General features: G+C 41.1%; 2 protein-coding genes across 2 annotated transcripts; both read right to left on the minus strand.

Annotated features, from left to right (window-relative positions):
* Positions 1-20,720: 20,720 nt before the first annotated feature.
* On the minus strand, positions 20,721-22,534 carry LOC140359155 (uncharacterized). The gene is made up of 2 exons (XM_072444020.1): positions 21,916-22,534; positions 20,721-21,345 (listed from the first exon to the last, which is right to left on the minus strand). Exons 1-2 carry the CDS (start codon positions 22,530-22,532, stop codon positions 20,883-20,885), a joined length of 1,080 nt encoding a protein of 359 aa, XP_072300121.1. The 5' UTR covers positions 22,533-22,534; the 3' UTR covers positions 20,721-20,882.
* A 15,996-nt stretch (positions 22,535-38,530) lies between these two features.
* On the minus strand, positions 38,531-115,077 carry kcnj3a (potassium inwardly rectifying channel subfamily J member 3a). Its single transcript, XM_072444366.1, has 3 exons — positions 114,191-115,077; positions 110,548-110,764; positions 38,531-40,358 (listed from the first exon to the last, which is right to left on the minus strand). The coding sequence occupies exons 1-3, from the start codon at positions 114,866-114,868 to the stop codon at positions 39,757-39,759; spliced, it is 1,497 nt and encodes a 498-aa protein (XP_072300467.1). The 5' UTR covers positions 114,869-115,077; the 3' UTR covers positions 38,531-39,756.
* Positions 115,078-132,957: the final 17,880 nt, after the last annotated feature.

Consider the following 132,957-nt stretch of genomic DNA (forward strand, 5'->3'; position numbering starts at 1 on the left):
AATGAAGAGGGGGCAAAAGGGAACAAAAAGGGGTTTGAGAATAGAATCTGGACTATCTTCCTGGTGGGAGAAACGAGTCCTAACCACCATGACACTTCATAACAATAACATGACTGTCAAACATGTCATTGGGGCATTTTGACATTGAGGCCTTTTACTTCACACAGCGACATTATCTGTTTCCGGCCTGATTGTGCTCAGAAACAAACAGTTGTAAAAGGTCAGTTTTGGGCTCACAGGGCTCCAGTTTGATATTTGCTGTCCTCTGTGTGCACACTCTTCACATTTGTTTCCATCTCTTGTAGAAGCATGTTTTACATTGCTCTTGTAACTTCAGGTCAGCATGTGCCAGTGCTTTTCTAATTCAGCCTGCAGCGCATCTTAATTAAGCCATTAGGAGGCACATTTCTTAAACCTTGCCCTGTATTGCTGTTAATGAGAGATCTTGGGCCGTCCGCTGTGGTTTCCATCCAAAGCCTTCGCTCTCGTTCTCTTCTCCATCACAGTGGAGGAACCATGACTCAGCAGTGCTTAGAAGCGAGCTGATTAAAGGTGTATAAGGGTAGGGACTCCGCTGGCTGCTACCGATTAGCCTGTCCAGTGCTGCACCTTTTTTTTTTTAATCTTCCCTCAAAGCTGTGAGCATTTGATGTGGCCAGGATGAGCTGGAGCAAATAGAATTAGCATATTCAAATGTGTCCCTAACAGAGTGACCGTCATTAGGAGATAAATTGAAAGATTGCCCTGGCACATCACACGGCGTGCTCGGAATTGGGTGCCCGCTGTGACTTGGGTGACCGAGAAGAATATTCATGTCCAGCGTGCGTGCTGAAAATATGTAAATAGCGTCGAAAGCAGCTTAGATCTCAGAGTTATTTGGACGGCAAATAGTGTAACAGCCATTGGTAAATATACTTCAGGAATTTAGGAAATGTCAGCAAATAAACTGCAGATGTGAAATAATCAAGTACACTTCAAGGATCGCATACTAATATGTTTCTTGACTTTGTTCACAACTAATAGGCTAAGTTACGTATTGAGCACCCAAAATAATTAGTTACTATACTATACTAACTATACCAGTCCAAGCAGTGAACCTATTATTCGTGGACACACCCTTTAGATTCTCCTGCCGCAATAAAAGTAACAACTTCACTGTTTCCTCTCAGTTTGGAGGAGCAGCGACTCTACAACAAGCAGCACACAGCCAGCCAAAGCAGGTTCAGGTTTAGGACACACTGCACATGCATTTCGCCTTAAGCGTTTGTTAAAAAAAATGTTTTGCCAACATTAAAAGTGAATGAGAAGAGTTTTTGACGCTTGATGCGAGTGTACAGCTTGTATCCCATTCAAAATACATAAAACACATGCATTTGTTATTACATTGCAATTACCATCAGTACAACACATTCCTGGGGCAGTTATGCATTGTTTAAAGAAGTCAAAGTTCAGTTTTCAGCCTGCACTGACAGTAAATACAAGCCTCTTTACCGTTATAAAGTCTATACAGGCACAGTAAAGTTTGATCAATCCTCGCATTGTAAAACACATCCTGCTTGAGCTGCTGGTGTGGTTTTCCTTTGACGTGTAGCTATGTCTTTGCGAGCTTGCGAGTGTCTTTAGCCCCTTTGTCATTTTACCGCTCGAATCTGATGTCTGTGCCTCTCAATCAAGGCCCAGAACTTGTATCTGGATTAGTTGTAGACCTATTGTTGACAACCACCACGCTGCTCATTGACCAGTTTAAATGCAACTACAGGCCAAACAACTGGTAATAGCTTATAATATAAAGAGCCATAAAGAGTCTATCACATTCTTTTTACCAAGGGCTAAAATATGGTTTGTTGGGGTTTTCAGATGGGCAACACTGTACTTGGAAGACCTGTAAATGACTCTTCATGTGTAAGAGCAGGATTATACTTACTGTATTTCACAGCATCAAGTGCTTTTCAACAGGAGTCTTGGAACAAACACCTTCAAGCTTGAATCAATACATGTACCAAATCAATAGAAGGGAAAGAAAACTGCATTTGACACAAACTCACTCGGAATGTTGTTTGGTCATCAAAACATTTTGCTTCAAGGATAATCCAGTCTTTTCTAATTGCTTTGCAGAACTACATATATTATGTGGATGGAGGATCGGATTTATTACAGATAAATCACACTTATGACTTGTCTTTAAATATAAAAGTGTGATTCTGGTCTGCCCAGATCAAACAGAACAGACCAGAACACTTTTGTGACAATAACATCACACTATAATACATATTAAAATGACAAAACCATTTCATTTTAGGTTTCATATATATTTAACAAGGACCGTTCGATTGTAAAGCATAAGAAAGTGTCTGATACGTCACTTTGTCACATTGTGGAACGAGAGCTTGGGCTGTTCAGTGACAGTCGTCCCTGTTTTACCATTTGAAAACTAATCTCAATTTCAATAAAATAACAATTTGTAGAGCACAAATCATAAAAACAGTTTCCTAACAGGGTTTCACAAAATAGTCAAATATTACCAACAGCAATTTTGAAACTCAAACAATAAAACAGTTATTGGTCTATTAAAGGTTGAATGGACGATTTTTTTGGCCCAAATCTGAGTCTTATTTCCTCGTGGCGTGGACCGCCGATTAGTCCTGCCACGTATCAATCATAAAACGCACCTACCGCTCACCTGCAGCCTCGTGCGGGCTCGTCCCCTCGAGCAGCGCGTTTCCGCATGTCTAAGCGCATTGATCTATCATAATATAGTTCCCTCAGTGTACGGGACAAAATGGGGACGGAGATAGACTGTTCGAGCTGACGCAGAAGTAGACGGAAATCTACGGGAGACGAGAGATGCGATGCGATCCGTCGCGCTAATAAACAAACGCAAGTGTGTGTTGTATCAGTCCCGCCTGCTTTCTCAAATCGCCGAAAAACCTTTAAAGTCAAGCAGTTTCCAGCGTTCACAGGAAAAAAGCAAATAGTTTTTTTTTTTTAATTTACAATGTACATTCATCCAACCACAAAACCTAAAAAACAAAGCTAACTTGACTTGTCAGCGTCGTCGCATGTGACTCCTGAGCTGAAGCATGTTGCCGTGCGTACAGCCTGTGTGTGGGCGTTGACGTGTGATGTTTTTTATGTTCTATGAGTTTATGTACGAGCGAGTTCGCCTGACAGGCCCATTGCATATTCCTCTTCCCCGTGGTTGCCCCCTGGAGAATAATCAAATTACAATGAGTCACACTTGACCTGCCTTACAGTGGATTTAAATAGATCATAAAAGGAGCTACAGCACGCCGAAATTACCAGTATGTTGCATTCATGTTTGGATATTATGCTATTTCTATGACGCAGGAGGGCCATTGTAATATACTCTAATTTATGTCGTTTATTTGCGATTATTGATTCGGTGCGACGGAGCAAATGATGTAGATGAAAGGGCTGTTTTGAAAGCGTTCATTCAAGCCAAGGTCTCACCGTTCATTGGCAAACGCTGATTTCCCCCATGCAGACAGGGACAGTGGCATTGTACATTGAAGTCATGATGCTATTAGCTCGCATACATTAAACATGAGCTACATCCAGGCACGGAATAAAAGCCCACCAGATGGTAAGCATATTTCGAGCTGATCCAAAAAATGAATAATTCCCCTAAACTGATGACACAGCAGCGACAGGAGCCCGGAGAACTTTCAACTTGTTGTTAATTAAGCACGTTGGAGTTTTTGCCTCGTCAGAAAGTCAGCGGAGGAGAAATCCCTTCCGAGAAATAAAGAGACGTGTTCAAGGGTGAAAGGAAAAACATATTTAATCCCTTTGGTCTACGTTCTGGGGGCCGTAATGAGCTTCAGCCGCAACGGAAGCTTTGGCACAGAGCAGGGTGGATATTCAAGCTGAAGCAAGTTGTCCGAGTAAAAAGAGCGTGTTTTACTTTGAAAGAGCGATAATTCATTGTAATAGGAGGAAAGATGAGGTTGGATTTAGGGGCATCAAACTGATAAAGGCTACTATTTTAACCAGGAGCCAGAGCACAAGAGGCCCTCACAACCGTTTAGTATAGATGTTCTCATGGATTCAGACCATGGTTTCTCTCTTGAAACACTCTGCAGAGGTTCTATACGTCTAGTCACCATCTCCTCTGCTGCATCGTGCCAAACTCAGACAGAACCGTGCAATCAGGCTCATATTAGTGATGCACGCAAACAGAGGAGCTCATGGGTCATCCATCACAAACCACAACTAGAGTTTGTGTTCTTCTGGTGGTAAGCGGGCTCCTTCAGCTATTTTAGACCTCTTTTAGCCACAGTTTAGATATGAAATAGTCTTGTTTTAGACCTGGTTTAGAACTGCTGGTTCTCGGAGTTGGTTTGTGAACCACTGATCTGTCATTTAGAACAAACTCAAACCGCTCCGTCGCCTCAGATGTCCCTGTGTTATTTTGTTGTCCCAGTCTGACCCATGTGAGCAGCGTCCAGACATCGTTGTGAAGAATTGTAGACATGTATTCTTGACAGGCCATGCTGTGCGTCTGGTCTGTGCTCAGGGCCCAGAATGTAGTGCTTACACCCCTGGTTGCATTCGCACTTGGTTTGATCACTGTTTTGTCCCTATGTGGACTTCAAAATAAAAATTAAATCAAATTGTATGTTTCAGATTCTTTGAGATTTGCTGGAAGTCGATGGTTGAAGGAATGCAAGTGGAATATCTAAGGAGGAACCACACTCGGTACGATGCTGAGGATGTGGAGAGAGGATTTGTGCAGCTGCAGAATCTGCTTTAGGCCAGACTATTTCTATAGGAGCAAACCAGAGATGCAGAGCTGTCAAAGCAAATTAACACGTAGAGCACAATACAACTGGAGATTTCCACAGACAAACATGTGACCTTGGACTTATAGCTATGCGTCTCATTTTAAAGCGGACATAATGTGTAAAGTTAACTTTTATGAGCTTTTAACCGCTTAATAAAAGTGCTCCTTCCTTTGTATTTCAATTGATTTATGCAGTTTTGTGTAATTCTGTATTTTCAGCATAGGCGTGAGTTCCCACTGCTTTGTACTTAATTTCGTTGTTTTTTTTTTTTACGATGAGTCACACATAGAGTCACGATGAAGAGGTAACAGGAGAACAGGAAGTCATGGGACCTATTTCTAATATTGCTGTTTCCAATGAACGAAATATAAAATAATAATCTACATATGTTTTAGTTTAATACAAACCATAATGATCTGGGCTGTAGCTCTCCTCTCTAATGACAGGCTATGCAGTGGAATTGAAATATAACTTGAATTGTGACATATTTTGACTAAACGTGTCTTTCAAATCGTACAAAATTATGCGAGATAGAAATAAACGCTGTTAGTTGACACACCGGATGTCCTTGGTATTTCTGTCAGCCCCGCCCGTCACTCTGAAAAACAAAACTGTACTGTATTTGCACCACATGCTGAAGGTGGTAAAACAGCGCTAAAGCCAAAGTCTGCCATTTTCAAACGTGACAGAAAGTGTGCCATTTTTTTTCTAGCGTGAAGGACAATGTCGCTGTCCTTCACGCGCACATGAAGGACAGGGACAACACAGGCGCCAGTTTCATGAAAGAACAGAGTATTATGAAAGTACTAATTGAAAAGGCTGTCAGAATGAAAATACATACACAAGGATACAGGGAAACAAGGCTCCTGTTTACAGTCAAAATGAAACAAAGGAAGGAACATGTGTGGATTAAATGCTACATCTGAAGGCTCACAAGCTCGTGTATTCACTGGAGATAAGGAGCTGGATAAATGACCGTAGAATTCAAACGGGTTGGAACCTTTACCATGATTTTTGAGCTGCGACCGAACAAATAGTGAACAGTATCGCACTGACCACACAGACACTAGGAGTACGACTAATAATCGAGAAGCACTACACCTCCCCAAAGTCACAGAGAGGCAAATGAGGCAAAACATTGCGTGCAGCCAGTTTAAAGTGTCATCGTCCTTCCTGTTGTGCACAGAGCCAATCGTTTTTTACTGAGGATTCACCATTTTTCAATACCATGATCCCGTCTCTTGCTCTTTTGGATTTTCCTTGTATTTGCCTTGATTCATAACTCGTCCTTACACCTGGCACACTCTCTGTTGACAAAACTTGGCGGCGTCATTACAGCAGACTGCGCTGGCAGCTAAAGTTTTTGTTTCACTACATTATGCATCTCAATTCCCTAAAAGATTTATTTCGTCTGACAACTCGCCCGTAATTTAACATGTTAGCCCCATCACCTACGTTCGACTCCACTGCCTCCAGCTCCTCGAGGCTCCGGATTCTGCCTCAATTAAGAATGTTATTACTGCTGCACAGAAAAGGGAAAAGGGAGGGTCAAATGTAAGTTGCACCAATTAGTTAGTGTTTTGGCAGTGCGACGCCTTTCAAGAGCTGTTTCTCTTTTTAATAGATAGGAGAGTCAGTCAATAGATTGCACAGCGCCGAGGCCTCTTTTGCATACAAAACGTCAGGTGCAGTTGGAGTAGCACCACTTAAATCCACATGATTGAAGTGTCTGGGCGTAATTTGGGAGGGGTGAAGATTCACGTAGAGTGTTTTCTGTGAAGAGCACACAGTGACCTTCTTGACTTCCTTGACACAGCTTCACCCATTTTAGAATTCTGTATTTTGATCTTGTTTTGGAAGTCCTGTAATGGTTTCAAACAACAGTGGACTGATTTACAATGATACGCTAATGACTGCAAATCTTCACCTTCCACGCGCTTTGATTTTTGATCGAGGACAACAAACTTTCCTTGACTTAAATCCATTTGGAAGATACAAAACAAATATACTTAATTGCAAAAAGATTAGGTCTTGTAGTTTTTAGGTTTTATAGTTTTGTTTCATTCATCAGCGTTTAAGTAATACTGTACAATTTGTCGCTCTCATCAGATCTAAATGCTTGGTCCTTGCAGTAATTAATAAGCATTTAATATTGTAATGCATTAATATTCATTGTTATTGCATACTGGACACACACACACACACACACACACACACTGCACATTCTTGCTCTGTCTGCTTGTCTCTGCTCCCCCAGCTTCTCTGTCTGGGTCAAGGGTCGCATCTCATGACCATATTAGGATGTCCTGGAAGGTACAGCCTGGTACGGTCCACCTTCTTATGAATATTCATATTCTTTGTCCCGTGTGTGAGAGGCCCCCAGATGAGGAGCAGACGTCTGATGGGAACTTGTGAGGGACAGGACATGCGTTTTTAATCTGTTAGTTTTGTAATCGTAGGGAATAAATACTTTTATTATAACGACTGAATCTTGTCTTGTTATTCTCAGCGTATTAGAACCTAACATCCAAAAAAGTCTCCATTTTACGTTTAAAATCCTTTCGTTGTCATTTTGTCAAGCTCAAATCACTTTCAGCTCACCAGCCAGTCTTAGCTTTGTACACTGAAATAAAACGTTGGATTGAAATGATTTGATAGTATACATCGGTCACAAACGTTACAACGTGTTTTCTGATCTTACTGTTTCTTTGCAACCCATTTTGAACAAGTACTAACAAAATGACAAAATGCAACATCTGAATTTGGGCCTATAGCAGGCAGATCTGAGAAAAGACATGAACTGACCATTCAAAACAAGTCATGCCAAAAAGTAAGCTGAGGTCTTTTGTATTTACTCCAGAGAGAAAGAGAGTGGAGAGGAGGAAAACAGTGCTTCATTCTGCAACATTAGTTCAATCAGCTCCCTCTGGCTCCGCTCTGACGGGGGTGCACCTCCTGCCGGGAGGGAAAGTGGAGGCAGCGCGATCACCCTGCTGTTCCATACCATCAAATACATGTGGCTGCAGTGCATTAGGGATACATGGAGGACTGGAGTACTATAAGCTAAGAGTGGCACAGCAGAAGCTGAAGAGTGGTTCTGGTTTTCAAATTACATTCTAGTTTTAGGTTTAATTGAGATTAAAGCATTTTTTTAAAAATGGAATTGATCAGTTTTTTTTTTATATGTGTTTGTTTTTTGTTTTGTTTCTTTCAAATACTGGCTACAGCACCACAGCTCAGAGCTTTACATGAACACAGTCTACATTTGAACTCTGTCTTGATACTGTTGTGTAAATTGACTTTACATTTGCATATGTACATGGTAATGGTAATTCTGACATTTGTGCGTGGAAGCAGCGTTTTCCTAAGGCCAAGTCCTACTGTAACATCCCATTTAGAATGTATTTTAGTAGCAGCTATGCACAGAAGAATATAAAGAAAAAACAGGCCTACATTGTATCTAAGGTCAAAGTGAAGGCGCTTTCGCTTCGAGCGCGGTGCGATTGTCCCCATGTGAACACGCAAGAACAATCTGGAGCACAGTGGCCGCTGACACCACCTGCTCCTCCCACATGCTCCTCCCACATCCTGGTAAGGGGAAAGAGTGGCGTGAGAGCGTCTGATTGCAAAAGTGCTTGGAATTGCATAAAAAAAACCTAGATTGACATATATTTGCAGAGCTGTCCATTTGCAGCATGCGGCTGATGAGACAAATTGGATCAACTTTATAATTATATGAGACACTTCTGGTTCTGCACAGTCCGGTACAGCCTCTGTCCGTGTCATCAGCCAGGGTGCATGTGAACACCATCGACTTCTAAATCTAAATCTATCAAGCAAACGTGTGAAAACACCCTTTACCTGCTTCGTTCCTTTGTTCCTTTAGCAGATGGAGTCCCAGTACTCTTGTCTGGTGTTAGGAAACAAACTGAAGACTTGTTTTCCACATTTTGTTAATGACAACATGCCGGGCCAAATTGCTAAATTGTCTTAAAGTTGTTTTAAAAAGCATAAATAACACTTAGTATTGGACTTGTATGAGAAAACATGGGCGGTAGAGTAACTGAGAACCTACGGCAACAGTGTCCTTTCATCTGGAAGTTCATGCGATAGATTTATGAATAGGTTTGACTTTTTTCACACCTTTCTGACTCATTACGTTTGCACAATGTGGCCTGAAAAAAGTGAAAGCTTTTATTCATATTATGCTTCACAGATGTGTTCAGAGCTTTGTTCTCTGTGATTCATATGGTATCCCTGACAACCAATCATTTGAAACGGAATGATGCAAGCTTGGTGTTTTTTGAATCAACACACCAATGAATTTATAAAACAATTTAATGTTTTGGGACTGCGTTGTCGTTGGAGATCAGATTCCCACATAAATCCCACTTACAACACGGAATTCCTACTTGGAAACTTGGGCAACATTTCAGAGCCTCTAGTTTATCCGAGTTAGAATAGCCAACATGGCTGGGTCCTGCTTTTGGATAGATTGATATCTGACAATTAGAATATTGATAATTCTTATGTTATTTTCCCTTTATTTTCTCTTCACTGTCCACCTGCTGTGTGTGAACCTGCTCCTGTGCTGTCATGCTATTTCACCCTGGAGAGACTCAGACACAAGACACAGAAACGATTGTTTTGCAAGCTTTATTGCGAAGGTTATTTGGCGCTCAGACCCTGGCGCTCCAGGTGAACTTACGCAGGCTTCATTGTTGCTAATGTCTACACGTCTTACACATGTAAGTAACACTGTCTGGTTTAACTAATGAACTGAATTAGATTCATATTTTTTCTCTGGTTTGTATTACTTGTTTTTGAGTCGTTACTGTACTAAACTGTGATACACAGGTCAATGTTTTTCTGACTTGACAACACTGGAACACAGAAACTCAGAGAAAACATCTCTCCAAATCATGAAAAAACAGAGTTGTTTATGGTCCAGCCCCACTTAACAGTTCTTTTAGATTATGGCTGTGGCCATAGTAGTTTAAGTGTTTATTCCCACTGCTTCCCTTCAGTGCCCCAGGGCGACATGTCAGGAGCAGGTGGGCAACATCAGTGCATCACATGAGGACCCGCCTCCTCCAATTACCATTTTTGAGGCAGAAAACAGTGCTCTCCATCAGGTAAGCCACTCAGACGCTTTTGCATTTATTATTGATCACATTCTCCTAAAGCTGGGGTCTTAATTTGGATCTTTTTGACAAGCACAGCACACTGTGCTGTTGGAGTTCTGCCAAGTTTGTTTGCAGTGTTTATGTACAGTCACTTTTTTTGTAAAGACCTGAGGAAGAGTTGCAGAGCTGTTTACAAGCAGTGGAACACTGTGGCCTGTTAAAATATTCATCCCTCCACCACAGAACGGCCCTGGATGGCCCCAGACAGAATGATGAAGCCAATGACCAACAGCAGAGCACAGACTTAGGCCGACCGGGCGGAACCACCGTCTGACTCCAGGAGAATTATTAGTGTTTTATTTCAATGTTCGAATTGTACCATTCTACGCCTTTTGGAATAATGTTCAGTTCTACTAAAAAACAAAAAAACAAAAACATCATATGGCAATACTGAAAAGAGTGTTTGTGTATAAAGGCTTATAAAGCCTACGGGCCAACCAATAATTTAAAACATCTGTTTTAAGAATGTTTGCATTATAACATTAAACCTGAGCGATATGACAAAAATATAACAGGATTTCCCCCTCATATTGATGAATCATGATTTGTTATTTGATTGTTGTTAATAGTACTAGCTCATATGTTTTGGACACTCAAAGATGCTTTCACTCCACACTCGGTAAGCTACTATTGTGCATGTTATGTACAATATTGTGTTATATTATTCAAAAATAATATGCGCAAAGCAAAAGGATCTGACATGACACAAGGAAGTCAGGTCACTAGAAAAGCCAATCAAATTATTGACCTTGACCAGAGGCACATTTTATCTTCAGGGTTTATCCTAATGCGCTCAGGTCGGAACTATCATGCCCCTGATTAGAACTAATCACTATTGTATGTTCTTTATTCCTTCTGCAATGTGCTTTTGAGGATTACCCTTTGTATTCTTTCCTGAATGTGAACTGTCATGGCACACACCCGTGTACTGTGTTTCTGTGTGTTTCCGGCCAGATGGCTGCGAAGAATTGCCCTTCAAGGGATTAATAAAGTCTTCTGATTCTATAGCCACACCTGCCCTGGGGTAGACTGACACAAACAAGGTTGAAAGTGTCTTGCCTAAGGGCACAATGATGCTTTTTTCTCGAGCTGCAGCAGCCCCACTGTGGCATCCAAGTACTAACTAGTACTTACTGATCCTCTGAGATCTGAAGAGACATGGCAGGTATGGCCACAATATAGTGTCATACTGGCAAAAGTGTTCATACCTCTGCAACTTGTCACGTCACAACCACAAACGTAAATCAATTGCATTGGTATTTTGTATTGGTACACTAAATGCTAAGTGGAGGGAAAATCATGAGGATTTTCAAATAAAAATGAAAATTCAAACGTGGAGGCAAAAGTATTCAGCCGTCCTAAGTCAAAGCTCTGAGGAACCAACTTTCTCTGCAATTACTGATACTTTTGGAGGTTGTCTCTGCCAGCTTTGCACACCTGCAGACTGACATTTACCCATTCTTCATTGCCAAACAGTTCAAGCTCAGTCAGATTTGATTGAGAGTGTTTGTGAACAGCAGTCTTTCTCTTGGATTTAGGTCTGGACTTTGTTTGGGTCATTCAAACATATTAATATGTTTTTGTTTTAAACTATGCCATTGTAGCTCTGGCTTTATGTTCAGGGCCGTTGTCCTGCTGAAGGTGAACCTCTGCCCCAGTCTTAAGTCTTTTGCAGACGCCATCAGCAAGACTTCTCTATCCATCCTCCCATCAGCTGTGAGCAGCTTCCATGTCCCTGCTGATCATGGTGGATGGTGTGTTCAGAGTCAGGTCCTGTGTGTGGTGGGATGTTTGCTGTTTCCCCCACAAAATACAAACAGGACTTATGGCTGTTTTTTAACAATGGCTTTCTTCTTTCCACTCTTCCATAAAGACCAGATTTGTGTAGTGCATGAGTAATGTTCTCCTGAGGACAGATGGCCTGTCCACCTGAGCTGTAGGTCTCTGCAGCTCCTCCAGAGTTACCATGAGCGTCTTGGCCACATCACTGCGCTCCTTGTTCACATGTAAGTTACAGTGGACGCTTTGTGTTGCTCCTTCACAAAAAATGCCAACACAATTTGTCGAAGTTTGTTGTTGTGACTTGACAAAATGTGGAAAAACAAAACTTTTGTTCAACTGAAATACAACTGTATTTCAACTTATTTTGTCTTCTTAAGAACAAATCAAATCACAGCTTGGTGAACAAGTGGATAGCCAGGCCCAATGTTTTTATTGTCCGTATCTCATACTTTTTCTCAGAGAACAAAGAAGAAGAGGCCTAGGGCTGATCCCTGATGCACCCCACCTTCACCCTGTTCCCCTACAGCACACCGACCCATTCAATCCAATACATGATACTGTCACCACCAACTGGCTGGGAGAAACTAGTTACATTCTCTCACAGAACTTATTTCCCTTATTGTACTTATTTTATTATATTTTCATTAAATTACTCATTCTCCACCAAAGAGTAAACATTAACACACTGTACACATTTCTAAACGTGCACAGTTGTGAATCCGGCAACCTATTGTACAACGTAAATTCAAATGTATGAACGCTCAGTAATCCTGTCGCAGTTGCTAGGTAACACATGCTTTGGGGAACCCTCATTATATAAGAGTGATAAATATATGATGAATCTGCCAAATCGCCGATGAACATTTGTCAGAACTAGTATCCCATGTCAGGCTTGTGCGCAGCAGCTACATGGAAGCGGGGGGTAAACACCATTGTCCACATTGTGTAGCATCTGCAGGGACCACTGCTGTGCTATTGTGAGCGGGATCACAACGGCTTCAGCGGAGGCAACAAACAGGCCGGCAGTTACGGCCTATCTCCACACTTATCAGTTGCCGGGGCTGCAAGCGAGTTGAAAGATGCAGCCGAGAATCCACCAACACCACCTCCTTCGTCTAAGCGGGCGATATTTTTAGCAAGCGTAGACGTGGAGAGAGAGAGAGAGGGCGGCAGACTTCTCCCAGCCCCAGGTTCAGCCCGGAGCACAACAATTATTGGAGTACGCACATTAAATTTTCCTCTGGTTCGACACACGCCTGGACAAAAGGTGTCAGGATTCATGGGGTCACAGCGGCTCACCGTGGAGAAAGATGTTGCGGTCAGCTGCACAGGCTGAGCAGGTTTTCACTCACTGTGTAATGCAATTTTATTTGAGTGAGAAAATTGCCTAGAGTGTGGCATTTGAAATAAATATGGAAAATACACTGTAAAAGAAATATCAGTGTAACATTAAAAAGCAGTAAAATGTAGCTTTTATAGTGAGTTGGCATTATTTATGACATTATGGTACATTTACATATATAAATTAAAGATTACTGTGTCTATATTTGGCACTGATATGTTTTGGCAGTGCTGCAGTCTCTGTGTCATTCTCAGATTGTCCTGTATCAAATCTTTTGGAACAGATCAAATAGAAAATTAAAGCCGCAAGCGGCATCCAATGGCCCTCGCGGGCCGCCGGCCTTCCGACTCTGCGCTTTCGACTTGATAAAGATGGCACCCTTATTGTGTGTTGAATAAAAAAAGAACTTGACAGACGGCGACACAATTGACATGGCCAATCCAGTGCAAATGAACACAAGTGTCAGTCAAATTTGCTGCGCCGCCGCACAGAGACCGTAGCACTTGGAATAAAAATATGGATAACTTTTGATGCCGCGCTTGTGTAGATGATTTTTCCCAAAGTAAAGCTTGATCGAGCTATTGCCCACGGAGGAGTTTGTTAAAGTGTGAAGCGTAAATGTGAACATTTCAAGGATTTGGCGTTTTTCCCATTTGTGACAGTATATTTGCAGCTCCACGGCACAGAGACCGTACCACTTAAAATCAAAATATGACTAACTTTTGATGCCCCGTTTGTGTAGATGATTTTCCCCAAATATGAGCTTGATCGGGCAATCGGCCTAGGAGGAGTTTGTTAAAGTGTGAAGCGTAAAAATGTGGTCATTTTAGAGATTTCGCTGTTTTCCCATTTCTGACATATATTTGCGGGTCCGCCACACAGAGACCGTAGCACTTAGAATCAAAATATGGGTAGGTTTTGATGCCCCGCTTGTGTAGATGATATTCTCCAAATATGAACTTGATCGGGCAATCACCCTAGGAGGAGTTTGTTAAAGTGTGAAGCGTAAAAATGTGGTGATTTGAGCGATTCTACGATTTTCCCATAAGGATAACATGGGATGTTTCTGTCAACGCTACGGTTACGCCGTACAAAATATGACTTTGGCTCTCATACTTTTATGATCAGGATGGCAAATTAGAATTTTGTTCAAAATATCATGTCATTTGGAAAAACTCTATTGTTTATAGGCCACTCTGAAGGCCAAATGGTCAGAATTCTGGGAAACGTTTGCGGCTCCGTCGCACAAAGACCGTAAAAGTTATCCTTAAAATTTTGATAACTTTAGATGCCCCACATGTCTAGAGGACGTACACCGATTTTGAGGTTGGTGGGCAAAACGCACTAGGAGGAGTTCGTTAAAGTGTAAAACATAAAAATGTGGTAATTTGAGAGATTTTGTGGTTTTCCCATAGGGATAACATGGGAGGTTTCTGTCATCGCTACGACTACGCCGTAAAAAATTAGGCATTTTTGTGATTGGCTTTTGTGATTGGGACGGCAAAATAGAATTTTGGGTAAAGTTTAGACAATTTTGGTAAAACAAATTTTTGACCTTCAATGTTAATTTAAAGGTCACTCTGTAGGGGGCGCTATCGCGGCCATTTCAATTTTGTCAGGCTAAACTGGTCCAAACTAGAAAGTTTAACAACTGATTCAAATTTGGTCCTAATCGGACTCGTTTTGATCAAATGGGAGCAATTTTTAGATCTGCAATATTCCAAAATAAGTTGTCCAACTTTGCGGCTGCGCCGCACACAGACCGTAAAAGGTATCTCAAAAAATTGGATAACTTTAGATGCCCCACTTGTCCAGAGGACGTCCGCCGATTTTGAAGTCGGTGGGCAAAACGCCCTAGAAGGAGTTCGTCAAAGTTTGACGTGAACAAAATGGCTAACTCAGCTTGTTTTCATTTTCAAAGGAAGATGGCGGCCATAGGGTAAGTCTGGGGGCGTGGCCACAGTAATATTTTTTTTTTGTCCTCACGAGAGGAATGCGTGTCCCGAATTTCGTAGCTTTACGCCAAAGTTGACCTCGGGGCGTCTCCCATAGGCGCAATGTATTTTGACTTTTGTCGGTGGCGCTGTCGCGCCATTTTTTAACGAAAAAAAAAATGGCCCAGAAAAAATCAAATTTTTCGCCGATTCTGAATTTTGGGCAAAGTTTGGTGAGTTTTTGAGCATGTTCAGGGGGTCAAATTAGAGATCAAAAAGCAGAAGAACAAGAAAAATAATAAGAATTAAAGCCGCAAGCGGCATCCAACGGCCCTCGCGGGCTGCCGGCCTTCCGACTCTGCTCTCTGCATTTTACAGAGATGGCGCTAACGCAATTGTCTAAGAACTAAGACAGTGACACATTGGACATGTACAATGCTGTGCTTAACCAGTGCAAATGAAGACAAATATCGGTCAAATGTGCAGCTCCAGCGCACAGAGACCGTGACACTTGGAATAAAAATATGGATAAATTTTGATGCCCCGCTTGTGTAGATGATTCACCCCAAATATGAACTTGATCGGATAATCGCCCTAGGAGGAGTTTGTTAAAGTGTGAAGTGTAAAAATGTGGTCATTTTAGAGATTTTGCGGTTTCCCCATAGGGATAACATGGGATGTTTCTGTCATCGCTACGGCTACGCTTTACCAAATATGACTTTGGCTCCCATACTTTTATTTTGGGGATGGCAAATGAGAATTGTGTGCAAAATGTCATGTCATTTGGAAAAACTCTTGTTTATAGGCCACTCTGAAGGCCAAATAGTCCAAATTCTGCGAAAATTTTGCGGCTCAGCTGCACAGAGACCGTAAATGTTATCCATAAAATTTGAATAACTTTTGATGCCCCACTTGTCTAGAGGAGGTACACCGATTTTGAGATCGGTGGGCCAAACGCACTAGGAGGAGTTTGTTAAAGTGTGAAGCGTAAATGTGAACATTTCAAGGATTTGGCGTTTTTCCCATTTGTGACAGTATATTTGCAGCTCCACGGCACAGAGACCGTACCACTTAAAATCAAAATATGGATAACTTTTGATGCCCCGTTTGTGTAGATGATTTTCCCCAAATATGAGCTTGATCGGGCAATCGGAGGAGGAGGAGTTCGTTAAAGTGTGAAGCGTAAAAATGTGGTCATTTTAGAGATTTCGCTGTTTTCCCATTTCTGACATATATTTGCGGGTCCGCCACACAGAGACCGTAGCACTTAGAATCAAAATATGGATACGTTTTGATGCCCCGCTTGTGTAGATGATATTCTCCAAATATTAACTTCATCGGACAATCGCCCTAGGAGGAGTTCGTTAAAGTGTGAAGCGTAAAAATGTGGTGATTTGAGCGATTCTACGATTTTCCCATAAGGATAACATGGGATGTTTCTGTCATCGCTACGGTTACGCCGTACAAAATATGACTTTGGCTCTCATACTTTCATGATCAGGATGGCAAATTAGAATTTTGTTCAAAAAATCATGTCATTTGGAAAAACTCTATTGCTTATAGGCCACTCTGAAGGCCAAATAGTCAGAATTCTGTGAAACGTTTGCGGCTCCGTCGCACAGAGACCGTAAAAGCCATCCTCAAAATGTGGATAACTTTAGATGCCCCACTTGTCTAGAGGACGTACACCGATTTTGAGGTTGGTGGGCAAAACGCACTAGGAGGAGTTCGTTAAAGTGTGAAACAGAAAAATGTTGATATTCGAGAGATTTAGCGGTATTCCCATAGGGATAACATGGGAAGTTTATGTCATCGCTACGACTACGCCGTAAAAATTAAGGCATTTGTCTGATTGGCTTTTTTGATCGGGACGCCAAAATAGAATTTTGGGTAAAGTTTAGAACATTTTGGTAAAACTAATTTTTGACCTTCAATGTTAATTTAAAGGTCACTCTGTAGGGGGCGCTATGGCGCCCATTTAAATTTTGTCATCATAAACTGGTCCAAACTAGAAAGTTGAACAACTGATTCAAATTTGGTCATAATCGGACTGGTTTTGATCAAATGGGAGCAATTTTTAGACCTGCAATATTCCAAAATAAGTTGTCCAACTTTGCGGCTGCGCCGCACACAGACCGTAAAAGGTATCTCCAAAAATTGGATAACTTTAGATGCCCCACTTGTCCAGAGGACGTACGCCAATTTTGAAGTTGGTGGGCAAAACGCCCTGGGAGGAGTTCGTCAAAGTTTGACGTGAACAAAATGGCTAACACAGCGTGTTTTCATTTTCAAAGGAAGATGGCGGCCATAGGGTAAGTCTGGGGGCGTGGTCACAATGATTTTTTTTTTGTCCTCACGAGAGGAATGCGTGTCCCGAATTTTGTAGCTTTACGACAAAGTTGACCTCGGGGCGTCTCCCATAGGCGCAATGTATTTTGACTTTTGTCGGTGGCGCTGTCGCGCCATTTTTTGACGAAAAAAAAAAATGGCCCAGAAAAAACAAAATTTTTCGCCGATTCTGAATTTTGGGCAAAGTTTGGTGAGTTTTTGAGCATGTTCAGGGGGTCAAATTAGAGATCAAAGCGCTGAAGAAGAACAAGAAAAATTAAAGCCGCAAGCGGCATCCAACGGCCCTCGCGGGCCGCCGGCCTTCCGACTCAGCGCTTTCGACTTGATAAAGATGGCGCGCTTATTGTGTTGAATTAAAAAAGAACTTGACAGACGGCAACACAATTGACATGGCCAATCCAGTGCAAATGAACACAAGTGTCAGTCAAATTTGCTGCGCCGCCGCACAGAGACCGTAGCACTTGGAATAAAAATATGGATAACTTTTGATGCCGCGCTTGTGTAGATGATATTTCCCAAAGTAAAGCTTGATCGAGCTATTGCCCACGGAGGAGTTTGTTAAAGTGTGAAGCGTAAATGTGAACATTTCAAGGATTTGGCGTTTTTCCCATTTGTGACAGTATATTTGCAGCTCCACGGCACAGAGACCGTAACACTTAGAATCAAAATATGAATAACTTTTGATGCCCCGTTTGTGTAGATGATTCTCCCCAAATATGAGCTTGATCGGACAATCGCCCTAGGAGGAGTTCATTAAAGTGTGAAGCGTAAAAATGTGGTCATTTTAGAGATTTCGCTGTTTTCCCATTTCTGATATATATTTGCGGGTCCGCCACACAGAGACCGTAGCACTTAGAATCAAAATATGGATATGTTTTGATGCCCCGCTTGTGTAGATGATTTTCTCCAAATATGAACTTGATCGGACAATCGCCCTAGGAGGAGTTTGTTAAAGTGTGAAGCGTAAAAATGTGGTGATTTGAGCGATTCTACGATTTTCCCATAAGGATAACATGGGATGTTTCTGTCAACGCTACGGTTACGCCGTACAAAATATGACTTTGGCTCTCATACTTTTATGATCAGGATGGCAAATTAGAATTTTGTTCAAAATATCATGTCATTTGGAAAAACTCTATTGTTTATAGGCCACTCTGAAGGCCAAATAGTCAGAATTCTGGGAAACGTTTGCGGCTCCGTCGCACAAAGACCGTAAAAGTTATCCTTAAAATTTGGATAACTTTAGATACACCACTTGTCTAGAGGACGTACACCGATTTTGAGGTTGGTGGGCAAAACGCACTAGGAGGACTTCGTTAAAGTGTAAAACATAAAAATGTGGTAATTTGAGAGATTTTGTGGTTTTCCCATAGGGATAACATGGGAGGTTTCTGTCATCGCTACGACTACGGCGTAAAAATTTAGGCATTTTTGTGATTGGCTTTTGTGATCGGGACGGCAAAATAGAATTTTGGGTAAAGTTTAGACAATTTTGGTAAAACTAATTTTTGACCTTCAATGTTAATTTAAAGGTCACTCTGTAGGGGGCGCTATCACTGCCATTTCAATTTTGTCAGCCTAAACTGGTCCAAACTAGAAAGTTTAACAAATGATTCAAATTTGGTCCTAATCGGACTGGTTTTGATCAAATGGGAGCAATTTTTAGACCTGCAATATTCCAAAATAAGTTCTCCAACTTTGCGGCTGCGCCGCACACAGACCGTAAAAGGTATCTCAAAAAATTGAATAACTTTAGATGCCCCACTTGTCCAGAGGACGTACGCCGATTTTGAAGTTGGTGGGCAAAACGCCCTAGGAGGAGTTCGTCAAAGTTTGACGTGAACAAAATGGCTAACACAGCGTGTTTTCATTTTCAAAGGAAGATGGTGGCCATAGGGTAAGTCTGGGGGCGTGGCCACAATAATATTTTTTTTTTGTCCTCACAAGAGGAATGCGTGTCCCGAATTTCGTAGCTCTACGACAAAGTTGACCTCGGGGCGTGTTCCATAGGCGCAATGTATTTTGACTTTTGTCGGTGGCGTTGTCGCGCCATTTTTTAACGCAAAAAAAAATGGCCCAGAAATTTTTTTTTTTTTCGCCGATTCTGAATTTTGGGCAAAGTTTGGTGAGTTTTTGAGCATGTTCAGGGGGTCAAATTAGAGATCAAAGCGCTGAAGAAGAACAAGAAAAATAATAAAAATAAAAATAATAATATTTTTAGCAAAAACAATATAGCCGTTTTTTCTATAACAACAAATTATACATCGTTTGAAAGCTCTAAGCCTTCCCCATGCCGCCATGGGGTGGAATCATCATTACGAGCGCTTACGCGCTCGTCACTCCCTATCTCGACGGGATGCCCCGCCCACTCCCCATAGACTTCCATTGATTTGAGCAGAAACAAGCATGGCCCATGCCTGCGGCATGGATTCTCGCGTACGGGACGATGCCAGGAGGATTTTTGGAGGAATGCAGCGCTTCGCGCTGCTGTTGTCAACAATTAGTGAATGGGCTACGCCCATTCACAAATTGTTGACTATTTCTGTCATAGCAGGAGTAAGTATGCATGATCCATGCCTTCGGCATGGGCTAGTTCACTGTACTTGCCAGGGGCGACGGGGCTGCGCCCGCATGTTTGGTCAGACAGTTGCAACGCTGCCTTCGGCAGCGTTGCGGGAGCAATAGGCCCTCCGCCCTGCTGGGGCTCGGGCCTAATAATAAAAATAAAAATAATAATATTTTTAGCAAAAACAATATAGCCGTTTCCACTATAACAACAAATGTGCCCGGCCGTATGAAACCCAGTTACATGTCTACCCGGAGACATTTTGAGTTATTCACAGATTCTGAAAGTGTGAATTCAAAGCTTTCCAATGATGTCTCACTCATGTAGATCTGATAATATTTGAGTAAGTTGTGGTCATTTGAATGTATACAAGTCTCAAACCCATTCACTGAGAAAACGGCTTCCAAAGTTTCTCACCTGAGAGAGCCCAGAGTCACAGGGGGGCTCATTTGCATCTCATTTAGATAAGCCCTCCCCCCTGTCACACTGACACCACCTTCCCCTACAGCTGTCACTCAAGACTCAAGAGGAGTGTTGTTATTGATGGTAACTGGACTTGAATCAGAATTAGAAGTTACTATATTAAAATGGAAATACTTGGATTACAAAAGGCCCTGAATAGAATCAAAGAATCAGAATGAGAATAGGGTTCATTGCATTTGTCGGTAAACATAATTCACAGGTGATTCAGTGCACCAACAACGGTGCACTGAATGATTCAACACAAACAACAAAAGATAAGATAAGATAGCCTTTAATGTTACAACGCAGTAGATACAGGGGGAAAGGACAGATAATTTATAGGAAGTTTAAAAAACACCCTCAATAGAAGAACTCTTATAAACAGATGCCAGAGCCAGGTATACGAACTGCAACATATGAGATAATAGACATCATAGGTACACCATCAGAGTCCAATTACGTCCGCAGCCTCTTTTGCACATTCGTCTTCTGTGCTGTGACTCTCGGCGCTGGGCATGTGATGTCTTTTGCCTCGTCAGCACAGAAAGGCCTGATTTTTTCATGCAGATAGGTCTGCCTGTCAATGTTCAATCCAGGTGGGACCAGGACATGGAGATTGTCAACCGGAGGCAGAACAGCTGTAGTGCGTAGTAGCTGAAATTCCACTGGTTCGGCCTTAGTCACATGGGTTGGGAGCAACTTCACATGCCAGTCCTTATGGCCAGGATGTAGACCAGGTAGCATTATGGAATGGACTTCTGCATAGTTTTTGATAAACTCTACAACGGTGTGGATGACTTCATGGCTGATGAACCTGCGTGAACGTGGCTGTGGCTGTGCACGCTTCTTCCTCAATCGTGGTGTTGCTCCATTTTCATCATAGTGTTTAATTATGTCAGTCAGGGTGTCTTTGCCAATTCTGAAAAGGGGGAAAAAAAGGATTAGGGTTGAGAGTAATATGGGAATAACACGCTTCACGTGGCTAGCTAGCTTGTGATATCATGGCTCACCAGGTTTAGACCAAAACAGGCACTCACAACACAAACACGACCACAACAGCACACCAAAACATAACTTTCAAGCGTGTTTGTGATGCCATTTATTCTGCATTATTCACATTCTGACGTTTACGTCGTATTTAAGACTTAAAACGCGGAGGAGCGGGTACGGCCGGGGCTAGCGGCGCTACGTGGCTAGCTAGCTTGTGATGGCTCAACAAAACAGGCACTCACAACACAAACACGACCACAACAGCACACCAAAACATAACTTTCAAGCGTGTTTGTGATGCCATTTATTCTGCATTATTCACATTCTGACGTTTACGTCGTATTTAAGACTTAAAACGCGGAGGAGCGGGTACGGCCGGGGCTAGCGGCGCTACGTGGCTAGCTAGCTTGTGATGGCTCAACAAAACAGGCACTCACAACACAAACACGACCACAACAGCACACTAAAACAGGCGTATTTAATATTAATCATTACTTACGCCATGAGGAACAGGAAAGTACTTCTGCAGACTTCCGTGCCTCCTATGAAAAAGCTTGTCCGGGCAAACTTGCGCTTCTTCTGGGGCTTTTTCGTGGACGTCGTCAGCTCAGAAGTGACGACAGAACGTCTGTTTGCTTCCATATGTCCGATAATCCTCATATCCTGCCACTCTCTTTCTGCTGCTAATGAGTCGCTCCGTAGCTTGTACATGAGTTCTGGAGAGAGTTTCCCGCTACACGATTTGCTTGAGAGTAGAGAATTTTCTTTTCTTCTTGAGTAACATTTGCAGTCAAAGTTACGGATCTTTTCCAACTCTTCGTTCTCTCCTGCAAAAGTAACCGTGGCTATAGCGTCTGTTATTTCACGCTCCAGCTCTTCGGCGTGACCGGGCGCTCCTTCCTCTGTCCAAAACCCATCTTCCTCCTCATCTAAGGTCAGCCGTAGACTAGGGATATTTTCCAGCTGGATGAAATCACGTTCGTCATCTGTGAGGTCATCTTCAGATTCAGAACTTAGATAGTCATCTGGATAAGCGGACTTTTCGCAGAAATAATCCAAAAGCGTGGAGCTGTAACAACCTCTGTTAAGCTCCGAAGCGATAGCAGAAGGATCCATTTTTCAACTGATGTTACACAGCGCGTGTTGCTCCCTGTGTTGCTGCTTATCAAGTAGCCATGCGGCTGGCGGCTCAGCCCATTGGCTGACTACAATAGCGCAGCTGTTCATATGGAAATGCGGTCACACCCCCTCTGCACGTCCAGAGAGCGCCCGAAAACACCACATTTTAAATGGCTTTATTTATGCTTTTAATGCTGCAAATACTGTTATCTGATACATTGAATGGCTGGTCCATATCTTCAACTAGCACATTCTGCAAAAAAACGAAAATCACAAATTTGGGGAAAAAAAAGTAAAATGCTGTTTTTCTCAGTTTCACCGAGGCCGACATGGTCCGACAATTCCGGTGGCGAGGCACAAATGATACATCGTTTGAAAGCTCTAAGCCTTCCCGATGCCGCCATGGGGTGGAATCATCATTACGAGCGCTTACGCGCTCGTCACTCCCTATTCCGTCGGGATGCCCCGCCCACTCCCCATAGACTTCCATTGATTTGAGCAGATACAAGCATGGCCCATGCCTGCGGCATGGATTCTCGCGTACAGGACGATGCCAGGAGGGTTTTTGGAGGAATGCAGCGCTTCGCGCTGCTGTTGTCAACAATGAGTGAATGGGCTACGCCCATTCACTCATTGTTGACTTTTTCTGTCATAGCAGGAGTAAGTATGCATGATCCATGCCTTCGGCATGGGCTAGTTCACTGTACTTGCCAGGGGCGACGGGGCAGACGGGGCAGACAGTTGCAACGCTGCCTTCGGCAGCGTTGCGGGAGCAATAGGCCCTCCGCCCTGCTGGGGCTCGGGCCTAAATACATCAAATATTTTAATTTGTGCACCAATGGATTTTAAAATCTTAATATTAGTATAAGCAAAAATCGGTTATGGGCAACAGCAACAAGCTAAATATTGGATTTCAGTATCAGATATTGTTTTCGGACCATCCCAACATAATAATATGTGTTTACTGGGAAATGATCCTTATCCACATCCATAAAAATAGGATTTAATGTTTAAAATTAAATTAAGGCAAAATGATGTATTATATGTTCATTTGTTTTGTAAATATATATATAATATACAGGGAAACCATTTTTTTTCTCTAGCTTCTATGACAAATGTTTAAATACTCCCAAAAAACTGTTCAATCAAAGTAAAAATACATCATTATTTACATTAATTTGTCTAACTATAATGCTTCATAAAATTGGTACTACTTCATAATAACTAAACCTTCATTTACCCGAACAAAGCATGAGCAAAGCCTTAATTAATAATGACATTTTGTTTTACTAAGCTTGATTCAGGGTTAGTAACTACTTAATTAAGGTTATGTGTTAGGTTTAGAGTATTTGTTAAATAGTGACTAAGCCTGAATCATTCTTAATAAACAATTTGATCTCTATGAATTAAGACTTTGTTCATGTTTTACTAAGGCAGGAATAAGTGTATTTATTATAAAGTCTGGCAATTGTCGGTTGTACCATTCAAAACTTGACCTGACCAGCTGTATTCACAACAACACACACACATGTAGTATTGTGTGTACCAGAAGTCTGTTGGGAACTGCATTCAGCCTCGTACCAAAGGATTTCAACGGGCCATGCTTGTACTCTGGGTATTTCTGACTCAGGCGACAGTTGCTCACTGATCTTAAGGCAAATGGATGTGTGAGGAGAGGGAGGGGGGAAAATAAAAATACAAGTGAGCATCATTCACGGGCTCTGCATATTTTACAGCGAGTGGGCACTGGATGTGATGTGTCCTCCTCTGCCTATTTTATTCTCTCTCTCTCTCTCTCTCTCTTTCCACTGACAACCAAAGCCCCGAGATGGATTTTTAGACTCAGGTGCAAACGGAGCTATTGCCCAGCCGCCCACACCTTTCCTTTTTTTTCCAAACTTAAAATACAGTCCAGTGGGAACATGGCATCTGTTGCGGCATCGCCATACTTAAAGCACATGGGGATAGCGTGTTAGCGAATCGTCAGGAGAGCTCTAAATCTGTGACCCAAAGAAGAACAGATGATGACGTTGTTTCATTTATCAGTTTGAAACCCATGATGAGGTAACGAGGTAATGATGGCAGGAGATAATTAAAGCATCAATGATTCCAGGGAGAAAAAAGCGTGAGTATTTTTGTCATTTTGATTATGTCACCCTGAGTAAAGATGTTTCGTTATTTAAGAACGAAACAAAAGAACAATAGAAGTGGTTAAAAGTCTCACTGCCTTGTTACATATTGGGCTTTGGCTCGTCAATCAAACTCACAACGTTCTTTGTGTAACTGACATGACTGCCTTTAACTGACAAGACTGCTTTTAACTGACAAGACTGCCTTTAACTGACAAGACTGCCTTTAACTGACAAGACTGCTTTTAACTGACAAGACTGCTTTTAACTGACTAAACTGCTTTTAACTGACTAGACTCCTTTTAACCGACATGTCTGCTTTCTTTTAACTGACAAGACTGCTTTTAACTGACTAAACTGCTTTTAACTGACTAGACTCCTTTTAACCGACATGTCTGCTTTCTTTTAACTGACAAGACTGCTTTTAACTGACAAGACTGCTTTTAACTGACTAAACTGCTTTTAACTGACTAGACTCCTTTTAACCGACATGTCTGCTTTCTTTTAACTGACAAGACTGCTTTTAACTGACTAAACTGCTTCTACGTAAGACACTTTTTACTCCAATGCCACAGTTCGAAGCTGTTTATTCGAACTGTAGCTTCTTATAAACTAGCACAAAGTTTGTTACAATGACAGACCATAGTCCACAGCCAGATAGCTGCAAGAGAAAAGGAGGAGAAAAGGAGCAAAGCCAAACTAAAGTGATTCTCTGAAACTCTTTCATTTGATGGCGTGCATTGAAGCAGACGAAAGGTCTAAAAACAGATCGCTAAATCTCTACTGGACGGGTGCGTTTTATTCATCATTTGAAAGCTTGAGTGAGTGCATTTTAATTACGGCCGTGCAATATGCTTTGAGGTAGAATGATGTGACGGCGGAAGCAGCATCATGCTGCGCCTGGTCTTAACCTGTGCTTTCACAAGAAGACAGGGAAATCTGAGCTTGTTGCCTGGAACCATCATTTAATAGTGTAAATTATCCAAAGGAGTTGTAGGAGTCATAAATCAGTTTTTATACCCATCTGCACATGTCATATCAACTTTTGCAAGCAAACAGATGAAAAAGCAAACATATTTGTGACTATGTCGCTTTTTGTCTCTATTTGTGATCTTTTTCAGCGTTAAATGATGTGTCGCTGTCAGACCTTGTCACAATAAAGTTGCTTTTGTAGCTGAAGACACAAAGGCCTTTATTTTGTAAGTGTCACAGGGAGTGTTTACTTTGCTGTTGGCAGAACTTTCACAAATAGCAGAGGAACTTTAGTCTAGTTTTGTTCTTGGATTATGTTATTGTCTATAGACATGAAGAAGCACATTGTGGACAGACTTTGTGTAAAACAAAGAGAGCGTGAACGTGGCTGCAGCAGCAGCTGGAGCGCTTTGGAAAGTAAGTAATAAGGTAAAATGAAAGCAGCTCTTTTCATGTGTTGGTGTGTTTATGTAACTTAATGGTTTCTTGTCTCCATGGAACTGTAATAACTTTGCCTAGAATAATCCACAGTGTGGCATTCATCTCATCTCCATGAAGACAAGTAATAAACATACAGCCTAAATTAGTAAAGATAATAAATTAATGAATCATTGGGTTTATATAGCACCTTTCACAAGTGCTTTACAGTGTTCCGCTCCACGCTCGATAGTGGTAAGCTACAATTGCAGCCACAGTTGCCCTGGGGCAGACTGACGGAAGCGAGGCTGTCAATCTGCACCTTTGACACACTCACCACTTTCATCGACAATGTGGGTGAACGACACAACGACACGTTCTTCTTCCCCTGGTGTTAGTGACAGGTACTGACCAGGTACTGACCAGGTACTGACCAGGCCCTGGTCTGCTCAGCTTCAGCGATCTGACCAGATTAGGCGTTGGCCAAATCAAATATCATTTCTCCACCCAAAGTTTCACAGCAGAGCACGGCCTGAGCTCATGTTTGTTGGTCGGGGTCATTAGAATAATGACTCCATTATTATCACTCCCCCATGTGCTGCAAGAAACCTATTTTATTCTATTGTATTTAGTAAATCCTTATTTTTACGCATGCCTTATATATATACATTTTGCTATTATTATTACTCGTTGTTTCATGTCGCACCTTATCACCGACGTAAGTTCCCAGACAGTGGCATTAAACCTTTATCTGATTCTTATTCTACAGTAGTGAAAATATTGCTTTAAATCTTAAGCCAGGTTTTTGGTTGAGAGAAAGTTTTAGCAAATGCCCTGATTTGAGTTTGTAATATTATAGATCGTACATATATACCACTACTGCATGTTCAGTAGAATCATACACAAACCAAACTGCTCTTTCCCCTCCACCACGGCAGACTCACGCGTCGCTTCTGGGTACCAACCAACCACCAATTGGCTGCTAGCACAAAAACAACAGCACAAATTGCGTGTGTGCTGAAGTGCCCCCCTGCTTGTGTCCACAGATCCTCTGTACCGCCTGGACAGATAGCAGCTACATTAGGCCGCCGCAGCTGTTTCCACACAGAATTATCAAAGCCATTTGTATTGCCCGGATAGGAGTTGGGGATAAAGAGGCGAAGTGTAAATGTAAAACAAGCCCTGACAGGAAGTGACAGCTGTAATATTCCCACTAGCCTCCTGGAGCTCCCCCATAACACATCCAAGCAGTTTAATCCGCCCCATAAGAACCCAGCCTTCTCCTCTCAACTTTGATCACTGTATTTTGGCAAACTTACAGGATTGGAAGGATTGAGACAAATACATTATTCATCCAGCTCTCCCATTTAGGCCTCCGTAATGCACTTCTCTCATCTGCCTGTCATGGCCGTCTTCTGTTCTCTGGTAGGGGGATGTTGGATAGGCTTGGTTACATTGGGAATTAAAGGAGGATATTCCTAGTATTCGGCTGTGTGATTGCTTATTTATAACGTGTAAGATCTGATTGGAAGGCACATGTTCAGTGATAATGGAGCTGCTTTCTAAGAGGCGTCAAAGGAGCTGGCAACGAACTGTTGGAGAGCAAAAGCAGGCAAGCACTAATCAAAATTAAAATGAATAGTAAATAGGCACGATTTCCAGTTTAAACTAACCCAAATGACAAATGCACTCTTTTTCAGGTCGATCAGGCTGGTGAAGATGCAGTTTTGTGGTACTTTGATATTGTAATCACGCACAGTTTATTTTGTTCTACTCTAATGTGAGGTTTATAATTGAGTTTCCTCTTTTGACTCATCAAGATTTTGTTTTTGACATTTTGAGTTTATCAGTCTTGATGTCCAGTCAAACCACAAGACATCAAACTGGCACAAATGTTCAGAAAAGTTAGATTTTACAGAAACGAGAATATCTAAATCATTTTTAAACCCAGAGCAGTCATTTCAGATGAGCTCCCTCTGGTTGTGCTGCAAACATGTGATTATTTTATGTTACACCACAGGGTTCTTCCTATATTTCAATTGTATTTAATAAGCAGACACATGTGTAATTCAAGCAAATAATATATACTTAACATTATTCCAACAAATGTGCTAACGATCTCGGACTCAAGTCACTCATTCTAGAACAGTTACGTTAAAACAAGTGAAAGAAAAGAAAGTGTTACAACACCTCAAGACATTTTTGTTCTTTTTACAAAAAACAAAAGGGAAACACAATAGAACACTTTGTTCTATGGGTGATTTATAGAACACCTTATTGTGCACTGACTTCTGGAGGAAGAAAAACATTTCTAGCAAGTTCTTTCAACTGAACACACAAGAATTTGATCTCACATAAAGTACCCATTTCCAACTCTTTTCCTCCCACACTGCATCACTTACACACATCCAAGAGAAGCCTGAAGTCTGCAGATTCTTATCAAGCGCAGTACATTTCCCAGTACTCTCCAACACCCATTGTTAAGGACGTCTTGTGATTTGGCCTGAGTTTACAGCTGGTGTCAGAGGCCATGTTGGACAGCAGCAGAGGCTCGTCTCAGCTTCATGAACATGTCTTATCTCTGGCATCGCTGTGGCCTCAGGCTGGACAGGCTGCGAGCAGGGCCTGGCCTCCTCTAAATCACTCCCAGAACCCATGAGTCATGAACTGCAATAAAAAAAAGGGAGAAATTGGAAATCACTGCAGAGGCCTGGGACACTACATTCCATTTCACGTCAGCTCGTTCCTCACCTGATCAGATGGAAAAGCCCTTTAAAGTGAACGTCAGCCGTGTTTTATTGGTTCTTTAAAGGAGTATGTAAAAGGTGCAGGAATAGAATTAGATGTGAGAATATCTGGCACACTTTAAAGGTTTAGTGAAAGCAGTTGATCTTTTCTTTGTTTGATTTCAATACTTTTAAAAGTGGATCTACTTTCTGACAGAGAATATCAGTATGTTGGTTTGAGCATGTTGAGCGTTCTACATTTAGAAGCCTACATTTTAGTCTGTGGTTACTGAGAAAAGCTACTTGTCTAAATATAAACTCGTCTGACAGGAAGAGAGCAATTTCTGTTTATGTTCAGCTATAATATATGTTCAGCATTCAGTATGTCAATGGTACAATAGTTGGCAATAGTCTATATATATTTATTTGAGAAAACTGACTTTGTGGATCATTGCATGTGTGTGTGTTCTTCCTCCTGCTCCAACCTCATCCACTCATATCTGTAAAACTTTATTCAATCATCTGCTGGATCTTCTCTTAACATCAACATCACTCCATTTGCTGTTTCTAAAGTAGAGAACAGAAGACACTAGAAAGTGAAGCAGTGTAAATAAGGTTAAAAACAAAAACATTGAGCTGATTGAGATGCTGGAACACAAAGTATACTTAAGATAAGATAAGATAAGATATTCCTTTATTGTCCACACATGGGGAAATTTCATTGTTGCAACGCAGGTAGATACAGAGGAAAAGGACAGAAAACTTATAGGAAGTTAAAACACTCTTAATAGAAGAACTCTTATAAACAAAAACTCCTATAAACAAAAACTCGTATTAACAAAAACTCCTATAGACAAAACCTATATTTACTAATAAGGAATGGAAGGGAAAAATAAAGATAAAATAAAATAAAAACAGCTAGCGTAAGACGAAAAGATAATACTAATAATAAATATAGCCGCAAGCGGCAATGATCGGCCCTCGCCACGCCGCCGCCACACCGCCGCCACGCCGCAAGAGGAGGGGGCGCTAACGCGCCCCAATTGTCCTTTTATTACGCCTACTGCTGAATCTGTGACGCTGTCACATCTTCTCCCCTTTGTTTTACCATCAAAAAGCTATTTTATTTTGAATTCTTGGCAAAATGTGCAGCTTTGCCGCACAGACACCGTGACTCTTTGAATGAAAATGTGGATAACTTTTGATGGTCCTGAAGATGAGTCTCACCAAATTTCAGGTTAATAGGGCTGACGCCCTGGGAGGAGTTTGTGAAAGTCTAAAGTGTAAACATGTTCTGGCGATTTCCCCATTGGAATAACATGAAAGGTTTCGGTCATCGCTACGGCAACGCCATAACAATTATGACATGGGTCTCATTGACTTTTTTGATGGGGATGCTAAAATTGAGCTGTGTGTCAAATTTCATATAATTTCGCAAAACTAAACATTTAACCTCCATATAAAATCTGTAGGGGGCGCTGTGGCGCCAAATGAATTTATTTCACTTCAAGTAGGTTTAGGGCAAAAAGTTTAACAACTGATTCTAATTTGACGCAATTCGGACTTTATCTGCGCAAACGGCAGAAATTTTAAATATGGGAGATTTCTGAAATTCTAGCTACAGTTTGCGGCTTCGCCGCACAGAGACCGTGACAGGTATCAATGTAATTTGGATAACTTTTGATGTCCCACTCCTCAGTAGCATTTTCACCAAATTTCAGCTTTTTAGGGCCAACGCCCTGGGAGGAGTTCGTAAAAGTACGACGTTTGGAAAAACTCCGAAGTCATGTTTAGCCATTTTTGAAGCAATATGGCCGACATTTGGTTGGGCGGACGGCGTTGCCGTAATAATATTTTTTACTTCTCTTGTCACCATCTACCTCTGCGCCAAATTTCATGATTCTACGATCAGATTTTTTTGGGTCATTTCCCATCTCTCAATGCATTTTTGGTACATTTGGGGGCGCTGACGCACCAATTTTTTTTATTTTAGAAAAGGGAAATAGCCAGAATGTAGAGAGGCACGATTTTTAGAGGTGTGAACATTTTTGTGACTTTTCGTCAATGTTCACTGGGTGAAAAATAGGGGGGTTGGTCCCGAGAAGAAGAAGAAGAAGAAGAAGAAGAAGAAGAAGAAGAAGAAGAAGAAGAAGAAGAAGAAGAAGAAGAAGAAGAAGAAGAAGAAGAAGAAGAAGAAGAAGAAGAAGAAGAAGATGAAGAAGAAGAAGAAGAAGAAGAAGAAGAAGAAGAAGAAGAAGAAGAAGAAGAAGAAGAAGAAGAAGAAGAAGAAGAAGAAGAAGAAAGAATAATATTCCGATGCGAAAACAATGTTTCCCATTTTTCAAATGTCATAAACTATACATTTTCGGAAAGCGCTCGCGCTTTCCTACCTCATGGTGTGGGTCCCTGGTCACTGACGGGTACTTTCGTTAATTTTGAGTGGGCTCCGCCCACTTTGTGTTTTTGGCCCTCTATACAGTAATAATGTTCAATTTTTGCATTACATGCTTATATGCACGGAACATGCAAGAGATGGGGAACGTATTCGTGAGCTACTTAGCGCAAATGAGTGCTTTATATGGGGATGACGACCGCTTCGCGGTCGTCATCTCAATGTAAAGTGCTCGTTTAGTGCGCACTTTTGCACGGGCTTCGCCCGTTTACAACGGTAATGTTCCATTTTCCTACTACTAATTAGTATGCACGGGGCGTGCATGAGTGAAGGAGTGCGTTAGTGAGTGTTTGGAAGTCGGCGAGCGCTTTGCGCTCGATTTCGTGCGCACTACGTGCGCACTTTCGCAGCCGTGCTTCGCACGGCCTTACGAGATTAATAGGCCTCTCGCCAGCTTGTGGCGCTCGGGCCTAATAATGGTAAAATAAACACTCTATTTACATCAGTTAAAAACACAGAGGAGCGCTTATGCATGTCATACTAGTCATTTACAGTGCCATTCTGAACCCAGTTCTATGTATACTTCACGTCATTCTGTTTTCCGTCGTTGGACAATTGTTTGATTATTATTACTATTTTATATGAGGTGAATATTATCCCACTGTTACACAACCACTCGCTCTAACTTCACAGATCAGTCACAGTTTCTCTTTTAGCATCCGTGGCTCATATGTGATGCGTCATGCGTTGTCTCACCACTGTAGAAGGACTGGAGCGTGCAAACAGACACTGCCGTACATAACTCTGCATGTTCAATCAAGTTCCACAACTATTGAGACTTCCAGAATCGATTACAGGAAATAGAAGAATTGCACAGTGAGATAATGTATAAAGTCTGGCAGTTTGAATTGAGATCTCTGATTAATGTGACTGTGCGAGGTCAAGAGAGTGCGGCGTAAAGACAGCCTATTGCCATTTAAATGTGACTCACCGACCGTAATAGCACGTCTTACACTGTATTGTACTCCATTCTTCTCTTCAGACGCAAGTCAAGACAAGCCAAGTTGTCAAGAAATCCAATAATGAGACCACAACAGCTCCAGATCTCATTGTTAAATTCATGAAGGACTTTTTTTAAATCTGCAAATAACAATTATTTTTCTTGATATGCCAGATCTCTTACATTACACATGTTTTCTCTTCAAAGAAACACTCCAAAAGAAAGCCAAATAAAGGTGCTCTTCATTGTGGGCTTTTTGTAGGTTTTTCTGGCAGATGAAAGAAGTCATTTCAGGTCTGGAGGGATTTTTGGTGGAGAGGAAAGAATGCCACATGCAGCTGTGGTATTTGGATTCATCCCATGGGTTTATTTAAGAGGCGAAGAAAGGGTAATCTGAGGATAAAGAGTAAGTTAACCTAACGCTCCGAAACAGTTACAGGAATGACATTAGCTCCAGGAAAGCCAGGGCCGTTCCACAAGAGACGCTATCGGAGAATGAAGATGTCATCACAGGAGCGAATCAGTGGGAGAACGTGACGAGGTTAGAGTCACTAAATTAGACCTGTCATAGTTTGATTCCTGCAATGTTGATATGCAATGGGTCCTGGAATGTGAAAGAAACCATCATTTTAATATTGCACTTTGATTAAAAGGACCACTTGTCATCTTACACTTTTAATACTGTGTATCTATGTCAGATTTAGCTCCGTTTGCACATTTCACTTCCAGTAAATTTGCATGTTTTGTAGAAAAAACATGTGCTAACGCTAATCCATGATGCTCCTCAAAAACAAACATGCAGTACACCAGTTTTTGGGAGGGTTTTATTGTAAGTTGCATTTATGCGCATGCCAGGAAAACTGCATAAGTGGCCAATACATTTTTCTTTTTCAAAATGCATATAAAACCGGGAAGCACGATTTAGGTGTTTTGATTCAAGTCTCACAGATCCCAATAACACATGTGTGCTAGTGCCGACCAAAAAGGGAGCTGGCACACCCAAAATAATAGCACTTTATAGTGAGCCTACTTACAAAGAAGACAGACTTGCTCTCAGATTTGTTTCCCTCGCTCAGACATGTCTTTGCTGTGCTTTCTCTCTTGTCTGACCAGACGCACAGACTTCACAAGGTCTTCCTTCTCTTATCTTCACTAATGTTCATTTATTGTCCCAAAATACTGTCCATCTCGTGGTTTGGTGAACGAGTTAACATCCTCTACTCTCGTTATGTTTCTAATTTCCTGTTTTTGTCTTGATCACAAACGTGTCGGCTATTAAACCCTTTTATAACGCCTGCACTTGCCCCATTAGTGACCGAGATGAGTGACAGGTCAGCGCTGGGGTGAGAGAGAGAGAGGGGGGCGAGAGACATGTATTGAATGCACGTTTTGAGCTGTTATCACAGGATCAACAGGACCATGCACGGCACTGTGCACTGGACTGTGAACGGGACCGTGAACGGGACTGTGAACGGGACTGTGCACGGGACTGTGAACAGGACCTTGAACGGGACCGTGCATGGACCGTGAACGGGACTGTGCACGGGACTGTGAACGGGAATGTGCACGGGACTGTGAACGGGACTGTGCACGGGACTGTGAACAGGACCTTGAACGGGACCGTGCATGGACCGTGAACGGGACTGTGCACGGGACTGTGAACGGGACTGTGCACGGGACTGTGAACGGGAATGTGCACGGGACTGTGAACGGGACTGTGCACGGGACTGTGAACGGGACTGTGAACAGGACCTTGAACGGGACCGTGCATGGACTGTGAACGGGACTGTGAACGGGACTGTGCACGGGACTGTGAACGGGACTGTGAACAGGACCTTGAACGGGACCGTGCATGGACCGTGAACGGGACTGTGCACGGGACTGTGAACGGGACTGTGCACGGGACTGTGAACGGGACTGTGCACGGGACTGTGAACGGGAATGTGCACGGGACTGTGAACGGGACTGTGCACGGGACTGTGAACGGGACTGTGAACAGGACCTTGAACGGGACCGTGCATGGACTGTGAACGGGACTGTGCACGGGACTGTGCACGGGACTGTGCACAGGACTGTGAACAGGACTGGTGCGAGGCATCAGAGGGCTCCAGGAACCACTGACATAGAACCTGAACACAAGTGATCAACAGCATGAACAACACACCTGCAGGTGTGTGTCCGGTTATTATAACAATTATATCTATTTATTTAGATTTATGAATCTAAAATAAACTTGAATACTGAAAACTACATATATTGTGTAAAAAAACTCTAGACTTTAAAGAAGTAAATAAAATGTCTCCAGGTCTCTGGGATGAGCAGGTCGGATCACCCTTCTCACCCTGGAGATGGACTATTTCAGCCACTCCCCTCAGGCAGGAGGCCACTCCCCTCAGGCAGAGGCCACTCCCCTCAGGCAGGAGGCCACTCCCCTCAGGCAGGAGGCTACGGTCCATCTGGACCAGAACCTCCCGCCACAAGAACAGTTTCTTTCCCTCTGCTGACTCACGAACACTGTCACTTTAACTATAATGTAATCAATCACTCACTGCACTGTTCACTTTCTGCACTACATCTGTGAATTTACCTGTACATTTTGTGTACACAATAAGCCTATTTTTATCTTATAGTAACTTTAAATTATGTTTCTTCAATGCATGCTTCATTTGATTCTATGTATCTTGTTTTTATTATTGTTATTTTCTGGGATGTTGCACTGAATCACTGTTTGTGAATTTTGTTCTGATTCTGGTTCTGATATTCCGATAAAGACTAGGAGCAGATTGGGAAATACATTCTATTTCTCAAGGTAAGAAGATGTGTGTTTGGATGGGCACGCGCTCATTATTGCTGCTGCAGCGATGACAAACTTCAGCCGCTCTCAGTAGGACTTATTGTTTTGTTTTGGGCCGATTTGGTGCTTTAAAGTGAAATAAAAAAAAATACCAGAGGATCATTGTGTTAACTGTAACTCAATTGTTCAACGGAAATGAGTTCTTGCTTATCTATGATATATGTTTGCCCAAAATGATGTATAATCAGCCTTTTTATTAGCAAATATAGCTGTAAGGTTTTAGTGCTAATGCTAAATTACTAGACACACTAAACAGCTCAGTCCCACGTTTGCACCAAATCGGATCTTTGACCTGTATTTAAACAGGGACAAGAGAGGTCTGACTCAAATTAGCATGAGACAAATTGAGTTTGGTTGTTCAGCGCACTCAGAGTTCCCTGTGCGTGTTAAAGTAGTGATTGTCATTCCAGGCTTTGGTCTTTTCCACTCACAATGACACACCTGCCGGTTCATGTCAAGCTGACACTAGCCCTGCTGCTAATCATCACATCCAAAACGCTTCACTCCCGCCTGTCACCAGCAGGGGGAAACACCGAACATCCCAATCCTGTCAAATGTGACGCAGCAAAGCAAAGGAGTCCAAAATCTTTTCAAATGTCCACAAGAGGCGTAATGTGGTCATTGTCTTTACTGTGGTGGTGTCGGTTACTGAAGGAATACTAGCAGAACTTAAAGGTTGAATGGATGATTTTTTTGACCAAAATCTGAGTCTTATTTCCTCGTGGCGTGGATTTCCGATTAGTCCTGCCACGTATCAATCATAAAACGCACCTACCGCTCACCTGCAGCCTCGTTCGGCTCATCCCCTCGAGCAGCACAGTTCCGCGTGTCTAAGCGGATGGATCTATCATAATATAGTTCCCTCAGTGTACAGGGCAAAATGAAGACGGAGAAAGACTTCGAGCTGACTCAGAAGAAGACGGAAATCTACGGGAGACGAGAGATGCGATGTGATCCGTCGCGCTAATAAACAAACGCACGTGTGTGTTGTATCAGTCTGCACGGGGGAGTGCGCATGAGCACTTCCGCCTGAGTTCTCAAATCGCCAAAAAATCGTCCATTGCGCCTTTAATGATCAGAGTTGAAGGTAAAGCATCAGCTGGCAACACGTTAGAGTACTCAAATGACCTTTTAAGAGGGACGAGGAACGTAATGTGTTAGTTGTGTGCATCTATGTAATCTAGTTGTACAACTTATGAGTCACGACAAAGAGAAATAAACTTTTAGATGCATGTTTTGAAAAACTCCTTATAACTCAAAGGCATTTACTTTTATTTGTTATTTTAATGATCATGTTACAGAAGTGCAGTAATGTAACGTGTTTTCCAGGGCAGTGGCACTGTAACATACAAGTTACTTTTAAAACTAAAACCCAACACGATGGACGATGGACCTCAGTATTTTTATGGTCCGGTCTAAATTGTCATAGACACTTAATCATTTACAATAGATGAAATAGAGATACAGAGTGTTTTGAGCGCTGTCGATCTGACACACTTGTGCTCCGGATTTAGAAACGTACATCATGGATGTTGGGCCCCGGCGCACGGCTCTGTCAATAAGGCCAGATAAACACACCAAAATAGCACTCTGTTTGTCAATGCGTCTATTCCAACGATACAATCATCTGCATGTGTGGACCCCTGGGAGCCAGCACAGGGATTGGGGCCAGTTATCTGCCACTGCACATGTTCACTATCAATGGGCATAGGAGGCGCGATGTAGTCATCATCGCTGCATGTTGCCGTAGCTACAGCTTTAATCATTCCCGTGTGAATGCTGCATTTACAAGAGATGTCATGGAATACATGTTGGGATACTAGCTTCAGCTCTTGTTTCTAAACAATAAATGGATGGATGCAAGGCCATTCAAATAGAAATATAGGGTGGTTAAAGGTGCAATATCTGAATTTTTATTGTCTTAAACTACAGTGATTTATGCATGGGCAGATTTGGAGGGATCATCAATATTTAGCTTTTTTTTTATTTAACATTTGCACAGAAGAAAAAAAAAAAAAAAAGATGAACTGATCTTATGAGCTTAACTATTAGAAGTGCTGAACGGGCTCAATAGTGTCACTTCACTGCTCAGTTTATTATACGCAAACAAGCTCTATGTGCTAAATGAATTCTACTTGTAACTAATGTCTAATCATTAGAAACATGAGCAGAGCCTCAGCTACAAAGATAGTTTTTATGTGACTTGTTGAAACTTGGCGCTGCTTCTCTTCTCCTCTGCACACGCCCGGAGAGGCCGCTAAACGAGGCCACAGCAGCAGAAGTGAGGGGGAAACGAGCTCATTTGGATATATTTCAGAACAATTTAAATATAGATGTGACACACAATAATTTTAGATTTTATTGGTCAATCACTGCTCGCTTTGCTTGCCTTGACCTCCACTGGAACATCCTTATTATTCACTGTGTTGAGTTTATAAGCGTTTAATGTGATGGTAAAGCTAACAACAACTAGCATGCTAATAATGCACACCCAGCTTTATATAGAATAAAAACCTCTATACTTGTTAACCCTTTTACAATAGATCTGTACTGGTGGATTGACAAATGATTCAAAGGGTTTCCCAAAGTAAAGAGATATTATAGCTTTGTCTGGAATGTTCTAGAGTGCATTCCAAAAACATCACCCTTGGAAACCCTCCATCCGAAAAGTTACACAGTGCACCTTTAAAGACAAAGTAGTTGGACATGTGAATAAAAATATACTCAAACCTCCAAATTGTAGCAGAGTAATTCATTTATTTGCATGAAAACTCAAAATAAAGACACCAAATTTGACACAAGAAGAAGAATGTGTGACGTCTCAGGCTGTGAAACTGGGTCAGTTCTATCTACGGCTGGACATCTGTTCTATTAGAATTATTAAAACTATTAGCCTTGATCTTTCATGCATACTATACTCAAGCCTTATCCAGTACTTTACCCCGTACATTTAAAAGTAATTGGCTGGTTTGGGATTGCGTTATCAGATTTTAATGAAAGTTATTTTTGCTTATCTATGATGTTCTAACAATCTATGTTAATGAGTTCAGTTGCATTTTTGTGATTACCATAGTGACATTTCTTGGATATCAGATTCTAGCCTGGCCAGCCATCCTCATTTTACTTATGCATCCCATGCAAAGTGGTCAATTTGAGTTCCAGGTCGAGGAGGCGGAGCAAATGAATGATGAGTGAAATAATCCTTAAAGATGTACATGATAATGAAAACTTATGTTATGATATACAGAATAATTATGTATGAAGAATGGATTGCATAACACTTACCCCTTGTCTGGTTTATAATATGATGATTGATGTCATTTTTGTAGAAGATGACTTGCATAGCATGAATTCACTTCAGTTTGTTGAGAAATCACATTGGTCAGGCTGGCCAGGCTGTATAGACACTGTAATTAATAGCATCATGCTAAAGGCATGCTGTCTGATAATGAGCTCTCCCATGTGCATAATGGGACCCAAAGGCATGTATATATTCAGGCAAAGATACATAACACGTCTCTTATTTCCTTTATTCCCCAAAAGTTTGGATATCATACAGTGTCTTCGATGCAGTTGACCAGATGTCATGGCATAGATCCAAAAAACAGAACGGAGGGGCTTAGCTAGACCCTGTGGCTATAGAAAGATTGGAGTCATTACAATATTATTGCTTTCATCACAAAGGAGTGAGATTAGAGGCCCTTAGAAGGCAAAAGGCTCTGCTTCCTCTGTAGGGCCTGCTTTGAATCCTAACCAGTAACATCTAAGTTGAAATGGGGTGTTAGTAAAATTGTATTCTTCAGAAAATAGTTGGATTTAATATTTATGAGGTTATGAAAGAAAAAAATTATAGCACAGTACGAAGCTAGCGCCCGAAGCACTTAATTTATGATCAGATAGCCATGAAAGCCCTCGCTAATATCTCTGAGTGTTATGTAATGCTTTGTGCTTCTCAAGTACGAGTATTGAACTGTTCAACTTAAGTGATACTTTAATAAGCGAGTGGTTTGCGTAACGTCGTGCTTAGTTCCTGCAGGTCAGGCGCTAATCCATTCTTCTCTCACCTTGAAAAATCTCTGTGGTACCCATTGGAACTTAAACACTTGAACATGGTAAATTAGCAGTCAATATATGGAATATCAAAGGACAAAATGAAACATTAAAAAATACAGCTGTGAACATATGAGCATGGAAAGAAGGTAATATAGTTAAGGCTAAAAACATCTTTGTCTATTACCTCTTGTATAGAAGCTAAGTCAAGAAGAGGAGCATGCAGTCAACAGAACATAGCCACAACTTTTACATTAACAACGAAAGCAATCAACTCAAAAAACAAAAAGGTATGTGCCGATTTCGCCACCAAAAATCACAACCGTGGAGAGTTGGTCCGTCCGCATTTGAAAATCATATGGCTTTGTGCAATTCTTCCGCTGTCAGAAACCAGTCTAAGTTCTGTCTTCAAATAAAAAATATTGATAAATGTCATGCCGGAAAGAAAATGTAAATTCTGCTCTACATGCGCTGTTTCGTATACATGCCGGATTGTGCTAATTGTACATCGTCCTATAGAAAAAAGTTTGTAGCACTTAGCATCCAGGGAGTGTGCTTCATCCCGTCAATCTTATAAGGTACTTGTGCACATAATCTACATGTCTTTAGATATAAGAATATAGTTTGTTAATAAATAAGGAAGGACTTTTCGAGAGGTCGTAGGAAAGGGAATTGGCATAATTATGTAAAGCGATCAGAATTCATCTTTCTAAGTTTCGGTGGCAAATGCCCGTCCATTCTGCCACCAGGCCCGCCGGCAAGTCGCTGCAGTTTTGGGGGCAGGTCCGCCACCGACTTGCTCATGGGCTCTGTCATTTTGGAAGCCTTCCCACCCTGTTTGTCATCGGACACCCCCGGCACTGAACTGATCCTTTGCAGCTTCATCGGGAGGTCTCCGAAATTGTACGTCATTTCCGAAGTCGTGGAGCTCATCCTGAGCAGCTTCTTTGGCAAGCCGTCCCGTCCAGTCATCTTCTGGAGTTTGGTGGGCAGCTTGGTCGTGCTATCGTTGTCCTCCAAAGTCTCCAGGCAGTCCAGAGAGGTGTTCTTTTCCCCCATCAACCCGCTATTGCACAAAGACGGAGCCATGAGCGGAGAAGACAGTAGCAACGCTTCTTCTTGCTCCTTGACGCTGTACGGGGGAGTGGGGACCTCGAACGTGGCATGGAATTGGGAGTAGTCCACCTTGAAGAAGCCCTCCTCCAGGGAGATGACCGGGAAGAAGCGGTGCCCCCAAAGAACCTCGTCTTCGGTGTACGACGTCCTGGCTTGGCAGGTCATCCCTGGACAGAGAAACAAGGGCAGAGAGTTAGGTGCTTGGGAAATGATTTGCTCAATATGGAGTCCAGGCAGCAGGGCCCGTGTTCATGACTGGGAGCTCTGCAGCCTGTCTCTTCCTCTACACGTCAATGTTGTGTGTTTAATGAGCAGAAATGATTGCAAGGCTCTACTACACAAATATATAGCCGGCGCTGTGACAGGTTTTGTTATGTGAAGCAAGCAATTCCAATCCAAGAAAAATAATGAAATTTCTTTCTACGGGAATGAATAGTCAGACATTCCATCATGATGTACAGGCACGTATGAATGTATGAATGAAAGTCACACGGACTGCAACGTTTTGTTTGTGGCGTGGTTGGATAAATGAAATTAAACCTGTTTCAAATTCAAAAGCATTTAAGTTCTTTATTTGTCATTATATATGGAAGTTTTGTCCTGCCACTGGGATCCAGCCTGACCAACATGTTTTTGGAGGTCAAGGAAACTGGAGCAGCTGGAGAAAACCTCCTTAGACACAGGGAGAACATGTAAACTCCACTCAGAAAGGCCCCGTCCGGGAATCGACCCCAGGAGCTCTTTCTGAGAGGCACAAGTGCTAATCATTCCCAGGCTTTGAGTTTATTGTCAAATGAACAATAAGCAGTCTGCACTAAATGCCATATTAGTAACAAATCAGATTAAGCAGCTGCTCTCAGATGGCAGCATGAAGGCGGTTGTAAATCTGGACGTTCTGCTCCTTATGTTCCTGTACTTCCAACCTTTGTCTTAACAAAAAGTAGCTAGAAAAGTAATAGTTGCTCTGGCCCCATTTATAGAACAACTACTACAAAGATACCAAAAATACATATACAGTATCATAATTTAGTGTACCAGACAGTATTCTGGTACAGTTACTCTTGCTTTTGCTTTTCTAAAATCAAAAGAATACAATACGGTATTTCATCACACAATTTAGACTTATTAACGCTGCTATTATGGTGAGTGCATATGCGATTTTTCATCAATGATAAATGAATGCATTACAAACAGTAAAACAAACATGAAGCGGTTTTAATTGAATATCTCATTTCCATCCTATGATATAATACAATTAAATGTGAAGTATTCTAAGTATTCAAAATGCAGTACTCTGCTTTGAACAGTAACACTCACTATAGGATTATTGGACAACACAGAAACAATGCTAAAACACACACATATGACTAGCCTGGCATATAAAAAGCAAAAGCTGGATTTTGAGTCAATAAAACTCATTTGTGAGGGATTTTACTTCCAAGCTCGTCCGTAAGGCGTTTCTGTTTTGACGGATGTGTTCATTTTCTCTCGATTTTCTCCACAGCGTTTTACAGAGCGTGACTTTAACCAACGGCTCATTTGACAGGTACAATGTTTACGTTTCTATACATCTATATAACTGTATTATATCCCAGGAACAGAAACCAAACCTTTATGGGACCCTGGGTACAATTCAATTACACCAGCTGCTGCTTCTCAGAAAAGTGGTTAAAAATGGCTGTGTGTTGTGTTTTACGTCACATTCAAAGAAAAGAATAATCAGAAATGTCTCGTGGCAGAATTCCACCTCATGTAAGCACTTTCTCGTGCCTTTGTAGCTTTGTGACCCACTGGGAAAAGTGCATGTGTCACTATGTTCACAGCTCATCTATCATTCGTAGTATTTAGTTGTTTTAATGAGGTGGAAAATATAGATGTAATCTGTGTTCACATTCTGCTTGGTGCTGCTTAAATATAGTGTGGCTAATCTTTATGCTCTACTTTTTTCAAGTAAATACATTTTAAAGGGGGCTGCGGGCATCTGCTTTAGGACAGTAGAGTCGAAACACTAACACATCAAACACTTCACAAACGGATTTAAACTTCTAGGAAAAAACAGACGAAAAAACGTGTGATATTGTCATATTTTGATAAAATAAGATAATCCTTTATTGTCCACACATGACAAGACATAACTTTTGGAAAGTTAACAAAAATAATAATAGAAGAACTCTTATAAACAAAACTCCTCTCACATCTTAATAGGGAATGGAGGAAAAAAATAAAATAAAATAGAATAGATAAAGATACAAATTAAATAATAATAAAATAAATAAATACATAAAATAAAATAAAAAGATAAAGATACAAATAAAATAATCATAAAATAAAATCAATAATAATAAAATAAAATATAAAATCTAAACTATTATTGCTTGTAAAATGCGGTATCAAAAACTTGAGCTCATCCCCCACTCGACATGTTTCCAACACTGTCATAGTTCAGAACATCCGTCATCAGTCTCATAGTGAGCGCCTCATATAAAGTGGAACAGGTGCACAAGGTAACACGTCTGGTGGAGGACGAGCCACCTGCCTCATGTCTCCGTGATGTTATTGCTTTAGCAGAAACGCTCCACAGTAAGACAACCATATAGAGCTCTGAATTGTGCCATTACGCCTCAAACATGTTTCAGTTCTTCTCATATTGAAGACTAAACTTTGTATTCTGACACGTGATGAAAGTATGGCCCAATAGTGAGTCAGCAGCTCTTTTGATGCATCTTTATGGTGTTTTTGTGTTTTTGCCAATGCTTAAGGGACATTCTCACATCCGTCAGCAGTGTCATCTTTAAATGTTTGATCTCAAGCTCTATAGACGCTGTAAAATGCCATGTCATCAGAATGGAATGGAAACCACTGGAGGCAAAACGATGTTGACTGTAACACATTTTCAATTATTAACTGGAATCTGACCAGAATGCTAATGGTTTTAAGACTGTATAATGCACAATAAGCAATCATTTTTGATTTACAGAGCAGAAATATCAGTTACTTCACTTTTCTGTTTTAAAAGACGGATGAAAATGTTGCTTCCTGGTCTCATAACTGTATTTGAGTGTCACAGAAGAATATATTTAATAAATCTTGACTTTAATTGCCCAAAATACTAATAATAATTTACTGGCAATGTAATTTGATATCTAAACACTTTTGGTCCTGCTTTGAATTCCTAGAGGCGCCACTGGTCGATATGTTCCATGTAATATATCTGTAGATAAAAGGAAACACTACTGTTGCATGAAAATGTATGTATTTGTTCAGTAAAACCTAAAAATCAGTGGTTTGCCTTCATCAGAAATGCTAATTATTAACAAAAATCTACAAAAAGTAAACAAATAATGTATAATACACTTATATATATATATATATATATATATATATATATATATATATATATATATATATATATATATATATATATATATATATATATATATATACGTAAATGTGTTTGAACCAGGGTCTGATATCACTTACATGTACGTGTAAGAGTGGTTTGTTTTTGACTAACAACGTTTTCCCATTATTTCTACCATTTTGTTTCATAGTTTCTCCATTGAATCCACATTGTATTCCACTTCACTTTTGCCTCCAACTGCCTCCATTCAAGAATTAAATATTCCTACCATTTATTTTAAGTATTTCTATCTCAAAAATACTGTAGAAAACATGATTTTGAGCTTGGTTCCCCTCTCCACACATTACACATCCACAGATCCAAATGCCAAAGCAATAACCTGTGCCTTGGCTTGGGAAAGTCACCTGCTTATCTCTATGGCGACAGGCAAGTTTGATGCCATAGTGTGAAACCAAAGCTATAACATCGCACCAGAAAAGTTACACAGCGCGCCGTGAATCATTACGAAGGCACTGACTCCATCTCGCCGTTCCAAAGCATCTTCTGTTTCAGCACCAAATGTTAAAAACCACAGAGCCACAAAACCACTTAAACTCCTCAAACTGAATGAACTAGCATTTCTTAACCCAAACTTTTCTTATGCCAATAGAAGTGTGACAGTTCTTAATAATATTAAGAACTGTCATCATCCAATCCACTTCAAATTAAAACAAAACAAAGCAATTTACTGCGTTGTAGCTTTGTGCGGGCGCCCCTAACTACGCTTAGCTCATGCAGGCAGCACATTGGGAAAATCAAATCCCTGCGCATATCCTGGGTAATCATTTCACATAATTACCAAAATCACAAGGTTTAAATTAATGAGCAACAATCATTTTTCACGCAAAGTTCATCATGACTGTTATTAGCAATTGGTATCGTAAGGGCATTAAATTATAGTATTGTTTGGACTAAAAGGGGAAGTTATAAGAACGCCTCTAATATCAATCTGGTTCAATTATGCAGAAGCGCAGTTTTCCTTGTGAAGAGAAAAAGCTCGGGGCGCTCGTGTTAAGTCTTTTTGAAGCTGCTGGGAAAGCCTCAATTGCGACGACTTTACTATCACATATTTTAATTAACCAGCATATTACTGCGGTGACGACCCAACACGAGACAAAGAGACGTCCTTGGTTTTTGTGGAGAAACCAGAGGCATCTGCGTTTGCTCTTCCCGAGGTCACGGAATCGTTCTGTGATAACATCGATGCACAATGGCAGATGTGGGGGAAAGCGTTTGGGGAATTTGCTGTTTGTTACTCATGCGCCATTGCCTCAGTGTCCTGGCGCCTTCAGGCACGTGGACGTGTGGAGACGGATTGAAGCGCACGGCGAGCCTGAGCAGGAATGGGTCGGTCAAAAGAGCAGAAATGGTAAAAAATGGTATGAGTCTCATCTATCAGTCAATTCTTTTAAGAGAAGACACTACAGGCAAGACAAAACTATCTGAATCTGAACATAAAGACGTTTTATTGTTTCATTTAATCCACTTACTATATTTACAGAGTTATATGGGACATTGTAACTGTAAAGGTTGTTTTCTGCCATAGAGACATATGTATTGGCCCTTAAAGTAGCACCTACACGCAACAAACTCTACAGTCTTGAACTTAATACGATGTTAACGGATTCTACAGAAGGATTTGTTGATATGTTCAAATTCTCAGCTTGACTTATTAAAGTTTTAACACAGAAAAGTGGCAAAGATATCCAAAATCCTCTGTCATTTTTTTCAAGTGTTGTAATTTTGTTGTAATCATAGTTTGGATATGGAGCTTTATGTGACTGTAGTGAGCACAGGCTGCTCCGTGGCCATGAGAGTAGGACTGGGACCAGAGCGTTGAGCTGAGGCGCAGAGGAGCTGGGGAGATGGACACGATGGAAAACTCATAGTTATAATCATCTTTAGCAGTAGGACTACACAGCACTACAGTATGCAGAGTTTGAAGTGCGATAAGGACACTATGGGGCACATGAGATCTGCACAGAGCGAGGTGATCCACAGCGGTCACGCCTGGTCTGGCTTCAGTTCAGTGCAATACGACACGAGAGGCTGAAGAAAAGGTGTTTCAGGTAGTGTGCTTTTTCATTACCTTCGCCTCCGCAGGCTCTGGACACTTCACTCCACCTGTCCCACTGTCCTGAAGCCTCTCTGGGCCTTTCAGTTCAGGTGAGTGGTTTTAAATCTACACATGAATGATCAGAAATGCTGTTTCACGAGTTCAATCAGGAACGCCGAAGATTTGGTCCTTTGTCATGTTTGCTTGTACACACACCAACTTTGGCATTCGCTCTCTTTCGGTCTTTATGAACATTTGAATCGTGAAATCAAACAGAATGTCAGTATAATGCGACCTTTGTCAGTAAAGATTTACTTGGCAACAGACAGAGACCAGCGTCTAGTTTGCTTTTTCTTTTTTGGACAAACTATGAGTGCATCTCCACTGACGTATGGCCAAAATAACACGATTCAAGGCTTTAGGTGCTGTAACAACATTATAGAACAAATCTCTTTTGTGTGTGTTTTATAACAGGCCTAATACACACTCGCTGTGAGCCACAGGCGGCGCACTGAGAGCTCAGGCACTTGCTTCTCCGACACAACACATGTAGGAGGCAGAATTGTTTTTATTTTAGTTTATATCAGTTTGGTTGATAAAAAGATTTTGTCAACTATTATTGTTTGAGCGAATATAGAAGGGGTTGAATTGTCTCGCTCTGCTCGTGTTTGGACAAATGAGGCGAGACATTTTAACAAATCATTCATTGTTTAAATGTCATCATCAATTATATGGCCCAATATGAGCCATTTTCTCCATGTTTACTCATACAGTGCCTTATTTTGCATTAAACCATTAAATGATGGATAAAGTTCCAAATTGATACTTCTAAATGTAAGTTTCTTCCGATTCTCCAGCAATGTCTCATCTTCTCTGAGGTGGAAAAATCAAGATGTAATCTGTGTTGTGTTTGAAAACCTCCTTGAGCGCTCGAGAGGCGCCTCACATTCTGCTTAAGTATAATGTTCTTAACTCTTGCTCTACCATTCGTTTTGAAAAATACTCTAAAGCCTGTGCTTGGTGGTGCAGTAAAGTGTTGTACCGTATTTTCCGGACTATATTCATAGTTTTGGCCGGGGTGCGACTTATACTTATACTTATATAGTTATACTTATACTCCGGAGCGACTTATATGTGATATTATTTGTTATTTTCACACTTGCAACCTTATTTCATACTCCTGTGCAACTTATATATGTTTTTTTGGCTGGTGCGACTTATACTCCAGAACATACAGTAAATATTGTTGCGACCTCAGCATTGTGGGTTTGCTTTTTGGCTCAACCATTTGCCGAATATCTCCTCTTCTCTCTCCCCATGTCATGCTACAACTGTCAAACAAGGAAATCTTACAACAAAAAGTCAGTCTCAAAAGCATAGGATTGTGAAAATGTAAGATCAATAATTCTATTAAATATAAGAACACAAACAAACGCCGCAAGCAAGCGCGAATAAATATCAATACATTGGCACTAGCTTGTGAAATGTGTTGTCCAGTTGATCTAAATTATTATCGATTGATGTAAAATGCACATTTGAAGAAAAATGTGCAGTGGACTAAGGACAAACAACTGTTAAAAAGTGTGATAAAACGGTTTATACAGAGTAAACTAATGAAGATTTAGATTTGTATCATATTCATATACACTTAGTATCTTTATATTGCCTTCAAGAGGTAAATACAGTCAAAGTCACACTAGGTTGAATCCACATTTGCATTCATGAGTCTTGAACATCCATGATGGGTCTGCTGGAGCCTGCAACACTTTGTAAAGCTGCACCTCGAGACACTGGAGGTGGTGAAGAGGGGGAGATCGAAAGGATGAAGAGACTTTTGGTTGTACTGCTGTATCCGAGGTGAAATGAAGGACTCAGCTGTTACATACTGTACATACGTAGCTAAAATGGCCAAGTGATGGACGGCATAGATCACAGAATTTGCTTACTGTACTATACTAGCTCAGTAATTGGTTGAGACGTAAAGGTAGAATGCTGATTGGCTGAGAGTGGTCGACAGATGACAGGAAGTAGGAATTAAATGGAAAACAACTTCATTCACTTCTCTATGGCTGGATGTCTTTTGTTGTCATAGCACTTACAATTTTCAGCAATAAAACAATCTTGCTCTTACTGGCAAGGTGGAGAAGTGTCTTTCCCAAGGACAGCTCAAGAACAGATCAAGCTGGAATCAAAGACATTGGCAAGTAGAAGAAGTAGAAGAAAAGGTTTTATCAACTCCAGAAAAACTACACTTAAATGTGCACTTGTTATTGTGTTTTCTGAAATGTTCTTAGCAGGCTTTTCGAGGTACTTTTTAGCCAGAAATACACATGTAATTGAATAAATACCGACTGTTTGATGCCTTATTATTATATGTATAACATTCAAGGCAGAGAAATAACATATCCATGGAGACAAGCAGGTAGTGGACCTCTGCCCAACCAGAAAACTTTAACAAAACTGTTTAAACCTCTAAAACTGAAGAAGGAACTGAAAGAATAAACTGAAAAGTAATGGCAGCAAAACATAAGAATCATTTATCTTTTATACAAGATGCTGAATAATTTACAGCAATTTTTGTATAACTATGATAAACACGTATTGATTGAAGGTCAGTCTGCCGAGCCACAGCAGGGCCCACTGGGAGAGGACGGGAATGTAAGTGCACTTAATTAAGGCTGTGTAATATCGAAAATATGTACACGAACAAGAATCGATATAGCTTTCATTTTGAGGGGGAATCTCAACTACGCCGAAACAATTAGTGTAATAATCCAGCTCGGAAAGCAACAAGACGAACAATTTTATTATGACTAGATTTAAGACGCGGGTCAAACAGGGTTATTTTTAAAATGTTTAAATCATAAAAAGGTAGAATGTTAACACTTCGACTTCTGTCAATGTTGAGGGAAAAAAATCCTTCATAAATGGTAATGTTTTGAATAAACATGAGGGAAGGAAAGGTTTCATGTAAGAAAATATATATGTCAACATTATGCAAAGTTCGCTATTGTAGCATGTTCTCATGAAATGTTCCGTCCATCAACATCTGTGTCTAATACAAGCAAAGACAGAAGCAATTACTTATTCGTTTATTCAAAAGTATGTTGTATATATGTGTATAAGTTTGCTTCGGAAACTCTGGACATGTCAAATTTGAGTTGTGAATCGAGTTCAAGGTATTTGATTTGTGAGAACTGCTCCATTTATCTTTAGATTGAGTTCAGATATGGACTTGTTCCTCAGGGCAAAGCAGACTGACATGGTCTTCATCACATTCAGTGACAGACGTACATTTTGAAACCAACTGTCACAGTTTAAAGACAGTTCATTTGAAACTGTATGAAGTCTTTCCACACACATCATTCATATCATGGTCAGAGTGAATTGAAACCCTGTTGTGATATAATTCAGACAAATCATTGATATACAATGAAAAAAGCAATGGTCCTAGAATGGACCCTTGAGGCACATCAGTATTTATTTTTTGAAAAGCAGATCTTATTAATCTTATCAATATTAACACTGCTTTCCCCCTTTCAGGTATGATTAAACCACTGTCAAGTTTTTATAGTGAAGTTGAGGTTTGATAATAATATCGGGATGACATGAGCTCCTACTAGTTCTCCACCATATCTCCATCTCTTGCCTGTTTGAGTTTTTCCAAAAGAAAGCAGTTTGCAGTTTTCTTTTTTTTTTTTTGCAAAAGCTAAATAGTAATGGGTGCAAAAATATTCCATAAGTTGATTAAGTACTCTTTCCTCCAACACTTTTGAAAGTATGAGCATGATGCTTACAGGCCAATAATGATCACAATGTGATATTTTCAAAACCTTTGTGTACGTCTATTTTTTTTCTAAAAATAAAACATTTCTACCAGCTCTAAGTACAAAATCTTTGAACCAATGTTAGCTTCCAAATCTGAATTGTAAAATGCATCACAATATCAGTCCGAAAAATCCAAAATTGTTCAGCCTAAACTTAACAAATAATTTCCATTTTGAAATGAAACAACAAAATACAAATCTAAATGCATAAACACGCATAGTGACAATAATTATTTTAAACTCATAAATTGATAAGTTGAACAGCACATAAATAAATAAATATATGAAACAGGTAAAAGTATACAAAATGTTACGTTTAAATTGATGATCTTTTAACCATGTTACATGTTTGAGCATGTGTGTTTTCACCTACCCCCTATCCCCTCCCACGCATCTGCATTTCACTAGCAAGGACCACAACCCCAGATACGATGCAAGGTGTTTATTGGCAGGGGAGAAACATGAACAACACGAATGTACGAAGTTGATGCCGTTTTGTGGCTGAAGGCTCCCGGGCCTCGATTCCCCCATCGAGGATATGAATGAGAATAATTAGAACAGTTTAAGAGAGGGCGGAGCCCGAAAATCACAAACACAGGTGTATGTGATCTGGATGATAAAGTAGTGTAGCTGCAGGAAGGGGCGTGGGAAGGGGCGTGGTCCTGCTCCCGAACTTGAGATAACAAACTTATCTTCATTTGGTCACAATTATTAGGAAAAAATCCAGACTTTGGGTCATTTATCTTCATGTAGCAATTTTTCAGCTACAAAAAAGTGTAAATAAATGAAGATTCGCTGCTTGTTAAATGTCACTATGAAGAGGCAGTTTTGAATAAAAAGGCATTTTTTTTATATTACTAAGCCATTTTCGATAGCTTAACAAAATAAAATAAAAATAAACTAATGATTAGGGATGTACTGGAAATAAAAAAGAAACAATTGTGACCATTTTAGAAGCAAAATGAAGTACTTTAAATATAATCTAAAAATACACCTACTGTAAATGTTTGAATCTGGCTGTGTATGTCACATTATTTTAACTTTATTATTCAGAAAGTTTGAGCTTGTGTTAGACCATGGAAATATAAGAAAATTAAAGATTTCACAGTTGTTTGGTTCAAGCTTCTCAATAATTGAGAATAATTATAATAATAATTGTTAAATCCTGTTATTTCTTCTCTCAATAACCAATTTGATATCGTGGCATATCTTGTCACAATCTATGTTATAGCAGTCCAATTCTGAATAAAAAAAAGCTGGGGAAAAAAGCATCTTTAAATATTTACAGTTTGCGTACAGCCCATTTCATCCAACCAAAATCCATTATGTCCCGTCTGAGTTCTAACAGTCTTTTAGCTTTAACAACTGCACGCTGTAGTGTACGGGACGCAGCATGCTGAGCTAATAACAGGGAGAGCACAGAGTGTGAGCGAGCCTGCAGAAGCTCGACTGGTGTTAGATAAGACCTGGGCAGGAGGAGCAGGAGGAAAAGTGCCTGCAGCCAAAAGATTGTTACATTTGTACGTACAAGCCTTAAATAGAATCATCTTCTATCTATTAATAATGCTCTATTGTTGTGCAGCTGGTATGTTCAGCTCACGCACAGCAAGCGAGGGAAGTGTTTTACAATCATTTGCAATTATTTATGGCACAATGGTATTCAATGTTTTAAAGTGACAAAAATGTGATGTGATATAAAACATTGTAAATTGACTATTCTTATTTTGGGTTATCTTTCTCTTTTTTGTGTGAAATTGGTTTTCAATTGTTTAATGAATGTTTGAGTGATCTTTGTTTGAGTGCTCAGAATTTGTGTGTTTTCACCTTACTCCTAATATGTTTAATTACAATAGGACTGCATGGAGTGACCTTTGTGATTAAATGAAGCCGTAATACTGGACAAATCTTAAAAATGAATCAGATATAACATTAGTGCATTTAAAGAGTTTAGATGGAGTAGGCTGCACCCTAAATCTGCAACATCTGGACATCGGGTTCACTTTCCACCTTCTAATATCATCAAAAAGTGTCTCTGGACATGTTTGTGAGAAATATACTACACCCAAAAATCATTGGTTTAACATAAGTTTGTAATTTTATTAAACAGGCGATGATACAAAAACACTTGCGATTGTTTCTCTTCAAACAACTTTCTCTCGCCTTATTAACTGATTTATAATTCATAGAATTGCCAATACACAAACTTGACATGCAAATCAATGCAGAAAAAACATTGGTAGCTTAATTCATGTGAGGCTTGACTCACGTCTGGTCCATTTAGTTACAGAAATCTTCATCTCTCATTAATCTGGAGCTTTGTCAATCCCGTAAAAGGCTCTGGTTTTCATCTGCCCTCGATCATTTGTACAACTCAGGGAGCAAAAATAATCCACAGTATCTGAAACATTGCTATTGTTTATTGCTGCAGATGCTGTTAGTTTTAATACAAATTACCTCCCAAAGTGGAGGTTAGTGGTGCAAGCCCAGATAGTCTGACGACAATAATAAAACTTACATATATATTGCCCTTTTCAACCTCCATTTGGGAACTTCATCAGTCCACATTCAACACTGGGGGCAAGATGGGTTAAAAAAACAACTGGAGATACAGCCAGTTAATGGGAAAACTCCAAATGGATATTACGCCAATGACAGAAGAGAGAGTGTGGGATGTAATACTAGATTTGCTAGCTGACTATTAAATATTTCCAAAGTTGGCCTTTGGAGCTACTTCTGTGAGGTTCTGGGACAGTGTGTGGGGAAAAGAGAGTTTTTTATAAACCGACTTGTTTTTATACTGGCTCATTATCAGCATTAAATTCTTACTTCCTGTGAATGATTAGATCTGTTAGAATGACATTAGTGGCATTGCAATGAGTTACAGTGAGGGGCGTTACAGATACAGAGTGCCTCCTGGAGGATGGGCTGATACAGGGAAGCGCGCTGCAGCACTCACCAGGCTGACTCATCCTGGTGAGTAGCCTCTGTCCGTCTGCTCATCCGAGGGGAAGGATAGAGACTGTTCGCTAGCTAAAGACTGCAGGAATCAATCAGAAAACCTGTTTAGGCACATATGAGATACCAATAGCACTGTAAGAAGGATAAAAGCACTGAAAAGTCCATTTTGCACAATACGGGCCCTTTAAAGTCTATTCACTGAGCCACAGGGGCCAGTGCAGAGACCTGAGAACAGGACTAATGTGATATGGTACTTCCCGGTTCTAGTCAGGACCCGAGCAGCAGCGTTCTGGATGTACTGCAGCTGTTGATAGAACAAGTTGTTTATGTTTTTGACGTTCCTCAAGAGATTTCCAAGCAAGATTTTGGAGCCTAGAAGTTACACTGAGGTTTGAGTCAGAGTCAGAGGTTACAGAACATGCTTCGATTTGAACATTACAAATGGTGGTCATTGGGATTTCCTCAATGTTTGTTCTTGGTTTGGTCATCATCTAATCCAAACTTGTACAGGTTATTTTCTGTGTTTATTCCTTTTTTTAATGGCGTGTGTCCAATCCCAACTTGTCCCACATGTCCTGCACCTCTGGGTTAATCACAGTTCTTCGTTATGCATTGAAGTATTATTATTGACGAAATGACACCTTAGCCGTAGGATTAATTATAGATAAAGCCCATTGTAGAGAACACGACCAGCTGTTGTGCAACTCCCACATTCATATGGCACGCAGCGTGGCAGGGACGGCAAAGACAATGAGTGGGGCTACACTCAGGCTAACCATCATACTCTACGTGACATTAAAGATGGTATATGTGCTCAAAATGTCAGCTCCAGCGTCGGAACGAAACGGTACACAGCTAAAAATAGCAGCTCAAGGAGGAAAAATCTCTCGCTTGTCACAGTACAGTATAGCACAGCACGATCAGCACTTACTCCTGATGTCCGCAAGTCAAGAGGGTTTAAATGTGGTTCAAATATCATAGTTCACTTATGTGTTGCACTATTTGTTAGACGGGAAAAGAGATATTATTCTAAATGTGTTGTTTTAAATAGACAAAAACAAAAGTAAGTTTATAAATGTTAGATAATGTTAGTATGCTTGTACTGGGCAAATGTGAGTTTGTTAAGACAAGTTAGGTCCATGAGTGGTCCATGGCAGAGTGGTTTTCAAAGTCATCTGGACACTGTTTTTGAAATTGACTGGCATCCAGAAGTCATTTTCAAACGGCTTTAAAGTGTTATCCTGCTGACCAAAGCCAAAAACAGTTTAATCTCGGATACAGGATATAAAGTATTTAGAGTTTAAAGTGTCGGGGTTTAACAATTCAGGAATCTCATGATTAAGTTCAGTTCTCGATTCAGGACCTACGATTCTATTCACCACAATTCTAACATGTGTCTGTGGTGCAGTTGTAATGCTGTTTTCTCTCCATTTTGCATCGAGATGCATCGAGACATGGGTACGATGCATATTGTAACATTTAAGGAGCACAACTCATCGTGGCACGGTGCATCGATACACACGTTTTGTAGTGTCATTTGTTACTGCATATTCTTTTTAACCACCTTTATGATACATATGGCAGAGTGAAGGTTTGACTCCCGGGCCAGACCATTCTGTGTCTGGGTGTGTTTCCTTCGGGCCCTCCAGTTTCTTCCATCAACCTAGCACAAGATCTGGAGATGCTCCTGACAGGTCGCCCCAGGAGGATGAGTCAAAGCCAGAGGACAATTTTCCCTTTGGGTAAAATAAAGCGTACCTTAACCTTACAATTTAAATCCTCTCAGAGCAGAAATAGCCTTCATGACAATGCAGCTCATGCTAACTAACAAATATGTCAGTAAGTTTAATTATGTTATCAGGGCTGAATGACTACTATTGGTTTTAAATACTAGCCTTTTCATTCTTCTTCAGTTAAGCTAGTATAAATATAAAATACTAATACTAAAATAGGCTCTGAATTGAATCTGAATTGGCTTCCTCATAACTACATAATCAAATAAAATAAGGTTAAGTTACATTTACATTTGCAGTGTAGCACTTTGTTCCTTGAGAATGTCTGGATGAATGGTTTAGGGACCGGTGTGTATTTTCAGATCCTGCCACTGTGTCAGTTTTACTCCTCCTGTGTACTATTCCTAAAAATAGGAAATGGAAAATGGAAAAACCCATGCCACTGTGTATTTTGTATCAGTGATAAAACCTTATGTAACTGCACAATCCACGCCTGCCCGGATCTCTGTGTTTCTATGGAAACAAAGCTGTAGGAATGCGAGCGTGCCACTGCCATAAAGCTCCTCTGCAGCTCACTGCTGACTTTGTTCAAAAGTAATAGGGACATAACAAAAAAACTCAAATGCTTTTCCTTTTTTGGACAAATGTGAAAAGACAACATCCTTTTCAGGAACTGTAAGTATTACTACAGAGCCGAGTTAAAACATCACCCAAATACAAAGAGAAGTGGAAAACCCTACATAAAACATACCCTGTATTTAAAAAGCATCATCTTGAAAAGGCTGTTTTCAGATTCTAGAATACTATGATTTCCAAATGATAGTATGATTTGGGTCCAGTTATCCGGCTGTCATTTCTTTCATACTACTTGCCACTATGATACCAGTTGCATGGGGATTTGGCAGATTTTCTTCTTGGTCCAATTAGGTTTATTCAAATTTCACGTTTTTATAAGTTTAGGATTTATTACAGTCAGACATGTGTTTTAGTGTCATACCTTGACATGTTTCGGCTGCACAAATTCCTCAGAAGTGTCACTGGTGTCACTGTTTTCTGGTCATCAGATTTTAACAGATTTTGGCCGTGTTTTCCTACTTGGAGCAATAGCACAACAGCGCCATCTGTAGTCTGACTTCTTCAAAACTGTATCGCAAATGTATACCATCGTACCATATATAGTCCATCGTTGGATCAGGGAGGCTGTCAAGATACAAATGCAACGTTTTTTAACCTTCGATCAGCGTACAGCCCTGAATTCTCAACTATCTGCTACAGTGACCATTACATATGTGAGACGTGCATCTTCATCTAAAAGCCACAAACAAAGTGAGGTGAAGATTTTTGGCAGATAGAAGCTTTAATTTGCCGGTTGTTTACAACTGTGTCCTTTCTCCTTGGTCAAGTGAGAAAAACCAGCCGGTCATATGCTAATTGGGTGCTGAGTGGTGAGGGAGCAGTCAGATATTACAATTCGACTGTGGTGGCCCATATCAGGCGTGACAGGTAACAAAAGAGGCATTATTATTTTACTAGCCCATATCCTACACCACAAAATCAGCATATTAATAATCTTTCTGTTCTTTCCCATCTCATTCACACTCTTTAGACCCCTACAAGACTCTGACGTCAACCGGAACAAATTAAGTCCATAGCACAGGTTTTCCCCGTTAATCCATCTATCATTGTAACTCTCTATGTAGGATACGTGTCATCCGCTGGCACTGGAGCCCTGGATCACTGCTAGTCGTGTTGTCGCCGCACAGTGAGGGAGTGAAGAAAAAAAGAAGAAGAAGTAATCCTGTTTTATCACCGGAGCTGCGTGCTGCTGGAGAATCGCACCAGCGTGAGAAAGAAGAGAAGCCCCAGAGCCGGGAGCAGGGGAGGTGTTGGTAACATCACTTAACACGTCAAATAATGCAAGCAGAAACAATACCTGTCCAATACATGTGCTCAGGCTTGTGACACAACTGCAAAGTGCAATACAGGGACTTCTACTAGTGGTAGTGTTGGGGATGTCACAATATCTCATTTTAGTGTTGTGAGAAGAAACACGATAACTGACAATATGACCAGCTACAATACTTAAAAATGACATTGCAGATGGTGGGTGGGGAGTCCTTGCCCCAAGTGGAGGAGTTCAAGTATCTCGGGGTCTTGTTCACGAGTGAGGGAAGGATGGAGCGTGAGATCAACAGGCGGATCGATGCAGCGGCTGCAGTGATGCAGTCGCTGCATCGGACTGTTGTGGTAAAGAGGGAGCTGAGCCGAAAGGCAAAGCTCTCTATTTACCGGTCGGTCTACGTTCCTACCCTCACCTATGGTCATGAGCTTTGGGTAGTAACCGAAAGGACAAGGCGCTCCCTTAGAGATAAGGTGAGGAGCTCGGTCACATGGGGGGAGCTCAGAGTAGAGCCGCTGCTCCTCCAGCTGAGGTGGCTTCAGCCTCTGTTCCGGATGCCTCCTGGGCGCCTGCCTAGGGAGGTGTTTCAGGCATGTCCCACCGGGAGGGGACCCAGGACAGGTTGGGGAGACTACGTCTCTCGGCTGGCCTGGGAACGCCTCGGGATCCCCCGGAGGAGTTGGAGGAAGTGTCTGGGGAGAGGAAGTCTGGGAGTCCCTACTTAGGCTGCTGCCCCCACGGCCCGGCCCAGAATGAGCGATGAATGGAGATGGATGGATGGACATTGCAGACAAAAGACTGGCCTGGCTTTATTTGTTTTATTGAAGATTCTTTAGCTCGTTAAGTTTATGGAGGACCCTCAGCTTTTAGTCAAAAACTCTTTAAAATAATATTTAATAAACAAATTAACAAATGCTAAGAGTTAAAAACAAAATATGATTTAATACATTTATTTGCAAATTCTCTAATCACATTTTTTTTAAGTTTAATAAACAAATAAACAAACACCTTTAAGAAAAGAGTTTTAAAAATAAAACACAATTCATGATTTGTAAAACTTTCCTTTTAAGAAAACCTTTTGCTATTTCTATTACCTTCTGTGATTAACCTCTCTGATTAGCTCTACTCTCTTGGTCTTCCTGGCTAAACTGATGCAAATTACAAAAGTGAAAATAAAGGAGCTTTCTGATTGGTTTGCACGAGACGTTGTATCAACCAACCAACCAACCAGAGAGCTTCTTACTAGTTCCCATTTCCCATTCATTACTTTAGCCAGGGGAACCAGGAGTGCCAAATCTGAGAGACTAATCAGAGGAGCTACCGCTGGCAAAAGGTTTTCCTAAAATGATTTCTAACTCCATATGAGTTAGCTGCAAAAGAGCGCCTTGTCAACCGGCCAGACGTCTGTGATTCAGCTTCCACTCCCCAAATCCCATCATTTTGAGTGTTTTCAGCGTCTGCAGAGCCTCCAGAGTCAGAGTTTAAGCTGCTCAGGCGTGAGTATTTACCTGTGCTGCTCCCTCTGAGATGAAAACCAGCTGCACTGCACATGCAAATGATATCGCTGTAATAATGATTCCTATCACCTACCACAAGTACACCACTATTTCATATACAACACAATATGGCCCCGCCCTACCCGCTTGTATCCATGGAGATGCACATTTTTTGCCTGGAATGTTCCACAGCATGGCATTAAAGTTATATATGTTGCATTTATTCAATTATAGTTCTAGGATCTGACTCACTTTACAGTTACTTCTTGGAGTAATGATTGACTTTGCTTCAAAAAAAGAAAAAAAATATTTTCAAATGCAACCTGAATAATCATGATAATTGACAGAACCATTTTTACCTCCAGCTTGATTTGATGCGCCAAAGATCACTATAAAACTGCATTTCAAAGGGTTTATTTTCCAGGAAGCAATGTATGAAAAGCATTCAGCGATAGAAAGTCATGGAAATATACATATTTACAGCAGGGTTTCATACATATGTTTTCAATAATCGATCTTACTGCTGCAAAGGGAAATTCTTGGGAAATGCAGCATTCTCTTGATACAGTTTCTGCTTTAGCCCGTACAATACAGCTTCACGAATGCACCTTATTCTACTCAAGATTATAGTAACACAATGCAAAAACTGTGACACGTCCAACTATTTACTGACTGGAAATCCTTGATGCTACAACACAAAACACACATGTACAACAAGTGTAATTGCAGCATAATTACAGCCTTATTAAAGTGTAATTGCGGCACGAGTTCAGTTAATTGCGGGATGATCACACAGCTGTTAATTACTACTACGGTACTTCCTATGACCATTTCTCTGGGGTACTCTTCTTTTGCCCCATCATTCCAAAGCAATAGGCTAATCCTCCAGCTCGGTGCTCCTAAGTTCCTGGCTCAATGTTTGGTTAAAATGTACATGACTTGTTTTCATGTTTTCTTAATATGAATTTGTTTGTTGGGATATTATCTGTAGTAAATATTTATCATAAGCCGCGGTTCGACTGGCCTTGGTTCCTCAGACTGGTTAGCGTAGCAGGGCATTGGCACATTTCTTTTAATCTAATTATCATGCATTATTATATCTGCTTATACATGCTGTTGAGTAATTTAATTTGGCATCGCTTGTTTTAGAAGTAAGCAAAAAATGGATTCATGTCACTCTTTCCTACGCCAGGAATAGACTTTGGGCTCCATCTACTGGGGTCAGAGGGAACTACAAAGGGGAGCGAAACAAAAGCTAGCTTTCCTCTGACATGCAAATTCAGTCACCCCGTCATAATGCACATGATTTGACGGCAGAAATACTCAGAACGGGTCTGACGATGATTTATGGACAGAAACCCTGTGCCGAAGATGTCAGAGCTCGACCTATGACATCAGAGAGAGCTTCCTAAACAGGATTCATCAAACAAGCGTGTGAGCAGCTGAGGTCACCCAAACATAACACATGTTTTCTTAATATATCTGAATTATTCTTTTTAATATGTGGCTCTGTGAGACATGGCTAAAGCTAAAACTGAAACTAGATTATTGTTTGCTTTTTCATTTATTTCACCTCTACTCTGCATCTCTTTATGTAATGCATTGGGTTTGGATAATTTTAGATGTATTATGCACTGGAAATATAATATTTTTGGACTCGATGTAAGTTCTGTGCGTCAATAAACAGGAAACAGCTGATGACATGGACTAACCTTGTATTGCTTGTTAACCATGTGGGCTCAAAATATAAGTTATTATCTCTAGTCATCTCTAGCTAGTGTTTGGTTAGAAGTATAATTTTATGTGTTTCTGCTTTGGATCGCCTAAGACAGTGGAGACACTTTTGTACCGGACCAAACTGCTCCAGCGTGAACCAGTGGAAACACGCCTATAGTTTTACACAAAAGTCCATATAGACAGTACACAATCACAGGAAATTGCGCTCTAAGCTCTAAAAAACGTCCAAACAGAAAGTACAATTCTAAACTTGCCCGTGACTGTTCCTAAATACTCGTCCTCTGGCCAGAGAATCCACATCAAACACAAGATCAGTCATTCTAAGCAAAGTACATGTGACAGTCAATAATCAACATGATCGGATTTGCCAAAGAGCCTTCTAATCAATGATTCAAACAACCAGTGCTGTAAATTAGTATAATTCAAATGAAGGAGTCAATATTACAACAGAGTCATTTGTTTGTAATAGGTCATTCAGAACAGCTCTAAGCTAAGAGGACAAGCAATACGAGGAGCTCCATTAGAAAAAGAAACAAAGTCGATCCATAATTGCTCTTGCTATTTTACCAAATGCCACTGTGTTCCCTTTAGTCATTTAGACAGCCAAAGTGAGAGCCAGGAATTCTGCAAGTCGATCACACGGTCAACTTTTTCACACTGACTCCTGAAACACAAAAATAGCCTCTAGTTATTTAAAGACAAAGGCATTTATCAGTTTAGTTCAAGGCATTTGGGAAGTATTGAACATGCATATTCTGAAGACTAATTTAGAATGAGCCTTTTCCGCTATTACTCTTTAATTTCATGGTATTCAGAAGACAGTTACTTTCCTGAGATCAGAGGAATACATTGCAGTGTTTGATCATGTCATTTAAGCTGCACAGCATTAATGAGAAAAACAGAAAACACGGCTCTTGTTGTGCAAATGTGGGGTTTTCCTTCTCTGACGATAAATAAATATGTAACAAAGGGTAAAACAAACATAAATCTGCTTTAATCCTATGTTGTGGTTTTGCACAGGAACATGAAGCAACTCTGCATGAGAGCATTCAAGTATCTAGTACTTTGATGGGATTATTACAGAAAATGTTACAAAATATATTCTGTAACTAAATACACGTTGTGTTCTTCCCAACGCTGCTTATTGACTCATTTTTGATTATGAAAATTGGCATGATGTTGTTGTCCAACAGTTTTGTCATGCATGGTGGAATTTGCATATTGTAGTAACTTATTTCGTATCAGTATTAGTATAGTAAATATTATAAATATTCATGTAAAAAGGCCCTCGCTGTACACATGCAAATTATTTCCCAAAGTGTTTTTCCCTGCAGTTAGTTAGGCCCCTTTGGTTTAGTTTAGTTTAATTAAGTTGATTTAATTATTGAAACAGGCACAGTGCACAATATACATAAACCTTAACAGTTTGTACCAGGTTGTCCCTGGAAGGCTGATGTTATAGTTTATTTAAACAATTATTCAAAGAAAATTGTAATGACCAAACCATCTTTAAAAAAACGCAACCTTCTTCACAAAAGCAGCACCATAAAATCATCTTTCACATATAAAATCTTTCACTCTTTTCCAGAACATCCCGCTGCGCCTCCCCAAGGCTCACACACATAAGTCCACATTATGGGAGTTTGGTTTGAGAAGAGATTTCTTTTGTTTTTTGCCAGGCAAGAAAATGTGCGATAGTTTGATCAGCTCGGTCGGTAACATATTCCACTGCCTCACAAGGAAAAGCTCCAAAAAAGTTTCCAAATGTCTCAAATAGAGTGGTTTGAGATGTTGTTTCAGAAGTCAGAAAAAGGAGCAGCAGTATCATGGATGATCAGACACAGCAGACAAACTGAAGACATAATCAGGTTTTCAATGCTCAGAACGTCATGTTTACAAGAATGTGAAAGTGATGACATTTTTCTTGTCATGGATCTCGGAGAACATTTCTATTTACAAGGCTGTGACCAACTTGTTAAATGAAATGTGGAACTATTATTACATTTAGATAAGCACCTGAAGCCTCAATAGTGTTTGCATGTTCTCCTCGTGCTGTTCATGACTGAGATTCTGATGCAGGAACATGAGACTTTCATTCTTTACAGGACGGAACCACCATAAGATCATGCACCTGCACTGCAAAAGCACATTAATAATCAATTATGTTATAGTATCGAATTTAACTCAAATGTACATTTAATTTCTGATTTGAATATAACAATGGTTAATATATTCGATTTGTATACATATAACAATAATGCACTATATATGAAAATATATGTGCAAATGTATGTATATTAACATCATTGTCTTCCTACCCTTCCCCATCCTTTATGCCCCACCCCCTTTTTATGTTTATTTGCATTATTGGTATTATTTTTATTTTTATTTACTTTTATTAATTATATGGATTAGTGTCATATATTCCCTCCTGTATTTTTATGTTGATATTGTCATTGTCATTCATCTCACTAAAAAGCAAAAATTTAAATAAATAAATAAAAATATATATATATATATATATTTATATATATATATATATATATATATATATATATATATATACATTTAATTCAAGGAATAGTTTAAGTGCAATGTCAATTTATGTTTTATTAAGTCTTGAAATGGGTCCTCGCTCAGTGCTTTGTGACCAGTGTAGAAGAATACTTTGCGTGGTCCTATCAATAGTACTGTATTCTGAATTGTATTATCGTGTACAAACATGACATAGGATTAAAACATCTTTATATGTCACCACTTTTATTCATATATTCATCATTGCAGTCACCTCAAGCGCAGTGTTTTCTCTTTTTCTCACTGACATTGAGTTTGACACGTATCTTACATGTGTTTCTTTGATTTTAAGGAAAGTAGCTGTAGCTTGAACACCAAATGAAAGAGTAACTGTACCAAAATACAGTAAATCTAGATTAATATTACAATATATAGTACATGTCATGCTTCCCAACATTGTTTGTGACTCACAGGAATGAGCCCAATAGTTCTCACACTTTAAATTACAGTCCATGAAAATGATTTGTGCTTCCGAGTACTACTAAGACTAGTCCAGGTCTAAACTAAAGCACTGCAATCCCTCACATCGGAGAAAGAATGGGTCAAATGCAGTGGTCACAGATTTGAGAGTAAAAAATAGTAAAAAAGTCAATCGTTCCCATCTAAATGACTGAAACTGCACTGTAAATCAAATAACATTGGCAGTATCCTGACTCGCCCTCTGGTATAAATAGCTTTAATTGTCTGGCAGGCCTTTGTTGTCATTCCGTTTGACTGTTGCTTCATACGACTGGAGAAAGTTGTCATTAGCAACCGGCTGAAAGTTGACAAAGCAAAATGACATTGCCAGGCCAGCAGCGGGAGACGGATGACACCAGCAGCTCACGAGCAAGAGGGAAACTGCCCCGAGCCCGTTCGGAATGAGGGGGAAATTATAGTGGAATTACTAAAATACCATTTGCCATATTGGAAGTCATTAGATGTTTGAATTACTGGAAGTATATTAAATGAAAGTTCTGCAATCATAGATAAAAAGCAATGGCAGCAGAAATGTGTGTGAACCCATTATAAAGAGTATATTTGCACTCGTTGTTTTTTTAAAGGAGGAATTAAAGGTGCATTATGTCACTTTTCTAGTGAATGGTTTGCCACCTGCTTTTCTCTGTGTTTTTACTTTGTTTGGAATGTTACAGGTCAGATCTATGGAGAGATTACCCAGCTTTTTTAGGTATTTTTGAGCAATAAAAACTGCCGCAATAGAATAAAGATTTGTATAATGTCTTTCGAAATACACCATCTTTTTGAGGAGGTCCTGATCATTTAGAATTTTTAGTATTTTTCATATTTTTCACAGAGATGTTGCTCACTTGTACCCATTTGAATTATCTTAGGCTTTTAGGGTCAAAATGAGACTGCATGTGTGCTGTCTGCATCTAATTACAAAGCGTTTTACTCTCCAAAAATGATGATGATAGGTGACAGCACACTTCCTGATAGTTATTGGTAGTTGTTAGGTCATAGTTCGGGGAATAGTTAGGATTCTATAGGACGAGAAAGTGAGTAATAACTTTGTTCCGCTGCAAACCAGTTCTTTATTTTAAGACAGTAAAAACCAGGTAATGCTCTGTTCAAGGGTTTAGTTTGACATAAATCCTTTCAGGACGCTGCAGGGCTTTGTCAAACTAACAATGTGACAAATGTACACGACGTCTGCTCACAGAAGCATATTCTATCTTGAGCCGAAAAAGTGCCATTTCGACACTTATGACGGGAGCGGCGCGTTTGCATTTAGAGAAGCTCTGAAAACAGGCCAAAATCTTAAGTTTATTGTAAGGACGCGATAATTAGTGCTCGGAAGTGTCCAAATGAGGTTCCTGACTGGTTGTAAAGTAATGAGATTTACAATGGTGTTTTGTCTTTTCATTCAAGGCAAAGCAATAACATCTCCATGGAAACCCCTCACCAGAAAGTTACACAGTGCACCTTTAAATGTACTTCAAGTCTGAACCTAAAGTTATTTTAATTCATATTTGTACATACAGTTCAATGTTTCTATCAATTCTCTTTTTGAGTATTATATAGCAGTGTTTCTCAACTAGAGGTGCAGTTACTGAGAGTTTGTTGGGTGATTTGGACACGAATATCATTACAAAACAAAAAAATATAGCAATAAAACCCAATATTAACTAGTATACACTTATATTTCTACTAAATAATCCCCATTACACAAGTTCGGGGCAACTCTGGAGTATAAAACGACAACAAAGTAGGAAACAAACGTCATATAGACCAGAAGTCCTCTTAGCTTAGACCGTTTTCTTCTCCGATAAACTGCAACAATAACAGGTTTACCTGGACATTTCTGAAGGATTGTAAAACCTCATCAGCATAATTCAAGGAAAACAACTAAGCTATATCCACCTCGAAAAGTGAACTCTTTGTGTCTGACAGCCCCATTTCCCCCAAGTAATATGTTTGGGGTCAGGAGCTGGAGTGCACTGCGGAACATGACGGCATACAAGCACCAGCAGATTTCTTTCTATTTCAGATATAAAGTGGATTCAAAGTGGATTTCTGAGCGCGAGCAGGATGCAGTGCTTTTGTGAGATGCTTGCCTTGTTTGAGAAAGTGCACAGGGTTTGAGTGTGTGGATGATATAAAGCTTATCGGTGATTCAGGAGACGTTTTGTGGGAAACTGGGCCAAAGCTTAACAGTTGAGTTCAGACATAAAGGATTCATAAAGGATTTCTATGGAACAGCGTCAGAGCAAAGAACAGGCAACTTTATAGACAACACCTAATGCATAAAACACGTACATAATAACGGTCTGAACTCGAGCCCTGAAATAGACAAAAACTAAATTTAAGTCTAAGTTATTTTCATTCTGGTATTTCTGGAAGCAGACTTCCTGTTTTATATTTGGATATGAACAACAACAAAATGGCTTCATATAGAATATTTAGAACTGAGAATGTCAAATATATTAGATCAAAAATAGTCTCAAATCTATCTATATATCGTGACAATTAATTAGTAATTTCAGTTCAATCTATTCTGGTTATTTATGTCCCATTAACTTTATCATTCAGAAAATGAAATGCCATGAAGGAGGTCACATGATGAATAATAAGCTGTTGGACAAAATAACCCTCTGCTGCTTTAGTCCTGGTGTCAATAATCATGCACAGTCATAGAATTGTGATCTTTATTCTCGCAATTATTTCCACAATAAAATGTGTTATTGTGAGAAAAGAAGAAGCCTTGAAAACATTAAAAAAGGAGCTTAATTTGTAATAAGAAACAATACTTATAATGTGAAGTGTAAAGCGACTTCTAAAATACTTAATAACACGATACAATAAACCCAGCGGTGGTCCTCACTGTTTATTTAGGAGAGCCACATTGACAGACTAAAGAGAAGAGGCGAGCTGCAAAACATCACCAGCACGAGACTATTTTGCATATTCTAAACTTCTCTTTCCATAATAAAACAGAGCCGGTGCATGTGTGTGTTTGCCTCCAGGGAGACTGTGTTTGCACATCAAGCACAGTGGATTCACCTCGTGAGCAAAAAATGAGAATTTGTCAGTCCTTTTTTCTTGGAATTTCCGGCGCTCATCTTCTATTCCTTGTACTTTCCATGTTTTGCTTGGAATAGCTGCCGTTTGCGAGCTTGTCCCGTGTCTCGTCACTCACCTGCATCTTTGTGCAACTTTGCCTCAGATGTTTTATCTGCATTTGTATCTTCAGCTGTCCTTTAAGCCCGTATTTTGTCCTCTTTTGATGGAGACAATGCATTTTCTCCATGTTGATGCTGGTATTTGGCTAGAGCGCTCTCTGGGTACAACAGTCATCGAGTGATCTGCTGTTCTAAACAATGGTGTAAATGTTTGCAACATTCACCAGCACAGACAGAAGCAGAAATGGGACGCACGTCTGTTTATAAGTGTGATTTACACCATAATTATCATATTATTTTGTGAATCAAAAATAAGCCACTTAAGACTTGGAAAGCTGAATGTAGCTCGCGAGTCATGCAATAAGGAACTCTGTGCAAAAGTAAAATACATTTTACATCACATGCTCCGGTGAGTCCAGACCAGAGACAGATCAAGAGAGAATCTGCCTCCAAAACTAATACAAACCACACTAAGTCAAACTTGTCAACCACCAACTTTTTATCATCTCTGCTAAGTGAATTCCCATCATCTCTAACATCTGCTCTTACCCCTAGTTCAATTCAAATCTCCTAAGATTCCACTATATAGGCTGTATTCTTTATCTTTACCACCGGCCAGCGCGGCGTATCAGCCCTTAACACATTCTGCAAGTCCAAAATCCTTTATCAAGCAGCTCATTGGTACCGAGCAGCCTTTTGCACACTACCCATGCGACAGCTGCAGCATTAGAATAATCCGCTGCTGAATCCACACATTGGAGGTGGATATGAAAAGCATAAAAGGTGTAGTTAAGCCGGGGGCAAAGACACGTGAGAACGGAGGATAAGGTTTCACCGCAGCCGATTTTAGTTAAACCCACAATATGGAAAGTGTACAATTGGAATATGTAAACCTTTCCACTCAAGTGAATTCTAACAAGGTGCAAATGTGCAAAGTCTCTAAAGGGATTTGGAGTCACACATATGCACGGAGTCGAGCTGGAGCCGCAGAGAACGTCAGGGCGGAAAAAAACGCAAATGATGTCTATATGAAGCATGCTAATGTAGTCTCTCCACTTGCTGACAACACACAATGGTAGAGTCGTAATCACAAATTGGTGGGCGAAGGGAGCTTGGACAGATTACACGCTTTTTTTCTCATTCTAAACAAAGCCGTATAATCGCGGAGCCTGGTTTTTATCTCCCCGAGTTGCAACAGGCGTGATTGGCAAGTGGATTAAACCAGTTAGGGACGAGCGTGGCTCATTTGCATCGACTTAAACAGGGGGGTTTATGTCTAAAGAGAATGAAAACACAGAGGATTCAGAAACACTGTGGAGTCATTCTGCAGAATTAACAAGAACTGTCAGGCATATAGTGATTCACACCGGAATAATACACTGAAGTCACTTAAATACTACTCTTTTCCCCCCCCACGCACTGTACCAGAATGAAACTGACTACAGGCTGAAGTAGTTTTAAGCCCGACAGTTGGACACTTTCAAAGGTCAGCCGGCAAAACCATAACGTCACACACTTTCCGGTCCTTCATCAGCGCGAGATCCACTTGGAGTTTACCAATTAAACCAGGACTAGAACAGCTATTTACTTTTTTTTTAATCTACTTGGACAGTGTCGTGTTAGATTTCTTCTATTTTTCATTTTCTATAACAATATCAATTTCTCTTGCTGCTCTTGATCCATGCATTGCAACACTAGAATTCCCCTTTGGTGGGACAAACAACGCTTCTCGTATCTTGTCTTATTATTTATCATCTCTCATAAGTGCTTTGTGTTTAGTATCGACGCCTCTTTTACTCAGCCTTTTCTCCCCTGAGCTCATGCACATGATCTGCTCCTCTACTACTGGGTAAAGCTTCCAAGCAGAAGAGTTTCATTGCATTAAACACATTGGTATCGGGTTAATGTTGCCACGGTACATCATAGATAGTGTTGCACAGGGCTGGTTACCATGTGACTTGCCCAATACTCCTCGTGTAGTGTGTCATCTGAGCAAACCAGTGTTCAGCGTGCGATTGGTACTGGACTGGAGACATGAGCCTGGCTGATTCTGAAAATGTGGAAGGACCCGAAAATGTGGAAGGACCCGAACATGTGGAAGGACACTGTTCACCGTTCACCGTTCGCCGTTCACCGTTCGGAGGGGGGGTCCAAAAGATAGACCAAAAATAGTAATGGCTCCTATACCGAGGTTCAATTCTTTATTGTAGAGGAGTTTCGATGCATTTTAATACGAATCTCATAGGTGACGAATGGGATTGACACAAAAATCACTGGAATCGCCCATCACTCTTGTCATTTTTGTGGAAAGGAATCGCACACTCACAGCACTGACTGGTGTAAACCTACAAAACAGTGCAATTAAAATGTAAATAATTAGCCTACAGATGCCACTATAAGTCCAGATATACTATAGCATCACCCACTATATGTACCCAGAGCCACTGAGATATACCCCAGCCCGCTGTAATACATCAACAACGTATGGAATAAATCTATGAATGAATATCTGTGTGTGAAAATATATCAAGATTGTGATCATGTGACACTTTGAAAAGGTTAGTTTTATCTTATTTTGTCACGCGGGCTAATCCGATTTATTTGCAAATCTGCGCAGACGTCTACAAAAGCTGCGGGACTATGTGAAGAATCAGTGGAGAGATTCCTGCGCCTGAAAAGCCATCTCACTTTCCAAATAAATGCACCTTTTTCTCGACAGCAGCCCCTGCCTCGCCTCGCGCCTCTGCCTTAACATAACACAGAAAGGCAGCCTCGTCGGCGCTGACAGCTTCAGATAAAATGCTGCTGCTGCGGCTGCGACAATAGAAAAGAACTGTAAACTTCCACCACACTCGCGACAGTTTTCTTGATGGTAGTCAAAATGAATAAAATATATTTCTTTAAGTGGTATTTGCTGTGTGGCGTCTGAAAGAAGCTTATCGCGGTTGTACAAGCAGGGATCATATCGGTCTGGTGGTGGTGTATTCTCAGGTGTGGATGGAGCGAGCGAGAGAGGAGGGATGTATTCAGCACCTCAGTTAACCAGCAGAATCCAGTCAAAAAGTGCCATTATGTGATTCAGGCACCCACGGGCTCCAAGTAAATGACACTCCAAAAGGTGGCTGCATGTGAGAAAATGAAGTTTTATTTAAATGACTTCTCCAGATGAACTCCTCGATGTGGAGGTGGGTGGAAAGACTCTCTTCAACTTCCACTTCAGAGACAGGAATACAAATACGCTTTCGTTCTCTGTTTAGGTGAAGTTAAGGCATTTTGGAGGAAACGTTTTTTGAGAATTTTTAAGAGGCCAAAAGGTTATTTTACTTCCTCAAAAAGAGTTTGAAAAGAAAGTTACAAGATCAGCACTAAACAAAATGTGTGTAAACTATATTATATATTTACATTATAACAACAAAACCCGAAGCAATAATATACAATAAGTTAAGTTGATGTTAGTTTGTTGATTGGTGGGTGGGGCCTATGTAACATATTCACTGTTTTGGGAAGAAATATCCACAAGAGCAATCCAGAAACGTTCACAATACACACACCAAATGTGCTGATGGATGCTTCCCCCCTTCGTCACCTGTTCCACATGTGCACAACCTGCCCCACATGTGCACAGCCTGCCCCACATGTGCACAGCCTGCATCACATGTGCACCGCCTGTCCCACATGTGCACAGCCTGCCCCACATGTGCACATTCTGCCCCACATGTGCACATTCTGCCCCACATGTGCTCTGCCTGCATCACATGTGCACAGCCTGCCCCACATGTGCACAGCCTGCATCACATGTGCACCGCCTGTCCCACATGTGCACAGCCTGCCCCACATGTGCACATTCTGCCCCACATGTGCACATTCTGCCCCACATGTGCTCTGCCTGCATCACATGTGCACCGCCTGCCCCACATGTGCACAGCCTGCATCACATGTGCACAGCCTGCCCCACATGTGCACAGCCTGCCCCACATGTGCACAGCCTGCCCCACATGTGCACAGCCTGCATCACATGTGCACAACCTGCCCCACATGTGCACAACCCGCCGCACATGTGCACAACCTGCCCCACATGTGCACAGCCTGCATCACATGTGCACCGCCTGCATCACATGTGCACAGCCTGCATCACATGTGCACAGCCTGCATCACATGTGCACAGCCTGCCCCACATGTGCACAGCCTGCCCCACATGTGCACAGCCTGCCCCACATGTGCACAGCCTGCATCACATGTGCACAGCCTGCATCACATGTGCACAGCCTGCCCCACATGTGCACAGCCTGCCCCACATGTGCACAGCCTGCCCCACATGTGCACAGCCTGCCCCACATGTGCACAGCCTGCCCCACATGTGCACAGCCTGCCCCACATGTGCACAGCCTGCATCACATGTGCACAGCCTGCATCACATGTGCACAGCCTGCCCCACATGTGCACAGCCTGCCCCACATGTGCACAGCCTGCATCACATGTGCACAGCCTGCATCACATGTGCACAGCCTGCATCACATGTGCACAACCTGCCTTTATGTTTGGCTCAATTTAGTGTATTGTGAATGCAATCTTAAAGATTTATATTGATTATATTGAAGTATAACTGACAGTAATCATGCATATGAAGTAGAATAATGGCCCCACTTTCTGAGGCTATTGTGACAAAAGTATTGAACCTTTCTTTAGTTATGCTAACAGAGAGAATACAAAGAACTATTATTCTTTCTTGTATTACATTTTTTTGAGTGTTCTTAATCTGCCCCTTTGATTCCCAGGTCAGATGGGACGCTTCTCTGAGGAGTTTGTGTTAAAAAACAGCAGAGAAGATTAACTTCAGAGCTGCGTCACTTATCGAGGAAAAGTCAGTTATTGCTGAGCTGCAGAGTGGACTGTTTATGACTGTTGGAGGAGGGAGGATTTTATAACCAACGAGAGTGAATGAAGCTAAATGCTACACCAAGTATGTTTTTTTATGAGGGAACAATATTAGAACATATCACTCACATGTATCTTATTGGTTTCCATTTGCCAAAACCATTACTCTGAGATTATTCCCAGTTTCTCTATTGTAATCTCATTATGTTCCACTTCCTTTTGCCCCATTCCAGAAATTGCAGTGTGTTTGAAGGGTCTGTAAGCTCAGCTGGCAAAGATAAGTTGTCTCATATATTTTAAATGCTACAAAATCAGATTCCAGTTGTAGCTGTGTGTGTACTTTCCCTGTCAGTCAGGACCAGCTCCTGGCAGCTCCTCCATGCATCCTCAGTCACCCCTGCAGAGCTGTCAGCACAGTCCGCCGACAGCCCATCAAGTCTCATGTACCAGCCCAAAACACGCACCACAACAGGAACTGTCGGAGTCTACACGTGGCACTCTCACAGATACACTAACTAACAGAAACCACCACAACTACAGCCAATATCCAGCCTCCGGTTCAACCAAACTGCTCCCACATTATCGGGCGTGTGATGAGACTTCCTCCTTGTAAAATGTCTGGTACAGAAATGTATTTGAGATGTTTATGGAGGGGCCAAATGGAGAGAGAGAGAGAGAATGCCATCTTTCAGTGCAGCCAATGAAGCAGCTGCAGTGGTGAATGTGGTTGTGATACAAGTGCTATAAAATGTGTCCAAGATTATTGTCTTTATGTAAAGGGAAAAATGCTCTGTGTTCTGAATGGAGTTGAAATGAAATTTGACCAGGTAGTATTTTCTCGTTCTGACTCATTGTCTTGACTTTCTGTAGCTGCCTGTTTCTGCCCTCTTGTCATTTAGAGTTGGGTATACTTGTTTCTAAGCCTTTATTGGATAAGACAGCATGAAATGGGGAGAGAGAGCTTGAGACATACGCCAAACCCATAATACCAAGGTAGTAACAACTACATAATGTATGAGCAACGCCTAAAACCACTGCATCCCCAGTGAGCACTGAAAAATATTTTTTTACACATTTTATGATTTGAGTTTTTTGGTGGAGAATCCGTCACCGCATGAAAATATTATTGTTATTTCTTGAATATTTTACTGCATGAAAATCTTGATTTATTTTGCTGTTACTACAGGCATTTTTTTATTGCTGAAAAAAAAAAAAAATTGTCTCCCAGGAGATTGCTAATTTTTTTGCCATTTTGTGGAACATTCCAGACAAAACAACCATGGAGGAAAAACACTCCTCTAAAAAAATATACCTGTTCCTGCATTGCATTATGAACAACTAAACAGAACAATAATGTGCATTAATTCCATTAAGTACCATTTATGTGTCTGTGTCATCCCTCAATTTTAAGATCTTCAGTTCATGATAATTGCAACTGTTGAGTCACTGCTTTATATCGGTCTGAAGGGCTCACTGCTCTGAGACCCAAGCACAAGTCTGGAGTATGTGTTGTTCTATTGAAGTATCCAACTGTCACCTGAGTCACATTTAGCGTCATCCTACTCCAACAGCCCGGATTAGACGTGGGCAATATAACAAACTGTAGATAATATTATCAGTGTTGTTTCGAAGATATGCAACATTTAGTCGAAAATGCTAAAAATGCTACTAATAATAACAATTATTATTATTTTATACACTTTCAGATGTAAAACAAAGTGATATTCAACCTTATCTCCATATGGTTTTGCACTTTGCACGCAAGTGAATTGGAAGAAATCTTAAATTTAAGGATCAATCATGACATTTTTTCATCATGTCATGTTTTCATATAGACATAGACATTTTATGTGAAAAATTGCCAAAATTGCACATATTTGGAACATTAAAACTGAAAAATGTTGGACAATTTTGTTGTTTCCACATGAAAGCCTATTGAGAGCAAACTGCAGAGTTTTCCCTGCAGTGTTTTAGTTGGACAGACGTTTCACATTTGTCTAATAATAAAATACATATTTAACACCTTTCTGTTAGGTTGACATAATATTGTCTGACTATCATTATCAGGAAACTCCAAAAATATTGACTTTTACACTGATTATTCCAATTGTTTTCTTTATTTTGGTTTAGGCCTGAGGACGTCGCTGTAAATTGGAGACAGATTGTAGATCCCCATTTCTGTTAAGCCCTGGATGAATCCATTACAATACTAAACGTGTTCAAAACTAAGCTCCTGCACCTTCAGACCCTGGGTTCCTGCACAGTAGCCGTACATTGTAATTGACAGAGGCAAAACCAAGCCACCTCAGCCTCTCCCTCATTGCATTGACCAGTCCACCTGCCAAAGTCCAGTTGAAACCAAGAAACGATGAAAAGAAAGAAACCCTGTGCAACATTTCTGAAGGTTTTTTCCCTCCCTTTTCTGATCTTCTGTCTTCTTGCTCTCTGTTGAAGTCACTCCTCACTGTGGCTGGATGTTCTGGACCACAGAGGAATCATGGAGGCCAACTAATTACTTCTCTGAGCTGCACAATGTCAGGCACAGTCATAAATGAGACCTGTCACACACTCTGTCATTGGAATTATATCTGAAAATGACACGTTTAGACACAAGTCACCCCAGTTCACTGACCAATATGAAGGCATTAATACTGTATGTTTACTACTTTATACTATTATTATTACTTGTCTGCCGCTTGTCAACTTTTTTATTCATTATTGATTGATGTTTGCTCATTTCAGATGTTTTGAAATACTGATTACCTTTCCACAATCAGTTTTTCTGTTTCTTTTTATGAATAAATGGGGGAAGAAAACACTTGAATTGAGAATTATTGTCAGATTTTTGAAGTAATTAAACAAAATCTGATTAATCTGATTTGTTTCTATTCACAGTCCCTCTGATTACACCCATCAGATTTTGTAGTTTGCATGTCATTTAAATAATTTTAACAGTGCAGAAATGTATATGTTGAGAATGTTGAGATATGCGGAGGACAAAACGACTTATAAACAGACCAGATCAGAAGTCGGTGAACAATGTATGGGCTAAAAATGTGAAGCAAAATGTCCAGGTGCCCACGTGTGATGCAGATTCTCAGCATGTGTTCTTACAGGATTGTTCACACATGATTCCGCGTGTAGTATTAGGGGACGCTCCAGTCCCTCCCACTCTCTCAGTCGTGTTACGTCGCACAGAACGTCGAGTTTCCAGTATCAGACATTGGCAGACATTTCTATGCTTCCATAACGGCCGATAGAATGGCGTATTAAAAACTCATTCAGAAACACATTTTCCTGTAGTGGCCTGTCGACCTGCCTGATGATCTGTTTCTATGGCGACCACCATTAAAAGCCCAAATGAGAACCCAGCAATCTAGCAGACTTGCCTGACCCCCTTTTCACAGTTTGACTTTTTCCTGGTTGTAAATAAATAATCCCCTCCTTGCAGTAAATAGCATTGAGGTGGTATGCATGGCCTCCATTTGAGTGAGGTGGATTCTCTTTACGTTCAGGCTCCGTAGTCCTGCAGCGCGAGGTGGAGGAGAGCGGCGGAGGGGGAGGGGCGTGCCAGGGTGAGGAGATGAGGCGCTTTGGAGGAAAAAGATGGGATAGAAGGAGAGAGAACAAGCCAAGCGTCACAGTGTAAGGCAGGTTTGTCAGAACATAGGGATAGAGACCATTAGAAGACCTTTGTTACAGAGTGAAGTCTGAATACTGCTGCTGCTACTGCCTTATCTTATCCACACTATAAAGGGTACCTTTAAATTACTATGATCATATTTTGACACCTGGAAAAAATAAATCTTTTCAATTCTATTTTTTTATATTGGATTTGACAACCCTTTAGTGACGGGTGGATTAGAACTGCAATTGCAACAATTTACTGTATTTTCTATGCATTTAGACTGGAACAAAAATGGTAAAATACTGTTTTTTCCAAAGAAAAAGTGTGACTGGGTCATAAGATTAAGCTTTGCAATCAAATTAAAACAAAATGTTGTTACGTAAGCTGAGGATTTCCTTTTTTCATTTCCACAAATATTCAAGTGAAGTGAAGGTGTAACATGACAACACACACACACAGACACACACACACACACACACAGACAGACACACACACACACACACACACACACACACAGACACACACAGACACACACGCACACACAGACACACACATACAAACACACAGACACACACAGACACACAGACACACACACACACACACACAGACACACACAGACACACACACAGACACACACATACACACACACAAACAAACACACACACATACACACACACACACACAGACACACGCGCACACACAGACACACACAGACACACACACACACACACACACAGACACACGCACACACACAAACACACACACACACACAAACACACACACACACACAAACACACACACAAACACACACACACACACACACACACAGACACACGCACACACACAAACACACACACACACACAAACACACACACACACACAGACACACGCACACACACAAACACACACACACACACAAACACACACAAACACACACAGACACACACAAACACACACACAAACACACACACACACACAAACACACACAAACACACACACAGACACACACAAACACACACACAGACACACACAAACACACACACACACAGACACACACATACACACTGAATTATTAAGTACAAAAAAACATTTCAGCATATTTATTATTAATATGACTTTGAAATTATGAAAAAAATAACATTTGTTGTTGAAATAATGCCAACTTTCCAAAACAAAGGACTCTAGAGTCACGGCTTTGGTAGAAGGAGAAAAGCACTGATCAAATCGCAGGTCAATGCTTTTCTTCTAGACCTCTGTGCTGTGTGTTGAGGAGGGGAAAAGAGCTGAAATCATGAGCACTTGTTCATAAAACATAAACTGTAATTACAGTTGCAGGGCTGCAGTGTTGTAAGTTTATTGACATTTTGTGAAAAGTGTTGTTGTTTTCAGATGATATTAAAAAAAAAACATTATCGTGTTCTTTTCAAGAAAGTGACTCAAGTGATTCAGTCCTTCCTCATGCACATGCACTGACAGTACATTTGTGTAAAGTGGGAGGAGAAGTCTGACAGAAGCATCAGTTGGACCAGTCACAGCCTCCTCTATATCTATGCTCTATATCCACACTGCAAAACAAACATGGCAATTCACCACTGGACCACCACTCTACATGTAAATCATAACTGTAGAGTCTGCAGCCACCACCAAATACCCTGTCGCACCTCATAGGAAAAAATAATAATACATATATTCTACAGCCGCGGGAAATATTGTCAGTGCCAATGTCTAGTTCTTTAAATTTATTTTACTTTCATTTGTGGAGCAGACGTTTGCTCTGGACACTTCGTAGTAAATCCAAGTGTGAATCTCTTTCCAATTTTTTCCCAAGGCAAAACCTCAAGAGTCTAAAAAAACAAAAGCTGCACTATGCAACTTTTCTGTTGCTGGGTCCACCACCTGCTTGTCTCCATAGAGATGCCATTTATCCACAGATCTGACTTATAACTGTTTAATGCCTTACTGTGGAACATCACAAGGAAAGCAATTCATCTCTGTGAAGACAAGCAGAAGATTGGACTCTATTACTAGAAAGAATACACCTTTAATCCATCAAAATAAACAGCAGACTACACGATACGAACATTTCAAACTCGATCTCAGTACTTTTTTTGTTAATATACCGTAAAGTACTTTCTCTACGTAGTTTCATACTAGATTCACTTCCTTTCGCGCTCTTGTTTTGCGATCGTTGAACTCTGAATCCATCTGTCGATCAAACGTTAAAGTGCTTGTCACGTGTTTCGGAGGTTCCCAGCTTCTGACACAACGGCACAAAAGCGGGATTCTGAGGTTAGATGTCCATGTGACGAGCGAACAGAGAACGCCATGCTTCGCAGAGTGCTCATGTTGTCTTAAGTTTGTCACTGGAGATGGGAGCACGTTACGGTTTGAAGCCGGCTGCCTTTCTGCCTGACGGAAATAGAAGCACAAGTCCCACAGGAGGGAGGAGCCGGAGGACAGGGCTCAGAACAGCGTGTTCATGAGCAGCAGCTTTTAGACGCGCCATTGATTCACCTGGACTCCTGCCACTGTCGCTGAACAATAGTGGGACAAGCGCTATTAGATGTGCGCCTCTGTAAAAGGGCAGATGTTGAGCAAAACTGACTTCATCATGTTGTTTTGCTTCAATTAAAGGCGACTTATTCTGCTTTTTTCAGGTACTTAGGATGGAACTATAACTATAAAAGTAATCATCATTTTACATTTTGTTCATTCCAAATTGTGAAAATGTAGATCGAAAACAGCTTAGTTATAGAAACATGTCCTTTAACTCTGATAAGATCTTCATCCTGGTTTTTCACTGTGACAAGCAGTGGATTGTCATTTACATGAAAAGTGAACCCTAAACCCATGTGACCTTTCAGTACTCTGTCTCTCGGAGTCTTCATTTATCGAAAAATGCAGTAGGCGAGTAGGTGGGTAGGTGAAAACAGGAATTTTCTGAGCACTGGAGCCTCAGTTGCAGGACAGTACAGGATTACTCATATTGGAATCAATCAAAAATACTACTTTGGGTAAACTAAGGCTGGGGAAACACTGCTGTCTAACTCCTAACTTGACTTCCAAAAGCCTGACTAAAATGAATCCCAATTGAAACTGAGGCTGTTCCAGAACAGTAAATTGTATTACCTTTTAATTGGTACATTAACCTGTCCACAGAAAATAGATGGAAACTAGCCTGTGGCTACAATCTGGCATATTTACATGTCATATGTTCATTAATATGCACTGGCCTTTTCTAAAAAAAAAATAATCCCTTTGGAGTATAAACAATGAGCTGGACTCTGTGTGATGCTGACCCTCTGTAGTTCTGGCCTCTGGTGTCTGATTTATTCTAATTATAAGTAGACACAAGCGCTACACAGGAATTTCAAAGGAAGATTTCAAATCCTTGATCTAAATTTTCTTATTATTTTTTTCTTGATCTAAATTCTTGATCCACCTCATGACCTCATTAGGTGGTAATACAAAATAGTCCCACTTGTTTCTAAAGACCATTCACCAACCTCAGACTCCCTCTCATCATTTCAGAGCTCAAATTTCCCCATAGTTGTTGGAGGATGGAAGTATGATGGTGTAAACAGAGAGGGTCATCAAAGAGAAAGAAATGAAAGAGGTTTTATGCCAAATCAATCAATTTATGAGCTTTTCACTACCACCAAGGTCGGCTCATTATCAGCCAAGACTTTTGGAGTGATTCATGTTTGTTTGAGAAATACAGTATATCGTCCAGCATATTATCCATATGCATCTTTCATCTACCTAAGTCAGTGGTTCCCAAAGAGGGGGTCGCGAGATGACTTGGAAGGTGTCGATTTTATGATTATGACACTGTATTAATGTATCATCAATTAAAAGTAGAATATTTTTGTGAAATGAGGTGAAATTACACAAAAAGCCTCTCAAATAAACACAATTAAACCTGATTTTAAAAGTTTTTCAATTTGAAAATATCACAGATGACAATTTAATTTGGCAGTGGGGGTCCCGTTTGAGAACCCCAGTTGTACTCTCGTTTTAATTCAGATCAAAGCATTGAATATGTTTTAATAACGTCAGAAACAGTTAATTCCTCAATAAAATATAATGAACTATGAAGAGCCTTTTGAACGGCTTTTAGATTGGATTTGACTCCGGTCCCTAAACCCATCTTTTTAACATCGCTGCATCATTAGAGAAGAAGAGTTTTCTTCCCAATTAACACAGTCACGATTATGACATTTTAGGTAATGATCAGTTGTCAAACAAATTCTGATTGCACAAAAACTCTAACTGCGATGATGCCACGGACTAATTTCACACTTCATATGTGAAAATAATTTGTGAGATGATATCTTATTTACTATTCATAATTCAGAATGCAAATTTATAAACATCTATCAGTGTATTATTCCGATTCAAAAACACCATGACAATTTGAGGCATCGTTCCACTGAAAATAAAACTCCAAATAAGGTCATGGTAAATGCGACACATGATTGGCTGCAGACGAACATATCATCATTTTATCTAAAGACAAATTTAAAAAGCTTTATGCCAAAATTAAGTCAGATTCCAGTCATCTCCTCTAGTGTATGAGCCGAGTATTACAATATGCAATCTCACAGCTCAGTTTAGAGACATTCTGAGGATCTGTTGGAATGAAACTGGCACAAACAAAACCTGCAACAATGACAACTTAAATGCCCTTTACTAAAACGCTAATGGCACGTTACATAAAAATTAAAAACTGCAGCTATATTTAGCACCTCAGCCAGCATTGTTTTGTCACAAAATTCACATCTGCTCACTCTGGCCGTGGCGTCATCACCTTCCCCAAAGACCACGTTATATATACACACGGCAAGAACATCATGACATGAGTTCAAACAACTACAATTCTCCTGTTAGAAGTAGTGACTATTTTAGATTCATTTACTTTAGTCATGACGAGTTGTATATTGCTCCTTATCGCAGCGCAATGTTGATGAAATATAATCTTTACATCTTTAAGTCATCAGGAATATAATGAAAAATGTCAAATGTGTTGATGTGTATGTGTTCAGCACATAGCAACTGTAAAGTGGTCAAAGCTATTCAAAGTTCAAAGTAATATATATATTTTTTAATTCAAGTCGTCTTATCTAATGGTGTTATGCCTCTTTTTCTGTCCTGCAGTGTGACACGCCTTTGAGGTCAAATACATAGTTCATTTTAAATCAACCAGTTCTACAACAACCATATGGAAACCTTTTCACAAGCATGACATTTATTTTTTGTGTAACTTTCTTATTTTTGGATATTTCAACATGTGCTGTGGGGCAACATCTCCTGTCTCACCGCAGCGCATTCATTAAATAAATATATATCAATGACTAGGACACGCTGGAGGGGCTCTCTCAGCTGACCTGGGAACACCGTGACCCCGGAGGAGCTGGAGGAAGTGTCTGGGGTGAGGAAAGTCTGGGAGTCCCTGCTTAGACTGCTGCCCCCGCGACCCCGGATAAGCAGAAGAAGATGGATGGAGTCTATTATTAGCGATAAAGCACACTTTTTTAAACAAATATAATTGTCTTTTTCTTACACATTTTTCTCTCACATTGGAGCACATTAAAACAAAATCTGAGAAGTAGGATTTTACAAAGAATTACATAATGATTTCTTTTGAGCTGTGGCTTAAACCCTGAACACCAGAGCTTGTCCTGGATGAGCTCCTTCTGGTTTTTGTATAACCTTCTTTTAAAACATGTGATTTTTCATGTCACACCACAGGACACACTTTGCACCATCACAGCATTAAACTTCTTTTTAAAGATTTGATGGAGAGATTGTGTAGTTTTAGTAAAGACTGTACAGATAGTCTTCATGCCAATACTTTTAGTACTTTCTCTGACATCAACATTCATTATAAACCTACATGGACATTATTATACTTCACTGTTGATTTTGGAGGAAGAAAAACATAATTACTCTATATTTCATTGTCATATTTCATTGTGTATTTCTAGCTTGCTAAACAAATCAGCAGCAAACGACATTGTGGTTTCAAAAAGATGTAATGTCTCAATCTGCAATGATTCTTTGCGCAATGCGACAAAATGTTAAAAAATGAAAAGAAATAAAAGTTTTGTGTCATTTTCAGTCTTTTACAGAAAGCCTTTTGCAACAGCACAACAAACTTTGTGGCACCACTGCGGAAACATTAATCTAGGAGTCTTTGGTGTACTCAAAGTATGCGAAACCGTATGCTAAGAATTAACTGACTATTGATATTTATTAGCCACGAGAAGCTTAGGAGAAATATTGTCTTTTTGAAAGGGCAAATTCATCAACGTCACCATTGGGCCTGCAGTGACCACACTAATTTGACAGAGCTTGATGTTGACACCTCCGGATGTGTTATTAATTACCCGACTAGCCTTTTCTGGAGTAAAACGCAATGTGACTTAAAGGCAGCGCCGGCCTCTGTAGCATGAAACGGACGGCGAGACCAAAGCTTTGGGTTCTAATCATCAAATAACAAGTTCATGTTAGGTCCAGAACGCCACGCCACACCTCCACTACCATTGATTTATGACCATCCAACTGGGACCTGACAATTCCCTAAAGACACAATTACCGTGTGGCCCCTGGGAGCCCGGCACAGTTCATCTAAATGCTTTAATGAATCGGGCATGTCATCGCAGCTTCCATGCAATGCCCATTAGGTGCGGTTCATCCCCAGTGCAATTAGACTGTACACTGGCATACACAGGAGAGGTACAGCCCGTGCATTATGTTGGTGTGTTTTGTCTAAATGCAGAGGTGTAAAGTCACTCTTATTATCTTTGTAGAACGAGTAAGAAAAGGAAAAGTGCCAGCCAAGCAGTTCTAACCTTGTAGATTTGAACGTTTCTAAGTATTGTGTGGATGCCACTTACTATGGCGCTGCTAAACCACGTGGGAATCCTATGTCTTGCTGTAAATTAGATGCGAGGGACAGTTTGGTTAGAGACCGCGGAGCCCAGTGCATTGTGGGGGGATTTTAAAGGTGCACTATGTAACTTGCTTGACGACATGCAGATAGAGTAAAACATATTATCTGGCGTTGTCTTCTTATGTTCAATCATAAAGCCACTATATTTGAACAGGAAGCAGGATGCTAACGTCGGCTAGCATTGTTTTGCCAGGTCTGTCGGCTCAACATACCGAATTTTCCGGACTGTAAGTCGCTCTGTAGTATAAGTTTGGGGAACTTTTTGGGGGGAAATTTATTTGATAAAATCCAAGACTAAGAACAGACATTTCATCCTGAAATGCAATTTAAAATAATAACAGATTAATGAACGTATGCTAACGCTAACACCTTCAGCTACATGAAGCATAGACAACAAACTGTGGCAAGTGTCTGGTATGTTAATGTTAACATATTAACAGTTATTCAGAAATCTATAGCATAAAGAACATGCTAGCAAGTTTACCAAAGCATCAGTATTTGTAGTGTCACTTCTAAACAACTCCCCAAACTCCGGGTCTGTGTCGCTTAGAGCCTAGAGCACGGTTGCCGGTGTGAAAATAATGAACAAACAATGAAAAAAGGTGCGACTTATAGTCCGGAAAATACGGTATGGAAATTATTATCGCAGGAAATAAGGCCGCAGTATCACAAGCTCAAGTCAGTATTTGGTGAGAATGTTATTTTCTCTTTATTTCAGCTTTTTGCTGTCTTGTTTTCACTCGAGTCTGCGTTCGCTCTTATCCAATCATCTCATGCTAAAGCGTTCCAGGAGCCAAAGTGAGCCAGACCACTTTGGAAGCTAGTGCCGATTACGACCATCTTTGGATCACTTCAACCCGCCGGGACGGGTCACTGAAGACAACGGAGACACTTTTGGACCATACCAATCCGCTCCAAAGTGAACCAGTGGACACGAGCCTCTAGTGTCTAAATGATAATGATGGAATGGGAGATAGAAGAGAGCAAACATTATAAATATGACCATTTGACTGTGGAACGTTCCCAACAAAGCAATAACATCTCAATGGAGACAAGCGGGCAGCTCCACCAGAAATGTGCACCTTTAATTAGGGAAGCAGGAAACATGAGATCACAATTTGTGTTCCATACAGCTGGAGTTGTTGAGCCCTATTACTGGAGAAAAATACTGGATTCAGTAAAAACTCTACGATAACAGCAATTTCACATAATGAGCATGTTTGAGATGTAGTTTGGAGCTATATTCTTTTAAAATCAATACTATAATAGAAAACCAAAGAAACAGTGACAGATTGGAGGTAAAATGTTACGCGCTTCTGTTTTTGTCTTGTATTTTTCTCACATCTCTATTTTGAGAACGTTTGCGAAGTGAAAAGTATTCTATATTTGTGTTATTTGTTTGTTGTTCCGATTGGTCAATGCCATCATCTCTGACCAGGATTTTAAACTAGCCTTCATTTTAAATAGTCACAACTACAGAGGGATCACACTCCTCAGCCTCCCGGTAAGGTCTATTCCAAGGTACTGTAAAGGAGAATCCGACCGATAGTCGAACCTTGGATTCAGGAGGAGCAGAGTGGTTTTCGTCCCGGTCGTGGAACACTGGACCAGCTCTATACTCTCCATCGGGTGCTCGAGGGCTCATGGGAGTTTGCCCAACCAGTCCACATGTGCTCTGTGGATCTGGAGAAGGCTTTCGACCGTGTCCCTCGGGGTGTCCTTTGGGGGGTGCTCCGGGAGTACGGGGTCCGGGGCCCTTTGCTCAGGGCTGTCCGGTCCCTGTATGACCGGAGCAGGAGCTGTGTTCGCATTGCCGGCAGTAAGTCAGACCTGTTCCCAGTGCATGTTGGACTCCGCCAGGGCTGCCCTTTGTCACCAGTTCTGTTCATAATTTTTATGGACAGAATTTCTAGGTGCAGTCAGGGGTCGGAGGGTGTCCGGTTTGGGGACCACAGGATCTCATCTCTGCTGTTTGCAGACGATGTTGTCCTGATGGCTCCATCAAACCCGGACCTGCAACATGCACTGGGACGGTTTGCAGCCGAGTGTGAAGCGGCTGGGATGAGAATCAGCACCTCCAAATCCGAGGCCATGGTTCTCGACCGGAAAAAGTCGGCTTGTCCTCTCCAGGTGGGTGGGGTGTCCTTGCCCCAAGTGGAGGAGTTCAAGTATCTCGGGGTCTTGTTCACGAGTGAGGGAAGGATGGAGCGTGAGATTGACAGGCGGATTGGTGCAGCGGCTGCAGTGATGCAGTCGCTGCATCGGACCGTTGTGGTGAAGAGGGAGCTGAGTCCAAAGGCAAAGCTCTCTATTTACCGGTCGGTCTACGTTCCTACCCTCACCTATGGTCATGAGCTTTGGGTAGTGACCGAAAGAACAAGATTGCGGATACAAGCGGTCGAAATGAGTTTCCTCCGCCGTGTGGCTGGGCGCTCCCTTAGAGATAGGGTGAGGAGCTCGGCCACACGGGGGGAGCTCGGAGTAGAGCCACTGCTCCTCCACGTCGAGAGGAGCCAGCTGAGGTGGCTCGGGCATCTGTTCCGGAAGCCTCCTGGGCGCCTCCCTCGGGAGGTGTTTCAGGCATGTCCCACCGGGAAGAGGCCCCGGGGAAGACCCAGGACACGCTGGAGAGACTATATCTCTCGGCTGGCCTGGGAACGCCTCGGGATCCCCCCGGAGGAGTTAGAGAAAGTGTCTAGAAGGAAGGAAGTCTGGGAGTCCCAGCTCAGACTGCTGCCCCCGCGACCCGGCCCCGGATAAGTGGCAGAAAATGGATTGGATGGATGGACATATGAGAAAAGATGAAGATTAAAGAACTTATAATAGCATTTCCTTTAGCATTTTAAATTTGCTCGTTTTGGTTTACTACTTATATTTTGACATTCCTTAATAGAACTCTCTCATGGCAGAATCTTTCAGTAATAAAACAAGCTGTTTACAAGCTATATACTGTATTTCTTGGCAAATAAGTACCAGCCAGTCAAACTTGCAGCAGGCAATTTGCAGAGCTCTTATGTGGAGTTAAGGGGTGAGAGGTAGAAGCAAGAAAACTTTTCATGATAAAAAAAAATCAGTTCTGAGATCTGTTTCGACAAAGTGTAGCCTACAATTACAGAAAATCTATTATAACAAGTCGAAAGTTTCTTTTACACAAAGTTACCGACACCGGAAATGAATATTAACATGGGTAAAGCCACTCCAAACGTCCAAATAAATATGTAAGTTAAAGCTGATTTTCATACAATGGAAACTGGTTCTTTGCTCTCACAGATTCAGATCACTATTGTTCACATTCCGCATTTTTCAGGCACCTCTTAAGAACGACTTTTTCAGACGTAAAGGTGAAGCAGGCGGGGCCACCAAAGGACAGCCAATCAGCTCTTATCTAATCTTGTAACATGGCAACAGACGCAGTTCTTTCTTCCGAGTTTGCAATTGATAATAAAGTCTTTTTAAATAAGGGGGGGGATTATTTAGGCGTACTCAATCTTTAGCTGCCCAAGTTACGAAACCAATCTTAAAAATTAGGATAACGCTGTAAATGAAGAGTTCAATTGCAAAAACAAATGTCTCCATTAAGTAATATTGTATTTTTCTTACCATCTTCTACAGATAACTAAATCTGGTGCAGATCATCTATTCTCTTGAAGATGAATGATTTTGTACATGGTCCCTGACAAATAAAGACTAAACTAAAACTAAACTAAAAAAAAAAAACAATCAATTAATGTCAACTGGATTGTATCAAAGCGTGATGGAATATAATGTAAACAATGCTGTACAGTGTCAAACTGCAAACCATCAATGACTTTTTAAATGTTTCTTTTTGCAAATGAACTCTAAAAGAATTTATGAAAAGCTGCACCATTTTTGATTCATCATTTCAACAGTTATGAATCTTCAACAGGCATAAATGACATTCTTTATATTTACAACAGGCAACAAAAGACCAAGACTTTGAATTCAATTTGTCACAAAAGCTCCCATTTCACAAACTCCAAAAACAGATTAGAAAAAGCCTATTTCTACACTGACAGCTGTTGATTCTCAAAGCTTTAGTCTGAAGCTGGCAGACATGACACAGAATGCTCAGGAGGAGGACTGTTGACACGTTAATGAAAAACCAGAGCCTTCCTTGACCAGTCGTTCAATGGCCCCTCTAAACCTGCTCTGACCCTTGCTTCAGCGCTGACCACCGACGCACCGAGACTCACGCTCAAGTCGTTCCACCTCCTCAGAGTCTGCTGCAGCTCCTGCTCAGCTCAACTCTAACTGTTTCAGGAAAATGTACTTTTAAAAGTGCACTATGTAACTTGTAACCTGCTTGTCTTCATGGAGATAGGTCTATCACACCATGCTGGTACTTAGTCTATCCAAATAAGTACGAATTATCTAATTAAAATGGGAAATAGTGTGTAAAATTATGTTTTTTTCCATGTGTTTACATTTGGCTTGGATGAAAAAGGTGAGTTACGCCGTTTGAGAAGCTGCGGTTCCAAAAAGACTTAGAAGACTTTGTTTGTTTATTGATCCACAAGGGAAATTACTTGGTCCCAGTAGCTCACACATTGCACTATAATAACCAAAAAATAAGTGGTGACAAAATACAAAAGGCAAATATATCAAAAAATAATATGTATGAGTATAATACAATAAAAGTAGATACATCTAAATAAAGGGTGTGATTTGTACAAAAAACAGACGGGGGGATGTTTTTAATGTATTTATTCATCCAAGCCCCTTCTGTGACATGTGCACTGTCCCCCAGGATGTTGAATGTTGAACAAAACAAATTTTAGCCAAATAAAAGACCCCAGACATTACATAAAATAATGAAACATTGCGTGGCCAAAAGTTGTAACTGGAATTCACAATTGAATCATTTTATAATTAAACATACATCATTCTTGTGAACAAAAACAGGCCCTTGCAGTTTGTGGGACCATGATATAAGTAATACCACCCCGCTGCGTGTCTTGGTGTTCTAGACTCTTCGTCGTCGTGCGTTAAAACAATGCAATGTAAAGATCCTATAACAAGACGGTTTTTGGCTCAATTTTAAGCTAGATTTGCCTCTCCACGAGTTCAGAGAGGCGTGGCACTCCTCATGTCGGTGGGTCGATACAACTCAGTTACGACTATTTGTCAAATTGTAAGGTTGCAACATGTTACATCAGCCAATCAGAGCAGTCATACAGCGCCAGGCTCCGTTGCCTAGTGACGGCTCTTAAAATTTAGAAATTATCGGACAAAACCAACAAGGAGCCGTGCACTTTTTTCATGTCATGACGGCTATAGTGAGTCAGTGAATATCGCGCTCTTCTGTGGTCTTTACGAGCAGATTTAATCCACACGTGTTTCATTGTCTTGTTTTATTTTCCCTCTAAATAAGAGCTCATAAAAGCAGCTCGTATCCTCCTGCAGTATTTGATTTCGATCATATGACACTCACGCTCTCCTCCGCTTGTGGAACATCCGCACTGCAATCGGCAGATGTGTGGTGGCGCTGTCATTCAGGCCAGAGTAACAAATAATCATAACGTAATGAATGACTTGAATAAGTCCAACACAATATTAGATACATTTAGTGTAAGATATTCTTTCCCACATTTGAAATTTTTTATACATTATGTGAGAATGACAGAAGAGATTCTCACTGAGACGAAAGCATGTGTACTGCTTCTGTGATTGGCCGAAACCCCATGCGGGTTGGGTTTGTTTTGGTCCTTCTAGCTCCACCGCCCTCCGCTAGCTCCACCGCCCTCCGCTAGCTCTGCCGCCGGCACTAGCTCCGCCTCCCGGCGCTAGCGCCCAGCTCCCCGCGAGACCCCTGCACATGACCACATTCTAATCGCGTAGGTTGCGATTAGCAAATCGCGTTTGATCGCGATTTAATTGCAAATGCAATTAATGGTTCAGTCCTACTGCAGGTTGTTTTTTTTTTTGACACATTTTAAAATCACAGAATATTTTAAAATTGTCTCGGGTGCAGCCGGCTTTAGACAAATTGCAACAGAGTCATTTCTTCGCACTAAGAGAAAGATAACCTTCATGATTTTTCAGGCTCATGCAAAGCTTTAGAACTACTTTTTCTGTCGGAAAGGTGACAAAGGGTGGAGCACCAGAGGACAGCCAATCAGCTCTCATCTAATCTTGTAACATAGCAACACACACAGTTCTGTCTTTCTTTCACGTAGAGAAAGACAACCTTCATGAAGCATGCATGAAAGACACAAAATACAGTTGCTGGTGTAATTTTGAAAGGAAAAATAAAACCTTTTCTTTTCACATACAAATCCATCTGTTTCTACAAGATGAAGTCGTGGAGCTCACCTGTTGCAATTATTAGTCACTATTTACAACTGAATCAGGGCGTTATAGGTCATTCTGAATGTCTGAACACAGGGGGCACAATTTCAGGCATGTATTTGTGAGCCTGATCCTCCTTTGTGCACAGGACACATGCATAAACATAACCATTTGATCCTGCCTATATACAGCCTCCCACACTCATTTAACCAGCCCGCTGCTGCTCTGGTCTATTTTCTCTGCTCCTGCTGTGAATCACGAAGAGACAGGGATAAAATAAAAAAAGTGGGCGCTGACATCGAGCTCTCAAAACAATGGAAACCAGTGTTCGCCGGGATTTTATCAAATGTTTGCCATAACCTGCCTCGTGCCATTTATAGATCCTTCCACAAGTGGCGAAGCGAAAATAGATCCTGTACTTGACTGTTCTATGCAGTGTTGTTTTGAATAACCACATGGAGCAACAATACTAAGAATAGCTGTACCGTTTATGTAATTTTTGTATAAGGAATTTGCATAATATGTAGGTGTTTATTCAAATCACATTTAGATATTGTATGTTACTGTCTATAATTGTGCAATGTGCATTTGATTTCCATATTTGCATTTATTTGTAATTTTGTCGGCCACAGTCTGCTTGCTACACGGCGTGATATTATTTACAAAACTGTTTTCTCTGTTCTAAAGCCAATAAAAAAAATATTATCATCATCTATAGTTCAGCAGCCAAACTGACACCCTCCTCACCTTATCCTCCTCACTACAAGCTTGGGAAAGTACTGTGTTTTTCCTTGCGTCCACACTCAGGTCGAATAAATAAGGGTTTTAAATACCTATGTTAAAGCTGCAATGTGACACTTTTTTTCTGAATATTCCACATTATGGCCAAAAAATGCATAATAGAGAAGAAAAAAACATATATAAGTCGCACTGGAGTATGAAATGCAGTTGCAAGTGTGAAAATAACAAACAATATCACATATAAGTCGCTCCGGAGTATAAGTATATAAGTATAAATATAAGTATAAGTCGCACCCCGGCAGAACTATGAAAAAAGGTGCGACTTATAGTCGGGAAAATACGGTAATTAAAACACTTAGCAACTTGGATAATTCAGTACGATTTTAAGAATTTTGGCACCAGTCTTCTGTATTTTTATTATATTTGTAGCATTAAAGCACAAGTTATCAATAATCAAGAGGTTTTCAGCTGAAACAAAGTTGTGTTAAAAGTCGTTGTTGAGTTTGTAAAGCCTTTGCTGTTTTATTTTAGATAACAATTAGCCTGAAAACTGGCATCAGAGCTAAAGGCAGAGCTAATCCTCGGCTGCCCGCTTGATTTCGTGTTCCACCAGAAAAGTACCAAACTACACCTTTATGTTTAAATTGCACAATCTGATGGTGCTTTTCAAACTTAGCTCATGTTGTTTTGCCCATCGCCTTTCCAAATGAGCAAGAAGTGAAGCTTTCCACACTGTCGATGACAAATTCTGACAACATGGTGACGAGAGGAGAGATTTGTCAGTCTAGTGATCTTGCCTTTTGCTGCCCGAAGCTGCTTTATCACCACAAGCGTGAGAAAAAAGGAAAAAAAATGTCTAGCAAGGAAATTCAAAGTTACAAATGAGTCACAAGAGTGGAGTTTCTGTCAAATCTGTGGAACCAAACACAGTAAATCCAACCAGTTTTGTCCAACGCGCCGCAGAAAAAGAATCCATTTTTCGAACATGTTGCATTTTATGAATCTCCCGGTGCATCTTATAAACTGCAAAGATCACACTCCTCATTTGCATTCAAGCCGCATCCAATTCCCAAAGACTTTCTGCTGATGGTGTATTTTACACATGTAAATCATTGCTTTTCAGAGCTGATGACTGCTTTTTAAAACAATTTTGCAAAGCCCAAGAAGATCGTAATGCCATGTTTTGCCAATAAGTTGAGAAAAAGGGCCGGTATATTTGCACGGATAAACAAGCCCTTCTTGAAAACATCTAATTCGCTCATTTCGCCGCATTGTTATCGACAAACATGAAACAAGGAGAGCGTTGTTGTTTTGTTGTTTTGTTGATGGGTTTTAATGGCTGGATTATTCTGAACGTCTGTTACTGCTAGCTACAGTTTATTTTGGGTTTGAGAATCACAGCTATACTAATGAGCAGATTGCCCGAGGCTCAGTTAATCCTGTGCGGACTCGCATGGCATTACTGGTGTTAATGGACACTTATCGCAAACTTGGTATGTATTAATGGGCAGAAAGAGGAGGAAGGGTCAAAAAGAAGTCATCGGGGGGGAATGCCAGAGGGAAGATTAATATATCGTTAAGGGAAATTTGTCTTGACATATTTGGGAAGGGGAATTAATGTTTTCTTTAAAGTTTGAAGAGCTCGGTGAAGGTCAAAGCCTCTGGCAGAAGATTACTGAGTCAGTGATGGAAATAATTCAATTGGGGTTGACTAAAAGCTCCCGTGGAAAACACTTTATCATCTTGAAATAGTGAATTAAACTGTTGATACTATGCATATTTTTTAATATACATTAAAAAAAATGTTTCCAGTAAGATTAAGCCCAAAATTCTTCAGTTTTTTAGTTTTTTCGCTGTCAGAATGGACCAATTTAGTATCTTTTCCGGCTTTAATGTGATTTGCATGTTTATTTGGCATAGATTTTTACATCAGATGCTCTTTATAAACTTCTCAAACAAAGCAACTGTGAAATGATGAAAAATGGAAAACCCGATCACCTGCAGCTAGTGTCAAAATCCTCACTTTCAAATCATCTTCTAAGCGCAAAATCTAATACAGTTTTATTCAAGAAAAAAGAAATATGTCAGAGCATGATCATATATTTTGAAATGGAATTAAACCACAGAATTGCAAAGCATGTCATGATAAAAAACGGATTAAAGTTCTCCAGGGCAAACGCTAAGTCAGATGTCTCGCGTAGCGTAGCCTTTAGCTTGTTAGCTGTGTAAACAAGTAAATGCTAATTATTAACCTTGCGATCTTTTATCCACACTGGTCCTTTTAACTTCTTGATCTCTGCAACTCCGCTCCTTCAACAAAAGATGCACATGACCCGTGCTAATAGGCTGCCAGGTTCAATAATTGCACACACTAGAATGCACAATGTGTTCATGTCTCATTCCGTCGTATATTTGACATTTAGTTATCCGGAGGTTTGGACTTGGCAAGGTGTGATTGAACCGACTGAAATCAGACTTACATTATCTTGATGACCATAAAAAATCATACAAATTACAAAAATACAAGCTGTATTTGGTCATTTGGTATTGAAAGGACTTTAACACTCAAAACATAGGACTCTGGACTTAGCTTGGACTTGCCTGTCTTTGATTTGGGACATGACTTGGGTGTCATGTGATGCAGACTTGAGGCTAAGGACTTGAGACTTGCACAACCATAACCTCTGTTAAGTTACCTCCTTGTACAACTACTTTTACTGCCCACACAAATCCTTCAAATCTGCTATATTTTCCCATGCATTTCAATTTACATCCCCAAAGTAAATATGCAACTACAACAACTACATTTTTAAGTATGTGATGCAGCAAATTGTAATATTACATAACACAAAATGTCTTCATAACTTGTCAAATGGTGTTTTCCCAGGTTCAGTTCAATAGGTTTGTCCAGGCTCTGGTCTGAAGTGGACCTTGGATTCTAAAGTGTCCCATTGTCCCTGAAGGTGCAGCAGTATTCTGAGGCAGTGTGGAGTCTATTGTAGCACATGGACAAGACATTCTTTGGAAAAAAAATACCAGAAGCACACTCGGGGCTGAGAGTGTAAATGTCTCCAAGCTCTAACAAGAAAATGTCAGAACATAAGCCTCCTTTAAACATCTCATGGCAATGCTTGCACTTATTCAGTTACTTTAATTGCCCAGAAGTGGCAAAAAAAGTCACTTTTCTTTTGCCTGGAACGTTCCACAGCATGAATTTTATACATATCTATTTTGCATTTATTCAATTTAAAGGTGTTTTATTGCCAAACAACACCTTGAAAAACATGCTGTCTGGAACACTGCAAAGAAATGGCTGCAATACTATAATTTAAATAAAGAAACCAAAAAGTCGCTGCCTTTTTGTTTGATAATCACATAACCCACACCTCTACTTCCATTTGTCTGCAAAACTAATTATGGCTCTGATGTAATTAGACAGGAAAGAAAGTTGTTTAGAGTATTAATACATCCATATTCCCTAATGTGTTTAATATGCATTTTACATTAACTATTAGTATGCTTATGAAAGGAGTAATAGCAGCACAAAGGAAATCTAAAGCAATAAAACTAAGTCCCACAGTAAAGCAGCATTTTATATAGGCTTATGTGGGGTGCTTATTTGTTTGCTAACACATAAGCAATGCATGCTAAATGAATAATGCATGAAGAAACTTAATGAAATAATGGAAGATAAACAGCGATGTCTCTATAGAGCCTGGGCACTGTAGCAGACACAAGCTTGTTGTTGAGCTGTGAAATCGAATAGTGATTGTGTCATTGCAGCTTCCAAATGTAGGCTACGCTGCAAATAAGGGATATAATTGTTCAAAAAGAATACATTAATACATGTTTTGGCCCTTTTCATTGGTATTGAGTGGTTTATTCGACATGTTGTTGTGTCCAAAGGCAAGACATGTCACCTGACTTCGATGTCTGTGACCGCTGGTTTATGGACATTTCAAATCAGCCCTGGGCAACATTCTGGTGTAACATGTGTTTCATGAATGATAAATTAGTCATTTTTTAATAGCTGCAATTATTTATAGCATGATTTTCTCTGCAGATATCCTGTTTTATTATGTGTAAAAAACATATTGGGCAATGCATTCTTGTATTTTAGCCATAATTACAGTCTTTTCTCAAATGTACAGGCAAAACGAGACAGTCCTTTGTGCAAGTATCAATACTAAAAATATAAAATAAACAAGACAAAATGTGATCTTAAATGAGATCTAGTGTAAAACCAGAATGTCTAATTAAGAAAGTACTATTACTTTTGTCTAAAAAACAAAAAAGAGTAGTTTTTGTTGTCACTGGTATCAAAATATGCAGCGAGAATCAAGTATATTCCTATCGAAATCAAGGTTTAAATCTAACTATCGTGACAACATTACAACACTACAACGCTGATTTCTTATTTCTTATTATTTAAATGTGTTTCATTATTCTATTTTAGCTTTGTTTTTATGCCTGAACTAGAAATAGTTATATTTGAGAAACAAACCTGCCCCTTTCTAAACATACATACAATTATAAAGTTCACTGCCTGATCTTATAGGATTAATTCATTATAGTCTGACTTAGCCAAAGCCCAATGGAAATAGAATCAGACCAGAAGTAGTGACGCTAACACTGTTGCCGTTGTGCACAGAGCATATCAGATATTTGTTGAAAGATTTTTAAAGCAAAATAATACAGGCAATTTAAGGTCATACTCTTTTAAGTAGTTAGTTAAGCTACTCCTTATAATGTTAGCATGTATTTGTATGAAATCTAAATACCTCTCCTGGTCTACACTAATCAAGTACATGGAGAGTACATGCTCCTCTGCCGATGCCTGTTAAAGCTTGTGTTGAGCGTATCGATTCTTATTGTCAGATGTTGTCCCTATTAGAGGTGGGAAAACATGGATGTCACACTGTGCTGCTCGTACTGTATACAGTACATTAATTGCAACGTGATGCACAGCTACGGCCTCAGCAGGAGAGTGTGCTAACTCACTCATGCTGGCATCGATCCGGGAGGAGTGTCGCGCTCATTTAAACCAACATGGCAGCAGATGATGGAGCGTTCTAGAAACAGGTAGAGAACTAGACAATGTCTTCATTAACTCTACAATATCGTGTGTAATCTTACACTAAAGGTCAACGCACATCAAGATGCTTTGAGTCATGTTGTCTCTCATTTTTGCAGATAATGCTCCTTTTTAAAAAACACCAGGTCATTTATTATGCATTGTTTGTATTGTATTGTATGTTATTGGCCTTTAAAAAGCTCTTGAACCTTTGGCATCTTATGTTTTAGAGCTTAAAATAGTGTATGTACATTCTGATTTCCTAACAATAGGACATTCTCTCATCAGGATGTGTGTTAGAACCCCATCTTCTGGCAGCAAAGGGAAGTACCATGGGGAAATGAACAAAAGCTAGCTTGCCCCGACGTGCTAATGCAAACATGCAGAGTCAAGCAATGATGTGTGAACTTAGTCTTTTCAATTGCTTTGACATACATTTCAGCACAAATTCCAAACTTGCCACTTCTAAGTAAGTAAGTAAGTACATTTTATTTGTATAGCACCTTTCACAGACAGAAGTCACAAAGGATCTATCTCCTCTGGTCCGAAAACGAGTGCGAGGAACCAAAAGCAGTTTCTGATCCAAAGACCTCAGTGAGCGAGGGCGAGTGTACGATGTGATCAGATCAGTACAGAGGGACCTGACCATGCAAAGCTCTGAAAGTCAGGACTAGAATTTTAAACTGTATCCGGTAGGAGACCGGCAGCCAGTGAAGGGCTTTGAGAATGGGTGAAATGTGGGCCCTTCTATTTGTGCGGGTCAAGATCCTCGCTGCAGAGTTCTGGACCAGCTGCAGAGGAGAGAGTTCCTTCTTGTTAAGACAGGAAAACAAGCTATTACAATAGTCTAAACGTGAGGAGACAAAAGCATGAATTATGACTTCCAGATCATTTTGAGACACTATTTTCCTGAGTTTAGAGATTTTCCTCAACTGAAAGAAACAGTTCCTCGTCAACAGCTTGGAGTGGTGCTCTAAAGACATGTCTTTGTCAAAGACAACACCCAAGTTTCTAAGACTTGGTTTAGCAGTCTGGTCTAAATCACCCAAGTACTGGTTTATCCCTGGAATGGCATCATCAGGGGAAAATAATCACTGTTTTGTCAGCATTTAGTTTTTACTCAGCCATTGTTTTATTTGCACTAAACAACTGACCAAGGAGTTCAGCTTCTGGATCTCAGAAGGTTTAAAAGAGCAATAGAGCTGAATATCGTCAGCGAACAGGTGATAGGACACATCACTAAACTCTTTAATGAGCAAAATAAGACGGAACCCAAAACAGAGCCCTGAGGAACTCCACACAACAGATCAGCTGAGTCGGACATTATTTGGTTTGCAGCAACACTAAAGCTCCGACCGGATAAATATGAGGAAAACCAATGAAGAACTGACCCCGATAGTCCAATCAGGTCCCTCAGTCTGTTCAACAGGATATGATGGTCGACAGTGTCAAAGGTCAACCGTGCAGACAGATCCAGCAGAACTAAAACCGTGCATTTTCCAGAATCAGCAGACATCATAATGTCACTGGACACTTTTAGCGATGCAGTTTCCGTAGAATGATGTTTGCGGAAACCAGATTGAAAAGAGTTGTGAATGTTGTTCAGAGCCCACCTTCTCTAGGACATGAACGGGAGCTTTGAAATAGGTCTGAAACGTTTTGGGTCTGTCGGGTCCAAGTTTGTCTTTTTGAGTAATGGCTCTACTATGGACAAGGAAAGACTTCTGGCTTCTTGAAGTTTTAACCCTTTTCATTTTCTACCGTATTTTAAGCATTGTCTTTCATGACTATCTAACAGCGGAGAGGCAGCAGCATGAGTGACGTCTTCAACATGTGACAACAAATAAGTCACATGACTAGGCTACATATTTGCAGCATATACCTCACTCCCAAACCACATTCTTTGGGCGGTTTTGATGATGATTAAACTTATGAATAGGATGAATATATTTCAAGTTTTGTTCACAAACAATTTTTCTGACACTCTGAACTGTTTTGTGACTTACAGTAAGTCGTTTTGCAAAGTGTGTGAAAACGTCGTGAGATTTATGAAAAGTTTCAGAAAATGCGTGTTGCCGGTGGTGGAGTGGTTAAGGTGGCAGCACATATGCCAGGCTTCACATGCAGCCGACCGCAGAGTTAGAATCCCGGCTCAGACAGTGTTCTGCATGTCCTCCCTTCTCTCCTCCCCATTGCACGCTGAACTGTCTAATAAAGCCAACAAGCCAAAAAATCCTTCCAAATAAAAAAAAAAAACAGTTTCAGAAAAAATGCCAAAGCCGTTTAATGCTCGGGTGGATGTGATATATTTAGTACAATACAATACAATCTGCCTCTTATTATTCCCCCAACAGCTACTTGCAAGTCACATCCACAAAGTTTGATTCATTAGCGTGCCACTTTCCCATGCCCTCTGTGTCAGTCTCTCACGCATTCCTGTATTATATTGTTGGCAGAGTAATTCAACTGAAAAGCCATTGTTCAGCGAGTCAAGGGGCAGTTCTGAGGATGTCGCAAGTGTGGACAAAATCCACTTACCGGTACTCAGTTTCGGTTGTCATCCGAGTGAATGGTGGGTTACAATATTACGAGACTGGAGGACATTTGTTTTTTCCTTTTAAGGTTTCGCAGACTTTATTCGTCAGGAGAGTTATAGCGTGAAACGGGGCGAGAAAAGGAAGAAAAAGTGGTGAAATGGTCAGAATCAAACCCAGCACACTGCAGCGGCCGCAATCACACGTTTATCCACTGCATCTTCGGCTGGGGGACTTTTCAACATGCAATCATCTCAGCCAAGATAGATGTCGCTTTATATATTCAGTTTTGAGAACTTTATTTTGAACAGTGGCATAACGCCTTTTACAGTTTAGGAGAATAATACTGAAAAGAAGTAAAAATAGAGCTGGGCAGTTAGCCACATGTATAAAGATAAGATAAGATAGGATAAGATAAAATATGCCTTTATTTGTCCACACAATGGGGAAATTCCGGGGTTGCAATGCAAGTAGATACAGAAGAAAAGAACAAATAACTTATAGGAAGCTTTAAAAAACACTCTCAATAGAAACACTCTTGTAAACAAATATCCTATAGACAGAACCTCTCATATTCTTAATAAGGAATAGAGAGAAAAAAGTGAAAAATAAAAAGATAAAATAAAATAAAAATAAGATAACATAAGACAAAATTATAATAATAGTGTTAAAGTAAACAGTCTTATTTACAGCAGTTATATGCACATGAATATGGCATTATTGTGAATGTATGACAGTAATTGCACAGGAATATGACAGTATTGGCCTTGTGGCAAAACAAATATATCCCGATTTTCACTTAATTTAGATTTTAACATTAATTCATATACACGTCATTCAATTACCTTTAGGAGATAAATAAAGTAGTCTGCTTCACGCTACTTCGTGGTTAAATCCTCCTGTCACTCACGTAGAGGCTTACAGCGGCTGACCAATCGGAAAAGTGGGAGGGGAATGTTTCACTGCAATGAGATTATGATTAGATTTCACCTCATCGCACAGCCCTATGTGTATAATCATTATATTATATTGTATTGGACTGTGCAGAAGGAGCTGAGGAGGAAGATCAGGCAGGCTGAGGCCGGCTACAAGAGGAGGATGGAGGAGCAGCTGCAGCAAAAGAACATTCAGGGAGTGTGGAGGAGCCTGAAAACCATCTCGGGCTTCAAAATCCCCCCTGCCCAGACAGAGGGGGATCTACAGTGGGTGAATGATTTAAATGCTCACTTCTTGAGGTTTGATCGGTCACCCGCCCCTCCCCCTGCACAGCTGCATGCTCCCTCTTCCACAGCTGGACAATGCCCTGCATCTGTTCCTCTTCGCTTATCTGCCCCGGACCATCAGCTCCCCACTTCGCCTGGACTCACCCATCCCCCCAGCACACGGTCCCCCTGCCAACCACTGACTGTCACAGCAGCACAGGTGAGGAGTGAGCTGAAGAGGATTAAAGTGAGGAAGGCAGCAGGACCTGATGGCATCAGCCCCAGGCTCCTTAAGTCCTGCGCAGATGAACTGTGTGGAGTTATGGAGCATGTCTTCAACATGAGCCTGAAGCTGAGGGTGGTACCACAGGTCTGGAAGACCTCCTGTCTGGTACCTGTGCCTAAGACACCGCGCCCCAAAGACCTCAACAGCTTCAGGCCAGTGGCTCTCACGTCCCACCTGATGAAGACACTGGAGCGGCTAGTCCTGGACCACCTCCGCTCCACCGTGAGCTCAGCCATGGACCCGCTGCAGTTTGCATATCGGTCTGGCATCGGAGTGGAGGACGCCGTCATCTCCCTGCTGCACCGCTCTCTCTCTCACCTGGAAAAGCCTGGCAGCTCTGTGAGGATTCTGTTCTGCGATCTTTCCAGCGCCTTCAACACCATCCAGCCGCTGCTCCTGAGGGACAAGCTGGAGACGGCTGGTGTGGAGTATGACCTGGCAGAGTGGATCCTGGACTACCTCACAGACCGACCCCAGTTTGTGAGAGCCCGGAACTGTGTGTCTGACACTCGGACCTGCAGTGTGGGGGCGCCCCAGGGCACTGTCCTCGCGCCCTTTCTCTTCACCCTTTACACTGCAGACTTCAGACATGACACGGACAGCTGTGTCCTGCAGAAGTTCTCTGACGACTCTGCCATCATCGGACTCATCACGGACGACGATGACGCGGAGTACAGAGGACTGGCGCAGGACTTTGTGGACTGGTGTCAGCGGAACCACCTCCTCATCAACGCGGGGAAGACCAAGGAGATGGTGGTGGATTTCCGCAGACGCCACCCCACTGCCCCCTCACCAGTGAACATCCAGGGACGGGACATTGAGAGAGTGGACTCATACAAGTACCTGGGTGTTCATCTGAACCACAAACTGGACTGGACTCATAACACAGACGCACTGTACAGGAAGAGCCAGAGTCGGCTCTACCTCCAGAGGAGACTCAGGTCTTTTGGAGTGACAGGGCCGCTCCTGAAGACCTTCTACGACTCTGTGGTGGCATCAGCTCCTGGAGGTGTGGCCTGCTGGAGCAGCAGCATCACAGAGAGGGAGAGGAAGAAGCTGGACAGAGTCATCAAGAAGTCCAGCTCCGTCCTGGGCTGTGCTCTGGACTCGGTGCAGTAGGTGGGGGACAGGAGGGTCCTGGCTAGATTCACATCTATGCTGGACCATGAGTGTCACCCCCTGCAGGACACTCTCTCCGCTCTGGAGAGCAGCTTCAGTGAGAGACTGATCCACCCTCGCTGTGTGAAGGAAAGGTTCCGTAGGTCTTTCCTTCCTGCTGCTGTCAGACTTTATAACAAAAACTGTTAGTACTGAACACTCGCAATACTGACCTAACCTAATACTGATGTGCAATTCTGTCATATGTGCAATTGCTGTTGGAATTCATGTGCAATTCATGTGCAATTACTGTGAAATTCATGTGCAATCTATGTGCTGTCGTGACACATATTCATGTGCAATTACTGTCGGATCACATGCAATGGTATTTATTTATTTATTTGTCTATGGGAGTTTTTATTTATTTATAGGAGATCTTCTTCTACTGAAAGTGTTTTTCAGACTTCCTATAAGTGATCTGTTCTTCTGTATCTACCTCTGTATCTACCTGCGTTGCACCAATGAAATTTCCCCATGTGGGACAATAAAGGAATATCTTATCTTATTATACCAACGTGATTGAAGGCAGTGTACACTTGATTAAGATATGATCAGAAGGAAAATAAAAGTATGCTATCATTATTATTATTTCAGTTTGTTTACATACTGCCATGCCCTACGTGAAAGTAACTCCTAGTTTTTAAGCATAAATCATCTTAAAAGCTGGGCTGCATTAGAGTGAAGGCAATTTGAGGAGTAACTGAGGAAAACCAGTCTAGTGAAGCTGTATTGACTTTAAAAACACTTCCTGGATTTCCACCCAATGACATTACAAGGTGGAATTTCCTAAACTAGAATCTGGTCCAGGCATAACCAAAGAAATACAGTTTAAAATATTGCACCAAATATAACGTGTTCTTTATGAGACTGAGAATTTTCAAAATGTTCAACAACACATATTTGACCCCCTAAGAATTGATCACAAATTTAAACTAAATTACATTAATTATTAGGCCCGAGCGCCACAAGCTGGCGAGAGGCCTATTAATCTCGTAAGGCCGTGCGAAGCACGGCTGCGAAAGTGCGCACGTAGTGCGCACAAAATCGAGCGCGAAGCGCTCGCCCACTTCCAAACACTCACTAACGCACTCCTCCACTCATGCACGCCCCGTGCATACTAATTAGTTGTAGGAAAATGGAACATTACCGTTGTAAACGGGCGAAGCCCGTGCAAAAGTTCGCACTAAACGAGCACTTTACATTGGGATCCCCATATAAAGCACTCATTTGCGCTAAGTAGCTCACGAATACGTTCCCCATCTCTTGCATGTTCCGTGCATATAAGCATGTAAGGCAAAAATTGAACATTATTACTGTATAGAGGGCCAAAAACACAAAGTGGGCGGAGCCCACTCAAAATTATCGAAAGTACCCGTCAGTGACCAGGGACCCACACCATTAGGTAGGAAAGCGCGAGCGCTTTCCGAAAATGTATAGTTTATGATATTTGAAAAATGGGAAACATTGTTTTCGCATCGGAATATTATTAGGCCCGAGCCCCAGCAGGGGGAGGGCCTATTGCTCCCGCAACGCTGCCGAAGGCAGCGTTGCAACTGTCTGACCAAACATGCGGGCGCAGCCCGCATGTTTGGTACCCCGTCGCCCCTGGCAAGTACAGTGAACTAGCCCATGCCGAAGGCATGGATCATGCATACTTACTCCTGCTATGACAGAAATAGTCAACAATTAGTGAATGGGCGTAGCCCATTCAATAATTGTTGACAACAGCAGCGCGAAGCGCTGCATTCCTCCAAAAACCCTCCTGGCATCGTCCCGTATGCGAGAATCCATGCCGCAGGCATGGGCCATGCTTGTATCTGCTCAAATCAATGGAAGTCTATGGGGAGTGGGCGGGGCATCCCGACGGAATAGGGAGTGACGAGCGCGTAAGCGCTCGTAATGATAATTCCACCCCATGGCGGCATCGGGAAGGCTTAGAGCTTTCAAACGATGTATCATTTGTTGTTATAGTAAAAACGGCTATATTGTTTTTGCTAAAAATATTATTATTATTATTATTATTATTATTATTTTTCTTGTTCTTCTTCAGCGCTTTGATCTCTAATTTGACCCCCTGAACATGCTCAAAAACTCACCAAACTTTGCCCAAAATTCAGAATCGGTGAAAAATTTTATTTTTTCTGGGCCATTTTTTTTTTCGTTAAAAAATGGCGCGACAGCGCCACCGACAAAAGTCAAAATACATTGCGCCTATGGGAGACGCCCCGAGGTCAACTTTGGCGTAAAGCTACGAAATTCGGGACACGCATTCCTCTCGTGAGGATAAACAAAAAAAAACATTGTGGCCACGCCCCCAAACTTACCCTATGGCCGCCATCTTCCTTTGAAAATGAAAACAAGCTGAGTTAGCCATTTTGTTTACGTCAAACTTTGACGAACTCCTCCTAGGGCGTTTTGCCCACCGACTTCAAAATCGGCGTACGTCCTCTGGACAAGTGGGGCATCTAAAGTTATTCAATTTTTTGAGATACCTTTTACGGTCTGTGTGCGGCGCAGCCGCAAAGTTGGACAACTTATTTTGGAATATTGCAGGTCTAAAAATTGCTCCCATTTGATCAAAACCAGTCCGATTAGGACCAAATTTGAATCAGTTGTTAAACTTTCTAGTTTGGACCAGTTTAGGCTGACAAAATTGAAATGGCAGTGATAGCGCCCCCTACAGAGTGACCTTTAAATTAACATTGAAGGTCAAAAATTAGTTTTACCAAAATTGTCTAAACTTTACCCAAAATTCTATTTTGCCGTCCCGATCACAAAAGCCAATCACAAAAATGCCTAAATTTTTACGCCGTAGTCGTAGCGATGACAGAAACCTCCCATGTTATCCCTATGGGAAAACCACAAAATCTCTCAAATTACCACATTTTTCTGTTTCACACTTTAACGAAGTCCTCCTAGTGCGTTTTGCCCACCAACCTCAAAATCGGTGTACGTCCTCTAGACAAGTGGTGTATCTAAAGTTATCCAAATTTTAAGGATAACTTTTACGGTCTTTGTGCGACGGAGCCGCAAACGTTTCCCAGAATTCTGACTATTTGGCCTTCAGAGTGGCCTATAAACAATAGAGTTTTTCCAAATGACATGATATTTTGAACAAAATTCTAATTTGCCATCCTGATCATAAAAGTATGAGAGCCAAAGTCATATTTTGTACGGCGTAACCGTAGCGTTGACAGAAACATCCCATGTTATCCTTATGGGAAAATCGTAGAATCGCTCAAATCACCACATTTTTACGCTTCACACTTTAATGAACTCCTCCTAGGGCGATTGTCCGATCAAGTTCATATTTGGAGAATATCATCTACACAAGCGGGGCATCAAAACTTACCCATATTTTGATTCTAAGTGCTACGGTCTCTGTGTGGCGGACCCGCAAATATATGTCAGAAATGGGAAAACAGCGAAATCTCTAAAATCACCACATTTTTACGCTTCACACTTTAACGAACTCCTCCTAGGGCGATTGCCCGATCAAGCTCATATTTGGGGAAAATCATCTACACAAACGGGGCATCAAAAGTTATCCATATTTTGATTTTAAGTGGTACGGTCTCTGTGCCGTGGAGCTGCAAATATACTGTCACAAATGGGAAAAACGCCAAATCCTTGAAATGTTCACATTTACGCTTCACACTTTAACAAACTCCTCCGTGGGCAATAGCTCGATCAAGCTTTACTTTGGGAAAAATCATCTACACAAGCGGGGCATCAAAAGGTATCCATATTTTTATTCCAAGTGCTACGGTCTCTGTGCGGCGGCGCAGCAAATTTGACTGACACTTGTGTTCATTTGCACTGGATTGGCCATGTCCAATGTGTCGCCGTCTGTCAAGTTCTTTTTTTATTCAAGACACAATAAGGGCGCCATCTTTATCAAGTCAAAAGCGCAGAGTCGGAAGGCCGGCGGCCCGCGAGGGCCGTTGGATGCCGCTTGCGGCTTTAATTCTTTCTTTCTTTCTTTCTTTCTTCTTCTCGGGACCAACCCCCCTATTTTTCACCCAGTGAACATTGACGAAAAGTCACAAAAATTTGCACACCTCTAAAAATCGTGCCTCTCTACATTCTGGCTATTTCCCTTTTCTAAAATTAAAAAAATTGGCGCGTCAGCGCCCCCAAATGTACCAAAAATGCATTGAGAGATGGGAAATGACCCAAAAAAAATCTGATCGTAGAATCATGAAATTTTGCGCAGAGGTAGATGGTGACAAGAGAAGTAAAAAATATTATTACGGCAACGCCGTCCGCCCAACCAAATGTCGGCCATATTGCTTCAAAAATGGCTAAACATGACTTCGGAGTTTTTCCAAACGTCGTACTTTTACGAACTCCTCCCAGGGCGTTGGCCCTAAAAAGCTGAAATTTGGTGAAAATGCTACTGAGGAGTGGGACATCAAAAGTTATCCAAATTACATTGATACCTCTCACGGTCTCTGTGCGGCGAAGCCGCAAACTGTAGCTAGAATTTCAGAAATCTCCCATATTTAAAATTTCTGCCGTTTGCGCAGATAAAGTCCGAATTTCGTCAAATTAGAATCAGTTGTTAAACTCTTTGCCCTAAACCTACTTGAAGTGAAATAAATTCATTTGGCGCCACAGCGCCCCCTACAGATTTTATATGGAGGTTAAATGTTTAGTTTTGCGAAATTATATGAAATTTGACACACAACTCAATTTTAGCATCCCCATCAAAAAAGTCAATGACTCATGTCATAATTGTTATGGCGTTGCCGTAACGATGACCGAAACCTTTCATGTTATTCCAATGGGGAAATCGCCAGAACATGTTTACACTTTAGACTTTCACAAACTCCTCCCAGGGCGTCAGCCCTATTAACCTGAAATTTGGTGAGACTCATCTTCAAGACCATCAAAAGTTATCCACATTTTCATTCAAAGAGTCACGGTGTCTGTGCGGCAAAGCCGCACATTTTGCCAAGAATTCAAAATAAAATTGCTTTTTGATGGTAAAACAAAGGGGAGAAGATGTGACAGCGTCACAGATTCAGCAGTAGGCGTAATAAAAGGACAATTGGGGCGCGTTAGCGCCCCCTCCTCTTGCGGCGTGGCGGCGGTGTGGCGGCGGCGTGGCGGCGGCGTGGCGAGGGCCGATCATTGCCGCTTGCGGCTATATTTATTATTATTTTTATTATGAAAATCCTAAAACACTCAACTGAAATTCTTCAAATCTAAAATGTTCTTTCTTTTCAAATCTTAATTTTCACCAATAGTAAGAAAAACAATGAATTGTTGACATGCTATAAACATTTGACCAAATATAATATTGTAATCTTATTTTTATTAAGTGTTTTTGGTACGGAATTCAACATCTAGTCTTTTGTGCCATGTGTTTTATGTTTCTTATGGAATCTCTTGTACAAACAGCGCCTCTCACATTCAGTTTTTTGTGAATTGTGTGTTGTCTGCATCTCATTCTCAGTATTCTCAGAACCACTAAACCTTCTTTGCAGAGGCCGTTAAATCCCTTACTGTACAGAGTCAATCTCTCCTCTCCTCTAGTAAACAGAGCCTTTTAAATATTTCATCCCATACTTCATGTGCTAGATCACCTGCGCTTGTAAACGCAGCACCAACCATTCCAAAACTAACACATGTTCTTGATGAAAACGCAATTACGTCCCACATCTACGGAATATGCAAATGATTCCTACACATAGCATAGAAATAAAGGATAAAACAAACACACACGCAAAAATATCCAAGTTTAGGTGCAGTGCTGCAATCCGGAAAACTCAAGGAGGAGGAGGTTGCCATGGAAACAGAGTTACATGGGCCTGAAAATGAAAGCGTCTGAGGATTTGGACTTTCACTGTACATCAATTTTTAAACCCAGGGATTGTTTCTTCAGGCTTCTACGTCAGGCTTTCCAGAGACGAAGGAGAGGGGGAAATCACTTGGAAATGAACATGAAAGATGGTGCTAATGCGGGCCATCAAACCGGAGTGATAAACAGCGTATTATGAGCGCTAACGGAGAGAGAGAGAGCGGATAATTAGAGGGGCATTAAAATAACTGCAGCGTTTACATGTTGCTGCTTGTTTGATTGCCACACTTTACATAGGCTTATGAGGGAACAACATATAGCGTTTGGTAAGCTCTTGTTGCACTTATGTAAACGGCTGCTATAGATTGTGTCGACGCGCCGCACACACTTCTCTCTTAGCCTGATGTGTAACCAATGGTGATTTTAATTACTGTTTTCAATCTATGGTGCTGTATGGCAGATAGTTTGATGCAAAGACAGCTCTGCACAAATGTGATTACACGTTATTGTTCCCTTATGAGTTAGTAGTTTGTGAGTAGTTTCTATTTCTATAATTTGTCCTTATTATACTTTTATAATGCAGACCAGCGCACTGTAAAAACACTTACTGTAAAATCACTTCATATATTTTGAGGAGACTTATACAAATCTAAAACATTGGTATCACATCGACCATGAAAAATACACATCTATCTAAAGTTTTAAGATGCTAAATATGATTTATTACTACTTTATGCTACTTTGCATTCATTCAAATGTATTCTGATTACCGGTATAAAGTGTGAAAGTTGTATTTGATTGATCCAGCAGAGTGTATTAAGAATATTCATCTTGTCTTATTTAGTAGATTAGTTTAGTTGTTTTTTCTATATTTATTCTATCTATTTTATACATTCCACTCAATCTATGTCTATACATATTGTCTGATAGAGAAGGAACAACAAACCTTTAACTTATTGTTCCAGGACACTTTTGCTTACTTTTTAACATTGTTTTTATGAATGTGTCTTTATGGCCATCCAACCACTAATGGAACGTGTTTGGCGTTTGACCCCAAATTCTGTGCAATATATACTGATTATAAGAGTGTTTATGATTCAAAAATAAAAAGATTAAGAATAATAAACCCTGGCTGCTTGAAGAATGTTTACTACAAAATAAAACCTGGATTTTAAAGAAAGATAACTGGGCATATAGTTTCATATCAGACAGTTTGATTTTTGATAAAATATAGACCATAACGCATTTGTTATTTTGGATATATGTCAAATAAAAGTGAATATTGAGAATATCATCTATAATAATCTGAACAAAAAATAAGGAAAATATATGTCTGTCCTTTTGTGGATAATTTTAGAGTTTGTTCATGTTTTTCTGCATGATTTGACCCTCAGCAACAAGTTACAAACACATTTCTGATGAATTGCCTTAATATCTTGTCATAAGAAGAATCAAAAATGTATTAAGATTGCCAATAGCACCAATAGCAATAGTATAAGATGGCCAGTTCATATTCTGTAACTCTCCTGCACAATAGCAGCCAAAACACCAGCCGCCTCACCCTCTCCATCTTCTCCTCTCCACCAGCCCCTGTCTACTCAAAACAAATCCTTCTCTTTGCCATTTCTATGTCTCCTCTTGGAAAATCTACAAGCAGAGAAAGAGAGCAGCTGCTTATAACAATCGTCTGACATGAAATACACATTAACATGATTGATTGAGATCAGATTTATGCTTTATCTCCATCATGCACTTGACATTACTCGACGTTGCAATTACCGGTGTTATCTGGGCATGAATAACATGGTGATAAGATTAAAGCGAACCATTTGCTCTCTTAGGTTGGCTCTTCCAGGTAATAATAAAAGAACACATGGTTTTCCAGTGTCTGCCCTGAGAGTGAGAGATGTAGTGGAGCACGAACACACCAACCTTCAATCATGTCGTACCTGTCTGTTCAACTAACTCAAGCTCCAGAGCTGCTAGCAGAGCCACGCTAGAGCCACGTCAGAGCCACGCCAGAGCCACGCTAGAGCCACGCCAGAGCCACGCCAGAGCCACGCCAGAGCCACGCTAGAGCCACGCCAGAGCCACGCTAGAGCCACGCCAGAGCCACGCTAGAGCCACGCCAGAGCCACGCCAGAGCCACGCCAGAGCCACGCCATAGCCACGCCAGAGCCACGTCAGAGCCACGCTAGAGCCACGCCAGAGCCACGCCAGAGCCACGCTAGAGCCACGCCAGAGCCACGCCAGAGCCACGCCAGAGCAACGCTAGAGCCAAGCCAGAGCAACGCTAGAGCCGCCCCAGAGCTGCTAGCAGAGCCACGCTAGAGCCACACCAGAGCCAGAGCCACGCCAGAGCCACGCTAGAGCCGCCCCAGAGCTGCTAGCAGAGCCACGCTAGAGCCACACCAGAGCCAGAGCCACGCCAGAGCCACGCCAGAGCCACGCTAGAGCCACGCCAGAGCCACGCCAGAGCCACGCCAGAGCCACGCCAGAGCCACGCTAGAGCCACGCCAGAGCCACGCTAGAGCCACGCCAGAGCCACGCCATAGCCACGCCAGAGCCACGTCAGAGCCACGCTAGAGCCACGCCAGAGCCACGCCAGAGCCACGCCAGAGCCACGCTAGAGCCACGCCAGAGCCACGCCAGAGCCACGCCAGAGCCACGTCAGAGCCACGCTAGAGCCACGCCAGAGCCACGCCAGAGCCACGCTAGAGCCACGCCAGAGCCACGCCAGAGCCACGCCAGAGCAACGCTAGAGCCAAGCCAGAGCAACGCTAGAGCCGCCCCAGAGCTGCTAGCAGAGCCACGCTAGAGCCACACCAGAGCCAGAGCCACGCCAGAGCCACGCTAGAGCCGCCCCAGAGCTGCTAGCAGAGCCACGCTAGAGCCACACCAGAGCTGCTAGCAGAGCCACGCTAGAGCCACACCAGAGCTGCTAGCAGAGCCACGCTAGAGCCACACCAGAGCCAGAGCCACGCCAGAGCCACGCCAGAGCTACTAGCAGAGCCATGCTAGAGCCACGCCAGAGCCACGCCAGAGCCACGCCAGAGCCACGCCAGAGCCATGCTAGAGCCGCCACAGAGCTGCTAGCAGAGCCATGCTAGAGCCACATCAGAGCCACACCAGAGCCACGCCAGAGCCATGCTAGAGCCGCCCCAGAGCTGCTAGCAGGGCCACGCTAGAGCCACACCAGAGCCACACCAGAGCCACGCCAGAGCCACGCCAGAGCCATGCTAGAGCCGCCCCAGAGCTGCTAGCAGAGCCACGCTAGAGCCACGTCAGAGCCAGAGCCACGCTAGAGCCACGCCAGAGCCACGCCAGAGCTGCTAGCAGAGCCACGCTATAGCCACGTCAGAGCCAGAGCCACGCTAGAGCCACGCCAGAGCCGCCCCAGAGCCATCCCAGAGCCACGCCAGAGCCGTTCCAGTGCCATCCAGAGCCTCTCCAGAGCCGCTCCTTAGTCGCCCCAGAGCCGCTCCTTAGTCGCCCCAGAGCCATGCTAGAGCCGCCCTAGAGCTGCTAGCAGAGCCACGCTAGAGCCACGCTAGAGCCACGCCAGAGCCAAGCCAGAGCCACGCCAGAGCCACGCCAGAGCCACGCCAGAGCCACGCCAGAGCCACGCTAGAGCCACGTCAGAGCCAGAGCCACGCTAGAGCCACGCCAGAGCCACGCCAGAGCTGCTAGCAGAGCCACGCTATAGCCACGTCAGAGCCAGAGCCACGCTAGAGCCACGCCAGAGCCGCCCCAGAGCCATCCCAGAGCCACGCCAGAGCCGTTCCAGTGCCATCCAGAGCCTCTCCAGAGCCGCTCCTTAGTTGCCCCAGAGCCGCTCCTTAGTCGCCCCAGAGCCATGCTAGAGCCGCCCTAGAGCTGCTAGCAGAGCCACGCTAGAGCCACGCTAGAGCCACGCTAGAGCCACGCCAGAGCCAAGCCAGAGCCACGCCAGAGCCACGCCAGAGCCACGCCAGAGCCACGCCAGAGCCACGCTAGAGCCACGTCAGAGCCAGAGCCACGCTAGAGCCACGCTAGAGCCACGCCAGAGCCGCCCCAGAGCCACGTCAGAGCCATGCCAGAGCTGCTAGCAGAGCCACGCTAGAGCCACATCAGAGCCAGAGCCAGAGAAGCCCCAGTGCCTCTCCAGAGCCACTCCTGAGCATACTTGAGTGATATATTGTACAGTTTTGTTTCCTCTCACACTGTGAGCAAATCTACAGGCAACAAAACCTTTATGTTGACCATTTTATTTATGATTTGAACATTTGTCTCCTTCAGATATGATGTAGTTTGTCTCCTTTTTGTGTTGATGCTTTTAAATGTGTTTATGCACTATTTCATGTTTTGTCCTTCCAATTATATTCACTTACTGTTAAAGATTAGATGTCACACTTACTTGAGAAGCAGTTTCCCAAAATACTTTTTTTAACACTTGCTTTATTTTCTTACTTCTATTATTTTGACGTAATACTGCTCTTTCTTGAACACAAATTTGACTATTCCACTAATTAAATCAGCTGAAATAATCATACAAATATTTCAATAAAGCTCAGATCATTCAAAACCTGTTCAAGAAAGGTCACATTTTGTCCTGTTCGTATGATTTTTTAATGAGTATCTAGTATCTGATTTTTTTATTTATTTTTTGACAACCCTGCATGTGAGTAATCTGATTTATCTCTGATTGCTAAAACTCGTGTTACTCTATGTGTTTTTGATGAACACACACCAAACATCTGATTTTATTACTTTGTTATCTGATTATTCTAGTGATTCATTCAATTTTCACTGGCCATGTAAATGTACTCTGATGTCTTTGCTAAACCAACTCTATTTCCAATGACTTTACGACAGCACAATGTATCGCTATATGTATAAAACTGGTGTCAAATCAATTCAGACTGACCACAGCCAAGACTTGGGGCATTACTCTTCTGGTGCAAATGGATTCTCTCTAATTCCACAGGGGCCTTGCTTAGAGAGCAAACGATTTTTCCCACTGCGTCTCAAAGACTTCCAAAAAAAAAAAAAAAAAAAAAAGCCCCCCTGGAATAGCTTTCAAGAAAATGTATAGAGGGAAACTTGTGTGGATTGCTTTTTCTATCCCAACTGAAAGTTATCCGGTCCATTGTGGGTCCATTCTATTGCGTGCTAACCGCTGCGATGATGATATCTGCCGATGTTTACTGCCGAGGAAATTGATTAGATGCAATTAAATGGTCAATAAAAGGGCCATTTGGACTTGGCTTTTAACACAAAGAGAGGACTGTACGCCGCCTGGTAATGTGGCCCACCGTACAGCTTTAATCTACACCTTTGAATCAATATCAAGGAGACGGGTGCCATAGAAATTAGACATGGATAAAGGCATGAAAGGAATATACAGGTACTCTTATGTCATAATGTCCAAAAAGGTTGTAAAATCTGATTCAAAAGTAATGTGGGTATGTATACAATACTATATATGAATAATAGTAGTACCGCACCAGTGGTATGGTCAGTGATGTAAACTATTCTGTGTGGTGACATTTAAATCTACCTTATGTCTAGCTTACCTAACACATGATGTCTGATACAAAAGTATTAATGATTGTGTCCTCACTTTCTCTCGTTAGTGCAGAGAAAGGACAACATTAAAAACAACCAAACTGTCCGAATGTCCACCCTAATCACACAATATAATCCTGCACTGTTCACCAGACTCTACAGGTTTTATGCTTATTTACATGGGTCCCATTACCTAAAGTCAGCGAGTCTTCCAAGGTCCATTGTAATGTTTTTATCATTGTGTGCACAGTGTACATTTAAAGGCCAGAGTACACTTAGATCCCATTTAACCTGTGACATTTTTGATTATTTTGATTATTTCCAGCCAGTGGATACCGCTCTGTACAGGGAAAGGATTATCTTCTTTATGAAGTATGATTTTGGATTTTTTTTTTTTATTTAGGGTCAGTGTATTGTAAAACAAGGTGCCCAATGTAAGTTGTAGTCTTTTATTCCATTTGAGCCACGAGAGTGGAATGCATCTGTTCTCTGTTTTTTTCTTATCAAACCACCAAGATCAAGACTTGCATTTTTCCAAAATGACTTTAAGATGCAGGAGATCACACTTCAGAACAGTACGACAAGTGCACTCATAAAGTTTGATTTCACATGAATCTCACATTAAATATTGTAGAGTTCAGCTTTTTGTCTGAGATGGGAAACTTCTGATCTTTAACCAGTACAATCTAAAGTTGTTTTGACTATCTCTGCATTGTGGTCTATAAGTCTAGATGTGTTTGCCTCTGCATTGTGAGGTCCAAATCACTGCTCTGACAATTACTGCTGAAAGTCTTTCTCCAGTCTTCACCTCAGGCCAAACTGCTCATCGTTCCATATAATAAAGTCTACAAGCAGAAAAATCTCATTGACCAACTTGACCAAAACACCACCACTAGTGCCTTTTCAAAACAAGCCTTACAAATCCTGAAAACCTACTCACCTGTGGTTTCTACGATGCCCTCCAGGATGACCACGATCTCAAACTGCTCCGTCTGCATGGAGCGCTGCGACAGGTCGTAGAACGGGCTCTTGGGGTCGATGACGTGGCAGATGGTGAGAGGAGACACCAGGAAGAGCTGGTCCGCACCCGTGCTGAAGCCCACGTCCAGCTCCAGCTGATCCAGAGGAAGGAACTCTCCCTCAGGGGTCTGCCGGGACTAAGGACAAGGAAGGACAGGCATGGACGGAGAAGGACGGAGAAGGATAGGGAAGGACAGGGAAGAACAGGGAAGAACGGGGAGGGACGGGGAAGGACAGGAAAGGATGAGGAAGGATGGGGAAGGACAGCAGGTCAGTGGGACAAAAGAGGAAAGAGGTAAGAGACGTAAAATCGAGTGTGTTGAAAGTATGTTGTGCCATTTTCTTCACTCCATCTTATATTTTTCCCAATTTGATTTGTTTTTTCTCATTAAAAACAAATAAATGTTACTTTTAATACTAATTTCATGAACATAAATGACAGACTTAATATCCGTGCCATTTAACACAAACATTTGTCAAATGTATTCTTCCTAAATCAGAAATCCGCTCCAAACCACAAACCAGTCGATTACAATTGACGATTTCAAATGACTGGATTTCAATTTTGAATTTTAATTAATTGCGCAGCCATTCTCTCTTCAAACTGTGCCAACGGCCATTCTGAATACACAAACAAACAAGCAAGATTAGTGTCTTGCCCAAGGACACAAATAAATCAAAAGAAAATTACTCTTTGAATATTTATTACATTGTGAATTCAAAGATAAAACTGAACCAGGACCACCAGAGTCACTGGCTGTGTTTACACGCACCAAAATTACATTATTATCTAATTTCTGAACCTTTAAGTGAACTGTAAACACAACATCTGAAGTGAGTCATCTGTGGGACCGTGATCAGAAAGAAATCAGATTACTCACATCAGATTTGGCTGTTTGTGTGTCCTTTTAATAATCTTATAACTGGCCCCAGTGGCTGCGGCTGCACAGGGTGGTCTGCCAATTCAGCCATACTCAAGCAACAAGCCAATAGATAGCCAATTACTGACAAATTAATTATAATCCATTTTATACAACAGGCCATTAGTGGTAAATATAAATTATGATTTCAAAATTGTCTTCCTTTTCTTAGTACTTTTAACACCTTTCACAGCGAAGAACTCACAGTCCTAAAACAACAATCAACAAAAGAAAATTACAAAAAATGCTAAACTAATACAATAATATGGACACATCTCTATCAGGAGTAAAGCCTGTCTAAATAAGTGGACTTATTATTCAAACGCCTTGTCGCCTCTGCTTTGATTTTTGTGCGAGACGCCGCTAACAGATCGCGATTGGCTAATCCTAAAATGACAGTGTTCATATCACCTGAATTATATTATGAAATGAGTCCAGGTGGGTCTGTAACTGTGAGTCCATGTACTTTATGTCTTCTTTGCACTAACACAGAGCAGTATTTCATGTATTTCAGACCTGATGTTTGTCTGCTGAGAACACATTATGTAGTTATTAACAGCAGATTGACAAAGCTATGAAATGTGAGAGGTGAGAAGAAGTTTAACACTAAAGATGTTCAATTAGAGCTATTCACTAAATCATTATGATGCACTTTTTGTGAAGAAAATTACACTTTCTTTCTTTCTTTCTTTCTTTCTTTCTTTGCCATGTTAATGTTAATACAGTAAAATGCTTTTCTTCATAGGTATGTCGGAATACTTCTTTTACTTTTTTAAAAACATGGGAGGTTATACCATTCCATTTAATGATTTACTGTTACGGACAAGCGTCAAAGTGGCTCCAAATGCTCTTTCCATTTAGCGTTTCGTTAACTGGCCTTAATCCAAATTTATATCTAGACAAACAAATAAGCATTTGTTTTCAAGTCCAATCAAGTATCATTTTGAAGAGCTGTCAAAAAGGACAATATGGCAACGGCCAGAATGAATCAAGGAAAAAGTGCATCAAATGTGCAACTTTAGCGTTTTGCAGATCGTGTTTTTCACAGTTGCTTTGTTAATGATGGCTAACGAGGGCTAGTTGCTAACTGCATGAGAAGAGGGCCATCTGTGCTGTTAGATGTGTATTTTCTTCTCCTCTCAGCGCATCACTGGAGCAGCAGCCGCCACACAAGAGTTATTTCTGTGAAGGAAGTTGCTCTTGACTCCCCCTTCTGGTAAAACGAGGCATTAAGTACGAAGAGCCGCACACGTTACGACGAACAACTGGAAAAAGTCTGCTTGTGTGTTTATTATCGCAAAAATAGACCAATGATTGGCAAGAAGGAGCTAAAATTGCAGTGTTTCACAGATTTCCGTGGGCTCCCGCCAAACACAATAATAATATTGTTAATCATTTTTGTAATATGAGATTTAAGATGGCGCTAAAAGACTGCTTACAACCACTGTTTCCAAATTATGGCAAAAGGTCTATAGTCTGTGAGAGAAGTCATTAACCAGCTCTTCAAAACATGATTCATGAATATTACTTTTGGTTCTTCAGCTTTAAAAGTGATACGTCTGAAGAATATTATGCAAATGATGTTTAAAAACTCATGGGGCTGCTAATGATAAATTATGGATTAAATTTGTATAGCAATTTGAAGGCACCCAAAGCGCTTTAATATATTCACTTCAATAAACAATCAACATTAAAATGAATTATTATATGCTTAGAAAGCCACTAGCTTTAGAGATTGACTGATTTATTGGGTGGCCGATACATCGAGCCGATATTATTAGCGCATCTGCCTTAATTCTCTTTGTTTTAATACTTCAGTGCAAAAGGAGCATTGTACTACACTATTTACTTATCCACGATTTCAGAGTGATTCGTCATTTGGACCGTTGCCATAGGAAATATTGATTTTAAACAAATTATTCTGTCTTTTAAACGGTGAAAAGTCCTCAAAATGTTGCATGAAACAGGAAGTTGAAACCCATAGATAGTGTTGTGGTTCATTTTTTGTTTACTTGTATTTTACTTTGTGATGTGGCCATAGAAATGAGCTGTAATTAGATAAATAGAGCAGAAATCAGATTTTGTGTTTTTTTGCGAGAAATAAATCTTCTCCTTTACAAATCAGCCAATACATTATGGGCAACACTTTTAGCTCCGTTGTTTGATCATGAATGGCACAGTTCAGCAACAATCACAGGTAAAATTGCATAAGTCCTTTTATTTCTATAACTCGATCCCATTCCAGCACTGAGCCATAATGCTGTGGCTGATGTGTGCCATATGCCTGAAGAGTGTGACAGCATTACGCACATCCATAAAATATGAATAATCTGGATGCTGCGCAGTGTTGACACATGTGGGGGCTGTTCAAAGTTGCAGGAGCTGAGGTAATGGGGGAAGCAACGTGGCCTAATGATCAGGAATAAGTGGCACATTTTCTCACCCGTCACTGAGAGCAGTGTGGGGAGAAGGATTCATTAAAAAGTCCAGATAGACGCGCTGTTTGGAGCTCTGTCTTGTGTTGTTAGTGAGTTACATAACCACAGGGCCGGTGCTGAAGAGAGGAGCATGCACACATCATATACTTTAGAGAATATGCGCTGTAAAGTGTGTGCTGTGTTGGAGCGACTCGGGAGCACTTACTTTGAGCAGTTTGCAGCGGATCTGTGCGGAGACCATGTGGCTGTTCCGCAGGTTGCCCACCCTGAACATGAGAGTTAGTTTGCCGTCGCGCATGGAGATCACGGCGTGCTCGCTGAACATCAACGTCTCGGCCCGTTTCTTGGGCTGAGACATTTTGATAAACATGCATCCGATGAGAAAGGCGTCCACGATCGAGCCCAGGATGGACTGGAACAGAAAGAGTATGATCCCCTCCGGGCACTTGTCCGTGATGTACCTGTAGCCGTAGCCTATCGTGGCCTCGGTCTCGATGAAGAAGAGGAAGGCTGAGGGGAAGTTGTGGACGTTGGCTACACACGGTGTGTACTGGTCGTTGTGGGCTTTGTTGAGGTCCCCGCGGATATAGGCGATCAACCACCACATGGAGGCCATGAAGAGCCACGCCACCGTGTAGGTGAGGATGAAGATGAAGAGGTTCCAGCGCCATTTCAAATCCACCAGAGTAGTGAACAAGTCTGAGATGTATCTGCTGGTCTCACCTCCCAGGTTCCCGTGCTGGACATTACAGCGCCCGTTCTTGTCCACAAAGCGCTGCCTCTTTCGCTTCTTCTCCGGTGGATGCTGACTGAAGCCGGGTCCGCTGGAGGAGGTGGTCACTACCTGGTAATCGTCCCCAAATTTCTTTCGAAGTGCAGACATACTACGATGACAGCAGCGAAAGAAATGAGAAAGATGTGAGGCAGGGAGCGAGGGCAAAGTCCGCGTGAGGAGTTGCTGCAGCCCGTGCGCAATGCTCCTCAGGAGGAATAAAGTCTGTCTTTAGTGTCGCCCCGTCCTCTCTCGGCCCGCGCTACTGGTGCTGCGCACAGCCATGAAACATCAGCAGCGGGAGTGCGCCTGGCAGGACATATCAGGGGACAGAGGCTGGGGACAGAGGGACAGAGGCTGGGGACAGAGGGACAGAGGCTGGGGACAGAGGGACAGAGGCTGGGGACAGAGGGACAGAGGCTGGGGAAGGTCTCCAAACGCGCCAGTCGCAGTCCAGCTCGACGCGCTTCTACCACTCACTGCGCTGAGGAGAATCACTCATCATGGCGAGGAGCTGGTGCCTTGTCTCTTCATTGACCGCTTCAGGACGCACTAAGTAAGTTTCCCCCAAATTCCTCCGAGCGCGCGCCATAAACGAGCCAAACCCGCGCGTAATGAAAGTGCTTCGCACAGATGCTCCCGCGCGCGCCTGTGCGTCTTCTTCCTCTGCGCCTTGGAGCCGTGTCCGTCCTGGTCCTGTGTGATGAGGCTGTGAGGAGAAGAGGCGCATCCGAGCATATGACAGGAAAATATATGAAGAACTGGAGCCGAGGCTGAAGGGAGAGATTCACTGTCCCACTGTCGTCATTTTCAGACGCGCGCATCGACGCCAATTACCGGGCATTTCTCCCGTTTTCTCCCAGGGCTTCTTTTCAGAGGAACCAGATTTGAAAAGAATTAGATCCAGAAGCTGATTTTGGTCCTGTATTCTCTGCTTGGCTCCTGCGCACTTGCACTGTGCCAGTGATGCTCGCACTGTTGCCTGGTGGTGCTAAAGACACAGACTCTTTGGAGGAGGAGAGAAGAGGATGGCATCATCCCACTCCAACTTCAAATGTGTGAGCGAGGAAGAGCTGGTGGAGGGGCTCTACTCAACACACCAATTCAACTGGCACTGAATTAAACACTGAAGTCATTTACAACTCTTTCAATTCTGGAACGATGCCAACATTTTACTCAATTAAAATAATTAATAATAATTAAAAAGAATCCCCAAAATATGTCTGATTTATGCCCAAACGTATCAGAAAAATAAGAATAAGCTTAAAATGCTCATTCTTATTCCACCGCTCTTGTACTTTTCTATTGCATTACCTGTTTGTAAGACAAATACAGGTTTCTGGTGTCTAACCTTAAAAAGGAACAGTTCAGCACTTATTCATTTACCTCAGACACCTCAGGCATGACCATTTCATGTATGATGCATTGAACCAGAGGGAGGACAGTTTCTTATTTATATATTTGCACATTTAGAATAAAAACATGTACTTGTCTGTATGCTCTTTGCTTTTCCACAAATTCACCTCCCTCACAGTCCTGGTCCCTCATCATGTAATTTCAGGTCTGATTGTGTGTGCTGTTCAGAGCTTCTGAAAAGGTGTCATTTTCCACACAACACACCTCCAGCGACTGCCCTCTCTGTGCAGTGGACAGTTACAAATGCCCCTCATTTAGATGGTGTTCTTATGGGTCACCTGGTGCTAACGCTCAGTGATGACCTTTCATCCATCGCCCGCTGACACTGTGGATTTATCCTTTCAATAGCACACAGGAATGTGAAGAAAAAGGGTGTTTTAAGGATCAGAGGATGACAGAGGTGCATGTGGCGGTGCACGCCCACATGAGTGCAGGCGCCGCTCAGCACACGACACTTGCAGTCGTGTAAATGCTTCACACGAGGAGATGAAAGATACATGCTTTGTATTGGTGAAGGTTTGAGACAGTGTAGATGGGTCTGGCACCTGCTGTATTCAGAGAGATGTTATTGCTTTTACTAGAATATAATGCATATTAATATACATTTCACTTACAGCCATCAATGCATGTATTTGTTTGCAATAAAAATACATATATTTAAGAAATGCAAGATAGATGAATTCAATATACATGTGGAATATTCCTGGCAAAGCATTAACATTTTCAGTGTAGGGAGGACTTTGAAAATGTATTTAGTTATAGATTATGAATTCCCTGCATTAAAATGTATTTTGTAACATATTCTGTTACTTTGTCAAAACATGACCTTTTTTCTGCATTTATTTAGTGACTACGTATTTCCAGTACATGTATTCAGCTCCTTCCCAACACTGTAGGCGGAGAACTCTCCAGAAGAAAACTTAACATAATTAAATTTTAAAATTACATATGTTTTAAATTAAGCTTAAGCTTATTAATTAAGCTTATTCATCCAAGACTGGAAGACATCTGGCTCCGTGCACAGCGGCGCTGGCCTGCTCCTGTTAGCCTCACTACTTCAATGTCCTATTCTACAGTTCTATGTTGTTGTTTTGTTGTTGCTCAAATAAAGAAATACAGAGACTTATGAAGCAGGTGAATACTTGTGTCTAAATGGTCATTCCAATGCTAATTTTGAGGCATAATACATATTAACACAATACCACAAACTGAAGTAATACATATAATAAAACAACCAATTTGTTTTTTATTTTTATATTTGACATTTTAATAAAAGTTAGCATTAGTTTGAGGCCCAGCGTATTTCTGCACACAGAACCTAATCCTACCTCATCACTGGCCAATCACAGCCTGCTCTCTTCGCCTCTTAACCAATCAGCACTCAAGGCATTCCCGTAACGTGCTCTCACACCGCCCCCTCTTTCTTTAATGTATAATCCCAAGTCATTAATCAATCGCACAAATGTCATTACTGGGACAATTTGCAGTTTAGTTTCTCATCTAATCTCCACTATTTTATGTTTTGTTTTTATGATCCGGAACATATTTTTACTAGAAGTCAGGGCAACATAAATATTAAAGGTATTACTTTTGTTATTGCATTAGCATTTCTCATTTAAATTTCTGAGCCTGCCAATGAACAGCTCAGCCAGCCCATAATGCTCCTTACTCAAGCATGACCACCATCATGGACACGCTAGACTTCATGTTACACGCTATGTGCATACCAAAACCACGGGTAAACAACATGGACCCAAGAAGATTGCATTACAATTTGAGTCATTATTTATGTACGACAGGTCGGTTAATTTTGATTAAAAGGGAGGGGAATAAATGAGTTGAATTTATTGGACTGTTGCAATTGACAGACAATTGACAGACAATTCCATGTAAAAATAGAGAATTGTATCGCCCCATTGAGGGAATTTGTCGTGCGCTGAAAGCATAAAACATAGAATCATCGCAAGATAATTATTTGGAAAAACCTAAAAGACCTTTAAAAAGATAAATTCACAGATGTTACTGCTTTCACTGGAATGTTCCAAAGTATATTGCATTAATTCAATTTCGTTGGTGTTTTCTTTATAAAATTGCTAAAAATTACCTTGAAAAACATCTATTCTCCCCATTCTAGCTGTGGGGAGAGCCTGTCTGTGTTTTATCTCTTACCATGAGCAGGCTTGCCTCTCCACAGATCTGACCTGTTTCATGCAGATAGATACATTTAATGCCATATATGTGAGCATTCCAGACAAAGCAATAACATATCCAAGGGTAAAAACAACTGAGTTTATTCATCATCTGGCATGGTTTTAATTGGTATGATATTATTATTATTTCAATGTATCATCTAAAGCACAATTCCTTGGTATTTTCAATATTTACATTCAAGCAGGCCCAGGCCTACAGAGGTGCAAAAGGGTTCATTATAACCTCATTTAAAAGTGTTTGCACCCTCATTTAACTAATAACACTTAATGTAAAAGTATCATAATCGCACCTCCTTGAAACTGACCCTCAGTTTGGTCTATTCACTGGTTCTCAGACTGAAATATGAATATTTATAGCAATTCTAAGTTTATAATGAGAGTTTGATTTCAGCTAAATGCATCCACGCGCTGATATCGTGTGTCGTCATCTCTGGGTCTGAACGTGATCCTTTAGTAAACCAGGTGCAACACTAGACTGTAGCGGGCTAGTGTTTCACTCTATAGGCTGCATCGCATGGAATTAACCCCGAAAGCCACTCTTATTGAGAATCAATGGTAGCCACAACTGTCTTGGGATTTAGGTCTAAAAATAAATTCCTGGTCCAATGTGATGCAATTAGACTGAAGAAATTGGCAGGTCCAGCAGGTTGTTTTACTGACCTCCCTGCGAGTGGAGTGAAGAATTCCCCCTTCTCTTGTGCAGTGAATCTGGGGTAAATACCTTCAAATTGGTTCAAGCCTTCATTTTGTTAAATAGACGGCATCATTTTGCTCAGTCTCAACAGCAAAAGTATGTATCCAGTTTGTGAATGATACCCAAGCCATTTGATGAATTTGAAAAACGCATATATATTTTATGATGGATTTGTTTGGACAGCAAGTGCGGGTTTGTGCACTTCATGGAGGTTGGCAATTTACAAGAAGAATATGGCATGAGAAAACAAAACAAAGCACAAAAAAAACATGCTTGCTTTACATTTATATCAAAAACAAACCCTCTCAAAGCTTTTTAACAGTATTAGAAAATGTGTTGAACTGCAAAGAGAAAAATCAATCAGGCCTTTACTTTTATACGTTAAACTTTTCTTGTAAACCTTGAGAAAATTGTCTTTTTTATTATCTTTATCATTAAAAATGTCTCATAGCACATGAGCTATTTCAAATTATTGCTTTAGTCTTATTTCACTCAAATGTTACGTTTTTAATCGTCCAAGTGTGGCAAATCATTCAAATATATTGCACCTATCACCTCCATATCTAATATAATATAACCAATATTGCTGATGGTTATAAGTCTTGTTCAAAATTACAATAACAATTCATTATTTTTACCCTTCATCAATAGAAATGGTGCTTTTCTTTTATTTCTGGGCAGATTTCTTGTTTACACGCAGCAAACTAATCTTGCATTCCTCCAATAACCCTGACTGTCTCCACATTCTAATTCAATTTCCTCATGGCTCTGAGTGACCTTTTTGTTCTTCCCCAAGTGTCCTCTAAATATCTCCATTGATGATTTTTCCATTTTGGGATCTATTGTCTCTGCTTCTCCAGCGAATCGATAATGTTGTCCAGCGGCTTTGGTTCCAGGCAAAACCCACCTCTGTCATTAAGCCCGGGCTCTCTGCAGACGATCTATCACTCGCTTTACTGTACGAGAGCTTCTAAAAACAGCCACGCCGCCGTCACAAGAGCCTGACAGGAGTGAGCCATCGCACCGGGCCGACGTCGCTGCTTTGTTGAGCCGGATCCAAGTGTTTCTCTTTGATTCGCTCGTTAAAACAAGCTCAAGATGGACAAGAATAAGAGATTTTCCCCATCGGGCAAAAGGGATGTTGTAACCCAATTAGAGAAAGTGAGAGAAGAATATAGACAACAGCAAACGCATATAAAGGAGTGAGGTGCGATCAAACGTTTATTGAATAGACAGAAAGATGGATTTGTTGAAAGAAAAAAATCTGAAATGATAAAAATTGTTTCAATTTGGATATAATATTGGGATTAACATTTTACTGACTTGTAGATCTACAGGTAAATGTCCCGCTGGTTAACAAAAATATTATCTTTGTCTTTTATAAGGTTTTTGTTGTGGCTAAACAGATAGCTACAGCTGCCAGGGGCTATGAACATCTTCTGGAGATGTAACTTGGGGTCATTAGCAACCCTGCCAAGGCTGATCAGACTGTGGCTTGTGTTCTGGTGGCACTCGTCGGTCGCCATGGTCGCCCTCCATAGATCCAGAGATATCTCGATGCTTTCTTGGCTGCTGTCTTGATGGCTCATTGCTGTTCCAATGCCGAGTGCCACATGAATCCTCTGCTCTCAATGGGACATGTCCAAGCAGGTGTTTGTCTGCCATAGGGATGGGAGTATCGGTATTGAAGTATTGCTGTATCGATACTGACTCAGGACAATTTGGATATTGATACTGTTATGCAAGTATTGATACTCATTTGAAAGGGTCATTTCGTCACTATCAAACACACTCTGCAGATTGGACTGATCTGTGCCAGGTTTGTTTGTCCTTTAGAGCAGATGTGACACAACTTTTTATATATATTGGACCAGTATCAAGTATCGGTATCCAGAAAATTACCCCCAAAGTACTTTGTATTGAATTTATACCAATAATTATGGAATTAAATTATATAAATCAGGTAGTGGAAACTTCCTCTTCTTGTCTGTCTATCGGGTTCAACATCAGAGTGAGAGACGTACTTAGTGAACGGGGCCAGCAGTTCAAACTAACATGTGCTTCACTTATTGTTGAAAATTGGGTACAAATAGGTCAGAAAAATAGCATTTGGCATTCAGCGCTCTGCATTGAGCGTCCTGTATATTGGAACTGTGTGTTTGGCATTTAAGATGCAGCGTCCTGCTTTACACATGCCTTCAGCCCTTCATCGCACCTCGGTTAATAAATACAGCTTAACATCGTTTAAAAATGTGTTATTTCACATATTCTTTCACTCAGATTTTAATATTAGCAAAAGATTAATATTTTCATATTTCCCATTGTTCTAAATGTTCATCTTTGCTAATACTAGCTGTGGGGAGAGTCTGTCTGTGTTTTATATTGAGTGCAAGAGGACATGGGTCATCCGGCCTGCAAACCCACTCTCATTAGGGACCACAATCCCATTCAAGTATTTGCAAAGTAAAAATAAGTCCATTAGTTTTGACTGACCAGCCAGCCAGAACTTAAAACCGCCCGTTCCACGTCTTTAATTGCCTTATTTCACAGATCCACTCGGAGACATAAAAGCATTGTTATTAAAAAGAAGCAATTACAGCATATCACTTTCCCTCCAAAAAATGTAGAGCTATCTATGTATGTAATAGCCAAATGGGGGTATGAGGACTTTATTCGAGCCATCATTCAAAGATTCAGGACCCTAGAGATTTTGTTCTATTCTGTTCAACATGCCGGCTTTGTCTGTGACAGGAAAATAACAAGGAGGAGGTGAAGGCCCGGGCTTGTTCCAGTCACACTCCGGGAGGCAGCTGATGTGGAACACAGGGCAGTAAATTAGAATGTATGCAGATGAGTTCTCCACTCCAAAAAGAGATATAGAGTTTTCAAAGTTTTGCGGTCGAAAAAGGATCTTTTTTTCGCATGTAAAAAGTTTGGTTCACTAGTCCATTTTCAGACTGTATGTAGATTATTTTATTACTTTAACCTTTGGGAAAATGTCTGAATAAACAAAACTAAATAAACTTACACTGAATAATATATATAATTGGTTTAAATGCACTGCACGTAGATTTGAACCATGATTGAAGCACATGGTTTGGTGTTAATTACACAAAGTTAGTGCCTTCTCTCACTGAACCATGAAATACATGTTATTTATTGACCTTATTCCGCCCCGCCCACTTTTCCTTCTTTTCCCACTTTCGTCATAATCGTACTTCCGGTCCAGCGGGAATTCTGTTGGTTTAACTGGAGAATGAGGGAAAAGTCTTGTCGCTAAAATATGCTATAAAGTAGATTGATTTGAGTAAAATATCCAAAGTTCATGTGATCAACAAGTCACTTCACTGTGCGGCACGGAAACGGCTTATTTTCTCTCGAGGTTGGCAGCTCTATCTTAACTTATACAACCGGAAAAAGGATTACATCATATGGCGGTGAATATAGCACATTTTAACAAACAAACCATTTCCCAACCATTGTGGAAAAAACTGAATAAATGCTCAATTAATCCTAAAAAAGATAAAGACCAGTCAAATCTATAAAATTGCAATAAATAAATAAAACAGAGGAACACACACCTCACAAAAGCCAGGGAATAAAAGCGAGTCTTCACACTCCTCAGGTGGGGGAGAAATAAAAGAGTGCACGACGTCTTCAAAAAGTTGAAAAGATAAAAAAGGTTTCACTTTGGTTTTAACTTTAGTTTTGTGGTGGCTGTATTCAAGCCTCTAATTCGACAAACTGCAATGGAAAGATTAAATTTTTTCCCCGACATTTCACCAACACGCTTCAAAAGAAACTAATCTGACTTTAGCTTATAAATATATTAAATTGAATGATGACAGAACACTGAGGCCTGGCCCCCCATTGGTTTGCTGGGCCCTCTGCATGTGCAAAGCCTGCTTACAGCTAAGAACACTAGATATGATATTTACTTCATGTTAGATGACTGACTGTGATTAGTTTCAAAATTTGTTTCCTCCTCATTCATCTAATTTATCTGTGGCTGAGGAACAAGTGTAATTTGTTTCCCAATTTATATAATTGGAAATTATACTGGTAAAACTTTTGTCGTTCGACTGTTTATCGTTAAAATAGATAAATGAAAATCTTGTAAATTAAACCAAAGTAGTCACCATATAATAGACAGGGAATTGGATATTGAGAGAAGAATCCTTCGTCAAGTTTATAAGCTGTGTCTATTGTCTCTTCTTATGACCACCAAAAGATAAACACAGGCAAATAATTGAAATGTCTCACCCAAGGACACTGAGGCAACTCTAAATGCTGATGATCTAACAAAAGATCCTTGGTTGTACTTGAACTGCTCTAAATAATTCAGGCATTGGCCCTTTATCGCACAAGTTACATTAGATACTACATAACTCATACAACCTACGTAATGGACACGTGCAATAGAATAACAGACTATTAAAAGAGAAAAATCCATTTTGGTCAGACACATTCAGAAAACATTGTGCCTGCTGAGGACCATTTTTCATTTCTGTCGATGATCAATCCCTTGTATGCCATCGCCTCAGCCGAATGTCAAAGTTCACTTAGACAATAATGAGAAATACTTCCCGTGATGATCCTCCATAACCCGTTTCATAAAAATAGCCCCAGCACGATGTGGCGAGGCGGATGGGGATGAGGAGATTGATTTATTAATCTAATCAGCCCAATGTAGGACATGAGGCGCCCACCGTCCTCCCCTTCTCCAAACATTGCAGGCTACCACTTGAGGTCATCCTGTGGGGAGATCAGCCAATCACTTCAAGCTATCACCTCCAATTTTCCTTTTTTTGCTTCTTAAATAATCTCTACAATCAGGGACAGAGCAGGGACGCATCTCCTGGCTAGCTCGCCTGTTTGTCTTGATAGATTTTGCTCCCTCGTCTTCTGCAGCCACTGTATTGATTTTTGTACTTTAAAACAAACTGTCTCACCCTCTGAAAGACATGCTATTATGGTCTGAGAATGGGCTTGTTCACTCAAACTGAGAAGGAGGACTTGGCGTGTAACGTAAAACCATGTGGCGAGGAAACAAGGAGATTCCATCAGGTTAAACAACTGTGTTGCAGTCCAAAGGGTAGATGAGAATGTCCTCTTCTTCTATAATATATATATATATGTATGTGGAAGATGATTTAAAACTAAACTGCATGAGCCACCTTGCCTCCCTCTGGCCTCTCCAAACCAGCTGTAAAACAGCTGCAGTGCATCCAGAACGCTGCTGCTCGGGTCCTGACTAAAACCAGGAAGTACCATCACATTTTGGCCAATAGCAGCTTGTCACCAAAAGAGCCCCGTGATAACGATCACAGTAGTAATGAGGCTTTGTTCATTTATGACTGATCAACAATGTATATGAAGAATGTTGATAGTTGATTCTTACTCATTTTAAAAACAGCAGCTGTCATAAAAGTAGCTTGTGATTGTTAAATGTAGTCAGAAAAGTGCAGAGTACGGAAGCCTCAAAGGTCACAAAAACAAGTCGCATTTCAGATTTGTTTTCCTTTTTCCAATTTGTTAGCAGTTTTATTATGTGTCTTTGCGACTTGACATTTAAGGCAACTGTAATTAATGAATTAATTGTATCATTGAGTAAAACTAGTCAGTGGAAGCATTGTTTTAGAACATAATTTTCAATTGAAAATATCATACATCAACGGACCTTGACTTGGTCTTTTATCATTTAAAGCACTTAAGTCATAAAATACCAATGGAAATTTGAATATTAGTTCAACAAATCCCATGCACAACCATGTCAGTTAGTAAGTTAGTAATATTACCAAATGCATATAACGCAGAGAAGACATGCAGACCCCATGCAGTGCTAACCACTCTGCCATTATAGCGTAACAGGTGCAATGGGATGACAATGTAATGGAGTGATGGATGTAAAACTACAATGTAAGTGTAATAGCTTAAAGCTACACTTTACTCACTCAGATTACTCAAAACAAATAGTTGATGTACTATACTACCAAATGAATAGGACCTTTAGGCCACAAAAAATATGTTAAGCATAATTCTGAAAGTTATAATATGGCATGGCTATATTTTGCATCTGCTGATTTTTAAATAGCTATTAACACATCATGAAGTGATAATTAATAATACATTTTCATTTCAGTTCGAGGCTACAGTGTCAGTGGAGCATTATGTTTTAAGGTGAAATACTTTGCCACCACTACACAACATGGGCCATCAATAATGTAGAGACACTACATAAAAAATTAAGTTGACAATTATGCCCAATGTATATTTTAAAGAAATTGTAGACATACATATTTTAAAGTGAGGTCAGTGCAGGGTTCACTGGAGGAGATTCATTCATAAGCATAAGCATGAGCATGAGCATGAGCAAGAGTCAGAGTATAGTGGATATATAGAGTATAGTGGATTTTGTTTACTTGGCCAGTTGAGCATCTTTACAGTAACATAGGCACGGAATCAAATAAAACAAACGTTCTGCTGTTTTACTGACATCTGGTGGCTGGAGTTTGTATTGTGCATGTCTTCCACTCAAACGCCACTGTTTTTTGACGCAAATAAAACACAATCTAAACATCATACAGTATTTGCATCGTCTACAAAATGCAGCACACGTTTAATAATAGCACCATAAACACACGGCCCTCTTCCAATCCACAGTAAAAGCCTGGTGCCTTCTGTGCCCTTCCCCCGGGACCAAACAGGCCTTAACTTGCCATGCCGTTGTCAGAAATAGAACAAAACAAGTGCATGGTGGAGCGACCCTCTCACGGTGATGAGCGATTGATTACAACACAATTAGGAGTGAAAGCAGCGAGCAGACTCCTCCTCCTAATCACCACCTCCGCTGCTAAAAGGAGATGATCACATACTAGTGGCTTCTTCCTCTGAGCAGATCAATACAGAATACTCTGGAGAATGTGCCCATGAATATGAAATGGCTTTGATGAGACGTAAATAGGCAGCGGGCGGGTTACAGGTTGGGTCCAAGCACTTCCCTTGCCAGAAAAAAGTCAACTTACATAAGAGGAATACTGCTAATAGCTTATTGAAGCGCTCACAAATCTTTTACTTGTGCAAACTGACTATAAATACACTCCGGGTATAAGTATTTCCAATTCTCTCTCATTTGTGTGTTGTTACATGGCAGCTTAAAATGTGAGAATATCCTAAAAAGAAATACTTGATGAATAAAAAAAGATTAGCTTGAAGCAGTTTCAAATGAAAGGTGCTGCTGCTTCTTATTAAAACATAGAAAAAAAGAACCAGTTCATATCAAACTCTTGAGCAAGTTTTAATGTCACTGTAAAGCTAACAATCATCAACATGCTAACAGTGCACTTCCTGCTTTGCGGAGAACAAAACGCTCTATAATCAGATGCAGAGAAAGTACTGTGGTCTCATTTTGACCTGGATAGAGGTTTTCACATAGCTGTACTGGAGCAAAATATTATACTTTATAACATGAACAAAACCTGGTACAGCCCCTTTAAGGTGAGACACAACAGGCAAAACTAATTTCTCAATATGTTGGTCAGTTTTCTCTCGATATAAAGGCTTGTGGCATTTCAAAATGATCCAATCTGCATCTAATTATGTCTTATTAGTCCATTTCATTAATTATTCAACCATATATGGGACATTGTACTGAAGCTTCAAAGGCTATTTTAGTAAAAAGCATTTGGCTCACATAATGACATAATATCACCCCTTTCTGTTGCACCTACACACACCAAATATTACAATTTTGTACTTAACAAGGTTTTGGTGGATCGTACAATTGGATTTGTTAATATCTAATTCTAAGCCTCTGTTCACCTGCAGCGTCTCACCTTGACTAGAAATGATTTGAATCTTCCACCTACATTTTAACGTATTTAAGGCAAGGCAAGGCAAGGCAAGTTTATTTGTAGAGCACATTTCATACACAAGGCAATTCAAAGTGCTTCACAGCAGGAAAAATGCATTCAAATCACAAAGAAATTACAGAAACAGAAATACAATAAAATTGACTAAATTAAAAATTATCAATCCAACTGATTTTCTAAACTAATAAAATCACAAACAAAAGAGAAGAGTGCAAAGAAAAAATCCTTTCAGTCATATGCGCAGCTAAACAAAACTGTTTTTAGCTTAGATTTGAACATTGTCAGAGTAGAAGCCTGTCTCACATCCCCATGTTTTGTCCTGACTCTGGGCACCAGCAGGAGGCCGGTCCCTGAGGTCCTCAGAGTCCGAGATGGTTCATATGGCACTAACATATCCAAGATGTACTTTGGTGCTAGGCCATGGAGAGACTTGTACACAAGCAGAGCTGCTTTAAAGTCTATTCTCTGAGCCACAGGGAGCCAGTGCAGAGACCTGAGAACAGGACTAATGTGATCATACTTCCTGGTTCTGGTCAGGACCCGAGCAGCAGCGTTCTGGATGTACTGCAGCTGTTTTACAGTCGTTTGGAGAGACCAGTGAGCAGGCCGTTACAGTAGTCTAATCTACTGGAGACAAACGCATGGATAAGTCTCTCTAAATCTGGTTTTGACACTATATTTTTGATTTTGGCAATGTTTTTTAGATGGTAAAAAGCTGCTGATGTTATTGATTTGACGTGGCTATTAAAGTTCAAGTCTGAGTCCATTATTACCCCCAGATTTCTAACTTGGTTTGTAGGTTTTAGAGCGAGACTCTGGAGGTGACCGCTAACACTTTCTCTTTGTTTCTGTGGGCCAAAAACGATTATTTCAGTCTTGTCTGAGTTCAGCTGGAGAAAGTTGTTTTGCATCCACAAACGGATCTGTTGGATGCAGTGACAGAGTGAATCTACTGGTCCATAGTCACCTGCCGATAGTGAAACATAGATCTGAGTGTCGTCTGCATAATTGTGATAGGACACATTTTCACTGCGTATCAACTGACCTAACGGCAGCATGTAGAGGTTGAACAGAAGGGGACCCAGGACTGACCCTTGGGGCACTCCACAGGTCAGGGTCATGTGGTCTGAGACACAGCTACCAATTTCAACAAAGTACTTCCTGTCTTCCAGATAGGACCTTAACCAGTTTAGGGCAGTGCCAGTGATGCCCACCCAGTCCTCTAGTCTCTGTAAGAGGATCCCATGATCGACACTGTCAAAAGCAGCACTCAGATCTAACAGAATTAAGACTGAGGCTTTGCCCGTGTCAGTGTTCAGGCGGATGTCATTTGTCACCTTGACAAGAGCAGTCTCAGTGCTGTGATGAGGTCTAAAACCTGACTGAAAAACATCAAATGAGTTGTTTATTAAGAGGAAATCTGTGAGCTGTTGGTAAACAACCTTTTCAAGGACTTTGCCCCAAAATGGCAGATTAGAGATGGGCCGGTAATGACTCAGTACTGCGGCATCAAGACTGCTCTTCTTTAGGAGAGGCTTTATGACCGCAGTTTTCAAAGATCAAATCAAATCAAATCAATTTATTTTTGTAAGGCCCAAAATCACAACAACAGTTGCCTCTGAGGGCCACAGGGAGAAATGAATCAACAATGTCTGTGGTGGCGATGGAGTCAGACAATGTCTGTGGTGGCGAGGGACGATGTCCCAGGGTCCTCTGTCCTTAGACTCTCCTTCTCGGCCAGGAAAAACTACAAAAAAAACCTCTTTGGGAAAAAAGCGTAGAAACCTGGAGGAGTTCCAGTGAAGGAGAGATCCGACTCTCACAGACGGACAGACGGACACGAGGAGACTGGAGCTGGACCTACTCTTCAGGCAGATGAGGGACCGACTGAGGCGAGCTGGACCCACTCTTCAGGCAGAAGAGGGACCGTCTGAGTTAAGCTGGACCCACTCTTCAGATGAGGGACCGACAGAGGCGAACTGGACCCACTCTTCAGGCAGATGAGGGACCGTCGGAGGCGAGCTGGACCCACTCTTCAGGCAGAAGAGGGACCGTCTGAGGCGAGCTGGACCCACTCTTCAGGCAGATGAGGGACCGTCTGAGTCGAGCTGGACCCACTCTTCAGGCAGATGAGGGACCGTCGGAGGCGAGCTGGACCCACTCTTCAGGCAGATGAGGGACCGTCGGAGGCGAGCTGGGCCCACTCTTCAGGCAGATGAGGGACCGTCGGAGTCGAGCTGGACCCACTCTTCAGGCAGATGAGGGACCGTCAGGGGCGAGCTGGACCCACTCCTCAGGCAGATGAGGGACCGTCCACACAGGGCAGGGACCACTTCACCAGGGGAGGGGCATCTGGGTCCACAGGTCCTCAGGAGTGAGAGAAAGAAAAGAAGGCGGTGAACAATTTGCAAGTGGAATCAAAAAATAAATATTGTTTGATAGCATAAGTAGTCAGAAGAAGAAGAGGATAGTGCTCAAGCTGTCATACTTCCCCCAGCACAGTTACTCCTAGGGCAGCGTAGCTAAAGCTGTGGGTTTATGTTTCTGTTCCTAACTAGTCTGACCATAAGCGATTTCGAAGAGGAACGTTTTAAGCCTGGACTTAAATGAAGAGACTGTGTCAGCATATTTAACAAAGACATTGGGAATGTTCCAGATTGAAGCGACATGTTAACTATGTGAGTGAGTTGTGCTAACAAACTGTTCAGCACAGACTTTAGAAATCTGGTGGGTAACACATCAAGGCAGCATGTAGATGAACTCAGACTGGTGATTCTCTCATGGACAGTTTTGTCAGTTACTGGTGAAAAGTGAGTTAGCTCTAAGTGTCTTGGTGGTTTTAGGGTAATTTTTTGCATTGTGGGATTTATAGCATTTTTAATGCCCTGAACTTTGTCATTAAAGAATAATGCAAACTCATTACACTTGGATGTGGAAATGAGTTCTAACGGCAGCTGAGCTGGAAGGTTTGTTAATCTGTTTACTGTGGCAAACAGGACACGCGAGTTGTTACTGCAGCTTCCAATTATTTCAGAAAAATATCTTTCCCTAGTTCTACATAAGATTAGGTTGTACATGTTCAGCTTTTCTTTGTAAATCTCTTTTTGAACCTGGAGCTTTGACTTGCGCCATTTCCGTTCGGCCCTGCGGCACTCCCTTTTCTGTGCCCTGACCGAATCATCATTTCTCCACGGCGCCTTCTGCTTATTTTTAACCATTTTAGCCTTTATAGGGGCGATGGTGTCCAGAACATTCAAAACACTAGATGTAAAAGAGTTCAACAAATCATTTACATTAGAACATGAGACATTTTCAAAGTTTATCATTTCCATAAACAGTGCACCTGTGCCATCACTTAAGTTGAAACACAAGACTTTCACAGTTAGTGATTAGCCTCTGGTGTCGGCACATCAGGTATAAGTCCACCGTAAGAAAAACGGGCCCTAACACCACCCTGAGTGGCCCCTCTCCCCACACCTTCGCTACATCCATTATTGGATTCACTTAGCTGATGAAAACCCCATATATTGAGTACGGAGAGCCAGGAGCACCAGAATACAATCAGGCACGTCAGATACCGGGAGAAAACATAGGTGGTTGTCTTAGCAGTCGAGGCACGGGTGTGAAGAGCTCCTCGCTCTAATGGAAAGAGCCCTCACAATCAGATTTGAGGAGCGCTCCAGTCCCAGCAGCAAGGTCTGAGGTGGTCATGCAAATTAACCTTCAGAGGACTCCAGGTAGAAAGATTAAAAACATTAGATACAGAAAAGCAAGAAGAAATGTGCCCTGGCAGTATTCATTAACCATTCTTCCAAGCAATAAATAGCAAATACGGTAATATAAATATATTCAACAACGTATGTATTGTTTTTCTAGATACTCAAAGATACAGGGAAGATACAACAGCAATCGGGCAATTTAATGGAAGATTTTCAATTAAATAGAAAAACACTTGCTCTTTCTGATTAGCTAAGTATGGAGCCAGTAAAACCTATAGATGCAGCAGGGTCTACAAATACATTTAAATTAAAAATACAATAAATGCAATAAATGCAATAAATGCAAAAAATAAATAAAATAAATAAAATAAATAAAATAAATAAAATAAATAAAATAAATAAAATAAATAAAATAAATAAAATAAAATATTTTTTTATATAATTCTGACAAAACAGGGAATCTGACACAGAGAGGGCACATACAAACATAAGTGGCACACAAGACATCCAAACAGTCCTAAATGTGTAGACATACAGTAGTTGTCCCAATTACTCCCAAGTCTGTCAAAGGTGTCCAGTCTTTTTTTTGTCTGTCAATTATTATTGATTGTTGGTTCAGTTTGTGTCAACCATCTTTTGGTAATGGCCCTCTTCCAGGCTGCTCCAAGTATGCTCCAGAGGCAATAAAACTAATAAAAGTTATGATCCTTTCTGTCACTCTCAACTCATGTTAAAATTCAAACAAACTGTCCATCAAACAAATCGCCTTGTCTTTGCGGGTTATTTTTACATATTCTAATGGTATACTGTGTTATCATATTGTCTCTAGGCCAAATGATTTCCCTCTTGCTTTGTTACGCTGCTGGCCCTGGGAGCACGGTAACACACACATAGCACAGAGAGTCATTTGTGAATCCTTGTTAGTTGTTAAAAATGTGTTTTCTATGGCCCCATTACCAGCTATAACTCAAAGCATGTGTCATCACTCCTGTTTGCCGCTCCCAATCAGCCAGAGCACTATCCTGGCAATTAGCTTCTGTTGGAAAACAAGCTGAAAATGAGCAAAGATTTGAGGAAGGCTTCTGTAACATAACGTCAACCTTTAGGCTCTTGAAACTGCGTACATTGCTCCAAATGCGACACTAAGCAGCACTTATACCGCCCTGCAGAAGTGTGGAGGTCTCCGGAGCTCCAATCGCTCTTTACCTTGGAGAGCTGTGCCGAACCGGAGTGAGCTAAAGATAAGGCCTCCATTAGGGCTATTTTCTTCTGTGGTTAATGGACTCCCTTGGCTTTGGTGTGGTCCACTATCTTATCCAGCAGAGCCAGTAAACCAGGCAGGGTTTTGTACCAACAGGTGTGAGAGAGTCCCCATGCTTCCCTGCTGAGTACCCGCAAGGCCCCCAAGTACTACTGCTATAAATACTTCCACCAACACGGAGAGGGAGACAAGGGAATGGTGCTGATGGTAGTGTCGTCTGTCAAGAAGGTAATGTCTAAATGTCCTTTTGAATTCACCGTATTCGCCAACATGACTAATCTGGAGGTTTCATTGTTAGAGGTTCAAAAAGTTTATAGAACTGCAAAATGTGATGGCAACTGATGACAGAATGTAAGTTTGAGTTTTTGATAGTTTGGGAGTAAAAATAAAACTTTTTGACATAATTTAAGCAAAAAAAAAAAAGACTGATTTAGAACCAACTGCGTTAAAAATACACAGTCTATTTCTGACTGATGCCGTCACGGTGTGAATGAAGTTGAACTGGCTCAAGTTAGTTTTTAATTTCCTTGATTCCGGTGAAGCCAAAACAGTCAGAAATCAACACTGGGGCCAAATTACAGGCAGGAACTTTATTTGGAATTGGATTTCAACTTTGCTAGCTTTTATATCATAAACTAAAGCTGTAGAATGTATACAAGTCAAAGCCGCTTCTACCAGTGCACAGTTTTGCTTTTGCTTTTACTTTCATGCCATAACTGTAGTTGCACTTATTGAATACAAAGGAAGAAAGCATGTCGGCTTTATAGATTTACGAAGAAGAACAGAGAATAGACGAGTGTGGGTGAGGCAAGTCTGCAAGTCTTCTACAGTTCAGTACAGGTCAACCTCTGAATACAAGCACGTTTAATCAAAATATACAATTTTATACTTGTGCATTTGGCTGATTGTGATTTAAAAACCCTCTATTGATTATCAGATGTGTCCCAGATGCACGCAGGCTACTCTCTGCACTCACTGTAATTGGAAAGTGTAAAACAGCCAAACGGGCGACACACAGTAGCTTGTGTG

Source organism: Eucyclogobius newberryi, unplaced genomic scaffold, assembly GCF_026437365.1.
Source record: "Eucyclogobius newberryi isolate DKJ021-1_F unplaced genomic scaffold, fEucNew1.0.hap1 SCAF_14, whole genome shotgun sequence".
In the NCBI taxonomy this organism is placed as follows: domain Eukaryota; kingdom Metazoa; phylum Chordata; class Actinopteri; order Gobiiformes; family Gobiidae; genus Eucyclogobius; species Eucyclogobius newberryi.

Coding starts and splice junctions, on each gene's coding strand:
- LOC140359155 (XM_072444020.1), bottom strand. CDS start 22,532: ATGGATCCTTCTGCTATCGCTTCGGAGCTTAACAGAGGTTGTTACAGC. Junction 21,346..21,915: donor ACTTTCCTGTTCCTCATGGC/GTAAGTAATGAT, acceptor CCCCCTTTTCAG/AATTGGCAAAGACACCCTGA.
- kcnj3a (XM_072444366.1), bottom strand. CDS start 114,868: ATGTCTGCACTTCGAAAGAAATTTGGGGACGATTACCAGGTAGTGACC. Junction 110,765..114,190: donor TCCGCTGCAAACTGCTCAAA/GTAAGTGCTCCC, acceptor CCTTGTCCTTAG/TCCCGGCAGACCCCTGAGGG. Junction 40,359..110,547: donor GGGCATCGTAGAAACCACAG/GTGAGTAGGTTT, acceptor TTCTCTGTCCAG/GGATGACCTGCCAAGCCAGG.